Source organism: Salmo trutta, chromosome 2 (genome assembly GCF_901001165.1).
Source record: "Salmo trutta chromosome 2, fSalTru1.1, whole genome shotgun sequence".
Lineage (NCBI taxonomy): Eukaryota > Metazoa > Chordata > Actinopteri > Salmoniformes > Salmonidae > Salmo > Salmo trutta.
Genome location: NC_042958.1, coordinates 67896727 through 68012511, shown reverse-complemented (window position 1 = coordinate 68012511; position 115785 = coordinate 67896727). Strand labels below are relative to the sequence as shown.

General features: G+C 41.8%; 4 protein-coding genes and 1 pseudogene across 5 annotated transcripts in view; 4 read left to right on the top strand and 1 right to left on the bottom strand.

Moving 5' to 3' along the window:
- Window positions 1-892: 892 nt before the first annotated feature.
- ghrhr2 (growth hormone releasing hormone receptor 2) lies at window positions 893-10508 on the top strand. The gene is made up of 13 exons (XM_029715296.1): window positions 893-916; window positions 1889-2009; window positions 2222-2329; window positions 2432-2544; window positions 2993-3090; window positions 3620-3752; window positions 8748-8901; window positions 8985-9045; window positions 9272-9338; window positions 9452-9546; window positions 9860-9989; window positions 10264-10305; window positions 10415-10508. The coding sequence occupies exons 1-13, from the start codon at window positions 893-895 to the stop codon at window positions 10505-10507; spliced, it is 1239 nt and encodes a 412-aa protein (XP_029571156.1). The 3' UTR covers window position 10508.
- Window positions 10509-22756: 12248 nt separating this feature from the next.
- On the top strand, window positions 22757-59513 carry LOC115161459 (sodium channel protein type 4 subunit alpha A pseudogene; annotated as a pseudogene).
- Window positions 59514-60056: 543 nt separating this feature from the next.
- Window positions 60057-93940, top strand: scn4aa (sodium channel, voltage-gated, type IV, alpha, a). The gene is made up of 23 exons (XM_029712442.1): window positions 60057-60306; window positions 60515-60643; window positions 61238-61329; window positions 62231-62503; window positions 62614-62677; window positions 62982-63123; window positions 63365-63562; window positions 68020-68205; window positions 69018-69126; window positions 70934-71172; window positions 72896-73069; window positions 73254-73610; window positions 82467-82904; window positions 83202-83331; window positions 83803-83957; window positions 84164-84337; window positions 84628-84750; window positions 85216-85497; window positions 85835-85888; window positions 86224-86361; window positions 91248-91349; window positions 91809-92079; window positions 92318-93940. Exons 1-23 carry the CDS (start codon window positions 60227-60229, stop codon window positions 93754-93756), a joined length of 5349 nt encoding a protein of 1782 aa, XP_029568302.1. The 5' UTR covers window positions 60057-60226; the 3' UTR covers window positions 93757-93940.
- Window positions 93941-108520: 14580 nt separating this feature from the next.
- Window positions 108521-113938, top strand: cd79b (CD79b molecule, immunoglobulin-associated beta). Its single transcript, XM_029712410.1, has 5 exons — window positions 108521-108709; window positions 109453-109761; window positions 110053-110171; window positions 110489-110542; window positions 112886-113938. Exons 1-5 carry the CDS (start codon window positions 108646-108648, stop codon window positions 112982-112984), a joined length of 645 nt encoding a protein of 214 aa, XP_029568270.1. The 5' UTR covers window positions 108521-108645; the 3' UTR covers window positions 112985-113938.
- A 244-nt stretch (window positions 113939-114182) lies between these two features.
- LOC115161438 (interferon a3) overlaps window positions 114183-115785 on the bottom strand; it is a 3426-nt gene continuing 1823 nt past the window's right edge. For both annotated transcript variants that reach the window (XM_029712424.1, XM_029712433.1), the window contains one exon: window positions 114183-114326. In XM_029712424.1, coding sequence (XP_029568284.1) covers window positions 114228-114326 — 99 coding nt within the window. In that variant the 3' untranslated portion in view covers window positions 114183-114227. The remainder of the gene's footprint in view (window positions 114327-115785) is intronic.

Here is a 115785-nt window from a genome sequence, read left to right as displayed (position 1 = left end):
CATCTCTGTTCTATGGACACACATGGCTAATTTTGGGCTGGGCAACCACCTTAATAGGGGAATTATTGTTTAGAAAGGATTCCCCGTAATGTCTTACTTTCATTCAAATAGAGGGCAAAAATGCACACATATTGGTGAAGTACAATCTTTTTAGAGGGTTGGATTATTCTAATTGTTACGAACCGGCTCAGAGTTCACAACAAAAGGGAGACAACGTGGAGACAAGGAGTATCAAAAATATATTTATTAGATACCATAACTAGCACAACCAAAAACAAGGTGTCTGCATGGAGAGTCTCCCCAATGACTGTGGAAGAGTTGTCTTTATCCTGGGACACACCCGAGCCCAGGTGTTTCCCATCTAGCTGACGACCCTTCCAACTCCGCCCACTGGCATCCTAATGAGGAACAAGAGCAAAGAGAGAAAATACAGCAGACAGTATGGGAGGGTCGTCACAGAATGGTTAGTCATGACAAAAAGTCCTATAATTGTTAGAAACAACAGCAATTGTGAAACTCAGCTGTGATGTCTCTTTCACCCTTTTTTCCCTTCTCTCATTTTCACTTACCATTCTCTTGGTGCTCATTTCTTGAATATTGCATGGTTATTTGTTAAATAAGGAGGCCGCTAGACCTTTTTTACCCACTGTCCTTTGCTTGTCATGGTAGAAGGTCCACTGGGAAAGAGACCTATTTGAATAATGGATGAGCTAAGAACCATGGTCCATTTCTGCTGAAAAATACTTCCATTACTGTATACATATGTCATTTACAAAGGTACTTTGGGGTTGTTGTTTTTTTATTTTCAGCATTACGTTTTTTGTATGAAAGACACTTCCTTGCCTTTTTACCTGTGTTCGCCAAAGGTAATCTGCATACCTCCCAGGTGATGATGTCATCCTCTCATCTCGGAGATGTAAGTTCAGTCATCCCTTAAATCATTTCACTTTACTGCTGCAGAAAGCCCCAATCACGCTCACTCGGGTGGGAAAATGGGGACAAACAGGTAAACAAGAAAGGTAGCCAGCTCTGTAGGGAAATAAGGAAACAGGACTGAAAGAGACTGCATTTGCATACACTATCTACTTCACCATGACTGTTTGGAGATCACCGCAGACATGTCTGGAGCATTTTGAGAACTGTTAAAGCCACTGTGAGGATTTTTATTGGCTTTTAAGTAATAATATGGTTTGACATGGCAGGTTGACGATGGACTAAGTAACCCTGAAAACTAGGCTATACCATTTGGGAGGTGGCCGTGAACTCTTAACCATCTGACAAATAAGGAGGAAACACTTCTTTGCATGGGAAGCTGAGACTGCAAGAGGGACCATAAAGACCAAATTAAACGTTACCTGCTTTGAGTATGTTTACAAGGCATATAAACACAAGGAATATGGACGTCAAGTTGGTCGCCCTATGTTTTATCCTTGTTTGTAGTGTAAGGGTGGTAAGTGCATTTGGGTTCAAAATGTTTGTATTTACAGCACTCGAGCTAATGACTGTAGTATTATATATATATATATTATATACTGACGGTTATGCTTGCATGTCTTTTATCTAGAGCAGGGTCTCCAGGACAACCATTATGAAACCCTGATCTAGAGAATACATAAATGATGCTGCATTAACGATTAACTTGAAATAGTTCAAACTGTTAGCTAAAAAGAGTTTGAATGTGTGTGTTTATTATCCGATGTACGGTATAGTGTGTGATAAAATGAAAATAGTAATAAATACTGTATACATTAGATGGACGGACAGACAGCTGGTGAAATGGATCAATGTATTTCTGTCTGTCTGTGTCCGTCCATCCGTCCTTCTGTCTGTCTGCCTTCTTGTATGTGTCCGTCCGGTCTGTACGTCCGCCCGTCTTCCTGCCACTCAGATCAGGACCACTCATCCTGAATGCTCCATTGTCCTCCACCTCTTGGAGAAAGAGGGCGAGTGCAAACTCCAGATGAGGAACACCAAGGCACTGTCCTTGTCAACTCCTAATAACACTACAGGTAGCTCTCTCTCCAATGAGAATGGCATTCATTTGTAGAAAAAACTAAGGGGGACATCTTTGCATCTTTAACATCCCTTCGCTTTATTTTTAAGATACATTTATAGAAAATAACGTGTTTTTAAAATTTTTATAACTTGTGCATTCAACCTGTTTTTTTTTCTTTCCGCCATCGTTTACTGCTTGTTTATAACTTTGTGTGGGAAATGACAGGTTGTCTGGTGGAGTGGGATGGTGTGAGCTGCTGGCCCGCAGCCCTAAATGGGGAGAGCCTCTCCGTGTCCTGTCCTCTGCTCCTCTTGAAGCCAGACTCTCCCCCAGGTACAATAAATGCTCTAGATCAGTGTCTAGGGGCATAATATCATCCCCCATCTCATCCAATTAAACAATATATATTTTAAATCTGTGATATTTTCTTTACAGCTCTCATCACACGCAACTGCACACCCCAAGGATGGAGTAAGCCAAGCTTGCCATATTACAAAGCCTGTTACTTTGAGGACAGCAGTGAAGAAGAGGAGGAGACTGGGGATAAGGTAGAGTAAATTTGGTAGCATTTTAAGGTAACACTTTAGTAAAAGGATCATTTCACACACAAAATTATTGTTTACTATCAAGTGTACATGTCAGCTGACATATTTTTTGTCAAAGTTGAAATAATAATGATATATGATCATCACACCGGGTGCAAATGTAGATAAAGACACAACAGATTGGATACAGCTACGGCACAAAATCTGCTGTTGTCTACTCACTGAAGGTTGGTTGCATTTGGGCGTAAGGCATACAATACAGTGACATACACGTCTGTGATTGTTGGCATTTATGAGCACTTGTGACAAATGTTAGACTTTACTCATGAGTAGTCATTACAGCAAGTGAATACAAAAATATGCAGGCATGTTTAATTGACATTTTGTCAACTTGGAACCTTTGACTGTTTTTCCGTGAGTATGACAATACATTTTTGATTATTTCTTCAAGCAAAATTACTTTGCTACGGTGAAGATCATCTATACTGTGGGCTATGGAGTGTCGCTGGCATCTCTCTTCATTGCCATTCTGGTCTTCTGTATCTTCAGGTGAGCTTTGACATTTCAGGAAATATAAATCATTCGGAACTAGAACTCAGAATAGCACATTGTGGTAACAAATTGTATGTCATAACACTACAGTTCAAATAAAGTGACGCCATATAACTGCTTCTTATTAAGCTTCCTTTCCTCACCTCCTTTCCTGGTAACACTTCATTTGACTATAAATAATATGGGCCGGTTTCTTGGACACAAGTTAAGGCTTTGTAGACTACAAAGCAGGTTGAATGGAGATTTAGCGTTATAGGTGCCTAAAGGCTATTCACAGATAAAAAGGTGCATGGACTGCGCATACCCTCCACTATATCACGGATTGTTACTTTTTATTACTAATTCAATAACTATCTATAAAAGAATAATTAACCATCTATAAACTACTTATATACCCTTTATAAAGCCTTTATACGTCATTAACGTGTTATTTGAATGGTAGACTTTATGGGTTATAAATGTGTTCATGTAGTCCTTATGTAGGTACCTTAAAGTTTTACCCATTTGAGTCTGGTGTCTTCCACAGGAAGCTACTGTGCATAAGGACCTCCATCCACCTCAACCTGTTTTCCACCTTCATCCTCCGGGGCCTGGCCGTGTTTGTTAAGGACGCCGTGCTGTTTGCAGACGAGAGCATGGACCACTGCACTGTCTCAACGGTAGGACAGTAGGTAGAACCACCCTGGCCTCTGTAGATTGTGGAAGGAAGGAAGGACATCAACAACAGGAAGTAGGCTTCGCAGTATCATTATTGTCACTGTATCATATGGAACCAAGTTCACGTTGGAAATTCTCCTTTATCTAAAAATCCTGCAATGACCAGTGTCAGATCTCAAGTTGAGGGGGTATGTAAGAGTATGCATTTTAGTTATTTAGCAAATGCTCTTATCCAGAGTGACTTACAGTAGTGAGTGCATTCATTTTTTTTATTTTTTTTATACTGTTCCCCTGTGGGAATCCAATCCACAACCCTGGAGTTGCAAGTGCCATGCTCTACCAACTGAGCCACACGGGACACACTGAGCCACACGGGACACACAAAACCCCTTGTTAGCTTAAGAATTTGAAAAGAAATAAAACGGACCCATATAATATCAAGCGATCTATAACAATGCTTTACTCTGCGATGCTTTAGGCCAGGGCTGCCCAACCCTCTTCCTGGAGATCTACTGTCCTGTAGGTTTTCAGTCCAACCCTAATTTAGCGTATCTGATTCAGCAAGTTAAGGTCTTTTTGAGCAGCTAATTAGTAGAATCAGGTGTGTTAAATTAGGGTTGGACTGAAAACGCACAGGACGGTAGCTCTCCAGGAAGAGGGTTTGGCAGACCTGCTTTAGGCTAAAAAACAACATTTAAAATGAATGAGAAATACGTGACTCTGATCAAATAAAATAATATTTTATTGGTCACATACACATATTTAGCAGATGTTATTGCGGGTGTAGCGAAATGCTTGGGTTCCTAGTTCCAACAGTGCAGTAACATCTAACAATTCACAACAATACACACAAATCTAAAAGTAAAATAATTGAATTAAGAAATATATAAATATTAGGACGAGCAATGTCGGAGTGGCATTGACTAAAATACAGTAGAATAGAATACAGTATATAAATATGAAATTAGTAAAGCAGCATGTAAACATTATTAAAGTGACTAGTGTTCCATTATTAAAGTGACCAGTGATTCCATGTCTATGTATATGGGGCAGCAGCCTCTAAGGTGCAGGGTTGAGTAACCGGGTGGTAGCCGGGGCAATCTAACAGCTTGATGGCCTTGAGATAGAAGCTGTTTTTCAGTCTCTCGGTCCCAGCTTTGATGCACCTGAACTGACCTCGCCTTCTGGATGGTAGCGGGGTGAACAGGTCGTGACTCAGGTGGTTGATGTTCTTTATGATCTTCAACTTCCTGTGACATCAGATGCTGTAGGTGTTCTGGAGGGCAGGCAATGTGCCCCCGGTGATACGTTGGGCAGACCGCACCACACCCTGGAGAGCCCTGTGGTTGCTGTCTCTCAATTGTGCATCTGTAAAAGTTTGAGAGGACTTAAGGGCCAAGCCAAATTTCTTTAGCCTCCTGAGGTTGAAGAGGTGCTGTTGCACATTCTTCACCACACTGTCTGTGTGGGTGGACAATTTCAGATTGTCAGTGATATGTACGCTGAGGAACTTGAAGCTTTCCATCTTCTTCACTGCGATCCCGTCGATGTGGAAAGAGGCGTGCTCCTGCTGCTGTTTTCTGAAGACCACGATCAGCTCCTTTGTTTGGTTGACGTTGAGGGAGAGCTTATTTTCCTGCCACCACTCCGCCAGAGCTCTAACCTCCTCCCTGTAGGCTGTCTCGTCATTGTTGGTAATCAGGCCTACAACTGTTGTGTCTTCCGCAAACTTGATGATTGAGTTGGGGGGGTGCGTGGCCACGCAGTCATGGGTGAACAGGGAGTACAGGAGGGGGCTGAGCACACACCCTTGTGGGGCCCCTGTGTTGAGGATCAGCGAAGTGGAGGAGTTGTTTCCTACCTTGGGGGTGGCCCGTCAGGAAGTCTAGAGCCCAGTTGCACAGGGCGACGTTCAGACCCAGGGCCCCGAGTTTAATGATGAGTTTGGAGAGTACTATGGTGTTGAAAGCTGAGCTATAGTCAATGAACAGCATTCTTACATAGGTATTCCTCTTGTCCAGATGGGATAGTGCAGTGTGCAGTGCGATGGCGATTGCATCATCAGTGGATCTATTCGGGCGGTATGCACATTGAAGTGGGTCTAGGGTGTTAGGTAAGGTAGAGGTGATATGATCCTTAACTAGCCTCTCAAAGCACTTCATGATGACAGAAGTGAGAGCTACGGGGCGATAGTTATTTAGTTCAGTTACCTTTGCTTTCTTGGGCACAGGAACAATGGTGGACATCTTGAAGCAAGCGGGGACAGCAGACTGGGATAGGGAGAGTTTGAATATGTTCATAAACACTCCAGCCAGCTGGTCTGCGCATGCTCTGAGGACGCGGCTAGGGATGCCGTCTGGGCCGGCAGCCTTGCGAAGGTTAACACACTTAAATGTCTTACGTCGGCCACGGAGAACGAGAGCCACAGTCCTTGGGAGCAGGCTGCGTCGGTGGCACTGTGTCATCTTCAAAGCGGGCGAGAAGGTGTTCAGCTTGTCCGGGAGCAAGATGTCAGTGTCCGCAACATGGCTGGTTTTCCCTTTGTAGTCCGTGATTGTCTGTAGACCCTGCCACATACGTCTCGTGTCTGAGCCGTTGAATTGCGACTCCACTTTGTCTCTGTACTGACGTTTTGCCTTACGGAGGGAATAACTACACTGTTTGTATTCAAACATATTCCCAGTCACCTTGCCATGGTTAAATGCTGTGGTTCGCACTTTCAGTTTTGCACGAATGCTGCCTTCTAACCCCGGTTTATGGTTTGGATTGGTTTTAATAGTCACAGTTGGAATTTCACTTCCTGATGACCTCAGTCACCGTGTCTGTACACGTCAATATTATTCTCAGAGGCTACCCGGAACATATCCCAGTCCAAGTGATCAAAACAATATATAAGTATGGATTCCGATTGGTCAGACCATCATTCAATATACCTTAGCATGGGTACTTCCTGCTTGAGTTTCTGCCTATAGGAAAGGAGGAGCAAATCGGAGTCGTGATCTGATTTACCAAAGGGAGGGCGGGGGAAGGCCTTGCAAGCATCCCAGAAGGGGGAGTAGCAGTCGGCAAGCTTTTCTCCAGCGCAAGTACTACAGTCAATGTGTTGATAGAACTTCAGTAGCGTTTTCCTCAAAATTTGCTTTGTTGAGCTACAATAAATGCGGCCTCAGGATATGTGGTTTCCAGTTTGCACAAAGTCCAGTGTAGTTCCTTGAGGGCTGTTATGGTATCGGCTTGAGGGGGAATATACACACCTGTGATTATAACCAAAGATAATTATCTTGGGAGGTAATACGGTCAGCATTTGATTGTGAGGTATTCTTAGTCGGGTGAACAAAAGGACTTGAGTTTCTGTATGTTATCATAATCACACATGAGTAGTTAATCATAAAACATACACCACCGCCTTTCTTTATTCCTGTCTGCACGATGTACTGAGAACCCAGCCAGCTGTATAGATGGGGTCAGTATATCCGGAGAACCATGATTCCGTGAAACAGAGTATGTAACAGTCCCTGATGTCTTTCTAAAAGGAGAACCTCGCCCTGAGCTTGTCTACTTTATTGTCCAGAGACTGAACATTAGCAAGTAATATACTCAGGAAGCGGTGGATGGTGTGCACGCCTCCTGAGTCGGGCTAGAAGTCCACTCCGAATACCTCTTTTCCACCGGTGGTGTCTTGGAGCAGCCTCTGGGATAAATTAAATTGCCCTGGGGGGTACAAACAAAGGATCCAATTTGGGAAAGTCGTATTCCTGGTTGTAATGCTCGTGAGTTACCGCCGCTCTGATATCCAAAAGTTATTTCTGGCTGTATGTAATAACACCAAAAACGTTCTGGGCTTATACTAAGAAATAACACACACACACAAAAAAAAATACTGCAAAGTTGCTTAGGAGCTAGATGCAGAGCTGCCATGTCTGACGGTGCCATCTTTATTGTTAAGCATAAGGCTAGCATTGGTTCTTCGTTATTACATTATCAGATGTAACACAACTGACAGTAAATGGAAAGTACAGTGCTCTTTTATTTATAAACAGATACAAACACACACACTTAATCCTGTATCGTCACTAGCCCCTAAATTCAACTATAGCAACCAGACCCTGAACGACAAATAAACAAAAAAGCTATTTGAGGAATATGGTTGATCACTGGAACATTTCTTTAAATGATGACAAATAGGAAAACAAATATAGCTGGACAGATCTGTGGTGGATGAGGTCAATTCCCCTCATACCAATGTAAAGCAATTTGATCACCTGGGAAATTATTTCCAATAATCCAATCTACTATTAGTAGTAGCACTATTCAAGCCGATTGAAACATCATCATCATCATCAATGCCCATTACACTTTCAGTTACTCGTGTTTATTTTTGTCTACAACGCACCCTGAAGCATAAATATCTGAGAACAGCAAAAGTAGTCACCAGAATCAGCAGAACAACAGCTTGAAGGAATGCCATGCCATGCCACAGTGCTAGAAGTACCAAAGCAATCTGTAGGACTGCGCAGGTGAATAGCATCTTTTTGTCTCATGACAAACTCAATCCAGAACATGGCGAGGTCCATGGGAATCATTGCCTGATCCCTGTGCAGGTAGGAGAGCCTCTTTATGTTCTCCCTGTAGGATGGCTCATGCAGAACTTCCTGTACATGGAATGCACGTTAAGGGGTAATAATGCACTCAGATTGTGAGCAAACACGCTGATTGGTTATCATACACATTTGTTTTTCCAGGGGGGTTGAGACCACTCGCTGTTTAGATTTGAAAGGTCATTCTCCAAATTCTGTGGCTTTTGCTTGTACTACTATGTTTTCAACAATGCATAACAAATAATTAGATGCTGTATAAAGATAAAAAGTATAAAGAACCTTTGTTATTGACTTGTTGAACCGGTGGCCACAGACTGTCAAAATTACTAGATCTAAATGTCTAAGTACTGTATATGTGAGAAAAGTAGTTGTTATTGAAATTTGTTTCCCATCCATTAGGTAAAATGTAAAGCAGCGGTGACTTTCTTCCAGTACTGTGTCTTGGCCAACTTCTTCTGGCTTCTTGTAGAGGGCTTGTACCTGCAAACTCTGCTGGTATTCACCTTTGCTCAGAAGAGAAAACTCTTCTGGTTGTACGCTGGCATAGGCTGGGGTAAGGTGTGTGTGTGTGTATTTGTGTTTGTGAGCGTCTGCATGTGTGTGTGTTTATATGACTGTACATTCCATTTCTTCCAGGCACTCCCTCAGTGACCATCATAATTTGGACCCTGCTGAAGAGTCAGTTTGACAATGAAGGGTGAGGCTAGCAAATAACTAGAAGTTATTTTGTTGTCTACATTAGACATAATTACATGTACTACTTGTGAAAGTATTGGTATCAATATTCCTTTATGGAAGTACGTGAAAAGGGCAAATAAAGGGGCCCAAACAAGGGCAAGAAAAGAGAAGACTGACATATTGAATGTGATCGTGTAGTACTGTAATCAACAGTATTCCAGCATTATAACTTCTCTGCCCAACAGATGCTGGGACAACCTTGACAGTGCCTTGTGGTGGATCATCAAAACTCCCATCCTCTTATCTGTCTTTGTAAGACCAAGAAAACACTCTGTCCATTAATGAATCTTGTGACTTATCTGAGAAGTCAATAAGAGGGTTGAGACTTGGTATCAAACCACTGTTTTTCTGTTTTTCAACCACAGATCAACTTCGTGGTGTTTGTGAACATCAGTAGGATCATCATTCAGAAGACCAAGGCTACTGACCAGAATGGACGTGAGGGACTTCAGGTCTACAGGTGAGACTGACTGACCGTTCATGAGCGCTGAACTGGTAGCATGCACAAAATAAAACGGCTGGCTCATTTTACCCACTGGCTTGACTCACTCTGTTCCCCCCCATGTGTTGATAGAGTGACTGAATTGGGTAGGATTTCAAAAGGGTCAAACTTCCCCAGTGTATTGTTGCGTAATTAATGTGGATCCAGGAAGTTCCTCTTTATCTCTCCCTCCCTACTTTCTTCTCCCCTCTTCCTGTCTCGCTCTCACTTCTCATATGTTTATCTCTCTTTCCCATCCCTCTTTCTTTCTCTCCTCTGGTGCCCCCTGCAGGAGGCTGGCGAGATCCACCCTTCTTCTCATCCCTCTGTTTGGAGTGCACTATGTGGTCTTCGCACTCTTACCTGAGCATGTGGGTGTAGGGGCCCGACTCTCCCTGGAACTGGTCCTGGGCTCCTTCCAGGTACGAGAGCATTTTAGACCGAGTGGTTCTCCAACCCAGCTCTGGAACGGCTATATTTGCAGGTTTTCAATATTGAATTAATCTGATATCAATATTATTAATAATTTAACAGATTCATAACTCATAATTACCTCAATAGGAAAGGTTTAAATGAAAACTGGCATAAAATGTCTCTGTTACTTATTGCCTTCTGATAAAACTTGTATTTTCCTCATAAAGGGCTGAAAATATTAAAATAGTGAACAACTATTCATTCGGCTTCATTTAATTACAGGGGTTTATAGTTGCATTGTTGTACTGCTTCTTGAATGGGGAGGTAAGATGTGACATTTTGTTAACCCTGTGAAGTATTTAATTAATCATAATTACATTTACAACAAATAATAGGCTACAAAATCAATAACTTTATTGTTTTGTTTTTTCAGGTACAAAATGAAATTCGAAAGGCGATGAAGGGGTGTCGTTCTCAGACAGAAAACAATGTCTTCAATCTGGCAACCCAGGACTATGTAGCCTAGACTCAGGGTGGTGATGACTATCTCAGATGGTTTATTATCATTGAATAACCTAAGTCTAAGGACAAATACAGTGCATTCGGAAAGTATTCAGACCCCCTTGACATTTTCCACATTTTGTTACGTTACAGCCTGGTGAAAAATGTATTAAAAACATTTTTCACTCACCAATCTACACACAATACCCCATAACAACAAAGCGAAAACAGGTTTTTAGGAATTTTAGAACATTTATTAAAAATAAAAAACAGAAATACTTTATATAAATAAGTATTCAGACCCTTTGCTATGAGACTTGAAATTGAGCTCAGGTGTATCTTGTTTCCATTGATCATCCTTGAGATGTTTCTACAACTTGATTGGACTCCACCTGTAGTCAATTTAATTGATTGGAGATTAATTGGAAAGGCACACACCCGTCTATATAAGGTTCCACAGTTGACAGTGCATTTCAGAGCAAAAACCAATCCATGAGGCCGAAGGAATTGTCCATCGAGCTCCAAGACAGGATTGTGTCAAGACACAGATCTGGGGAAGGGTACCATCCCTTTTTTGTAGCATTGGTCTCCATCATTCTTAAATGGAAGAAGATTGGAACCACCAAGACTCTTCCTAGAGCTGGCCGCCTGGCAAAACAGAGCAATTGAGGAAGAATGGCATTGGTCAGGAAGGTGACCAAGAACCCGATGGTTACGCTGACAGAGCTCCAGAGTTTCTCTGTGGAGATGGGAAAACATTCCAGAAGGACAACCATCTCTGCAGCACTCCACCAATCAGGCCTTTATGGTAGAGTGGCCAGACGGAAGCCACTCCTCAGTAAATGGCACATGACAGCCCGCTTGGAGTTTGCCAAAAGACACCTAAAGACTCTCAGACCATGAGAAACAAGATTCTCTGGTCTAATGAAACCAAGATTGAACTCTTTGGCCTGAATGACAAGCATCACGTCTAGAGGAAACCTGGCACCATCCCTACGGTGGAGCATGGTGATGGCAGCATTATGCTGTGGGGATGTTTTTCAGCGTGAGGGACTAGGAGACTAGTCAGGATCGAGGGAAAGATGAACAGAGCAAATTACTGAGAGATCCTTGATGAAAATCTGCTCCAGAACACTCAGGACCTCAGACTGGGACGAAGGTTCACCTTCCAACAGGACAACAACACTAAGAACACAGCCAAGACAATGCAGGAGTGGCTTCGGGACAAGTCTCTGAATGTCCTTGAGTAACCCAGCCAGAGCCCGGACTTGAACCCGATCGAACATCTCTAGAGATCTGAAAATAGCTGTGCTGCGACTCTCCCTATCCAACCTGACAGAGCTTGAGAGGATCTGCAGAAAATAATGGGAGAAACTCCCCAAATAGTGTCATACCCAAGACGACTCGAGGCTGTAATCACTGCCAAAGGTGCTTCAACAAAGTACTGAGTAAAGGGTCTGAATACTTATGTATTCATGATTATTATTATTTGACCATGCTGGTCATTTATGAACATTTGAACATCTTGGCCATGTGCTGTTATAATCTCCACCCGGCACAGCCATAAGAGGACTGGCCACCCCTCATAGCCTGGTTCCTCTCTAGGTTTCTTCCTAGGTTTTGGCCTTTCTAGGGAGTTTTTCCTAGCCACCGTGCTTCTACACCTGCATTGCTTGCTGTTTGGGGTTTTAGGCTGGGTTTCTGTACAGCACTTTGAGATATCAGCTGATGTAAGAAGGGCTATATAAATACATTTGATTTGATTTATGTAAATGTGATATTTCAGTTTTTTTATATATTTGCTAACATTAATGAAAACCAGTTTTTGGTTTGTCATTATGTGGTATTGTGAGTAGATTGATGAGGGAAAAAAGCGATGTAATCCATTTTAGAATAAGGCTGTAACGTAAGAAATGTGGAAAATGTCAAGGGGTCTGAATACTTTCCGAATGCAACGTACCTCTGTCTGTCTTGGTGATTATTGTATGAGGCTACACACATGGTAAAACGGGTAAAACAACAAAAATAATTCACCCACATTTGTGTTGATAACTGATATTTGTGGTGATGACATTTTAGCTAGCTTAACACTTTTGTTGTTATATCCTACACTTGTCCATCAGATCATTGAGCCATGAAGTAAAACACTGGAGTTTTGCAGTTATAGGCTACCTTTCCCGTTTTTAAATGTTTAATACATTGACACAAATATTTTCTTTAACACTATACCAATGGCATTTCACATATTTATGACCATTTATATAATACTGTGGCTTAAGCATAGACTGTATATTGTGTAGTACTTGACGTAGCCGACAGGTGGATAGTTTTATCATAACTTGTAATTTTCTGTCTTTACTAGAGGATGTGAGGATGGCACAATCTACAGTATATACAGTAAACCATCGGATGAGAGATGCATTACTGCAAGATGCTGTGGATTTGGAGGTCACTTGTATCCTAGTCCTACTTTCCTAATTATACGATTGTCAACATCCTTTTAGACTAAATTCTGACTTGAGCGACACTAAATTCTGACTTGAGCGACATAGTGGTGTAGCGCAGTTTCACAGGGCCCCCCGCAAGGTCTGAGCAAGGGCCCCCCATGGGCAGACAGAAAATGTAACAGTTGTATTTCTAATCTCGTGCTATTTTACACATTTTGCCATGAGGCTAAGAGAACATTTTGCAGTTTTAGAGCTCAGGGATTCTTGAAAGACGGGACAACCTCAACTTTATTTTTTAAACAAAATTTGAAATGTATATATTTTGATAGACCAACGCATCAGCTATCACACCATGTTAGGCAGGGGTGTCAAAGTCATTCCATGGAGTGCCTAATGTCTGCTGGTTTTTGGGTTCTCCTTTCAATTAAGACCAAGACAACCAGGTGAGGGCAGTTCCTTACTAATCAGTGACATTAATTCCTCAATCAAGTACAAGGGAGGAGCAAAAACCTGCAGACAATCAGGCCTCTGTGGAATGAGTTTGACAAGTGATGTAAAGGAACAACCTCCAAATGTATTTGTATTTTTTTTCATAAAATGCAACTAACTGGATTCATGTCAACTCTGTAAGACACTATAAAAGCCATTTCCTTTTTACAATTATTGTCCAACAAGGGTTTAAAGGCCTTGATTGACATTAGATTATTCAAATATGTAATACAAACCTCAAAGTATTTTTGTTTTGTTTTATAGCACAATTAAATGCTCCAGGGCTAATTTCTTTAGCATTGTGGCATGTTTTCCTAAATTTAGAACATTAAACAACATTTATAAAGCAAACATTATCCCTTAGGTCTAGCACAGCAAATACTTCAATTGTTTAAGCATATATTGCAGAACAGTGTTTAAAATATATTTTTCAGAATATTGACCCCCCCAAATCCATCATAAGGGGGTTAGCCATCAGTTGACAACAGATACTTAAAACAGACATATTGTTGCCTCTAAAAATAAGTTCAGTACAAACATTTGTAAAATATGAAAATTATTCATTTGAAAATCCCCAATAAAAACAACCATTCTATCTGATCTTTCAGCACTCTGACAGTTTCTTTTTATTTAACCTTTATTTTAACAGGGAAGACATATTGAGACCTAGTCTCTTTTACAAATGTGCCCAGTATATACACCATAAATATACACATTACACCGAAACTAATATATATGGAGTAAAAGTCAAAATGTTGGACACACCAACTCATTAAAGGGTTTTTCTTTATTTTACTATTTTCTATATTGTAGAATAATAGTGAAGACATCAAAAATATGAAATAACACATGTGGAATCATGTCAAATCAAATCAAATTTTATTGGTCACATACACATAGTTAGCAGATGTTAATGAGAGTGTAGTGAAATGCTTGTGCTTCTAGTTCCGACCATGCAGTAATATCTAACAAGTAATCTAACAATTTCACGACAACTACCTTATACACACAAAAGTGTAAAGGAATGAACAAGAATAAGTAGATATAAATATATGAATGAGCGATGGCCGAACGACATAGGCAAGATGCAGTAGATGGTATAGAGTACAGTATATACATATGAGATGAGTAATGTAGGGTATGTTAACATGATATAAAGTGGCATTGTTTAAAGTGGCTAGTGATACATTTATTACATCCATTTTTCATTATTAAAGTGGCTAGAGATGAGTCAGTATGTTGGCAGCAGCCACTCAATGTTAGTGATGGCTGTTTAACAGTCTGATGGCCTTGAGATAGAAGCTGTTTTTCAGTCTCTCGGTCCCCGCTTTGATGCACCTGTACTGATCTCGCCTTCTGGATGATATCGGGGTGAACAGGCAGTGGCTCAGGTGGTTGTTGTCCTTGATGATCTTTTTGGCCTTCCTGTGACATCGGGGGTAGGTGTCCTGGAGGGCAGGTAGTTTGCCCCCGGTGATGCGTTGTGCAGACCTCACTACCCTCTGGAGAGCCTTACGGTTGTGGGCGGAGCAGTTGCCGTACCAGGCAGTGATACAGCCTGACAGGATGCTCTCGAATGTGCATCTGTAAAGGTTTGTGAGTGTTTTTGGTGACAAGCCAAATTCCTTCAGCCTCCTGAGGTTGAAGAGGAGCTGTTGCGCCTTCTTCACCACGCTGTCTGTGTGGGTGGACCATTTCAGTTTGTCCGTGATTTATACGCCGAGGAACTTAAAACTTTTCACCTTCTCCACTACTGTACCGTCGATGTGGATAGGGGGGTGCTCCCTCTGCTGTTTCCTGAAGTCCACGATCATCACCTTTGTTTTGTTGACGTTGAGTGTGAGGTTATTCACCTGGCACCACACTCCGAGGGCCCTCACCTCCTCCCTGTATGCCGTCTCGTCGTTGTTGGTAATCAAGCCTACCACTGTAGTGTCGTCTGCAAACTTGATGATTGAGTTGGAGGCGTGCATGGCCACGCAGTCATGGGTGAACAGGGAGTACAGGAGAGGGCTGAGAACGTACCCTTGTGTGGCCCCAGTGTTGAGGATCAGCGGGGTGGTGATGTTGCTTCCTACCCTCACCACCTGGGGGCGGCCCGTCAGAAAGTCCAAGACCCAGTTGCACAGGGCGGGGTCGAGACCCAGGGTCTCAAGCTTAATGACGAGTTTGGAGGGTACTATGGTGTTAAATGTTGAGCTGTAATTGATGAACAGCATTCTTACATAGGTATTACTCTTGTCCAGATGGGTTAGGGCAGTGTGATTGTGATTGCGTCGTCTGTGGACCTATTGGGGTGTTAAGCAAATTGGAGTGGGTCTAGGGTGTCAGGTACGGTGGAGGTGATATGATCCTTGACTAGTCTCTCAAAGCACTTCATGATGACGGAAGTGAGGGCTACGGGGCAATAGTCGTTTAGCTCAGTTACCTTAGCTTTCTTGGGAACAGGAACAATGGTGGCCCACTTGAACCATGTGGGAACAGCAGACTGGGATAGGGATTGATTGAATATGTCTGTAAACACACCAGCCAGCTGGTCTGCACATGCTCTGAGGACACGGCTAGGGATGCCATCCTGGCTGGCAGCCTTGTGAGGGTTAACACGTTTAAATGTTTTACTCACATTGGCCGCCGCAGGTTTTGGTAGCGGGCCGTGTCAGTGGCACTGTATTATCCTCAAAACGAGTAAAGAAGTTGTTTAGTTTGTCAGAGCAAGACGTCAGTGTCCGCGACGGGGCTGGTTTTCTTTTTGTAATCCGTGATTGACTGTAGACCCTGCCACATACGTCTCGTGTCTGAGCCGTTGAATTGCGACTCTACTTTGTCTCTATACTGACGCTTAGCTTGTTTGATTGCCTTCCGGAGGGAATAGCTACACTGTTTGTATTCGGTCATGTTTCCGGTCGTCTTGCCATGACTAAAAGCAGTGGTTTGCGCTTTCAGTTTTGCACGAATGCTGCCGTCAATCCACGGTTTCTGGTTTGGGACAGTTTTAATAGTCACCGTGGGTACAACATCACCGATGCACTTGCTAATAAACTCGCTCACAGAATCAGTGCATACATAAATGTTGTTGTCTGAGGCTATCCGGAACATATCCCAGTCCACGTGATCGAAGCAATCTTGAAGTGTGGAATCAGATTGGTCGGACCAGCATTGAACAGACCTGAGCACGGGCGTACCCTGTTTTAGTTTCTGTCTATAGGCTGGGAGAAACAAAATGGAGTCGTGGTCAGATTTGCCGAAAGGAGGGCTTTGAATGCGTCACGGAAGTTAGAGTAGCAATGTTTCAGAATTTTGCCAGCCCGGGTCGTGCATTCGATATGCTGATAAAATTTAGGGAGCCTTGTTTTCAGATTAGCCTTGTTAAAATCCCCAGCTACAATAAATGCAGCCTCAGGATATGTGGTTTCCAGTTTACATAGAGTCCAATGAAGTTCTTTCAGAGCCGTCAAGGCGTCTGCTTGGGGGGGGGGATATACGGTCGGCAATTGATTGTAAGGAATTCTAGGTCAGGTGAACAAAAGGACTTCAGTTCCGGTATGTTGTCATGATCACACCACGACTCGTTAATCATAAGGCATACACCCCGCCCTTCTTCTTACCAGAGAGATGTTTGATTCTGTCGGCGCAATGCGTGAAGAAACCGGGTGGCTGTACCGACTCTGATAAGGTATCCTGAGTGAGCCATGTTTCCATGAAACAGAGAATCTTACAATCTCTGATGTCTCTCTGGAAGGCAACCCTTGCTCGAATTTCGTCTACCTTGTTGTCAAGAGACTGGACATTGGCGAGTAGTATGCTCGGGAGCGGTGCGCGATGTGTCCGTCTACGGAGCCTGACCAGAAGACCGCTCCGTCTGCGGCGACGTTGTTTTGGGTCGCCAACTGGGATCAGATCCATTGTCCTGGGTGGTGGTCCAAACAGAGGATCCGCTTCGGGAAAGTCGTATTCCTGGTCGTAATGATGGTGAGTTGACGTTGCTCTTGTGTGGCTCTTATATCCAATAGTTCTTACCGGCTGTATGTAATAAGACTTAAGATTTGTCCTGATGACAGCTTTGCACACTATTGAGACTTGTTCGAATAATAGTCACACACCTCATGTAGCCTAGCCCATAGGCCTATATGTTTTAATAAGATTTGTCCCCATGTGCAGTTGCAAACCATAGTAGTTTTTTTATGGCGGTTTTGGAGCAGTGGCTTCTTCCTTGCTGAGCGGCTTTTCAGGTTATGTCGATATAGGACTCTTTTTTCTGTGGATATAGATACTTTTGTACCTGTTTCCTCCAGCATCTTCACAAGGTCCGCAATGCTTGCGTATGTGAAGTGTCCGGTCTGGTCAGCATGCTAACTTGTAGCCGGTGAGAAAGACCGATCAGGTAATGGAGAGCAGTGTAAGTGAGAGACGCTTCGGAATGCGCAGCACACTCATGGTGAAGGGCACAACACAGGACTCCGGGCCGCAAAAGGCATGGATTTTTTTTTAGGGTGCATAAAGGCCACAAAGGGGATGCTGCTGTGAAATTCTAAGCATTATCAAGTGCTTGTCAAATTGTGAATGAGAGACTATTGGAGTGTGTACAGCCAGCGCAAAAATTAAAGCAGAACTCATGCCTTTCATGCGACTTTTTTCAAATCCTCAGTCATGCAGCCTTACAATGTATTAAAAATCAAAACATATAACCCAACATTTGTAGAACAACTAAAGTAACATAAATAACTCTAAATGAAGCATATAGGAGTACCTATTTCTTTGTTAATCGCTCAACACAGAATAACAGCATGTACGCACTCCCTCAAATCGTTTGGAGAAAATATTTATATTTTACACAGTTTTGTTCAATTGTATTCTTCATACTATAAAATAATGTCACGGAATTATAAACAAATCTTGTCTGCTAAATGAACTAGTGTAGCCTACAGCCATTTGGCATACGGTAGCCACATCAGGACCTAACATAAGGATAACTCAAGAGTATGCTATTATTTTCTTCTGAAATAGACTCCATTTTTTTCATATCATGATTCTTTAGACCTGTCTAAAATAAAAAATGGATTTTTAAAATGGCTTGTAGGCTGTGTGGAAGCCAGGAGATGCTAAATGTGTTTATGTTAATTAACGGTCAATTACCCTAAGACCGACAGTTATTTGCTTGATAATCACCGGCTGATGAAATTTCGTGACCACCACAGCCATAGTGGAGACCTTAGGAACGTCAAGAGTTAATCCAACCTGTGAACGGTTTAGGCAATTCAGGTGTCTATACTTCAACAGCAAAGTTAGGTAAAACGGAAGTTTATGAAATAGGGCCTAATCTATGAGGGAGTAATCTATAAATCTTTTGCGAAATCCAGCCAAACTTTTGACACAGGATGCAGTGATTATAAAAACGGTCACCTGTAACAAAGCGAAGGGCACTATGGTAGATGGCATCCAAAGGTTTAAGAGTAGTAGTAGCTGCACTTCGATAAATAGTATCAAGAACAATTATCAAGAACAGATAAAAAGGTTGACTGAATAATCTGCTTCCTACTGCTTAGAGAAAGGTGCGATCTGTTTCTGTAGAAAAAGCTAACTTTAAATCCTAGCTCCTTAACCATATCAATTCATATCAATCCAAATGCCTAAGTATTTATATGCGGGAACATGTTTGATTGCAGAATCATCAAATGAGTGAACATGTAGTTCATCTGAAACATTCTTAAAAGAGCTTGAAAACAACATTTATTTCATTTTGCCCATATTAAGCACAAGTTAAATTAGCAAGAGATTCCTGCATACGTATAAAATCTGACTCTAGTTTTAACACAGCTTGATCAACAATCAGGCCAAAAGCATACATAATAGTATCATCGGCATATAAATGAAGTTGAACATTTTTAACAGATTGACCAATGGTGTTAATATAAATAGTGAAGAGAACAGGTCCCAAAATTGACCCGTGGTACACCTTTATGTACTTCCAGAAATTCCGACTTAACCCCATCAATCACGATGGCCTGAATTCTGTCACTAAGATAATCATGAAAGATATGAAAGAAAAATCAAGTTCACCAGGCCTATCGAGGACAACTTGTTCAATAAAATAGCATGATCAACAGTATCAAAAGCAGAGCTTTTCCACAAACGAAGCAGCACATTTCATTGTAGTGTCTAAAGCATTGACAAGATCATTAACAACTAAAGTGGTTGCTGTAATAGTGCTATGACCATGCCTGAAACCCTGATTGGTTTACATGCAAAATACATTTCTCAGATAAAAAAAGCTCAAGGTTGTACATTTACCAAGGATTCAAGATTCTTCGCTAGACAAAAAAACCTTGAAATGGGGGATAATTATTAAGATCACTACTATCCCCGCCCTTATGAAGTGGCAGCACAAGAGCTGATTTCCATACTTTTGGAATATTTCCTGATAAATGTTGAATAAAAAATGTGGGTTATTGAGCCAACAATGATGGGCACTGCACACTTAAGCAGACCGGAATCGAATTGGTCGGCCCCAGTAGATTTCTTGTTGTCTATTGCTAGCAAAGCATAATCAGTTTCATGAATGACTTCTGTTAATTCCAGATTGTACCAGGCATTCGATCTACCTTTAATCCAGAATTTTTTTGAAGGGAGCATGATTATTCACTATAGTATTAAAGACATGTGCAAAAAGGCTCAAAGCTAAATCATGTTCAGGGATAGCTGAAATACAATCAAGTTCAATAAAGGCGCTCCCGAGTGGCGCAGCGGTCTAGAGGCCTCACTACAGACCTTGCTTCGATCCTGGGCTGTAACACCACTGGCCGTGATCGGGAGTCCCATAGGGCGGTGCACAATTGGCTCAGCGTCGTCCTGGTTAGGGTTTGGCCGGTGTAGGCCGTCATTGTAAATAAGAATTTGTTCTTAACTGACTTACCTAGTTAAATAAAGGTTAAATAAAATAAACATATTTCTCTAGTGAATTCATTAAAATAAGATCAATCAGAGTTTACTTTGAAGGATCTTTAGGGTTGGGCAGTGTAGGCTTAATCACCATCTGGTTAGGTTTAGATATCATTACATGTCTTTTAGATTGTCTGAAGATTGCATTTCTCATTCATAATTTAGGTCACCCAGGATAATAACTTCTGATTTAATAGAAGACAACATACTAGATAACTCCTGACAAATCTGATAGAGTTGATGTTTTACAGAGTTGACAAACATTACATTTTTCTTCATCATTCAAGTGGTATACATACAATAGTAGCACTTTTTTCCCTCAGTTGCTTTATGACTCTAGAACATAATTAAATGTAACATATTTTCTGGCAGATGGAGTTGACAGTTTATGGTTGTGACCATGGTGATTCCAATATTGTTTGTTTAAATCTATCGAAAGTAGAGAACTTTACAGACCATGAGTGGTCTTGTTGCACTACATGTAGTGAGGACATGAATAAGGGGTCCTTATAGTGTAGATGACCTTGCTCATTACTGATTAATTTAGGATTTTAGACAAATCTGACGGAGCTGACCAAATCTCTGGACACATCTTTTAGGAATCAGTTTTGAGAGAAGTATTATTTCAAGTCACAGAGGGCTATTGCAAGAAACAACATAAGATCCTTTTTCAGTTAATCTCCATTAGTGCCAATTTTTAGTGCCCGTACTTTTACAAACTCTTTTTTGGAGAGTTTGAAATTGGGATCCTTTGCTCCAGACAAGGGCATTTCCAGGCAGAGATGACATAATGAATAATACTGAAAGTATTATTTCGAAAATTCCCAAAACAAATATTTTCCTTATAAAATTGCACTAAATGCCAATTTTAAGCTCAAATAATGCAACAAAATTAAAAAAAGTGTAACTATAAAAATAACGTGTCCCTGCCGGACAAGGATTGTCCTGACTTTAAAGAATCCCTAAGCTAATTTCCTGCTACTCTACATATTTTGCCAGGGGCGCAACTTTCACTGGGGACGGGGGGGATATGTCCCCCCAGTTTTATCATTGGAATCTGATGCAAAAAGAGGCAACGGTGTGCTTTAGGACCATGCGGACACCTCCGAGCGGTCGGGTAGGTGTTTTGGAGTGCATGTCCCCGCCACTTCTAAACCCAAAGTTGCGCCCCTGCATTTTGCCACGAGGCTGAGAAGATTGACATTTTAAAGCTAATTTCATATAATTCGAAGGAAAAAAATGCATGGCTCATGACATGTTCATATGCTATCCTAGGGGCCGACCTCCTGGGGGACCCCAATCCCCCCTTGTGGGGGCTGCGGGGTTGTGTGTTGTGCCAGTGCTTACAGTATGTATCTGAATTCAGGGGTAGGCACATTTGCATGTGTATGCTAGTTTACTTATTCTCTGATAATTAAATTATTTCTGCATTAACAGTAATTTGTGTCTTATGTCTTAATAGTTTTTTCTTTAGGCAACACGTTTGTTTTGGCAGAGTAGCAGCCTTCACTGTGAAAAGTATTAAGGAAAATGGAAACCACACACTGCTCTTGATAGCATCACTGATATTTAATAAGCAGAGCTCTGACGAAGGAGGCCGATACGTAAGCTTATTAAAGATCAGTGATACTATCAAGAGCAGTGTGCGGTTTCCTTTCTCCTTCATCTTGTTCAACTGTTGCCATGCACCTGCAAAAAAAGATTGCTCAGATGTGCGAGTGCCTTTTGAATTTTGTATTACTGTGAAAAGTATTAAAATCAGTAGCCAAGTCACCCATCCTAACCCGCTGGGAAGTTCATCCTTCCAAGAAGCGCCTGGTCATTCTGTGGCAGTATGGCAACATCATCAGAGTGAACGAACAAGCTCAAGATTAGGTTTCTGTTCAGCTGTTTTATCTAGATCAACATAGGTTGGAATGAGCAAGTGCGAAGAGAAGAGAGGAAAGTGGCGGGTGGAAAGGGTGCAAAAAAACTTTTTCTTCAGAACTTCTGGGTCTGCAAGGTGAAATAAGAAGAACCATATCATTGATGACATATGAGACCCGATTTGCTTCTTTTTATATTCATTTGGAAATTAAACTGTATTTTTTTTAAGAGTAGGCTATATAGCCTGCTATAATCGTGTGTTGAAAACAGTTGGCAGGCTTAAAACGGTTTTACCTCTGACGTCCTATCGTTAAGTTGAATGGCAGAAAATAAGAAAAATTTCTAATAATCCAATATATTGTTTACGGATTGTTAGCCTATAAAGAGTGTGCTTTAGGCTTGAGTTTTACAGCGAACATGTCCTGAAGATAGCCTCCATGGCCAGGGACGTGGGAAAAATCACGTTGGAGGCACTACAAGTTCCAAGAAGCAGACGACGACACTAAGTTAAACGTTTGTAATCACATATCATTTTCCATGTATAACCATATTACGCACCTTAGAGCCAAATTTAGCTTTTACAAGGATAGGATTCCTCTCACTCAATCGAATTGTGGGCTCACGGATGGCATATCGGAAGGCACAAGACTAATTCACTGCATTTCCACCTGTCGGCACATGCGCGTAACTAACGAATCTTTCGTCTACTCTGGTTTTGTGCATTTACATACAATTTGTTTCTTCCCGGGTCGTTTATTCGACGAGGAAAATATAGCCTACCTTATAAAAAAATATATACACTAGTCATTCATGAGAAGAAGGCAATGAAAGGAATAACAAATCCGAAAAATGTAAGGTAAAACATATGGATGTAGCCTAGCCTACACATTGAAATTCAAACATAGCACACAAACTGTAGCCTGTAGTCTACGTTCAGAACCAGAACGAACCAGCTAGGTCTAGGAAACATTGCACGACTCTCCACATTCTAAGTAGGTCGACATATTTCAAGGAGTACCTGTCACACAGAAAACTGCATGTCATTGCTAAATAAACCCATGTCTTCCATAAATGCTGACTGTTTAAGCCAACTGAGTTGCACCGAGGACCGACTGGACCGAGTGTGGGAACTTCGAAGTGTCAAAAAGTTTTGACGTGATGATCCTACCTGAAGCAACTCTCCGGTTTCATTCAAGACACTACCGCGTCAGCAACAGCTGTCTTGGAGCCTGCACTAGCCTCCAAAAGGAGAGAATTAAGTCTTCAGTAAAAGGCTTGAAGGAAGGCGAATTTCTGTGGAGTTTGAGTTCTGTGGAAATCTATTTATTTTCCTGGGCAAGGTAAAAAAAAAAAGAAGCTCCACCGCTCTCTGCTCTGTTTTGTGGCGTGCTGGTCTATGCAATCCGGGATCCTTGGGACGTCCCTACCCATTGAAGTTGACATGTAAAATGGTTAAGGTAAGGGTTAGGGATAGGTAAGGGTTATGGTTAAGGTTAGGGTAGGGGTTAAGGTTCGGGTTTAGAATAGGAACGTCCCAAGGTTACCGGATAGCACTGACAATTCAGAACTATGTAAAGACTCAGGTCGCACTGTTCTAGAAGATCATGTAGTTTTGCCTCATTGTTTACCATTGGTGCTATTTTTACATGTCTTACCTGTTAGATGTTCAGCAGCTTTTCTCTTTCACCTGTTCCACCAGTTGATATTTGCATATATTAATTCATTTGGTTTAAATTAGATCTGAAAAATGATATTATTATATATGCTACTTATCAAATCAAATGTATTGCAAAGTGTTTTACACAAACCAAAAGAACAGCACTGCTCCTTATTGTAACCTAACCTTTTCAATGTAGTTACTGTAATAGGCCATGGTTAAATTGTTAATAAAGTTGTAGGATAGGCTAGCCCTAAATTATGTTCTGCATGAAGATACACATTTTCATTGAATGGACAATCTAAAACTCCTGCAAAGTTTTTTGCTCATACTGTAAAGCTGCTCTCGATGCATTGGAGACATTCTATGTCAGATGATTACAGGTGGACACCTGACAAATGCAGTTTTATTTCACTAAACCAGCTTTACAGTGTCTCCATTTGTCTGTCTTGTCTATGTGTACGGGTGTGTGTGTGTGTGATTACATATGTTTAACGCGCTACTACACTGTTGAAATATAGTAGCACATTTCTGCCGATTGTTTGTAGTGTAGTTACTATATCCCCTTGTTTTGTAACCTGGCAGGTGAGGGCAGCCTGACTCGTCACAAGCACACTTCAGGCCAGGCACCTGGTCCTTTAGTCCAGTTTGGACAATTTCCCTTCCTCCCTCCTTCCCAGGGGACAGATTATATTTAGCCTGTGTCTTAATGGAAGGCAGGCAGGGTACTGTGATGCTGTGGATGCTCAGTTGTACCCCACCATTCCTCTGCCGCTAATCCATGTTGCCCAAATCAGAGGTGTGGGGAGATGGAGACGGCCCCCAGCCCCTCCATGCCCGACTGTTCCCTGGACAGTCGGGCAGACTTGGAGATCAGGTGGTAGCGGCCCGTTCATATTATTACCTGTCAGCAATACGGCACCTATTACGCAACCTGGCTTGCTCCCCAGCCACAATGGAGCCCTTTACGGACGGGGACAAGGCTACAAGTGCAGCTTGGAGGGTTATAGGTGCAGAGTTTTGTGGTTATTGAAGCGGTTATTACATTTGTTATAACGTTTGTCCAATCATAAAGGCTGTCTCTAAACCAGACACATGGATATGTAGGCCAATATTCAATGTGGATTTGTGCCTCGTAATGAGACACTTTGCATAAATCATCCGTTGATGTCAATTAGAGATTTTCTTGGAAAGTAGGCCATCAGTCAGGCGTCCAGCTACTTTACTGTCACGTGATTGTCGAAGAATTTCTTCAGCATCGTTCTGAAGGGGTCTATTGGGACAGAATCAAAGGTGTAGCTGTTTGGATAAAAGGTATTGCTGTTTTGCAGTGGGTGGGTGTGTGTGTGTAATGGTGTTCTCAGCCGTTTGTATACCGATCTGCTCTGCTCTGCCTGTGTGTGTGTGTGTGTGTGTGTGTGTGTGTGTGTGTGTGTGTGTGTGTGTCGCAGCACCGAGTATCACATGCTCTTGGACGCAGAAGGTGTTGGTTTTGGGTTTCTTTCACCAAGGGAGGGCATGTGATTGCTTGGAAAGACCTCCCCTATTTTTCCGTAGTAGGCAAAGGTTGAAATGAGGTCAAAGTGAAAGAAAAAATCTAAATGTTGTGTTTTCCAAACCAACTTTGTCATTGGTCATCTTCTCCTTCCATAAGTTTTCCCGAATCATCACTCAGCCCCCCCCCTCCTCCTTTCCAGCCATGATGTTGTTTGACCCAATGAGTAGATCGTATCTTACATGAGTCATATCTTCATGTTGTAGTGTAATGTGAAACTGTCTCCGACAACTTAGTCTCATTTCAACATTTGTGTGTAGAGCTATCATAACTGGCTATCAGTTTCTCTATTTAGGTTAATTGAAGATTTTTTTATCGGCCTCTTTACAGTTGCTCAGAGTTTTACTGTTAGATGTGGGACTATTCTATTCTCAGTAAATGTTTTAAAGACAAACCAAGGGGGTAACCAACGGGGTGAAGTAGTAGGTTAGTCAATTCTAATTGGTAAGGATCATGTCCAGTTCCATTTTGTCAAAAAATACATTTGAGGAAGGACTTGGCATTGTTTTTAGTATTCTTTCTGTTGTTGCTTTGTTATGTACAAAACTACTACTATGATTGTAAAGTAATTGTAATCTTGTACCCTTACCTGTATTTAAGACACTTAAACTAAGGTTGTTCACCATTGTTTGTAAGAAATGTAATTCACTTTAGACAAGTTATCCCAATTGGTTAGGGTTAGTTACTGGTTGGGTTAGGTTTAGGAAAGAAATGATAAGATAAGTGTCATGGGTTGGAGTAGGATTTTAACCAGCAAGTTTGTGTATGACAGCACAAATTCCCTCATGGCCATCACGGTTGCTTGAATTGTTTTATAGACAACACCTAGCTTATTACAGCCCTTCACAGCTCCTAGGAATGTAGTGACAGAAGCATACCACACGTCTAACGCCATCTCCACACCATGCATGCTTGCTGTTTCTAGATCATTACAGCCTACTATACATTAGCTCCACTTACTTTTAGCAATCATCCAGTGGCGATTTCTGTTTTGAGCCCCACATTTTTAGCTAAAACTATAAAATGTTATTGCATGTTATTGCATTTCACATATCAGTTTGCAAACAATGTAAAAAAAATAATTTTTTTTAAAACATTGAGTTAATAAAGCCGCATATAAACATGGTCTCTTTTTTGTTTTCTTGAGTAAGGCAGCTCCAAAATGTCGGTGTTTCAACCAAGCGCAGTGCTTTCTGTGGTGGTGGGGCAGCCAGCTGAAAATACGGAGCTTAGGGGTTGGTAATGTCCTGTAGTTGCACCGTGATTGGCTCAGTGTTCTGTCACTCATGGGGACACTACGTCACCGCCAAGTCTAAGGGTAGAGCTAAAAAATTCAAGCCCCTTGGCTGCTGCCATGGAGTTACATTAGAATTGCCCATCCAAGAAGGCTCAAGGTCATTGGCCACAGATAAAATGATGTCAAATCACGTTATACCTACAGTAGCTTTGATTTGACTGATGTCAACATCATACTTTCAAAATCCTAGCTACTGTAGCAGTCATCATGAATAAAGTCGACAATCTACTGGCAAATCCTTTTTAATCCTTGTCATATGAAGAGAAATAATTAAGAGAAATTATAGATAAAACGTATCGGTGCCCATGGGCTATTGGACATAAACATTACACAACAAATTGGAAATCGCAAATTCAACAAGGCTAACTGCAAGCACTGCCAAGCAATCCCTAGCCTGCTATTCAGTGGAGTGGCTGTGTGGTCCCAAGTCTGGGATTAAGGGTCTCTTTTCCAAACTTAAAATGATAAACATTCAACGTTGGCCATGCTGTCAATGAAGCATGATTTGTGCAGTGCTCAAAACAACTGTTAACTCGGAACTGGGAAATCTGACTTCAGTGAGTTCAAGACAACTGGGAACTCAGGGGAAAAAAACAAGCTCCTACTGGGGAAATGCATTTTTGAACAGTCACTCAACTCGGAATTGTAAATCAGGAACTCTGGCCTCTTTCTAGAGCTATGACCTGAAGATCACTGACGTCATCATGATTCAACCTTGTTTTTTTCAGAGTTCCCAGTTGTCTTGAAAGCACTATAAATCCAGGAAATGACAGATTTGATGACAAAGTTTGATGACAAAATTTGCCAACTAAGGACCGTCACGCCACCTTCCTGTTCAAGTGAGCACAGCACAACAAGGTGAGTCCAAAAATGTCTTGAATGCTGCTGCATATATGATGTAATATGCCTAGGAGATATGTATACTGTAGCTAAGAAAGTAATACTAAGTTTATGTTGTGTAGCAAGCTATTAGTAGCCCATGTGTCTCACCTAATAATTTGGTCTATTTTCCCCTCTTAATTTCGCCTACTGTTCTGACTTGGTGGTGCACATGTAGCCTATAACCTGTTTTAGAGAAATGTAATCATCAAATATTGTAAGAGCTTTCATTGTCTGCTTATATGCCCCCTTTATTTATCCTATGGTTCTGACTTGGTGTACAGGGGGAACACTGTAAGAACGACCCATGTACTGAATTCTGTCGCTGTACATTTCAAACGTGCTGAACAAATAGTTATATTGACTACGTCGGTCCTAGCTCGCTCATTAATGTCTTAATCGAAATTACGGATTGCCTCTTATCTGTTTGTCGTCCCCTTATGCCATAGTTTGTACATCTCAATTGTCAGTAGAAACCACATTTGTTTAAGCAAGTCAGCCAAATCATCTGTGTTGTTTTAAAAGGCAGTAAATGAGGCTGAATTAACTGTTTCGCTGCCAGACAAGGCTCTGCTGATAGCCAGGTGTAGCAGTGGTAAGGTGTTGGGACTGCTGTTGGGACTCTGTTGTTGGGACAGCTTTATTAAGGTCCTAACATTTTGTGGACACCGTTTGTCATCGTTATAGTGAAATTAATGTATTGTTTATTGTTGTGTTGTGTAATGGCTTTGCTGGCATGCATCCCACTTATTTTATTTTTGCCCCACCAAGATTTACATGCTAAAATCGCCACTGCAATCATCACAGCAGTTAAACCAAGAAAAGCCACCCAAGATGTGACCCTAACCACCAAATCAAATCACAGTCTATTGGTTGCGTACACAGATTTACGGATGTTATCGCTGGTCCCGTGAAATGCTTTTGTTTCCAGCTCCAACAGTGCAGTAATACCTAGTAACACAAAACAACACAAAAAACAATCCAGTAAAATAAAAAACAAAGAAATTAAGAGATATCAGAACGAGCAATATCAGAGACCGGAATATAAATATATACATATAATGCATACAAATATATATACATATAATGGTATGTAAAGACGGTATGGACAGTATATGAAAAGAAAAGGTTTGTGTATAGCAGTAGTTATATAGTTGAGCCATGACTAGAATACAGTATATACATATAAATTGGGTAAAACAGTATGTAAACATTATTAAAGTGACCAGTGACTGTGTACATAGTGCAGCAGTCTCTAAGGTGCAAGGTAGAATACTGGGTGGTAGCCGGCTCGAACAGTGGCTAAGGTTCAGGGCAGGGTGCTGGGCGGAGGCCGGCTAGAAGTGAATGTTTAACAGTCTGATGGCCTGTAGATAGAAGCTGTTTCTCAGTCTCTCGGTCCCAGCTTTGATGCACTTGTACTGTCTCCACTTTCTAGATGGTAGCGGGGTAAACAGGCTGTGGCTCGGGTGGCTGAGGTCCTTGATGATCTTCTTGTCCTTCCTGTGACACCGGGTGCTGTAGATGTCCTGGAGGGCAGGCAGTGTGCCCCTATTGATACGTTGGGCTGACCGCACCACTAGGGCTGTGGCGGTCATAACATTTTGTGAGACGGTTATTGTCACGCAAAAGGCTGCCGGTCTCACTGTAAATGGCCGTTAATTAACATAAACACGTTTAGTGCCTCCACGCATACAAGCCTCCACGCTGATGCACGCCTTTTGAATATCTACATTTAAAAAAGTGTAATAAATCAATTTAATATACACCATCAAATAAATCCATTATTTATTTTAGTCAGGTCTAAATGATATGAGGAAAATGTATTTCAGAAAAAGAAAATGAATTGTATGTATGTTTTCTGACTTGTTCTCTATGCTTCATTTATCTGGCTATGCTCTGTTTCATTTAGCTGACAAGATATGCTTATACATTTTTTAAATTTTTATTTAACCTTTATTTAACTAAGCAAGTCCGTTAAGAACAAATAATTTTTACAATGACAGTCTACAGGGGAACAGTGGGTTAACGGCCTTGTTCAGGGGCAGAATGACAGAGTTTTACCTTGTCAGCTCAGGGATTCGAGCCAGCAACCTTTTGGTTGCTGGCCCAACGCTCTAACCACGAGGCTACCTGCCACCCCAAGTCCCGTTCCTTTATAAGTCCTGTGCCATTATAAGTCCTGTGCCATTATAAGTCCTGTGCCATTATAAGTCCTGTGCAATTATTTTATATTATATGATTTTATAGTAAGAAGAATATAATATAACTTAGCTGAATGAAATAGAAAGGACATTTTTCCCATTCCAGAGCGAGTGCGCATATGAAGTGGCTATGTTGAGTGTAAAAGTGATCATTTGAAACATGTCCTGTACGTAAAATGTTGAATTATTTGGCAACTTTAGTTGTGAATGATACAAACCTTAGAATGTTGAGAAAGTCGCAATAAAAGCTTGTGCTCTGTTCCTTGCCTCAGGCTGCACAGCTGTTCTCCTATCAATCTTGTCTTTACTAATATGTTAAATTATTTAGAATGTCCCATGAGCAGGAACATGGTCAGCAGAAAAAATACATGTCCCCAGTCCACCTGGCCGTGTTGCTGCTCCAGTTTCAACTGTTCTGCCTGCGGCTATAGAACCCTGACCTGTTCACTGGACGTGCTACCTGTCCCAGACCTGCTGTTTTCAACTCTCTAGAGACAGCAGGAGCAGTAGAGATACTCTCAATGATCGGCGATGAAAAGCCAACTGACATTTACTCTTGAGGTGCTGACTTGTTGCACCCTCGACAACTACTGTGATTATTATTATTTGACCATGCTGGTCATTTATGAACATTTGAACATCTTGGCCATGTTCTGTTATAATCTCCACCCGGCACAGCCAGAAGAGGACTGGCCACCCCTCATAGCCTGGTTCCTTTCTAGGTTTCTTCCTAGATTTTGGCCTTTCTAGGGAGTTTTTCCTAGCCACCGTGCTTCTACACCTGCATTGCTTGCTGTTTGGGGTTTTAGGCTGGGTTTCTGTACAGCACTTTGAGATATCAGCTGATGTAAGAAGGGCTATATAAATAAATGGTCCCGTGTGGCTCAGTTGGTAGCGCATGGTGTTTGCAACGCCAGGGTTGTGGGTTCGATTCCCACGGGGGACCAGTACGGGGAAAAAAATTATGAAATGTATGCATTCACTACTGTAAGTCGCTCTGGAGAAGAGAATGTGTGATCACACGCATTCTGTTTTTTAATGATACGGGGTAAGCTACTTCGGTTTTATAGTGGAGCTGTGCTTAATATGAGCAGCTGAGAAATAAATATTAGAACACTTATTTATTAACACTAATATTTATTCTGGCGCCGACAGAGATGGCCGCCTAGCTTCGCTTTCCTAGGAAACTATGCAGTATTTTGTGTGTTTTTTTTATGTGTTATTTCTTACATTGTTACCCCAGGAAATCTTAAGTTTTATTACATACAGTCGGGAGGAACTATTGGATATAAGAGCAACGTCAACTCACCAACATTACGACCAGGAATACGGCTTTCCGGAAGCGGATCCTCTGTTTGGTCCACCACCCAGGACAATGGATCGGATCCCAGCCGGCGACCCAAAACAACGGCGCCGCAGAAGGGGCAGACGGAGCGGTCTTCTGGTCAGGCTCCGTAGACGGGCACATCGCGCACCGCTCCCGAGCATACTACTCGCCAATGTCCAGTCTCTTGACAACAAGGTAGATGAAATCCGAGCAAGGGTTGCCTTCCAGAGAGACATCAGCGATTGTAACGTTCTTTGTTTCACGGAAACATGGCTCACTCGGGATACGTCATCAGAGTCGGTACAGCCACCCGGTTTCTTCACGCATCGCGCCGACAGAAGCAAACATCTCTCTGGTAAGAAGAAGGGCGGGGTGTATGCCTTATGATTAACGAGACGTAGTGTGATCATAACAACATACAGGAACTCAAGTCCTTTTGTTCACCTGACCTAGAATTCCTTACAATCAAATGCCGACCGCATTATCTACCAAGAGAATTCTCTTTGATCATAATCACAGTCGTGTATATCCCCATCAAGCAGACACACCGACAGCCCTGAAATAACCTAATTTGACTCTATGTAAACTGGAAACCACATATCCTGAGGTTGCATTTATTGTAGCTGGGGATTTTTAACAAGGCTAATCTGAAAACAAGGCTCCCTAAATTTTAGCAGCATATCGAATGCGCGACCCGGGCTGGCAAAACCCTGAATCATTGTTATTCTAACTTCTGCGACGCATACAAAGCCCTCCCCCGCCCTCCTTTAGGAAAATCTGACCACGACTCCATTTTGTTTCTCCCAGCCTATAGACAGAAACTAAAACAGGAATTGCCCGTGCTCAGGTCTGTCCAATCGGATTCCACCCTTCAAGATTGCTTCGATCACATGGACTGGGATATGTTCCGCATAATGTCGGACAATAACATTGATGAATACGCTGATTCGGTGAGCGAGTTTATTAGCAAGTGAATCGGTGATGTTGTACCCACAGCGTCTATTAAAACCTTCCCCAACCAGAAACCGTGGATTGATAGCAGCATTCGCGCAAAACTGAAAGAACCACTTTTAATCAGGGCAAGGTGACCTGAAACATGACCGAATACAAGCAGTGTAGCTATTCCCTCCTCAAGGCAATCAAACAAGCTAACCGTCAGTATAGAGACAAAGTAGAGTCGCAATTCAACGGCTCAGACACGAGAGGTATGTGGCAGGGTCTACAGTCAATCATGGACTACAAACGGAAAACCAGCCCCGTCGCGGACCACGATGTCTTGCTCCCAGACAAACTAAACAACTTCTTTGCTCGCTTTGAGGACAATACAGTACCACTGACACAGCCCGCTACCAAAACCTGTGGGCTCTCCTTCACTGCAGTTAACGTGAGTAAAACATTTAAACGTGTTAACCCTCGTAAGGCTGCCGGCCCAGACGGCATCCCCAGCCACGTCCTCAGAGCATGCGCAGACCAGCTGGCTGGTGTGTTTACAGGCATATTCAATCAATCCCTATCCCAGTCTGCTGTTCCCACATGCTTCAAGCGGACCACCATTGTTCCTGTTCCCAAGAAAGTTAAGGTAACTGAGCTAAATGACTATCGCCCCGTAGCACTCACTTCCGTCATCATGAAGTGCTTTGAGAGACTAGTCAAGAACCATATCACCTCCACCCTACCTGACACCCTAGACCCACTCCAATTTGCTTACCGCCCCAATAGGTCCACAGACGATGCAATCACACTGCACACTGCCCTAACCCATCTGGACAAGAGGAATACCTATGTAAGAATGCTGTTCATCGACTACAGCTCAGCATTTAACGCCATAGTACCCTCCAAACTCGTCATTAAGCTCGAGTCCCTGAATCTCGACCCCGCCCTGTGCAACTGGGTCCTGGACTTCCTGACAGGCCGCCCCAAGGTGGTGAGGGTAGGAAACAGCATCTCCACCCCGCTGATCCTCAACACTGGGGCCCCACAAGGGTGCGTTCTCAGCCCTCTCCTGTACTTCCTGTTCACCCATGACTGCGTGGCCATGCTCGCCTTTAACTTAATCATCAAGTTTGCAGACGACACTACAGTGGTAGGCTTGATTACCAATAACGACGAGACGGCCTACAGGGAGGAGGTGAGGGCCCTCGGAGTGTGGTGTCAGGTGAATAAATTCACACTCAATGTCAACAAAACAAAGGAGATGATCGTGGACTTCAGGAAACAGCAGAGGGAGCACCCCCCATCCACATCGACGGGACAGTAGTGGAGAGGGTGAAAGTTTTAAGTTCCTCGGCGTACACATCACGGACAAACTGAAATGGTCCACCCACACAGACAGCGTGGTGAAGAAGGCGCAGCAGCGCCTCTTCAACCTCAGGAAGCTGAAGAAATTTGGCTTGTCACCAAAAACACTCACAAACTTTTACAGATGCACAATCAAGAGCATCCTGTCAGGCTGTATCACCGCCTGGTACAGCAACTGCTCCGCCCACAACCGTAAGGCTCTCCAGAGGGTAGTGAGGTCTGCACAACGCATCACCGGGGGCAAACTACCTGCCCTCCAGGACACCTACACCCGATGTCACAGGAAGGCCAAAAAGATCATCAAGGACAACAACCACCCGAGCCACTGCCTGTTCACCCCGCTATCATCCAGAAGGCGAGGTCAGTACAGGTGCATCAAAGCGGGGACCGAGAGACTGAAAAACAGTTTCTATCTCAAGGCCATCAGACTGTTAAACAGCCATCACTAACATTGAGTGGCTGCTGCCAACATACTGACTCATCTCTATTCACTTTAATAATGAAAAATGGATGTAATAAATGTATCACTAGCCACTTTAAACAATGCCACTTTATAATGTTTACATACCCTACATTACTCATCTCATATGTATATACTGTACTCTATACCATCTACTGCATCTTGCCTATGCCGTTCGGCCATCGCTTATTCATATATCTTTATGTACATATTCATATTCATTCTTTTACACTTGTGTGTGTATAAGGTAGTTGTCGTGAAATTGTTAGGTTACTTGTTAGATATTACTGCATGGTTGGAACTAGAAGCACAAGCATTTCGCTACACTCGCTTTAACATCTGCTAACCATGTGTATGTGACAAATAAAATTTGATTTGATTTGATTTCACGCATCAACCACTGTTTGAGGAGCATGCTCTCACTGCGTGACAGGTGATATTCCGCTCAAACTCTGTATGCCATGGGCTCTCCAGCTCTGTTCCTGCAGCTACCCAGTGCTTTATTAGGGAAACCAAATGAAATCGGTTTGAGAACATCAATAGTAACATGTTTCCGCAATGAAACATATTTCACTGAACTGTTGACAGCCCCTCTGCACGCTCGAGACAGGAATAAAGGAGAGAGGAGGAGATGGAAATGCATGGTGGTGAGATACTCTGTATAGCTAGAGGTAATGTGTCACCCAGTTAATTTCAAAATCAAATACAAATTCACTATAATTGTAGGCTAACTGTAAGCCGCTCCGCAACAGCATCGCCTAGAGCTACACGTTCTCTCTCAGACTCGTGAATAGACATTTTGGAGCGTAGCATACAGTAACTAGTCCATCCAATATGCATAATACAGTCCATACTCAAAGCCGATCACTCAAATTTGTTTATGCTAGACCAATTATGTACCAAAGATATCTTAAATCTGTTTTTTTAAATGTTTTTCTGCCATGGGTAATATGCGGTAGGCTATGTATTGTATAACGGCACAATCATAATTCTAATTACGTTTCTTTTCTTCGGGCTTTGAAACAACATGCAGAACAACCATGTTTTACACTTCAACCTACTGTTGAACTTCTTTCTTCAATTTGATCATTACAGTGAGGTGAGTTTTAAAAACATGATACTGTTTTGATGATGTGTGTGATGTGATTTTCGATTGCATTTCCATTGATGTCAGAGTGGACAATAGAGTCCTGAGTACCAGGCCATTAGGACCTGATGGCTGTTAGCAAGTTGGTACTACTAAAGCATGTCCAGAGTGCATAAGAGGAGATTACCGGGATGGTCACGTGGAATTTTACTGCAGTCATGACTGGTGACTGCCGGTGTGGCGGTAATACGGTCACCGCAACACCCTGGAGAGGCCTGCAGTTGCGGACGGTGCAATTGCCGTACCAGGCGGTGATACAGCCCGACAGGATGCTCTCAATGGTGCATCGGCCAAGCCAAATTTCTTCAGCCTCCTGAGGTTGAAGAGGCGCTGTTGCGCCTTCTTCACCAAGCTGTCTGTATGAATGGACCATTTCAGGTAGCTTTTGAACCTCTCCATTGCGGCCCCGTCGATGTGGATGGGGGTGCGCTCTCTCTGCTGTCTCCTGTAGTTCACAATCGGCTCCTTCATTTTGTTGACGTTGAGGGAGAGGTTATTTTCCTAGCACCACTACGCCAGGGCTCTCACCTCTTCCCTGTAGGCCGGGGTTCTCCAACTGTCCTCCCAAGTTTTCTGAGCAAATTTAGAATTTTCATTGTTGGACATAAGACTAAAAACACCAAGAAATTAGCTCCAATTGATTTTAGTTTTGGAAATCTGATCAATCTGTTCCCACGCATAATAGACAGACGTGATTGTATGCAAATGTAAGCAAGGTTTGAAACAGATTTCAAGCCTTGCTTATGTTTTATTATGTTTTAGTGAAATATGTATCTGTGGTCAATTTCCAGTCTACAAATGATTTGTAATTATGAGTGTGTTCGTAAATTCACTCTGGAGTGACAGAGTGCGCTCTGGGCGTTTTGTAAATTCACAGCGTTTCACTCTCAGAGCATTCAGAGCACACACTGGGCGCTCCGGCCAGGGAGTAGGGTAGGTCCAAGCGTTCTGCCTCACAATGGTAGTCAATCACCCAAGCTAACTGGGTAAAGTTGGCTAGCTTGCTAGCTACTTCCAGACACAAATGAGATAACACCTCACTCTGACCATTTTACCTGTCCTAGCAGAGCAGGTTAGGCTGTTTTCATGTTATCTAGAGTGTTTGTGACTGTATCTGTGCTGCTGGCAACAATTGAATTAAGTTTTTTTGCAGATGTTTACTAACACCAGTCATATTCAACATGTGTACATTTGTAAATTCAGCGGCTGAATCTAGTTGATGGTCACTGCTGTAGGTTGTCTGATTGTTGGTAATCAGGCCTACCACTGTTGTGTCATCAGCAAACCTGATAATTGAGATGGAGACGTGCGTGGTCATGCAGTCATGGGTGAAAAGGGTGTACAGGAGGGGGCTGAGTACGCACCCCATGGGGTCCCCGTGTTGAGTATCAGCGTGGCGGAGGTGATGTTTCCTACCTTCACCACTTGGGGTCAGCCTTCAGGAAGTCCAGGACCCAGTTGCACATTGAGGGGTTCAGAGCAGTGTGCTGTATAATGGCGATTGCATCTTCCGTGGATCTGTTGGGGCGATATGCGAATTGTAGTGGGGCTAGGGTGTCGGGTAGGATGGAGGTGATATGGTCCATAACTAGCCTCTCAAAGCACTTTATGATGACAGAAGTGAGTTATACGGCGCGATAGTCATTTTGTTTAGTTACCTTCCCTTTCTTGGGTACAGGAACAATGGTGGACATCTTGAAGCAAGTGGGGACAAAAGACTGGGCTATGGTGAGCTCTATTGAATATCGTCTATGTTACCAGTCACCTTGCCATTAAATGTGGTGGTTTACGCATGACCCCATTGAACAAGTTTGATTACTTTCAGAGTTAGCTTAGCTGTTTTTGGTTAGCTTAACATGCTACGGTAATGTGCCTGAGCTGGTGAACTGGTAGACCTCACATGAGGTGGCCACAAAGAGACACAGGAGGGAATTTGAACAGGTGGGGGCCACATTATAGGGGGTCATATTGACAGTCAGAGTTGGAAGTACAAGGTTAACTGGTGGGTGACAGAGTGTTGAAGATAGCAGGGAGAGCTCTACAATTTGACCCCATGAGAAAATGGAGGAACAGGGGGCGTGGCAAGTGTCAACGGGGGCCGTGTGGATAAAAGCCTTTTGTTTGCTCTGTACATCTTTCTTTTACAACTTACCACATTCCATCCATGGCATAATGTTGTAGGCCTGCTGTATAGCAAGGGGATTGAAAGGGGCATCTATGAGTGTTGTTCTTTTAGGTATTGTCTGTATCACTCAATGGTTCCTGATTTGTTGGATATGCGTGTAATTGAATTGACATGTATACAAAAAACAAATATTTCAATGATTGGGACTTTTTTTTTATTGGGACTTTTTGCTAGACTACAGATCTTTGATTGACAAATCCTGTACATTTTCAAACCACAATGACAGTAGCCTGTCTTTTGAGTTCAAAATGTAATCAATATATTGCTGGAAATCAATTCAAATCAAATGTATTTATATAGCCCTTCTTACATCAGCTGATATCTCAAAGTGCTGTACAGAAACCCAGCCTAAAACCCCAAACAGCAAGCAATACAGGTGTAGAAGCACGGCAATTATAATATGTTTTATTTTTCTAACAGCATTTTCTATGCTTGTATGTTTATCATGTCTTAACCCCCTTGGAAACATAGATACCAATCCCCTGTTGTTCTCAAATTTCACCCAGCGAAATGTTTTAATTGCCTAACACGAGATATTGAGGAAAATTGAGATTCCACAGTCTAAACTGTTGACGATTTTACGTTTCAATATATGTCATCAAGGCCTTGCACTGTATGAGCTCATATATCTGGACCTCTGTCAAACCAAAAGCTTTGTAAGTCAGTTTCCGGATAGATATATTGGTGCTTGCATTCCATGAACGTCTAGTGTAACGCCAAGGGCCTATATTACCCCCTCCATATCCTCAACGGGAATGTCATGTGTGAGTGGATGGGTGTCCTTCATTGATATGTACGGCAGTGACATATACGGTATGAGGATGTCTGGGACGGCCATGAAAATCTCTTCTCTTCCTCTTAGAGTTTGTGCCCCAATGGATTGGTGACAAAATTCAAAGTTCAATCTAATATATACATGTATACTATATAATAATTATTTATTGATTTATGAATGATTTATTGACAGTGAAAGTCATGTACATTTTGATTTTATCGACACATTTTTAGCCTTGTAACTGTGATTTGCTTCCAGGAAGAATCAACAACGTCTGGTGGACCAAAGCTCAGTTTATGCATTCATCTGTTGTAACATGGAGATTTCAGAAAATATAGCTAGCTGCTTTCCCCATAAGCGTAACACACATTGACCACAGATTTGGACAACGTATAGCCGGCAGGGCTGCCTCCTACATTAAGTTAGCTAGCTAGCTCTAGTAGCCTCTCAAACTCAGGGGAATGTTTGCTCGCACACATGTTTCTGATTCTAAGCGATGCCTTGCAGTTGTGTGATTCGCTAAGATCAAATAATCATAAACACTTTACTCAGTAAGTTAACTCCCACGAGGACAGATGAGTCATTGGTGTTCCAGGCTCAAAGCCTGGGGGCGAGGTTAGGTCTGAGGTAGAATAATACGTATGACAAAGGGTAACCAATACTTTGGATTTGATCAAATGTTCATGCAAGCATCCTTTTACATTTTGTAATCCCTTTTTCCAGAATGGGTCAATTATTTTGGGGTTTTTGATTGATCACCTGTCATTTATTTTAAAAAATGTGCTAACTTCAGACCTATGCCCTTGGCTGCAGTGTTGCTCAATGTAGCCTACAAATGCCGCCAAAGCTATTGTTTACTTAATTGAAACAGAATGCAGGAGACCACCATCTCCGATCTAACTTTTCCCTATGGGAAGACGCAAGCCATCCAGTTCAAGATTGGCTAGCTCTCAAAGAAAATAAATCAACCTGGATTTTCCAAGGGATGGCCTTTGATTGATGGGCAGACCCCACAGTGAATAATGTGACAATGTGATCAGGAAATGTCTCCAATAAGCCCCAGAGGAACAAATCTGTCCCCAGGAAGTGTATTTTAAGGCCAGCCATCCCTCTCAGGGAGGGAGAGCGGGGCCCCTTGTCTCCTGGAATTGGGTCTTGAAATGGGTGAGAGGTGGGGGTGGAGGGTGACTGTGGGGGCAAGTAGAGCAAAGGGGTTATTGAGGATGCCTGCATAATGGGAAACCAGAATGGCACAGTGAAGCTGAATAGATGTGGGAAAATGACAGTCCGAAGGCCATCTTTGGCAGGAAAGTTGAAATATGGACTAGTAGTGGGAGGGGGGTGGCGACGGATAGGGTTGGTTGGAGGGGCAATGGATGTTTGAGTGGTGTGAACGGAGATTTAGCGCCTTGGGTGTCCAGTGTGTGTGTGAAGTAGAGGGAAGGGGGTGTGTGTGTAGAGGCGGAAGCCCAGTGGATTTGTGCCTCATGTAAAATAGAAGGTGGCGGAGTGGGGAGTTAGCCCGGTAAGTTAAGTTGGCATGCTGGCCTGTTTATCGGAGGGATGAGAGGGAGAGAGTGAGGGTTAAACTGGGGAGGAATGAGCAGAGTCATCAGGCTGCTGTAACATGATGCTCCGCAGTGATTGCCGGTAGCAGCTGGGCAGCCACCGTATCTGTGTGTGAGCTTGCGTGTGTAATGTGTATGTGTGTGAATGTATGGTTATCTATAATTGTGTTTTTATGTGTATCAATGTATATACACTGAGTGTACAAAACATTAGGAACACCGGCTCTTTCCATGACATAGACTGACCAGGTGAATCCAGGTGAAAACTATGATCCCTTATTGATGTCACTTCAATCATTGTAGATGAAGGGAAGGAGACAGGTTAAAGAAGGATTTTTAAGCATTGAGACAATTGAGATATGGATTGTGTATGTATGCCATTCAGAGCATGAATGGGCAAGACAAAATATTTAAGTGCCTTGAATGGAGTATGGTAGTAGGCGGCAGGCGCTCCGGTTCGAGTGTGTCAAGAACTGCAACGCTACTGTGTTTTTCACACTCAACAGTTTCCTGTGTATATCAAGAATGGTCCATCACCCAAAGGACATCCAGCCAACTTGACACAACTCTGGGAAGCATTGGAGTCAACATGGGCCAGCATCCTTCTCGACACCTATAGAATTGAAGCTGTTCTGAGGGCAAAAGGGGGTGCAACTCAATATTTTGAAGGTGTTCCTAATGTTTGTACACTCAGTATATGTGTGTGCGTGCGTGTGCGCGTGCTGTATGGCTGTTTGTGTCACTGTGTGGGCATCTTGGCACCAATTCCCCTGACCAACCTGCCTCACCTCTGAAAACACACTGAATTGACTCAGTCACATATTCTGTGTCAGTATACAGGATATCGTAGCAGCCTCTAGTCCCCCAGTTCACTGCTCAGATGCTTGCTGTTGTATCTCTCTGGCTTGGCTTGTGACACACAGTGCACTTGTCTATAGCAAATCTGTAACTTATCCTGCTGTTAGATGAAGAGATTCAGAAGGCCCAGATGTCTACAGAGATTAAAAGGAACTCCAACTCCAGGGTGGATCACCACAGGTGATAATGTCACAAGGTAATAAACACTACCACGCACGCTATTGAATAAATTGATCAAGGGTGAGTTCCCCAAAGCTTTCATAGGACTAAGGTCATCATAAGATCCCACTTAAAGAGCATTGTTAGCATCTGTGCTGACCTTAACTATGAACTGTAACTTTAGCTACCTAGCTAACTAACGTGGCTAACTGAAGGGCAAAACAATTCACTTTACAGTTAGCTATCGCACCACTCTTTGTTAGCAAACGTAACAGTTACTTCAGGTGGCTCCACTTATGACTATACTGTACATTTTACGTTTGTAAAGTAGTATTTATTAGGATCCCCAATTAGCTGCTGCCGAGGCAGAATCAAAACAACAAATTAAATACATAATATATACTGAGCAAAAATATAAACTCAACAAGTAAAGTATTGGTCCCATGTTTCATGAAATGAAATAAAAGATCCCAGAAATGTTCCATAAGCTCAAAAAGCTCATTTCTCAAAAATGTTCTCAAATTTGTTTACATTCCTGTTAGTGAGCATTTGTCCATCCACCTGACATGTCTGGCATATCAATAAGCTGATTAAACAGCATGATCATTACGCAGGTGCACCTTGTGCTGGAGACAATAAAAGGCCACTTTTGTCACGTGTGCTCCCTCTCCGGCCTCTAGGTCACCAGGCTGCTCGTTATGGCGCACACCTGTCATCATCGTTACGCGCATTATGACACTCACCTGGACTCCATCACCTCCTTGATTACCTGCCCTATATTTGTCACTCCCTTTGGTTCCTTCCCCATGCGTCATTGTTTCAGTTTCATGTCTGTGCGTTGTTCTTGTTTTGTATTATATTCCATTTATTTATTAAAACACTCACTCCCTGAACTTGCTTCCCGACTCTCAGCGCATATCGTTACAACTCTAAAATGTGCAGTTTTGTCACGCAACACAACACTACAGATGTCACAAGCACCGGAATGTGCACCAGATCTGTTGACAGATAATGAAATGTTCATTTCTATACCATAAGCCACCTAATTGTATAGAATATGGCATTACGTCCAACCGGCCTCACAACCGCAGACCACGTGTAACCATGCAAGCCCAGGACCTTCACACCCGGCTTCTTTACCAGCGGGATCGTCTGTGACCAGCCACACACAGATGAAACTGTGGGTTTGCACAACCAAAGAATTTAATGCAAACTGTCAGAAACTGTCTCAGGGAAGCTCATCTGGGTGCTGTGTGGCTCAGTTGGTAGAGCATGGTGTTTGCAACGCCAGGGTTGTGGGTTTGATTCCCACGGGGGACCAGTACGGAGAAAAAAAAATGAAATGTTTGAAATGTATGCATTCGCTCTGTAAGTCGCTCTGGATAAGAGCGTCTGCTAAATGACTAAAATGTAAAAAATGTATAAATGCTTGTCGTCCTCACCAAGGTCTTGACCTGACTGCAGTTCAGCGTCGTAACCAACTTCTGTGGGCAAATGCTCACCTTCACGGATGAATCCCGGTGTTAACTATACCGGGCAGATGGCAGACGTGTGGGCGAGTGTTATACTGATGTCAACATTGTGAACATTGTGCACCGCGGTGGGGTTATGGTATGGGCAGGTATAAGCTACATGACAATGACGACAATTGCATTTTATCGATGGCAATTTGAATGCACAGAGATACCGTGATGAGTTCCTGAGGCCCATTGTCGTGCCATTGATCCGGCGCCATCGCCTCATGTTTCATCATGATAATGCACAGCCCCATGTTGCAAGGATTTGTACATACAGTTGAAGTCGGAAGTTTACATACACATAGGTTGGAGTCATTAAAACTCGTTTTTCAACCAATCCACAAATGTATTTTTAAAACAAACTATAGTTTTGGCAAGTCAGTTAGGACATCTACTTTGTGCATGACACAAGTAATTTTTCCAACAAATCAAATCAAATTTATTTATATAGCCCTTCTTACATCAGCTGATATCTCAAAGTGCTGTACAGAAACCCAGCCTAAAACCCCAAACAGCAAGCAATGCAGGTGTAGAAGCAAACAATTGTTTACAGACTGATTATTTCACTTATAATTCACTTTATCACAATTCTAGTGGGTCAGAAGTTTACATAATTTGACTGTGCCTTTAAACAGCTTTGAAAAATCCAGAAAATGATATCATGGTTTTAGAAGCTTCTGATTTGAGGTGTACCTGTGGATGTATTTCAAGGCCTACCATCAAACTCAGTGCTTCTTTGCTTGACATCATGGGAAAATCAAAAGAAATCTGCCAAGACCTCAGAAAAAAAATTGTAGACCTCCACAAGTAGTTCATCCTTGGGAGCAATTTCCAAACCCTTGAAGGTACCACGTTCATCTGTACAAACAATAGTACGCAAGTATAAACACCATGGGACCACGCAGCCGTCATACCGTTCAGGAAGGAGACGCGTTCTGTCTCCTAGAGATGAACGTACTTTGGTGCGAAAAGTGCAAATCAATCCCAGAACAACAGCAAAGGACCTTGTGAAGATGCTGGAGGAAACAGGTGCAAATGCATCTATATCCACAGTAAAACGAGTCCTATATCGACATAACCTGAAAAGCCGCTCAGCAAGGAAGAAGCCTCTGCTCCAAAGTCGCCATAATAAAGACAGACTACGGTTTGCAACTGCACATGGGGACAAATATCGTATTTTTTGGAGAAATGTCTTCTGGTCTGATGAAACAAAAATAGAATTGTTTGGCCATAATGAACATCGTTATGTTTGGAGGAAAAAGGGGGAGGCTTGCAAGCCGAAGAACACCATCCCAACCGTGAAGCACGGGGGTGGCAGCCTCATGTTGTGGGACTGCTTTGCTGCAGGAGGGACTGCTGCACTTCACAAAATAGATGGCATTATGAGGAAAGGAAAATTATGTGGATATATTGAAGTAACATCAAGATATCAGTCAGGAAGTTAAAGCTTGGTCGCAAATAAGTCTTCCAAATGGACAATGACCCCAAGCATACTTCCAAAGTTGTGGCGAAATGGCTTAAGGATAACAAAGTCAAGGTATTGGAGTGGCAATCACAAAGCCCTGACCTCAATCCTATAGAAAATGTGGGCAGAACTGAAAAAGCATGTGCGTGCAAGGAGGCCTACAAACCTGACTCAGTTACACCAGCTCTGTCTTTAGGAATGGGCCAAAATTCACCCAACTTATTGTGGGAAGCTTGTGGAAGGCTACCTGAAACGTTTGACCCAAGTTAAACAATTTAAAGGCAATGCTACCAAATACTAATTGAGTGCATGTAAACTTCTGACCCACAATGAATGTGATGAAAGTAATAAATGCTGAAATAAATCATTCTTTCTACTATTATTCTGACATTTCACATTCTTAAAATAAAGTGGTGATCCTAACTGACCTAAGACTTGTTCTCAACTTGCCTACCTGGCTAAATAAAGGTGAAATAAAAATAAATATATAAAAAGACAGGGAATTTTTACTTGGATTAAATGTCAGGAATTGTGAAAAACTGAGTTTAAATGTATTTGGCCAAGGTGTATGTAAACTTCAGACTTCAACTGTAATTCCTGAAAGCTGAAAATGTCCCAGTTTTTCCATGGCCTGCATACTCACCATACTCACCCATTGAGAATATTTGGGATGCTCTGGATCAACGTGTAAGACAGCATAGCGTGTTCCAGTTCCCGCCAATACCCAGCAACTTCGCACAGCCATTGAGGAGGAGTGGGAAAACATTCCACAGGCCACATTCAACAGCCTGATCAACTCTATGCGAAGGAGATATGTCGCGCTGCATGAGGCAAATGGTGGTCACATGAGATACTAACTGTTTTTTTTATCAACGCCTCTACCTATTTTTGTAGGTATCTGTGACCAACAGACGAATATCTGTATTCCCAGTCATGTGAACTCCATAGATTAGGGCCTAATGAATTTATTTCAATTGACTGACTTCCTTATAGGAACTGTAACTCAGTAAAATCTTTGAAATTCTTGCGTGGTGCGTTTGTATAGCACTAAATTTATATTACAATTTAGTCATTTAGCAGATGCTTCCATCCATCGTGACCCACAACTAGTGCATTCATCACAAGATAGCCAGGCGAGACAACCACATATCACAGTTGTATCACATATCACTACATAATACAATACATAATACAATGCAAAATATAATATAATATAAAATACATAAACATTTGTGTGTCTCTTCACAGTCCCTGTCGTGCCGCAAGATGTACTTTTATCTGTTTTCTTTTATCTTGTTTTATTGCTAGCTTGAGTTACCTGGGGTGGCAGAGTTCCATGTAGTCATGGCTCTATTTAATACTGTTTGTTTCCCAGCCTCTGTTCTGGACCTGGGGACTGTGAAGAGACCGCTGGTGGCATGTCTGTGTGGTACCGATGAGTGTCCGAACTATGTACCAACTGCTTGAACAAAGTTTGGTACCTTCAACACCTCGCAGAAAGACCAATAGCGATGCGGTCAATCTCTCCTCAAATTTGAGCCAGGAGAGATTGACATGCATGTTATTGACATTCGCCCTCCGTGTACAAGTGCAATACGTGCTGTTCTGGACCAACTGCAATTTGCCTATGTTCTTCTTTGCCACAGCTGACCACACAACTGGGCAGTAGACCAGGTGCGACAAAACTAGGGCATGTAGGACCTGTGTGGTTGATTTAGATGTCAAGAAAGCAGAGCAATGCCTTATCATGGACAGACCTCTTCCCATTTTAGCAACCATTGAGTCTGTTTTGGCCATGACAGCTTCCTATCTAGGGTTACACCCAACAGTGTAGTCTCCTCAACTTGCTCAATCGCCACATTATTCAATAATAGATCTAGATGAGGTTTAGGGTTGAGCGAGTGATTTGTCCCAAAAACAGTGATTTTAGTTTTAATATTTAGCACCAGCTTATTGCTAGTTACCACTTCTATAACTGATTGGAGCTCTATATACTGTTGAGTCGCCAGCGTACATAGACACACAGGCTTTATTCAAGATCAGTGGAAGGTCATTAGTAAAAACAGAAAACAATAATGGCCCAAGCCGGCTACCCTGCGGTACTCCACACTCAACTGAATTTGCATTAGAGAGGCTTCCAATAAAGAAAACCCTCTATGTTCTAATAGATAAGTAACTATCAATCCATGATAAGGCAGAGGATGTAAATAAAGCCAAAACAGCTTCCACAATCTTCTAATTCTGATTTTATTTCAGCTAATCATCAGTCATTTGTTTCAGTGCTGAGCATAATGAGTGCCCTTCCCTATAAGCATGCTGAAAGTCTGTTGTTAATTTGTTTTCTGTAAAATAAAATTGTATTTGGTCAAACATGATTTTTCCCAAAAGTTTGTTAAGCACCGGTAACAGGCTGATCCATACATACATGTATATATACAGTACGTCAAAAGTTTGGACACACCTACTCATTCAAGGGTTTTTCTTTATTTTTTACCATTTTCTACATTGTAGAATAAAAGTGAAGACATCTAAACTATGAAATGACACATGGAATCATGTAGTACCCTAAAAAAAATTAAAACAAATCAAAATATATTTTAGAGTTTAGATTCTTCAAAGTAGCCACCCTTTGCTTTGATGACAGCTTTGCACACTCTTGGCATTCTCTCAACCAGCTTCATGAGGAAAGCTTTTTGTAACGCGAGTCGTGTGTGGAGGACCAAGACGCAACAGGGAAGTGTATACTCATCTTCTCTTTTTAATATATAAGAAGGAGAAACAAAATAAACACGTATACAATTAACAGAAACGACACTAACAGTTCTGTCAGGTGACAAGCACAAAACAGAATACAACTACCCACAATCCACAATGCAAACACACCCCTAATCATAGGACCTTCAATCAGAGGCAACGATAGACAGCTGCCTCCAACTGAAGGCCCCAACACCAATTAACTAAACATAGAAATACAAATGACTAGACAGAACATAGAAATAAACTAACATAGAACAATAACCAAAACCTTGGACTAATAAATCAAATACCCCTCTCTACATGGACACATACACACAACCACCATGAACCACATAAAACAAATACCCCCTGCCACGTCCTGACCAAACTAAACACTAACAAATAACACCTTTACAGGTCAGAACGTGACACTTTTCCAACAGTCTTGCAGGAGTTCCCATATATACTAAGCACTTTTTGGCTGCTTTTCCTTCACTTTGCGGTCCAACTCATCCCAAACTATCTCAATTGGGTTGAGGTTGGGTGATTGTGGAGGCAAGTTCATCTAATGCAGCACTCCATCACTCTCCTTGGTCAAATAGCCTATACACAGCCTGGAGGTGTGTTTTGGGTCATTGTCCTGTTGGGAAAAAAATTATAGTCCCACTAAGCGCAAACCAGATGGGATGCTGCATCGCTGCAGAATGCTGTGGTAGCCATGCAGATCATCTGTTCACCTACTCTGCGTCTCACAAAGACACGGCGGTTGGAACCAAAAATCTTAAATTTGGACATTAGATTTCCACCGGTCTAATGTCCATTACTCATGTTTCTTGGCCCAAGCAAGTCTCTTCTTCTAATTGGTGTCCTTTAGTAGTGCTTTATTTGCAGCAATTCGACCATGAAGGCCTGATTCACATAGTCTCCTCTGAACAGTTGATGTTGAGATGTGTCTGTTACTTGAACTCTGTGAAGCATTTATTTGGGCTGCAATCTGAGGTGCAGTTAACTCTAATGAACTTATCCTCTGCAGCAGAGGTACAGTGGGGGAAAAAAGTATTTGATCCCCTGCTGATTTTGTACGTTTGCCACTGACAAAGAAAGGATCAGTCCATCATTTTAATGGTAGGTTTATTTGAACGGTGAGAGACAGAATAACAACAAAAATATCCAGAAAAACGCATGTCAAAAATGTTATAAATTGATTTGCATTTTAATGAGGGAAATAAGTATCTCACCTGTATTTGGGGTTTCTCCCATTCTTCTCTGCAGATCCACTCAAGCTCTGTGAGGTTGGATGGGGAACGTCGCTGTACAACTATTTTCAGGTCTCTCTAGATATGTTCAATCGAGTTCAAGTCCGGGCTCTGGCTTGGCCACTGAAGGACATTCAGAGACTTGTCCCGAAGCCACTGCTGCGTTGTCTTGGCTGTGTTCTTTGGGTCGTTGTCCTGTTTGAAGGTGAACCTTCGGCACAGTCTGTGGTTCTGAGCGCTCTGGAACAGATTTTCATCAAGGATCTCTCTGTACTTTGCTCCGTTCATCTTTCTCTCGATCGTGACTAGTCTCTCAGTCCCTGCCGCTGAAAAACATCCACACAACATGATGCTGCCACCACCATGCTGCACTGTAGGGATGGTGCCAGGTTTCCTCCAGACGTGACCCTTGGCATTCAGGCCAAAGTGTTCGATCTCGATTTCATCAGAATAGAGAATCTTGTTTCTCAAGGTCAGAGTCCTTTGGGTGCCTTTTGGCAAACTCTAAGTGGGCTGTCATGTGCCTTTTACTGAAGAGTGGCTTCTGTCTGACCTCTCTACCATAAAGGCCTGATTGGTGGAGTGCTGCAGAGATGGTTGTCCTTCTGGAAGGTTCTCCCTTCTCCACAGGGGAACTCTGGAGCTCTGTCAGTGACCAGCGTGTTCTTGGTCACCTCCCTGATCACGGCCCTTCTCCCCCGATTGCTCAGGTTGGCAGGGTAGCCAGCTCTAGGAAGAGTCTTAGTGGTTCCAAACTTCTTCCATTTTAAGAATGATGTAGGCCACTGTTCTTGGGGACCTTCAATGCTGCAGACGTTTTTTGGTACCGTTCCCCAGATCTGTGCCTCGACAAGATCCTGTCTCAGAGCTCTATGGACAATTTCTTCAACCTTATATTATGGCTTATATAGACAGGCGTGTATTTTTCCAAATCATGTCCAATCAATTTAATTTACCACAGGTGGACTCCAATGAAGTTGTAGAAACATCTCAAGGATGATCAGTGGAAACAGGATGCACCTGAGCTCAATTTCGAGTCTCATAGCATAGGGTCTGAATACTTATGTAAATAAGGTATGTTTTTTATTTTTAATACATTTGTATAAAATTCTAAAAAACAGTTTTTGCTTTGTCATTATGGGGTATTGTGTGTAGATTGATGATGTGAAAAAATAATTTAATCAATTTTATTTTAAGGCTGTAACAAAATTTAGAAAAATTCAAGGAGTCTGAATACTTTCCGAATGCACTGTATGTGTGTGTATATATATATGCATATATGCATAAACATATATTTCATCTTTATTTAACCAGGTAGACCAGTTGAGAACAAGTTCACATTTATAACTGCGACCTGGCCAAGATAAAGCAAAGCAGTGCGACACAAACAACAACACATGGAATAAACAAACGTACAGTCAATAACACAATAGAAAAGTTTACATACAGTGTGTGCAAATGAGGTAAGATTAGGGAGGTAAGGCAATAAATAGGTCATAGTGGCGAAATAATTACAATTTAGCAATTAAACACTGGACTGATAGATGTGCAGAAGATGAATGTGCAAGTAGAGATACTGGGTTGCAAAGGAGCAACAACAAAAAATAACAATATGGGGATGAGGTAGTTGGGTGGGCTATTTACTGATGGGCAATGTACAGGTGCAATGATCTGTAAGCTGCTCTGACAGCTGATGCTTAAACTTAGTGAGGGAGATATGAGTCTCCAGCTTCAATGATTTTTGCAATTCGTTCCAGTCATTGGCAGCAGAGAACTACAGGGAAAGGCGGCCAAAGGAGGAATTGGCACGTGCTACGGGTGGGTGCTGCTATGGTAACCAGTGAGCTGAGATAAGGAGGGGCTTTACCTAGCAAAGGCTTATAGATGACCTGGAGCCAGTGGGTTTGGTGGGTAGTATATGGTGCTTTGGTGACAAAACGGTTGGCACTGTGATAGACTGCATCCAATTTGCTGAGTAGAGTGTTGGAGGCTATTTTGTAAACGACATCGCCGAAGTCAAGGATCGGTAGGATAGTCAGTTATACGAGGGTATGTTTGGCAGAATGAGTGAAGGATGCTTTGTTGTAAAATAGGAAGCCGATTCTAGATTTCATTTTGAATTGTAGATGCTTAATGTGAGTCTGGAAGGAGAGTTTACAGTCTAACCAGATACCTAGGTATTTGTAGTTGTCCACATATTCTAAGTCAGAACCGTCCAGAGTAGTGATGCTAGACGGGTGGGCAGGTGCAGACAGCGATTGGTTGAAGAGCATGCATTTAGTTTTACTTGCATTTAAGAGCAGTTGTAGGTCACTGAAGGAGAGTTGTATGGCATTGAAGCTCGTCTGGAGGTTAGTTAACACAGTGTCCAAAGAAGGGCCAGAAGTATACGGAATGGTGTCGTCTGCGTAGAGGTGGATAGAGAATCACCAGCAGCAAGAGCGACATCATTGATGTATACAGAGAAAAGAGTCGGCCCGAGAATTGAACCCTGTGGCACCCCCATAGAGACTGCCAGAGGTCCGGACAACAGGCCCTCCAATTTGACACACTGAACTCTATCTGAGAAGTAGTTGGTGAACCAGGTGAGGCAGTCATTTGAGAAACCAAGGCTGTTGAGTCTGCCGATTTTGTAGCTCTTTCAGAACATCAGCTATCTGGATGTGTGTGAAGGAGAAATGGGGAAGGCTTGGGAAAGTTGCTGTGGGGGGTGCAGAGCAGTTGACCGGGGTAGGGGTAGCCAGGTGGAAAGCATGGCCAGCCGTAGAAAAATGCTTATTGAAATTCTCGATTATCGTGGATTTATCGGTGGTGACAGTGTTTCCTAGCCTCAGTGCAGTGGGCAGCTGGGAGGAGGTGCTCTTATTATCCATGGACTTTACAGTGTCCCAGAACTTTTGGGAGTTTTTGCTACAAGATGAAATTTCTGTTTGAAAAAGCTAGCCTTTGCTTTCCTAACTGCCTGTCGGGGAGCTTAAAGGTCAACTGCTCCTTAGATTCAACTTCTGTGGTTTTAAATGGCTTATGTGCCATCGATATGCTGCAGAAACATAACATATTGTAATGAAATAGGCAGGGAGCAGGCCTCGAACCCTCGACCTTCAAGCCCGAAGTCCAGCGCGCTATCGACTGTGCCCCAAAAGCATGCTCTAGCGGCTGAGTCGATATCCACGCTTATCAACCCAGGGTCGTTACACTTACTCCCTCCTTTCAAAGAGCGCGTCCTCGCGCTAGCTTGCGACTCTGCGTCTTATAGTAACGCACTCACTGGCCAAGCACACGCACTGTCGTGGATGCAAGGTCCAATCCCACTTCTGACAACATTGTAATGAAACAGGCAGGGAGCAGGCCTCGAACCCTCGACCTTCTAGCCCGAAGTCCAGCGCGCTATCGGTAAAGCATTCTTTACCGGCAGAGTCGATATCCGCGCTTATAAACCCAGGGTCGTTACAATATTATAGTGTCAACATTTATTACAAAGTGCAAATAGGATAATTATGGTCATACAGTCAGTCTCGTCCAAAACAGAGTTTTGAAAGTGAGTTTGTCACAATTTATGGTTGGGTAAGGATTATGATCATGCCCACTTTTGCCAATTATGCCAAATTGCCCAGAGAAAACACGTTGAAGTCCGCATCCAGCTGCCATGTGGACGTTTGTTGTCAAGGCTGCATATGGGTGGAACTCACAATTCGCTCAGCAAATATGAGTGAAAATGGGCTTCCATAAAGTTGGTGCAAACTTCCAATACATTTCAACAATATTGCCAGGAGTGGATTACATTCGACACGGTCACTTCTGCTGCCTGTCAACCGTCAAACCACTGCACTGGTGTTGGTGAGTACGTTAGCTAAGTTAGATAATTGGTACTAGTTAGCTAGTAGCTACTTTTGGTTATTCAACATTATTTGATAATGCTAGCGAACCAGGCTAGCTAAGATGCCACAGATGAAAGGGGAATGGTACTGTAGCTAGCTAAATACATAAAGCTAATGTGATGTAGCATGACAGGAACATTGTGCATAGCTCACATTAGCTAGCTACCTTGCTAACGACAGCTAACTGTAGCCCATTGACATTTAGGGTCAGTACAGGGCAGGCACTTGGATACTAGCTTGCTAGCTAATCATAGGATGTAGCCAGCTTACTTTCGATAATGTTTCAAATCTACCTAACACTAGCCAAGTCATTTCAACTTAGACAAAGATATGATAACTAACCCGGATTTGCAAGTTAGGTAGCTAACTAGCTAGCATTCGAGGGCTTCGTCTGCTTAACCAAAAACAACAGGCCTGTTCTCATAAAAGTTTGTGTATTTTCTTTGGCAAAAATAAATAAATATTGTTACTTGTGTACTACAAATATGGCTCTGGCAGCGAATACAAAACGTATCAGCAAGCATTCAGCATCGTACACAGCTGGTTGCATAGTAACACCGTCAGATTCACCTGTCTGAATCTGTTCTGTAGTTGCAGTCCTTCTATTAGCATATAAATTACTTCCAAACGAGAACTTTCTATTCTCTCACTATGTTTATTGAGTGATGATATTTCATTTCATCCACAGGCTACGTACAAAACCTGGTTGATTTGTAGTTCAGCAACGTTGCTGGAACCTCCCATATCAGGAGCTGTTACAGAAGGCTGAGGCAGTGGCCATACACCAGTCCTGCTTGAGAGTAATGGAGGACACTTGAATCAGGTTGGTCACATTTGATCTGGTCTGGTCAAAATACTATCTGTCCTGGAATTCACCTAACCACCATTGATAATGTAATCAGTGCTCTGTGTATATGTGTGTCTTGTACTGTAAGTTGTAAGAAAGGTGCCCCCTTCCACTGTACCAATGGACTACTGGGCCCAGAGTGAGTAATGCCAACCAGTCAGTGCCATGCTGGCACATGTCCCTTGTGAATCAGGATCTCTGAATGGCTATTTCAACTGTGTATTTACTGTTGGCTTCCATGACTGTATGGTGACAGTCTTTCTCTCCCTCTCTCTGTGATATAGGAGCTGGGTCGGATATAGGAGCCGAAGTCGGGCTTCTGCATGACCAGTATCTGTGATGAGAGGGACCTGGAGCTGATCTACACTGCCATGCCAATCAGGCATTGGCAAACACCTCAGAAGGGACAAACAAACAGTGATTACTAATAAGACAGTACATCATAAGTGTTTAGTAATATCACCCTTTCAATGTGTCACTCATCAACTCTTCCTTGGTTTTCTACAGATGGGAAGAAGAGTTGCTTTTCAGATGGAGTCCTCTGACTGAAAGACAGGTTAATACTGATGTCTGAATTGGGAGAGACCTTGCAACTCAGCAATAAAATTTTACAAGACACATCTATTACTTTTTATTGTCTTTTGTTATTATCTAATCTATTGGTACTAGCAGAACACTGCTTATACAGTATTATGTAAAGTAAGGTTTATTCTACATGGAACTGTTACACTTGAATGTTATCAAAATACTTTGTTTAGATATCTACAAAAGTTCAGCAATTAAACTCTTCTCATATTACTCTGTAGGCTACTGCCCGATGAATTGTCAGTTACCTACTGAGTAGTATGAGAGTGCCATCCTCCTGCATCTCACATCTGCCTGTACTGTAGTTATTGAACTGCTAGACCATTGGTTGAGGCAAAACCTGTCATATCCAGGATGGAGTATCATGCACTCCACCCCTCCTGCCACCTGACTTTACCTATCCATAACCTGTAATACATTACATAGATGGAAGGGACTTCATCACCCAGAGAGCTGTGCATGTCAGTGTGTGGTTAGATAGCCAAATCTACAGATTTGGCTAAATAGAATGCTGTTCTGGTTAGACAGCTGAAATTGTACTCTACACAACTTTTTTTTTATTTGCTAGGTAAGTGTAGGCATACCATCTTTATATGCACATCAATATGATATTTACAGCATAACATGTTTTGTCTTTGTAACATGAACACACATCGATTTTTGTTGATAAATGAATGCATGTACAGTACACTCAAGCTGGGCAATGTTTGTGCAATATCCACATGTAGCCTACACCTGTTGTAGGGATATTAGTAGTTCCCCTGGGAAAGATCTAACAGCGGACATAAGGAGAGACGAGACAAAACTAGGCAGTTAGAATATTGTGTTGTAGGACAGCTGAGCTGACTCAAGACCGGGCCTTCAACACGCTGTTAATATAGTTTCTATGGTAACATGTATTTACATGACGTGATGAAACATTGAAACTGCGTTGCAAGCTACTTTTGTAGCAAGGTGTTATAGAAGGATTGTCTCATGAAACAAATTCCAGACACTGGCTCTTGATATCTTGCCATAACTGATTTGACAGAGAAATATTAGCTAGATAGGATGGCCAGCTGCAGCTATCACCAAATCTATGCTAGCTAGCTGCTGTCAGCTTGGCTAAACACAGGGTCAGCGCTGACTTGAGATGGCGAGTCAATCAGGAGGGGAGAAGTCCTCGACTTCAAAACGTTCTCTCCATAGCAAAGCTATCTTAGCTTACCTTTCTGTACTCACTACTGGCTTTGTTTTTTTGTGATTGAATGGCAAAGAAACAAGCACGTCAAACCACACCCCTAGACAACTCTCATTTGCTCTCAGCCATGGCCGCTTGCATTTCTTAATGACCATTGATGGAAAACAAGGCCAAATCAGGAAGTGCAGTAGCCCTTTAGCTCTTAGCTTCTCCAGAGAAAAGAAAACCGTCTCGACTGGTCGCTGAACACGATGTTGTGCTAGCATGTAAGCAATGCCAATTGGCCTGGATACTGGCCGTCTGCTAAGCTAATAAGTAATATGATGGGGTGGGGGTTACATTGAGACTGGATCTAGATCAAGGCAATGAAGCCTGGGATCGTTACCAACTCGCAGACACATACACTTAGAAAAAAAGGTGCTATATAGAACCTAAAAGGGTTCTTGGGCTGTCCGCACAGGAGAACCCTTTGAAGAACCCTTTTTGGTTCCAGGTAGAACTCTTCTGAGTTCCATGTAAAATCCTTACCACAGAGGGTTCTACATGGAACCCAAAATACTTCTACCTGGAACCAAAAAAGGTTATCCTATGGGGACAGCCAAAGAACCCTTTTGGAACCCATGTTTCTAAGAGTGTACCACATACTGTACATACAATCAGTGCTTGACTTGGGCAGGAGCCGAGTACCAGCACCTCACATTTTTTACTGCTTAAGTTCCTTCACCTCTTATAGAATATTAGCTCAAAAGTATTGTGGAGTTCCTGCACCTAAATAGAATGCTCTTTCCCACATGGGCTCACACTTATACACACATACCTCCCTACACATATACACACAATCATGATACTTACAAGTGTGTAAGTATGTAACTCATTTTTGTATTTTGTTTCTCAACTGCAAAAAGTATCGACGCCAATGGTAAAGCACTTGGCATCATGAATCCCAAGCAACGATTTCATCCCAAATGTGGATGGGCCTACCCATTAGGCAACATTTCAGATCTGATGTTCTGGTTGTGTGCTGTTAATAAAAAGTATACTGAAAAGAATTGCTACTGCAAGAGTATACATAAAATATATGTCCAGACTGTGGGACATCTACATAAGTACAGCAATGGCCTCAGTGTCATGTTTTAAGGTACCAAAGAGAAGTTAATGTGTTGAATAAAACAGGTACTAGTGTAACAGAGGTGGTTCAGTGAAACATGCTCATGTGATGAGTAAACCATTTTTATGGGGACTGGATCTAGATCAAGGCATTCAAGCCTGGGATCATTACCAAGTCGCAGACAAACATGCCACATACGCTCAGTGCTTGATGTGGGCAGGAGCTCACCGGAGCTGAGTACCAGCACCTCACATTTTTTTACTGCTTGAGTTCCTGCACCTCTTATAGAATATTAGCTCAAAAGTATTGTGGGGTTCCTGCACCTAAATATAAACAGTATCGGCACACAAAATGAGTACCAGCACCTATTTCAGTCCAAGTCAAGCACTGCATACACTCTTGCACACACTTATACACACATACAGTGAGGGAAAAAAGTATTTGATCCCCTGCTGATTTTGTACGTTTGCCCACTGACAAAGAAATGATCAGTCTATAATTTTAATGGTAGGTTTATTTAAACAGTGAGACAGAATAACAACAACAAAATCCAGAAAAACGCATGTCAAAAAATGTTATAAAATGATTTGCATTTTAATGAGGGAAATAAGTATTTGACCCCTCTGCAAAACATGACTTAGTACTTGGTGGCAAAACCCTTGTTGGCAATCACAGAGGTCAGACGTTTCTTGTAGTTGGCCACCAGGTTTGCACACATCTCAGGAGGGATTTTGTCCCACTCCTCTTTGCAGATTTTCTCCACGTCATTAAGGTTTCGAGGCTGACGTTTGGCAACTCGAACCTTCAGCTCCCTCCACAGATTTTCTATGGGATTAAGGTCTGGAGACTGGCTAGGCCACTCCAGGACCTTAATGTGCTTTTTCTTGAGCCACTCCTTTGTTGCCTTGGCCTTGTGTTTTGGGTCATTGTCATGCTGGAATACCCATCCACGACCCATTTTCAATGCCCTGGCTGAGGGAAGGAGGTTCTCACCCAAGATTTGACGGTACATGGCCCCGTCCATCGTCCCTTTGATGTGGTGAAGTTGTCCTGTCCCCTTAGCAGAAAAACACCCCCAAAGCATAATGTTTCCACCTCCATGTTTGACGGTGGGGATGGTATTCTTGGGGTCATAGGCAGCATTCCTCCTCCAAACACGGCAAGTTGAGTTGATGCCAAAGAGCTCCATTTTGGTCTCATCTGACCACAACACTTTTACCCAGTTGTCCTCTGAATCATTCAGATGTTCATTGGCAAACTTCAGACGGGCATATATATGTGCTTTCTTGAGCAGGGGGACCTTGCGGGCGCTGCAGGATTTCAGTTCTTCACGGCGTAGTGTGTTACCAATTGTTTTCTTGGTGACTATGGTCCCAGCTGCCTTGAGATCATTGACAAGATCCTCCCGTGTAGTTCTGGGCTGATTCCTCACCGTTCTCATGATCATTGCAACTCCACGAGGTGAGATCTTGCATGGAGCCCCAGGCCGAGGGAGACTGACAGTTCTTTTGTGTTTCTTCCATTTATGAATAATCGCACCAACTGTTGTCACCTTCTCACCAAGCTGCTTGGCGATGGTCTTGTAACCCATTCCAGCCTTGTGTAGGTCTACAATCTTGTCCCTGACATCCTTGGAGAGCTCTTTGGTCTTGGCCATGGTGGAGAGTTTGGAATCTGATTGATTGATTGCTTCTGTGGACAGGTGTCTTTTATACAGGTAACAAGCTGAGATTAGGAGCAGTCCCTTTAAGAGTGTGCTCCTAATCTCAGCTCGTTACCTGTATAAAAGACACCTGGGAGCCAGAAATCTTTCTGATTGAGAGAGGGTCAAATACTTATTTCCCTCATTAAAATGCAAATCAATTCATAACATTTTTGACATGCGTTTTTCTTGATTCTTTTGTGGTTATTCTGTCTCTCACTGTTCAAATAAACCTACCATTAAAATTATAGACTGATCATTTCTTTGTCAGTGGGCAAACGTACAAAATCAGCAGGGGATCAAATACTTTTTTTCCTCACTGTATGTCCCTGCACATATACACACATAAGCATGATACTTACAAGTAAGTGTGTAATTAATCTTTGTATTTTGTTTCTCAACTGCAAAAAGTATCGACGCCAATGGTAAAGCGCTTGGCACCATGTATCCCAAGCAACAATTTCATCCCAAATGTGGATGGGCCTACTCATTAGGCAACATTTCAGATCTGATGTTCTGGTTGTGTGCTGTTAATCAAAGGTATACTGAAAAGAATTGCTACGGTGAGAGTATGCACAAGCTATATGTCCAGACTGTGTGTCATCTACACAAATATAGCAATGTCATGTTTTAAGGTAGCAAAGAGAAGTTCATGTGTTCGATACTAGTGTAACGGAAGTGGTTCAGTGAAACAAGCTCATGTTATGAGTAAACTTGCCTAAGATCTAAAGTCTTGCATTAACTCCCTAAGCTTATGCCTATAGGCTTAAGCCCTGCAGGCTAATACAGTCATGTGTCACACAGACAACCCAGGTTCAATATCTGATCAGTGGCATTGGTGGGGTGACCCGGATTTGGTCAGTTGATGTCTGTCAGCTGCTTGGGTTGTTACGGAGAGAAGGAGGAGGTTAAAGGGGGGGTGAAGTGTAACGGAGCCGGAAGTGGTTTTTCTCACAGAAGACTGGCATGCTGATACTCACATTGTTTGTCTACCCTAGCATAATCTAATGAGATGGTATGTCCTTGCCTGAAGTCTATAGTTTACTCCCCGAGCTAATTCCTAGGCTTTAGCTCAGTGGGCTAATGCAGTGGTGTGGCATGCAGACACAGGTTCAATAACTGGTCAGTGGCATTGTTGGGATGACCTGGATTTGGTCACTTAATGCCTGTCAGCTGGTGGGGTTGTTCCGTAGAGGAGGAGGTCAAAGGTGGTGAAGTGTAGCAGGGTTGGTGAACCACGATTGTGTGATGAGGAATCGTGCCTGAGACTTTACAATTTGTGTTACATTTTTTGAGCTAATACCTAGGGTTTAGCTCAGCAGCCTTTGTCGTTTTATGGCATGCAGACAACCAATGTTCGATCCACCACTCTTTGCTAGTGTGAATGACTGGGTATCTAGTGTGCACTAGAAACTGAACTGGGTTCAGAATACTACTTGAAATCATTTCAAATACTTTCACTGTGCTCGATTGAGTTTGCCTGTTGGAATGGAACTAATAGAGCCTGTGGAAAAGTTCCAAAAGTTCCAACCCCTTCCCCGCCCACCTGGCACTCCTGGCTGGCAGAAGCAAACGCTCAAATTTTTTAAATGAATTCAAATAGTGTATGAACCCAGGTTTGACTAGAAACACCAGAGTGTTGCAATCTTGTCTCTCCCTCTCTTATCCTGGCTCACTATATAGAGACCCTTGTGTGAAAGTATCTCTTTTCACTGTCTCTCCTCTAAAAATACCCTTATTGCATGGTTTCTCTGCTCACTCCAGGGCGGTGTTCAACTCCTGGCGAACCACAGTGTTTTGTTCCAGCCCAGTAATTACACACCTGATTCAACTAATCACCTAATTTAAGACCCTTAATTAGCTCAAATCAGGTGTGTTAGTACTGGGCAGGAACAAAAGCCTACATACCTTGCGGGTCCTCAGGACCATGATTGAAGAACACTGCTCTAGAGAGAACCAGCTATGGCTATATAGAGATGGCTTCTATTTCATCCTGTGGGTGACTCTCTCCCTCGCTCTTTCTCTTTCTATAGCTCACTCTAGACTAGAGCGATTCTGGTGTGGCGGTATCTCTTCGCAATGCGAAGATGGCACCCCTGCTCCCTCCCACAGGCGCTGATGCGTTCCGCCGCTTCACCCCGGAATCCCTGGCAGAGATCGAGAGGCTCATGGAGGAAAAGCGAATAGCCGCGGAAGTAGAAGGGTACGTAGATGATGGGCCGTCGGAGCCCAGCAAAGACCTGGAAGCCGGCAAGAGTCTGCCCATGATCTTTGGAGACGCCCCAACGGCGATGCTCAACACACCTCTGGAGGACATAGACCCTTTCTACAAAGCAAAGAAGGTCAGTCGAGGACACCTAAAGCTCACCTAGCGATTTCACTGGACTGTGATACATAAACATCTTTGCTTTTTGTTTTAGTACTTTTTTTTTTTTTTTTACATAGTCAAGACTCAAGCAAAGTAGACTTATCCGGAATACACTATATTTAGACATGTCATGACAGCTGACTTAACATAGATGTGTTGCACGCTAAGGCCCCGATTTTATCACTTGCCAATAAAGGAAAACCGCACTACGGGTTCACGAGATTCACAAGGTTCTCAATCGTTAATGTTGTTTCAGAGGTGTTAACTGCATGCGTTCAACGAGACACACCACACACACACACTGCTCCTTTCAGGGACATTGTCATTGGATATTGCCACTGAACCAAGCCTGTACTTTAACATTCTGAGTCAACCTACACTGTGGTTTTCCTTTATCTGTAATAGAATGAATTGGGGGTTAAGACGGGTTAGCGAACTAGGCTGCTAGCCTGGATTAGCTTACTGGAATGTCACTGCAATATGACAGGGTGGATGACTTGACAAATATGATTCCATAAGTTGTCCGGAGTGCATGTAATATCCTTTATGTCATGTATAAAACTGCATTACCACCATGTAAGCTTTGTGTTCAGTTTAATCTTTATTATTTTACAAGTTGTTATTTTAGTCCTTCACTTAGCAGTGCGGTAATGTCTTTTCATGTTGTGTTTTTCCAGACCTTTATCGTGATCACCAAAGGAAACACAATCTTCAGGTTCAATGCCGAATCTGCTTGCTACATTCTAAGCCCCTTCAATCATCTTAGAAGAGGAGCCATTAAAATTCTCATACATTCATATCCTTTTTAATGTAAGGACTCTAGCTGCCCTGTGTAGGGAAGGGGTGATTGTAAGAAGGATGGTCTTATATTGTTGTGTACTGTATATAAAGCTGTACCCCATCAGGGTTTAGCAACCTTTGATGTTACTATTGTCTTTTGCAGTACAATCAGTGTGCCCGCCAGTTTGCCTTGACTCTATATTAAGTTATTTAGCATGTTCATCATGATTACCATTCTGTCGAACTGCTTTTTTATGACGATGAGCGACCCACCGTCATGGAGTAAAACTGTTGAGTAAGTATACCGACCTGTGCTGAATTTCAGGATTGATTCCTGAAAGGGCTATTGTACGTGTCGCTGTTTTACCACGTTATCTAATGGTTCAGTGTCTTAAGTCATGTAAACAATTAATTATCTCTGAATTACAATGTAGCTCACAGAGAGAGAATTGCAGAAGAGTGCAGGAGTAGTGCATTGGAAAGATACTGTTTTCTCCTTGCAGGTATGTTTTTACTGGTATTTATACCTTTGAGGCCTCATGCAAAGTGTTGTCAAGAGGCTTTGTTGTCGGACCTTTTACATTCCTTCGAGATCCATGGAATTGGCTGGATTTCATGGTGATCAGCATGGCGTGAGTACCTAAACACCTGTCTCTCAACCCTCTTTTACAAATGATATAATTGTTAGCAAACTGGAATGGTTAGTAATGTTTTATAACACATTTTATACATCCAGCCTTTATTTTTCCAAGTAAGTAAATTAAGAAATTCTTATTTTTGCAATGACCCCCTGGCCACATTACATTTAAGAAATAGATTCTGTCCATTTTTGCCAAAAACATAAAAATAAATTAATGATTTCATCTTAGAAAAACAAATGTAAAACATTTTAAAACATACCCAATAATAATGCTAACAACAACAAAAAAATCTCCAATAGTTTGTGATACACAACACGTCTTGTTGCGAGATGGATAAATGGTATTGGCCACCCTCTCAAGCAGTGCGTCCATTTGGCCCAAGAAGTGGACCAATATAAAAATAGACTCTATAAAAAAAAAGATATCATATACCACAGTGAACACCATGTCTGATGTTTTGTGTACTATTTTGTAATGTTTTTTAACACAGACGTTCTTCAGTGACAGGTCCACTGTTGTCCACTGTCAGTCAGTCCACAATTAAATCATGTTAATATATTGCTTGTACTGTGTGTGTCTCCACAGGTACGTCACAGAGTTTGTTGATCTAGGCAACGTGTCAGCCCTTAGGACGTTCCGTGTACTCCGAGCCCTTAAAACAATCACTGTGATTCCTGGTATGTTTTCATCCAGCCTGTTCTCATAGTACATGTAAACCTGGGACAATCTTAATTAGTATAATATGTTACATAAAACAGAAGGTTACTTACGGAAAGAACTAAAGTAGGGTGGTTGGTCGAGGTGGATGGGTAGGCGTATAACACCAACGTCTAGCAACCCCAAAGGTTGCGCGTTCGAATCTCATCACGTTTCAAATTTAGCATTTTAGCTAATTAGTAACTTGGAACTACACAAATGTTTTGCTACTTTGCAACTACTTAGCACGTTAGCTAACCTTAACCCTTTAACCTAACTCCTAACCGTTAGCCACCTAGCTAACATTAGCCACAACAAATTGGAATTTGTCATTTTTCATACGTTTAGCAAATTTGTAACATATTGTACGAATTGCAATTCGTAACATGTCATGCAAATTGTAATTCGGAACATATTAATACGAAGTTGATGTTGGATATCCACAAATTCATACATACCATACGAAACGTAACATATCATACTATTTAGTGTCCCAGATTTGTATTTACTATGTTACCTCTACCCGAGTCCAGGTTGTTTCATCTGCAGCTCTTGTTGAGACTCGCCAAACTGATGTCAATATCAAAATGTTTTCTTGATATGTCTTCAATAAATGTACCTGGTTTGTATGCACACGTTCAGACTTATTGAACTATTGACACTGTGATGTCAGATAATAATAGTAATAGTATCCAAAGCAACTTACAGTTTACACAGTCAAATATATAGTATGTGTGGCCAATTCAGGAAACAAACCCATAACCTTGGTGTTGACAGTACCGTGCTGAAACCAGTAAGCCATCAGAGCCACTATGCACTATGGGCACAATCTGGTTTATCTCGGCCTGCAGATGTATCACTGACATGCATCCATTTGACCAGGATTAAAAACCATCGTGGGCGCCCTGGTCCAGTCTGTAAAGAAAATGGTAGACGTGATGATCCTCACTGTGTTCGCCCTGGCCGTGTTTGCACTCATCGGCCTGCAACTCTTCATGGGAAATTTGCGCAACAAGTGTGTCCGATGGCCCATCCTCAACTCAACGGTGTTCGACGATTACAACTCCACCTCGTCGCTTGACGGCACCATGAGTTTCGGCGAAACATCAAATTCCACTATTCCTTTCGATTTCAAGGACTACATCAGCAATATAGGTGCGTCTGAACCACTGAGACAAGTCGTCTGTTCCTCTACTTCAGGCTGATGTGACGTTCTGAACAGTACTTTTAGTTTGTGTTTGATTTGCTCTGTCTTTCGGCTATAGAGAATCACTACTATTTGGAAGGTAGTCTGGATGCTCTTCTCTGCGGAAACAGCTCTGATGCTGGGTATGTTACTTTGTGATAACACAAATGGCACAATGACACAAAGATAAGTCATGAATGTATTTCTTACATTTAGTAAAGCAATATCAGAGTTTTGACGGAAGGATGCACACCACTGTAGCAAACAGAACACTATTGGAAAAGTAGTCAAATGTTATGTAAGCTATACACACAATACAACTATCAGATAGAAGTTATGCGCTTGTCTCTGACGAGCAGCATTCTAGATGTTGAGGCTTGTGGGGTCAGGGAGAGTGGCCGGCTGTGTGCAAACTGATTCTTCACTGCTACCCACCACTGTTGATAGGAACTGCCCAGAAGGATTCACGTGCATAAAGGCTGGGAGAAACCCCAACTACGGCTACACCAGCTACGACTCCTTCGGCTGGGCCTTCTTGTCCCTCTTCAGACTCATGACGCAGGACTACTGGGAGAACCTGTTCCAACTGGTTGGTACTTATATTATATAGTATATAATGATAAATTGTTTCATAGGTACAAATTTAAGCCTTAAGTTTGACTTTTCCTGGACTTTTTCCTGTAAAAATGTGAGTGCTCTCCATTCCTTCGAAAGTGACTGCAGGGATTGTTGCCTAAAAGGAATTTCATGAGGCTTACTACAAACTGCATGTTGGCTTACCATTTTGTGTCATCCTCCAAACTTGTCTTTGCATGCCTCTTCGTATGCAGACACTTCGAGCAGCGGGGAAGACGTACATGATCTTCTTTGTGCTGGTCATCTTCCTGGGATCCTTCTACCTCATCAACCTCATCCTGGCCGTGGTTGCCATGGCCTACGACGAGCAGAACGAGGCCACTCTGAAAGAGGCGCAGGATATGGAGGAGGAGTTTCAGAGGCTTCTGGAGCAATACAGGATCCAAGCCCAGGTCAGGTGACAGCTACTGCATATCCTCATGACAAAACAGGCCAAATCAAACTACTTCCTTAGCGCTATGGCAGACTCTGTTAGCGATCCCTCTAGATTCTGGGAAAGAAAATAGATTTAGACTCCTGCATCTTTACTGAAAAAGTGATTTGTGATGCTTTTAATCAGTATTTTATCTCAGCTGGTTTCGTATTTGAAAGAAATGACGGTCATAATGGTCTTGGTGAGTTAGTTGACTGTTCTTCCCACATACAGCCTCCAGTTGCCTCGATGGATGATCAGTCAACCTCACATGACTTGGGAAATGGTAGTCAGGGTTTTTCTTTTTGGCAATTCACAGACACAAAAGTTATTGCTGCCTTATTAGCTTTGGACACTAAGAAGTCATTAGAGGCTGACAATTTGGACCCGTCTTTGCTTAGTATACAGCGCCCCTCATTGCTGGCTCAGTAACACGCATTTTTGTATTGACATTTAGTATCAGGAAATATTCCAAAGGTGTGGAAAGCAGCGTTTGTGGTGCCATTCCATAAGGGTGGTGATAGTAGTGATCTTGATAATTATCAACCTATTTCCAGGCTCCCTTGTCTTGCTAAAATCCTACAATCATTGGTCAAGAAGAATCTATGGTATTTTCTGTTTGTAAATGGTATTCTTAAGGTTAATGAATCCGATTCAGACCTAAACATAGTACCACTACATCTACCATGCTTGTTGTAAATTATATTGCAAATGCCAAAGGTGATAGAAAGAATTGTGCTGCAATGTTTTGTAGACTTGTCAAAAGCTTTTGATACTGTAGACCATGCTAATCTGTTGAATAAGTTGCCCTCGAAAGGGTTGGATGATAATGCTAGCTGATGGTTTCTTAATTATTTCAATGACAGAACTCAGGCCATCAAGGTAGATTGGGTCAAATCTGAGTTCCTTGAGTTGCATAAAGGGTGCCTCAAGGTTTGATACTCGGCTCACTACTGTTTACAATCTAAATAAATAACATTGGTAATGCGGTAACAAAAAAGTAGTTTTTTTTATTTGTATGCAGATGATGGTGTTGTATTCCATTTGTTGGCCAAGCCTTTTCCAATTTGAAATCAGATTTGCTAGCACTGCAGAGGTCACCATTGGATCTAAAGTTAGTGCTAAATGCAAGCAAAAACAAGTGCATGCTTTTTTCTAGCCCCCATAACCCAGATTTAAATGAATTTGTAATGACTAATTTGAACGGTACACAAATTGAGCGAATTCATTCCTACAAATATCTTGGTATCTGGCTTGATGAAAAATGTATTTAAAAAAAAAACATTTCACTGAGCTGGTGAAGAAGTTAAAGTTCAAGGCTTGTTTCTTTTACAGAAAGAAAGCATGTCTGACTTTTTTTAATAAGAAGGAAATCGTCCAGGCCACTTTTGTCTATTTTAGATTATAGGGATATTATCTATTTGCATGCAGCAGCATCTACACTTAAACCACTTGATGTTGTTTTTCATTGTGCCCTTAGGTTTATTACTGGTGATGGTTATAGAACTCACCATTGTGTTTTGTATCAAAAAGTGTGTTGGGCCTCTTTCTATGTAAGGAGAGAGCAGAATTCTCTTCTGTTTATTTACAAAGCACTCGTGCAGAAACTTCCTATGTATCTATCATTATTAATTAAATGTGGACTTACAAATGAACAAACCCGGTCACAGGCTTAGATAACACTGGAGGTCCCTTCAGTCTCCACAGAGTTGGGTAAAGCCGCTTTTACTTTTTTTGCGCCCTTTATGGTGAACAACTCACAGAGATCTCTGAGATTAGATATCCTGGTCCCCCTTGGTCAGTTCAGAGAAATTATCAGAGACCTCTGTTGATAAATGTGTCTTTTTTTTTCTTAATTTGTTTTGTAATTTTGTGTATTGTATATATGCTTTGTGTATTTATGCAGGGCTCATCTGAAAAAGAGACCCTCGTCTCAGTATGACTTCCCTGTCAAAGTAAAAGCTTAATAATCATTTTAAAAGATGAGAAATTATGACATCAAACTGAACACTATGTAAATACAATATTTGAAGCCTCTCAGTATATATGGAATAATGTGCATATCATTAGGTTGGGGCAATCGACTAATGGTATATTGAATGGCAACCAAATAGGACAGCTTGGGCTTACTTTCTCTTTGCGTCAGGGATGCTGGCCCACTAAACCCAAAGTATTATCCTTTACAACACTTGGGTTGCACATTTAATCAAATTCGCATTGAAATCGCAATATTGACATGTGCAACAGGGTAAATGAGTTTGAATTCAATAACCTTTTGACAGAATCCCTTTTGATTTAAACAAAACTTTCCATACGTGTTTACCCAGGGAAGAAGTAGAGAGAAAGTGATTTTTGGACCTGAATGCCAAAACATTTAGGAGATAGAGGTGCTCAAAGTTGACCTATTTTGCATACACCCCCGTACCATGAGACATCCATGTATTTAGCATTGGAAAAGATCAGTGGTGGAAAAAGTACCCGATTGTCATACTTGAGTAAAAGTAAAGATACCTTAATAGAAAATAACTCAAGTAAAAGTAAAAGTCTAAAACTATTTGGTTTAAAATATACTAAAGTATCAAAAGTAAAAGTATATTTCATTTCAAATTCCTTATATTAAGCAAACCAGATGGAACCATTTTCTTGTTTTTTTTATTTTACGGAAAGCCATGAGGACACCCCAACATTCAGACATAATTTACAAACGAAGCATGTGTGTTTAGTGAGTCGGCCAGATCAGAGGCAGTAGGGATGACCAGGGATGCTCGGTTGATACGTGCGTGAATTGGACTAATTTCCTGTTCTGCTAAGCATTCAAAATGTAACGAGTACTTTTGGGTGTCAAGGAAAATGTATGGAGTAAAAAGTACAATATTATCTTAAGGTATGTAGTGAAGTAAAAGTAGTCAAAAATAGAAATAGTCAAGTACAGATACCCCAACAAACTACTTAAGTAGTACTTTACAGTATTTTTACTTAAGTAGTTTATCATTTAAAAGCTTACAGAGTTGACGGACTATTGTATAAAAAATTTTTTTAAATAAAAGTGTTTTAATAAAAAATATTACAGATTTGAACCTTTTAACGTCAATTATCAAAAACCGTAAACTCACGCTGGGGTTTTTGTGTTGTGCTGTGCCCACTATTGGTTGAAACACAACACTGTGTCATTTCAGTCATAGAACTACAATTCATAGAAATGGACCTATCCCGTCAGACCACTGCAATTTAGCTGGTACACCATTGAATTTAAATTCGATTTTTAATTACTACTACACACCGTTGAATGTCAACTTAAATAGTCACTTCTATTCTATTATTTCTATATCTATAATTTCAATAGGTTTCCTATGGAGGATTGACAGTATAATTTTAAACAGATATTCCCATTCAAGACAACTTTCTCTGCGTGGACCTCCAACCATCTTTGTGGTAAAATTTGAAAGTTGAAATGTCAATTTTATTCCCATTTTAGTCAGCCAAAACATGACACCCACCCTGTATTGAAGAACATGTTGTGTATCAAACGATGGTGGGCACAACACAAAAACCTCAGATGAGGTAAAATAGGGTCTAAGCTACAACATATGTGAATATGAAAAAAATGAGTTTATTGATGTTTAAGGTAAAAGGACAATTTGTACAAAAAAAATGTTTTTTCAAGAAATTAAATACTAATACATTGGAGTCAACATGGGCCAGCATCCTTGCAGAACGCTTGACACCTTGTAGAGGCCATGCCCCAACGAATTGAGGCTGTTCTGAGGGCAAAAGGGGGTGCAATTCAATATTTGGAAGGTGTTTCGAATGTTTTGTACACTCAATGTATATTTTACTTATCCAAGTCAAATCGCAATATTTGGTAGCAATTTGAAAAAAAGAATAGCAATTCAAATTTTTGCCCATATCATGCAGCCCTCACTGGTGTAACAAGGTTTCTATGGACCCCGCAAGGTCAGAGTTCACCCCTAATCAACTACCAATAGATTTTTTTGGAATATACAACTGTCCTGTATAGCCTACTACAACCTGCATGAATTGAGCCCACCTCACTCTACCAGCTTGGATAGAAATATAGTCCACCCTCAAAGCACTAGCTTACTAGGGATTGTTTCATCATGCAGTCTAGCCTCCTATCTTTAACTATATACAATTTAGATACTACAAAGGTTTTATAAAAATTACACTTCAAATAGCCTAACAATTAGGAAATGTTTTTTTGCTTGAGGATAAATTCAGCCACTATGTATTGTTTTGTCTGGCTAATAGCCTACACAAATGGGCTGCAATATCCAAGGTAAATTAAATCATATTCAATTCAACTTTTTGACTGCACTTTTGTGTGCAAATGTTTTCACCACGGCCTGTCCGGTAGGCCAGTGGAAGCCCTACTTTAACACAATTAACTCTGATCAATTTATCATTGGTGTTTTACAGGAGCAAGCTGATGCTGCTGCTGGAAGTCAGGTGACCCTGACCAGTCGGAAAGAGCTTAGTCATCACTCTGGGTCATACGGGGGCTCTGCGGATGACGAGCAGAGCCTCGGAGATGATGTTATCAAGGACTGTAATGGGAGAATCGTGCCCCGTCTGGCCATCGTACCAGTGTCCTCCGAGTCGGAGGTCAGTGTGACCTCTCCTTGCTAATGTTTATCTTATCAGGTCAACGTTCATAGGTTAGAATGGGTCCACAGTTTGTTTTGTCTCCTTCTTTTGATGTGAATTTGTAAACGCAGGTTGTTTTGGCTATTCGTCTTTGTTGTCTTGTATACACAACTCTTTTATCTTAAGAGTTCAATGACACCTAACATGATTACCAGACAGACAGTATGCGCGTGTGTGTGTGTGTGTGGTCATGCGGTCTAGTCAAACAAATGATATTTAGAAATATCAAAACAAACTCTGATCCAATTATATTAATTTGGGGACAGGTCGAAAAGCATGAAACATTTATGGCGAATTTAGCTAGCTAGCTTGCTGTTGCTAGCTAATTTGTCCTGGGATATAAACATTGGGTTGTTATTTGACCTGAAATGCACAAGGTCCTCTACTTCGACAATTAATCCACAGATAAAACGGCCAACCGAATTAGTTTCTCATCATCTCTCCTCCTTCCTGCACTACTACAACCGACTGGAGTGTGGACCTCAGTTCATCTTTCAATCAACCACATGGGCATAAGCTCCTAAAAACCAATGAGGAGATTTGGGAGGCAGGACTTGCACCGCGTTGAGCGTCACAAATAGAACCTAGTTCTATTTTAGCGCCCGGCTACGCGGACGCTCGCTAACGCGCGCTAGTGGTGTGAGTGCAATGATTAAATAACACGTATGTGTACTTTTATTTTGTAACGCTCGCGCACGCGGTGTAGACAGCATGTAAGATGTTTAGTGGCCAGTGATGATGAGACTTAACCCCCCCCCACCCCCCCTCAGTCGGTTCCAGAGGACGAGTTCAAAGAGGACAGCATGCTCCACCTGGAGCAGCCAGGCCTGAAGAACAGATCGGCGAGTGCTGCTAGTGTTCTCACCACCGTCATGGAGGGTAAGAGGGCGACACATAGTGATGGTCATGATTATGATGACGACAATTGTGAAAATGCTGATAATGATGACGATGATTCTTGAATGATAGTATTACCATTGTGATATCATCAGCAATGACAATGATAATCATTTTAATTCAGGATTTTTTTTTTCGGGAAGAGAGTAAAATGCAGCCCTGCATTGATAACTGTATTCTGAACAAAAATATAAAACGCAACATGCAACAATTTAAAAGATTTTGCTGAGTTACAGTTCATAAAAGGAAATTAGTCAATTGAAATAAATTCATTAGGCCCTAATCTATGGATTTCACATGACTGGGCAGGGGCGCAGCCATGTATGGGCCTGGGAGGGAAGCCAATCAGAATTCGTTTTTCCCCATTAAAGGGGATCCCGCAGGTTACGATGTGGAGGTCCTGTGCTGGCATGGTTACACGTGGTCTGCGGTTGTGAGGCCGGTTGTATGTCCTGCCAAATTCTCTAAAACTACGTTGGAGGTGGCTTATGGTAGACAAATTGAATTCTCTATCAACAGCTCTGGTGAACATTCTGCAGTCATCATGACAATTGAACATTCCCTCAACTTGAGACATCTGTGGCATTGTGTTGTGTGACAAAATTGCACATTTTAGTGCAGCCTTTGATTGTCCACAGCACAAGGTGTAATGATCATGCTGTTTAATCAGCTTCTTGATATGCCACACCTGTCAGCTGGATGGATTATCTTGACAAAGGATCGAATGCTCACTAACAGGAATGTGAACAAATTTGTGCACAACATTTGAGAGAAATAATCCTTTTGTGTGTATGGATAATTTCTGGGATCTTCTTTCAGCTCATGGAACATGGGATCAACACTGTACATGTTGCGTTAATGTTTTTGTTCAGTGTATTTTCAGAAAAAATTTCCCTATAGATCCATTCGTAATGCATGCAAATATTTGTTTTTATGTCTACTTCAACTACTATCATATATATATGCCATGAAATGTACTGTATGTCATTGGTCTGTTTCTTGCCTGAGACAAACATAACCGTCCACAGTAGGAGACATGTCAAGTCCCTCAGGCAAATTTAGAAATACACTAGGCTTAGTTGGGAGTGGATGCAGTCTTCGCTCTAATGTGAAGTGTAATTGCCTAGCTTATCATGTGGTTGTAGACATGGCCTTCTGACCCCCCCACCACCACTCATTACAGTAGCATTGTCTGAAGTCTGTCTCACACAGAGCAGCCAATCACATTGTGTGTGTGTATGTGAGTGAGGGGGGAGAGAGCCCTGTTAATGTACAGTTGCATGCCCTCTTGGTGCTAAGCTTGAGCTATTTTAGCCTTCCAGGGCGGGCTGGCACCACGGGCATGAATTCTGGTGTTACCCACCGTTGCATTTCATTTACTTGTTGTTTTTGTTTTTAGTATAGAACAGAAAGATTGCCCATATTTGTACACATTTAACGACACATGAATGTCACCAATGCATGTTCTTAAAATCAAAGAATGTTGAACTAGGGCAATGAATGACAAATGTCCCTAATTCTGTCAATCATCCACTCATACCCTCCTGTCACTTTTTAGAGCAGGACATTTTGCTCGAATGTCAGATCAATATTCTAGGGGTGTCTTAGTAGTCTTGGATAACTTTGTTTCATTGTCTTTTTTTACTTCATAACAATGGCGAGAGGGATGAATTGTAGAGTTTTCAGCCATAATACCAAATCATATAAAAAAATGTTTGTTTGTTATTATGTTTCTATTAAAACATTATTATTGAACTGGTCATCTAAACCTCCCCTCTCTTTCTAATAGAGCTGGAAGACGCCCAGAAGCCTTGTCCGCCCGGCTGGTACAAGTTTGCCGACACCTTCCTGAAGTGGGACTGTTGTGTGCCCTGGGTATGGTTGAAGAAGTGGTTGCTCTTTATTGTGATGGACCCCTTCGTGGACCTAGGCATCACCATCTGCATCGTGCTCAACACACTCTTCATGGCCATGGAGCACTACCCCATGAGCCCAGAGTTTGACCACATGCTCTCCGTGGGGAACCTGGTAACAACTTTTAAAGTGGTAGTTTAGAGGTAGATGTTAGGTGTGTAAAGCTAGCTGTATTGCTAGCTCAAACTTGCATTGCTACTGCAGCTTCCTTATTATAACTGCGTGACATATCATTTCAGGTGTCATGTTGTTAGCTTGAATCGGATATTACTTAGTCTTTTCTTGTGTTGATGAGAACATTTCTTAACTTCTTACATCTAGACGTTCCGCTAGCGGAACACCGCTCCAATATCCAATGATAGGGCGTGGCGCGAAATACAAACTCCTCGAAAATCCGAAAACTTCAATTTTTCAAACATATGACTATTTTACACCATTTTAAAGATAAGACTCTCCTTTATGTAACCACACTGTCCGATTTCAAAAAGGCTTTACAACGAAAGCAAAACATTAGATTATGTCAGGAGAGTACCCAGCCAGAAATAATCAGACACCCATTTTTCAAGCTAGCATATAATGTCACAAAAACCAAAACCACAGCTAAATGCAGCACTAACCTTTGATGATCTTCATCAGATGACACTCCTAGGACATTATGTTATACAATACATGCATGTTTTGTTCAATCAAGTTCATATTTATATCAAAAACCAGCTTTTTACATTAGCATGTGACGTTCAGAACTAGCATTCCCACCGAACACTTCCGGTGAATTTACTAAATTACTCACGATAAACGTTCACAAAAAACATAAAAATGATTTTAAGAATTATAGATACAGAACTCCTTTATGCAATTGCGGTGTCCGATTTTAAAATAGCTTTTCAGTGAAAGCACATTTTGCAATATTCTGAGTAGATAGCCCGGCCATCACAGGCTAGCTATTTTGACACCCACCAAGTTTGGTACTCACCAAACTCAGATTTACTATAAGAAAAATTGGATTACCTTTGCTGTTCTTCGTCATAATGCACTCCCAGGACTTCTACTTCAACAACAAATGTTGGTTTGGTTCCAAATAATCCATAGTTATATCCAAATAGCGGCGTTTTGTTCGTGCGTTCAAGACACTATCCGAAGGGTAACGAAGGGTGACGCGCCGGCGCGTATCGTGACAAAAAAATTCTAAATATTCCATTACCGTACTTCGAAGCATGTCAAACGCTGTTTAAAATCAATTTTTATGCGATTTTTCTCGTAAAATAGCGATAATATTCCGACCGGGAGACGTCGTTTTTGTTCAAAGACTGAAAATGTAAAATGGACTCTTCACGTGCACGCGCGCACCCGTTTCATTGTTCTCAGATCGACCACTATCCAAATGCGCTACTGTTTTTCAGCCAGAGACTGCAGAGTCATCATTCAACGTTCTGGCGCCTTCTGAGAGCCTATGGGAGCCTTAGAAAGTGTCACGTTACAGCGGAGATCCTCTGTTTTCAATAAAGAGGTGTAAGAAGGCCAAGAAATGGTCAGAGAGGGCACTTCCTGTTTGGAATCTTCTCAGGTTTTGGCCTGCCATATGAGTTCTGTTATACACAGACACCATTCAAACAGTTTTAGAAACTTTAGGGTGTTTTCTATCCAAATCAAATAATTATATGCATATTCTCGTTTCTGGGCAGGAGTAATAAACAGATTAAATCGGGTACGTTTTTTTATCCGGCCGTGAAAATACTGCCCCCTATCCATAACAGGTTAACATCTGAGTTATGGTTTTTGACATGATGTATCCAAATGACATCTTGTTTATATTTCTGATATATGAATTCCCCTCTAGGTTTTCACTGGGATCTTCACAGCAGAGATGGTCTTCAAGCTTTGCGCCATGGATCCCTACTACTACTTCCAGGTCGGCTGGAACATTTTCGACAGTATCATTGTCACGTTCAGTCTGGTGGAGTTAGGTCTAGCCAATGTCCAAGGCCTGTCCGTTCTCAGGTCTTTCCGTTTGGTAAGACACACTGATTTCCAGTCAATTCATGTCTGTGAAATAGTATTCGTAGATTAACCTTATTGTACTCATTTAGTTTACAGGGACAATGTACAACAAGGAACTTGCATCAAGAGCACATCAAGCCATGAAAAATGCAATTTGTGTGTTGTCTGTCTGTTGATGTACTATGTGTTGGAGGCAGCTGCGTGTCTTCAAACTAGCCAAGTCGTGGCCCACGCTCAACATGCTGATCAAGATTATTGGCAACTCTGTGGGCGCTCTGGGCAACCTGACCTTGGTGCTGGCCATCATCGTCTTCATCTTCGCCGTGGTGGGCATGCAGCTCTTCGGCAAGAGCTACAAGGAATGCGTGTGTAAGATTGCCACCGACTGTGAGTTGCCGCGTTGGCACATGCACGACTTCTTCCACTCATTCCTCATCGTGTTTCGCATCCTGTGCGGGGAGTGGATCGAGACCATGTGGGACTGTATGGAGGTGGCCGGAGCCGGGATGTGCCTGGTGGTCTTCATGATGGTCATGGTCATCGGAAACCTGGTGGTGAGTGCAGCAGACACCCAACTGTAACCCTAATCCCTAAACCTAACCCTCATCCTTAAAGCTGAGATCCACGGTAGTGGGAAATAGCACCACGGACGCCCCTCCAACGTTCTTATTGTTTTTGTTACCGAGCTCAGGAGGGTCGCGGAACATGGTCAAACAAATTGCAGTGCATATTGTGCTCTTCTATTGCATGTGCAATGTCAGAGGGGAAAAAAACAGTGTTTGTTGTTTTCATTAACTTCTTTGTTGTTGAAATATCGCAAACGGCCGTTGCTGTTTCACCATAGAGTCGAAGCCCACTCCTGTGTGAAAATCTAATTTGCGTAATAAATGAAATCCCCTTCAAAATCAGTCTGTTTATGCTAGAGATATCAGCGTCTCAACCCACCGTATCCGCCGATGTCGGCCTTCCGCATCTGCAATGGAAGGTGGCAGAGCTACAGTTGTGTTTGTCAGACCAGGAAATGTCCCGAAAATTGGTTTTCACGAAAACGTCCACAGTCCAAACGGTTTTGGCAAGAAACTATATTATGACTTACTATGGAAAGCTGAGATGCTCTCAAATACGCTCATATCAGTTGTTTTGCTCTACGACGCTCAAGCCTCACAAGACTGGTGTGAGGCTTGGTACTAGGTAACCTAGTACCAGGCTGAAAAATGTATGGAAGTGAATAGGGAATTTACACATGTATACGGGTAATATATATATTTTTATTCCTGAGCTTACTTATATCTCTCAAATATAGGACAGACACTGTCTTATCTGGTTACGTAAAGACTATCCCTTAAATTAGGGTTGTATGGAAGTATAAATAGATATTCAATGCGAGGGCACAATAAATCTTTTAAGTATAGTGAACATTCTAGAGATCCTAGATAATGCCTCACAACAACACACGCAGTCCCCAACTGTGAACATCTGTCACTACTGTCAACTTGTAAATCTCAGTAACAGTTATTCGAAATCTCTGCAGACCTAACGATTATAGTATTGTAATGCTCAGTCAATCCAGGAGATATTGTGCACACAGCTGATGGCGAGTCTATTTTTGTCCCCCTAGAGACGCCAATAACAGACACACTACATTGCCAAAAGTATGTGGACACCCCTTCAAATTAGTGGATTCGGCAATATTCAGCCACATCCGTTGCTGACAGGTGTATGAAATAGAGCACACAGACTTACTGAAGAGCTGTGACTTTCAACGTGGCACCGTCATAGGATGCCACCTTTCCAACAAGTCAGTTTGTCAAATTTCTGCCCTACTAGAGCTGCCCCGGTCAACTGTTAGTGCTGTTATTCTGAAGTGGAAACATCTAGGAGCAACAACGGCTCAGCCGTGAAGTGGTAGGCCACACAAGCTCACAGAACGGGACCGCCGAGTGCTGAAGCGCGTAACGACTAAAAATACATTTGACCTTTTGGAATTACCAATGAGGAGTTCATCAACAAACCATATTAGAGTAGGGAATATACAGTGGTTCTTCCTTTAAAAGTTTTGAACTTATGCTGCGACCGTTTGTGGTAGACGGTGGCAGATTGTGGTAAATTGCGTCATTCTGGCACTTAAATAACATGCCATAGAATTCTGTGGCACCCCGCATGCTGTGCTGCAGTACACTGCAACTCTTAAAGGAAGAACCACTGTACAATAAGAGGAGGCACTCCCATTTACAGTATTTGGAATCTCCGGAAGGAGGGATCTAATTCTGCGCTAGACAGGAGTTGAAACGCCATAATGGTGTTTTCAACCTTTTCTGGGTTAGTTCTCCAGTCTTTGGCAAGGTGTTGCACAACTCTTGATTATGTGATGTTACAACATACCTTGTCATGTTTCAGAACACATCAGGATGAATGTTTCAGTACACCTTAAATCTGTCCCAATACCTTCACAACCAAGTGTTTCAATACTTCAGTAAAGTTAAGGTCTCGTCTCCTTTAAGTTGGTGGCAGCTCAGTTGCCACTAGATTTAGTGTTAAAATGCACTTCATTTTAACAGTGTAGTGTCTCGGTTTATGTGCCGTTTGCCTGGAAGACACAGTAGCCATAGGCAGCAGGAGACTTGGATGGGGGTTGAGGGGGTGTGAGACACAAAAAAAGCCATGTTAGTGTTGGCGCGAGTCCCCAGTGCTTTTGTTAGCTCGTCGGGATGAGAATAGCCATTTCCGCTTGATTCTATTAATAACCACCAGAGAGAGGAAATGCATTTGGCCTCACGCCGCAAATATTGTGCTTGTGTGATCAGCTGCTAACAGCTCATCTGCATGTCCTTGTTCTGGAAGATGAGGAGTAATGACAGGGACAGGGCCTCCCATCCTGCACCCCATAATAGGTGGAGTGGATTGTCTTAGCCACCACTTGTGGTTCAATGCAATACCAAGGCATCTAAGCCAACCACTATCAGTAGTGTCCGTCTACGAATCCCGTAATCATATTACACAACATCACAATATACCAGATCATTTTTAGGGCTGTCAAAAAAATCAGAATTTGCTCAAAGTGAGCTGTAGGTTAATAATGATTTATTTAACTTCATTTTTCATTACAAAAAATGCTCAAAGCGCAGGCCTCCCGAATGGCGCACAGGTCTAAGGCACTGCATCACAGTACTAGCTGTGCCACTAGAGATCTTGGTTCAAGTCCAGGCTCTGTCGCAGCTGGCCGCAACCGGGAGACCCAAGGGGCGGTGCACAATTGGCCCAGCGTCGTCCGGGTTAGGGGAGGGCTTGGCCGGCAGGGATGTTCTTGTCCCATCGCGCACTAGCGACTCCTGTGGTGGGCCGGGCGTAATGCACACTAACACCGTCGTCAGGTGTATGGTGTTTCCTCTGACACATTGGTGCGGCTGGCTTCCGGGTTAAGCGGGCGTCCTGAGTCCTTATGGGAGTTGCAGCGATGGAACAAGACTACCAATTGGATACCATGAAAAAGGGGTAAAAAAATATATTAAATCTCAAAGCGCATAAAAACAAACAAAAAACAAATTTACAAGAATATTGCCTTCTTGATTTGTTTTCCTAAAGTAACAGGAAGCATAATTAGGTAAATTCATAAAGAACACATTTTTTACCTCAATGTAGTGTCCAATTAAAAGCTAATCTTTTGATCAATGGGTCAAATAATATGTTAATTGTGTCCTCTAAGAAAACCAATGGTCCAAAACTCATGTCTCGATCATAATCAATCAAATTGATTTATAAAGCCCTTTTACATCAGCCGATGTCACAAAGTACTGTACAGAAACCCAGCCTAAAACCCCAAACAGCAAGCAATGCAGATGTAGAAGCACAGTGGCTAGGAAAAACTCCCTAGAAAGGCCGGAACCTAGGAAGAAACCTAGAGAGGAACCAGGCTCTGAGGGGTGGCCAGTCCTCTTCTGGCTGTGCTGGTTGGAGATTATAACAGTACATGGCCAAGATGTTCAAATGTTCATAGATGACCAGCAGGGTCAGATAATAATAATCACAGTGGTTGTAGAGGGTGCAACAGGTCAGCACCTCAGGAGTAAATGTCAGTTGGCTTTTCATAGCCGATCATTCAGAGTTGGAGACCGCAGGTGCGGTAGAGAGGGAGTCGAAAACAGCAGGTCCGGGACAAGGTAACACGTCCGGTGAACAGGTCAGGGTTCCATAGCCGCAGGCAGAACAGTTGAAACTGGAGCAGCAGCACGATCAGGTGGACTGTGGACAGCAAGGAGTCATCAGGCTAGGTAGTCCTTAGGTCCTCAGAGAGAGAGAGAATTAGAGGGAGCATACTTAAATTCACACAGGACACCGGATAAGACAGGAGAAATACTCCAGATATAATAGACTGACCCTAGCCCCCCGACACAAACTATTGCAGCATAAATACTGGAGGCTGAGACAGGAGGTGTCGGGAGACACTGTGGCCCCGTCCGACGATACCTCCGGACAGGGCGAAACAGGCAGGATATAACCCCACCCACTTTGCCAAAGCACAGCCCCCACACCACTAGAGGGATATCTTCAACCACCCAATTTACAACCCTGAGACAAGACCGAGTATATCCCACGAAGATGTCCCCCACGGCACGAACCCGAGGGGGGCGCCAACCCGGACAGGAAGATCACGTCAGTGACTCAACCCACTCAAGTGACACACCCATCCTAGGGACAGCATGGAAGAGCACTAGTAAGCCAGTGACTCAGCCCCCATAATAGGGTTAGAGGCAGAGAATCCCAGTGGGGAGAGGGGATCTGTTCAAAAGTTATTGGATTGTTTACCCTCGTAGGACAGTCAGAATTATGGTGATTAAATCAATGGAGGCCAGAGGAAAAAAGTGGTCAAAAATATGGAAAACTGAGTAATGTCAGCTAGGCTGGATTCTGAAAGAATGAAGGCTACTGGCTACCTGACATACACATCTTTCTTGTTGAATTCACAGGACATAAAACAATATATAGAGGTAAGACGGATATCGATTTTGAGACATGACATGTAGTATTTTAGTATACGTTTCTCATTAATTAGAAATTCCTGTTCTCTTTTGAAGATTTCTCACAAAAACAAGTGTCTCTGTGAAATGGCAAAGGAGCACTAAGTGTAATACAAGCTTTTCATTTTCAAAGCCTTTTACATTTATTTCAACTCGTATCATGCTAATTTAGCTTTTTGTTAACCGGGTAAATTACAAAAAGTTTAGTTAAAATCCTTAAGAATCTAAGTAACATAATAAAAAAATCCCCATCCAAATCCGTCAGTTTAATGTAGAGATATCCGGTTTTTTTGGCCTGCGCTGCGTCTCAATCCACCGCGTCGGCCTTCCGCATCTGCGGTGGAAGGTTGCCGAGCTACAGCGGTGTTTGTCAGACCATGAGACCACGGTCTTCTCACAAAAACATCTGTAGCGTCCGAACGGTTTGGCCTAGAGAAACTATTATGACCACTATGGAAATTGGAGACTCATGAACACAATGTTGTTCTCCGCTTTTGTTCATTTGTTACCCATTCAAATTCATGGAAGTATGGAGGTAGTGTGGTGCCAACAAAAATAATGGGTTAAATATGTGTCCGAATACCGGGGAGGTGCCTGAAAACTTGCCTGTTTTTATACTTAACTATAGAGTTTGCTAGAGGGCACACCTTCCACTAATGCCCTCTCTCCACCTCCATACCTTAGAATGGGAGAATTCTGAACAGTTCTCTCACATGAAAACCAGTGATGAAGGCCCACTTTTCACATTACCTCTACTATAACTTACATAAGCCTTGTATGAGATACAGTCTGCCAAAACATATTGTTTGTGTTTTGATGCTGCATTGTACATGCAATAAAACCCCACAAAATATTTTCACAACCCTCTTATAAACACAATTATTCAGATTGGAGAACCACTTTGGATGTTTCAGAGTAATCTCATTCTGTTTTGAAATTCATTCAGTGTATCATAATACACATTGAGTTTACATTCAAACAAACACCAGATCTCAGTTTAGGTGCATTACATTTCATGGTTTTACTACACAATGATGGTGTTTTGAGTCATTCTATTTTAAGTCTATTTATTCATCGGGGGAGGGGGGCTTCTATCTATTTAAGTCAAATGACTTGAGCCAGCAAACAGTGGTTCTGACCTTGGGTATCTGCTAAGACCCAGCTTAAGTGAGCCCCCTGGCACGGACGGAACAAACACGGACAGCTGAGCGGCGCCCGGCGAGAGGGGCTCGGGGATCAGATCCAAGAGAGAGAGACGTCTGCAGAATGCATCACTAATTGATAGGGAAGGTAATCAAATGTCCCATCACATGAACACGCGCAGTATGGAATATGGGGGATGTTCCTTTGAGTACAGTTGCGACTTACGAGCACAGTAACAATAGGCCGCTCTGAGTGGCAGCCTACAATGTATTTTATGGTTGGTCATCATCTCGATTTGAACTCTATTGTCTGCTCACCTCCAGCCTGTTTCTCCCCTGATGTCTCTCCTACAAGCCCTGTATGTGCTCCAAGAGACTACTTCTACCATTCTCAGTCCAGTTCCCCCCCCAAAGGCGTTTTTTCTTTGTGGTGTTATGTTAGCCCGTTGTCAGCCCTATGTCTCAACACACTTTGTGATTCCCTCCACAGCCCTACCCACCTCTACCATAGCCCTTCATTTCTAGCCCTTTCGAGCCCCCTGTGCCGCTAACCCCCTAGGCCTTGGGTTTCTGCCCCTCTCAGCCCTTTCCCAGGGCCTCTGGCTGATTCACAGCTCCTTACAGAGGAATGAGAGAGATCAGCATTGCCCAGTCCACCATGTAACCATGATCTACATCTTAATCTGAGAAATAAGAACCCAGATATGGTCTAACAGGGTTTAGACACTAAAGATAGCCACCTCCAAAAGAATCGCAGACAACATTATATTGTCACCACAGAACGACATCAACTTTATATGTGTTAGGTATACGAGACGCCCAGGTTTATGATTAAACGGATAAACTCTATTTTACAGCACGAGGCTTGGTGACACGTGCGTCCCAAACGTTCCTGTTTAGGAGGCACGTGAAAAAAGTGTAGGTTTGCTTCTCTTCATTATCTCTCTCTCATTAACATTTTAATCATTTAGCAGACGCTCTTATCCAGAGAGACGTACAGTTAATGCATTCATCTTAAGATGGCTAGGTGGGACAACCACATATCACAGTCAGTGTAAGCACATTTTCCTTAATAAAGTATCTATTAAGTGCGAGTGTTAGTACATGAAAGGCAATCTTTTAAGATGCTCTTTGAAGAGGTAGGGTTTCAGATGTTTTCAGAAGATGGGCTTGGACTCTGCTGTTCTAGCTTCAAGGGGAAGCTGGTTCCACCACTGGGGTGCCAGGACAGGGAAGAGCTTGAACTGGGCTGAGCGGGCAGCAAACCCCTGCAACTTATCCAGAACGATGCAGCCCACCTGGTCTTCAACCTTCCGAAGTTCTACCATATCACCCTGCTACTTCTCACACTCCACTGGCTTCCAGTCGAAGCTCACATCCACTACAAGACCATGGTAGTTGCCTATTCAAAAGAATACTAACACACAACTATGAGGCTAAGCATCTCCTAATCGAAATGTACAACTATTACTTCCCATTGCAAAAAACATTTCACATTTAGCACACAAAGTAACCGGTGACCTAAAGTTTAAATGCAACAAGTTATTTTCAAAAAGATGGATAACAGCAAGCACCCTGCAATAAAAAAAACAGTTGCACTCACCAAATGATGATAATTTGAAACTCAACTTGTTGTTGAAAGTTATTCTTGAAAAGGGAGAAGCTAAGAAATTAGCAGCAATTTCCTCTTCAATAACACCTGCTGCAGCCACTGCAAACCTAGCCTACTAGACCATGGATAAACTGGAAAACTACTGCTCGCTATTGCGAAATGACCTGTTGGCCTTTGAGAAGGCAAAAGTTTCCATACGTTTTTTGGTAGCCAATGGCTGACTTAGCTAGCTAGATTTATCTCCCCAGAGACCACTAAAGAAAAATCCTGATTGGATCTTTTTTTCTCTTCAGTGTTAACCCTTTCCAACAAAAACTGAATAGATTAAATCAGAACATCAGTGAAAATAATAATGCAATTAGAAGTATTATTATAGGAGGCACTCAATGTTCCCCACTGTGTTTGGGTTAGTAATAATTTGTAGAGTGGCTCTATTTTCCCCCAGCATTCAGCACTTCATCATTCTTAATGTCTAAAGAATCCATATGTTCTCCTGAAATATGAACACAGAAATACTGGACATTTCAAACTCTTATTATGGTGATGATTTGACAACATTACAATCATGGTCTTGAATTTGACTATTTTTTTTCTGGTCTCAGCCATGGCTTGGTCTCGGACCCTTTGTCTCCCTCCTGGTCTTGACTCGTTCTCACCCCCTCCGGTCTTGGTCTTGACTCGGACTCGATTTGCTCCGGTCTTTGTCTTGAATCGGTCCCGCTTTAGGTGGTCTCGAACACAACACTGGCGGAGAGCCTCCATGACACAGAGAAGAGCAGTCTCGGTTGAGTGACCCGTCTTGAAGCCTGACAGGTTATGGTCAAGATTGTTCTGAGAGAAATGGCGAGAGAGTTAGTCAGAGACAGCACGCTCAAGTGTTTTGGAAAGAAAAGATAGAAGGGATACAGGTCTGTAGTTTTTGATCTCAGAGGAGTCGAGTGTTGATTTCTTGAGGAGAGGATTGACTCGGGCAATTTTGAAGTCCGAGGGGAAGCAGTCAATGGTCATGGATAAATTGATGAGGAATGGGAGAAGGTATCCATAGATGGTCTTGAAAAGGGAGGAGGGAATGAGGTTGAGCGGGCAGGTTGTTGGGGGGCCAGACCTCACTAGACGCATGATTTTATCTAGAGAGAGAGGGGAGAAAGAGGTCAAGGCGTAGGGTAGTTCTATGTGAGTGGGACCAGTGGACTCAGTAGGCTGATTTAATGAGTGGCTGTTGTCAACCTTCGTTTCAAAGTGGTTGACAAAGTCGTCCACAGAGAGGGAGCAGGGAGGGGGTGGAAGATTAAGGAGGGAGGAGAAGGTAGAAAATAGTTTCCTAGGGTTAGAGGCAGAAGCCTGAAATTTAGAGTGATAGAAAGTGCCTTTAGCAGTGCATACAGAGGAGGAGAAGGTAGAGAGGAGAGTGGAAGGATGACCATTTTTCGCTCAGCTGCCTGTAAGCTCGCAGTAAGTCACTAAGCCAAGGAGCAGAATAGAATAGATGTGTCTTTTGGCTGTCTTTTAATTCTCCCAGGACACCTCCCTCATACAAACGCATATGGCTGGGAGTAAAGTAGGATCAGATTCCCCACACTGCCCTGTCAGACACCTTCTCTCTAACCTTCAACGATAACTGCCACCTCTATCTGCCTGTAGGTGCTGAATCTCTTCCTGGCCTTGCTGCTCAGCTCATTCAGTGGAGACAACCTGTCCAGTGATGATGACGGTGAGATGAACAACCTCCAGATTGCCATCGGCAGGATCAACTGGGGCATCGACTGGGTAAAATCCTTTGTCCGCCACATGGTCCTGCAGCTACTGGGCAAAAAGGCCACCGGGGACAAGGAAGGGGGTGAGGGGATCGAAGGAAACCCCGAAAAGGAGACCTTTGCACTAAACCACTTAGACACGTGCCAGGATTCCAAAATGGCCGACGGAATGACCAACTGTGTGGACGGGCTTCAGGCAGACGGCGAGATGAGCCTCAATGTGCCCATTGCCCAGGGGGAGCCGGACTTTGAGGACGATGATGATGAGGATGACAGTGGGTCTTTTACATCAGATGAAGAAAATGGACATGGTGATCACATAAAGGTACAGTATGATGGCAAACTGAAGATGATAATTGTACTCTGCTATATCTATGAACTAATAATTATCAGTTAATAAACTACTTATAAACCCTTCATAAATCTTTTAAGTATACCATGTAAAGTGTTACCTGGATATTTAAGCAAACAAGTACAAGAATCAGGACAAATCTCACTTGGTGGTTCTCTTCAATCCGAGTTCACAATCCTACATGAGTTAGATTTCTCCTCTCTCTCCTATCCTGAAGTTGTGGCTGACATTTTGTCTCAGCCACTCAGTCTCTCTCCTCCCCATCCATAGTTGTTTGGTGCAGTGGGTGACGAGTCCTCGGTGTGCAGCACGGTGGACTATGTACCTGAACCAGAGCCTGTGGAAGAGGAGGAAGAGGAGGAGCCAGAGCCAGAGGAACCAGAAGCTTGCTTCACTGATGGTACACAGGAAATACTGTCCCCTGCTTAAATAGATCTGGGTTGGGTTTCCTGATTTTCATGGTCTTTACAATGTATTGTTACTAAATTACAAAAATGCAACGCTAATATCAAGTGTTTGATGTATAATTTACTTTTCGAAATATCTGTAAACTTTGTCCCATGTCACACACGTTGGCACATCAGCATTCACAGAGAGAGAGTTACTATATTCTATTTTATGTAAGGTGGGAGCAAAGAGTTTGGAGTCACGTCTTAATAATGTCAGTAAAGTGATTGCTATGATTCGTCACATCTTTTATTTGCGGGATTGTCCAACTCGCTCAGCACTTGGCTAGACTGTAGGCTATGCTACACAGACAGCACCTCAGGGGCAAGTGAAACAGTCCAAATGAAGCATACAAAAACACTATGTTGGCATTTCTCTCTCTCTCTCTCTCTTTCTCTCTCTCTCTTTCTCTCTCTCTCTCCAGGCTGTATCGCGCGATGGCCGTGTCTGACATTTGACGTCTCTCAGGGCAGAGGCAAGAAGTGGTGGAACCTCCGCAGGACCTGTTTCACCATCGTGGAACACGACTACTTTGAGACCTTCATAGTCTTCATGATCCTCCTAAGCAGTGGAGCTCTGGTGAGTGACTCCCTGGTCGTTGACCTATTTACAGTTGATATTCCATTACCGAGCTATTTGACTTTTGTCCTGATGACCTTGGCTCACCTGAAAAATAAATGTATTCAGAAAGTGTTACTTCATAGTTATATTATTATATTTATAACATTCTCTGGGAAGGCCACTAGTTATATTGAGATCCATTTTCTTTGGCTCACTTCTGATAGGCTTTTGAGGATATTTACATTGAGAGGCGAAGAACTATCAAAATCATCCTGGAGTATGCAGACAAAGTCTTCACCTATGTCTTTATCATTGAGATGCTCTTAAAATGGGTGGCGTACGGCTTCAAGACCTACTTCACCAACGCTTGGTGTTGGCTGGACTTCCTAATTGTGGATGTAAGTTTCCGTTGAATTGTTTTTGGAGTGATATTTACACAGAATGAAACGTGGGTTAAGCAATGTTACAACTATTATCACTGTTGTGGGCGAGATCAATAATACATGAACGTGAAAATCAAGGAAGACATTGACATTTGTGTTACCTTGTATTCTCCGCAAGTAATTGATATTTGTGTTATCCTGCTTGGCAGAAAATACAAGACCTTCAATTTGTAAAGTTTTCTTCATTCGTACAAGCATATAACGAGATGCTGGGTGACTACAATGACGTTACAATCCTGCCTCAGGTTTCCTTAGTCACTTTAGGAGCTAACTGGATGGGCTACTCTGAACTTGGACCAATCAAGTCTCTTAGAACACTCAGGGCTCTAAGGCCACTTCGAGCCCTGTCAAGATTTGAGGGAATGAGGGTGAGTAACTGTTTCAAACCTATCAGTACATACGCACTTAAAAATCCACGCAGACACAGAAAGACAGATCAACAGACACACCGACAGAAATGCTGATACAGACAATCCTAAACGCATACACACAGTGACACATCTCTGACAGTGACGTCTTGTGACAGAGTTGACTGCGGTTAGCTATGACTGTTGCGATGAAGGTGATGTAAGTGGTCATGACTGACTGTTAGGATGTAGGTGGTGTTAGTGGTCATCACTGACTATTGTGACAGAGGTGACTATTGTGACAAGTGTATTGTCATGACTGACTATTGTGACAGAGGTGATGTTAGTGGTCATGACTGACTATTTTGACTGCAGGGAGCATGACTTACTATTGGGCGGTGGTGACTGCAGTGGTCATGGCTGACTATTGTAATGGAGGTGACTTTAATGGTTTTGACTGCACTGTGTCCTGTCTATGGGAGGAAGGTGGTGGTAAACGCTCTTGTCGGCGCCATCCCCTCCATCTTCAACGTGCTGCTGGTGTGCCTCATCTTCTGGCTCATCTTCAGCATCATGGGGGTCAACCTGTTTGCCGGAAAGTTCTACCGCTGCATCAACACCACCACGGAGGAGCTGTTCCCCATCACCGAGGTCAACAACAGGAGCGACTGCCTTGCCCTGCAGCACGCCACCCAGGAAGCCCGCTGGGTCAACGTCAAAGTCAACTACGACAACGTGGGCTTGGGCTACCTCTCTCTGCTGCAAGTGGTGAGGGCCAGGGTTTCTGAGATGCATGGGTGCTGTGCGCTGGTTCTCGAGCTGTGGCCCAATCCTCCTCCTGGAGAGCTACCCTTCCTCCTTCAGGCTTTTGCTCCAACCCTACTCTAGCACACCTGATTCGACTAATTAGCTGCTCACCAGGAACTTGATTAACTGAATCAAGTGTGTAACAACAGGTTTGGAGCAAATGCCTGCATACCCAGTAGCTCTGAAGGAAGAGACTTGGTCACCCCCTGGTCTACTAAAGTATTTAATATTGTTTCCTTCTCTGAGGGTGTTGGTGTACTCAAAAGTATCTGAAAAAAAGTGCCCTGTCTCTCTACAGGCCACATTTAAAGGCTGGATGGACATCATGTATGCTGCAGTGGACTCTCGAGAAGTAGGTACTTATAGAAATATAAGATACTGTAATATAAACATTTGGTTTGGGGAGCAGTTATTACCACAGAATACAAAAGTCATAGCTTTAATGAGTAAGCCATTGAAAAATGTGTATACATTCTTAATAAATTATCATAAATGTGATTAATGCTTGTGAATTGTAACGCTTCAAAATGATTTTATTAAAAGTGTATAGTTATACACAGTCAGATATGATTCATGCTTATTCAGGAAAGTCATTTTAAAGTGTTACCGGACACATTGGTGGTAGTCGAATTGTTGTAAGTAATGAGGGTTTTTGTTTGACGAGCGAAACTATTTATGGTCCCCTAGGTGGAGGAGCAGCCCTCATATGAGATCAACCTCTACATGTACATCTACTTTGTCATCTTCATCATCTTCGGCTCCTTCTTCACCCTCAATCTTTTCATTGGTGTTATTATTGACAATTTCAACCAGCAAAAGAAAAAGATAAGCACCTTCTTTTTTTTTTTTTTTACTAGTAAATAAAGTGATTAATTGATGATGGATATGTAGTTGGATATAGAAATCCCCAACAACTGGATGAGTCACCATTTTGTAAAGGTTCGGAATATGATCCAACCATTATGTAGAAATGATGTTGAATATAATAGTAAACTACGTTCATATTATGTGAATAAATGCAACAGGCCGTGTACGTCTCTGGAGGAATCGAGTCAAGGTAGCAAGCCTTACACCACCTCTCAGTATGACAATAATGAACATGTCTAACTTGCACCGTTATGCAATTATTAAGAGACTAGATACAAATAGCTTGTTCTAGCATTCATTTGAGGCAAGCACATCAGAGATGTCAATGTGGTACCCAAGCATATGCTATGTGTATAGTGTAAATAACAACTACCAATAGACCTACTAAATTATATGCGTGTAGTTAATCAAATAATTACTCTGTAAAACGAGGAATGCATTTACTCAATTCAACTAATACAATTTATTAGTCACAAAAGAATTAACACTCAATTACAGTGTACATTAATAAAATGATATACAGTGCATTTCCCTTGACTTTTTCCACGTTGTTACTTTAGAGTGTTAAAGTTGCGTCAATTCGTTTCTGGTATCAGAACAAAATAGTCAGCACATAGTAACTTCTGATTTAGCTGTACTTTAATTAATGCAAACACGTGTATGGTAAATATGTCGTTCGTATACGGTCTCTCTGTGTGACACCTCGCAGGGCAGACAGAGAAGAGAAAGTCACATCCTATTGTTCTCTCTTATATACTCTGACAGAGATAGTTCCCGCTCAATGCTGGCCTGTCAGAGGGAGGATGAGCGCGGTTTAAACTTGCTCCTCCTATCGTCGGCGTGCAGGCTGGTCCCAGCCTCGTGACGCACTTCCTGTCGCCGGGTGTAGTTCTTCTTGTCTTCATCAGTTGATTTATCCGTAGTTTATATACTTAATATTGTAGCATAGCTTCCCCGGTATATTATAAAGGTTATGCATACAAATAGCCAGTTCAACCCTAACAAGAGCCTTATTCTAAAATGCATTAAATAGTTTTTCTCTTCATCAATCTACACACAATAACCCACAATGACAAAGCAAAAAAGTTTGACATTTTTGCAAATGTAGTAAAAATAAACATTTACTGTACATAAGTATTCAGACCCTTTACCGTAAATTCCGGACTATAAGCCGCAACTTTTTTCCCAGGCTTTGAACCTCGCGGCTTAAACAATGACGCGGCTAATATATGGATTTTACCCGCTTTCAATTTTCTTTTCTCCAAAAAAACACATTCTGTGACGTGCTCAGTTTTTTGGCGGCTTGAAATTGCCGAACGGGTTAAGGTCAAACAACTTTCTTGTTTACTGTTTAGATTAAATCGAGCGCTCTCAAACTTCCCATCATTCTGATTACGGTAGTCATTTTGTCACCCTCATCATGGCAAAGACACGGAGAAATGCATATGATGCAGCTTTCAAGTTGAAGGCGATTGATCTGGCTGTTGGAAAAGGAAATAGAGCTGCTGCACGGGAGCTTGGTCTTAATGAGTCGATGATAAGACGTTGGAAACAGAAGCGTGAGGAATTGACTCAGTGCAAAAAGACAACTAAAGCTTACTGCTATTTTTTTATTTTTTGTTACAAGCCGTGTTTCGTTAAAGCCTATTTATTTTTGTTACAAGCCGTGTTTCGTTAAAGCCTGTGTAAAGTTCATTTGTTTCAATGTACCGGTAGGCACCTGCGGCTTATAGACATGTGCGGCTTATTTATGTTCAAAATAATATATTTTTTTCAAATCAGTGGGTGCGGCTTATATTCAGGTGCGCTTAATAGTCCGGAAATTACGGTACTCACTACTTTATTGAAGCACCTTTGGCAGTGATTGCAGCCTCAAGTCTTCTTGGGTATGATGCTACAAGCTTGACACATCTGTATTTGGGGAGTTTCTCCCATTCTTCTCTGCAGATTTTCTCAAGCTCTGTCAGGTTGGATGGGGAGCGTCGCTGCACAGCTATTTTCTCTCCAGAGATGTTTGATCGGGTTCAAGTCCGGGCTCTTGCTGGGCCACTCATGGACATTCAGACACTTGTCCCGAAGCCACTCCTGCGTTGTCTTGGCTGTGTGCTTAGGGTCGTTGTCCTGTTGGAAGGTGAACCTTCACCCCACTCGACGGTCCTGAGCGCTCTGGAGTAGGTTTTCATCAAGGATCTCTTTGCTCCATTCATCTTTCCCTCGATCCTGACTAGTCGCCCAGTCCTTGCCGCTGAAAAACATCGGCACAGCATGATGCTGCCACCACCATGCTTCACCGTAGGGATGATGCCAGGTTTCCTCCAGACGTGATGCTTGTCATTCAGGCCAAGGAGTTCAATATTGGTTTCATCAGACAGGGGAATCTTGTTTCTCATGGTCTGAGAGTCTGTAGGTGCCTTTTGGCAAGCTCCAGAAATGGTTGTCTATCTGGAAGGTTCCCCCATCTCCACAGAGGAATTCTGGAGCTCTGTCAGAGTGACTATCGGGTTCTTGGTCACCTCCCTGACCAACGCCCTTCTCCCCCGATTGCTCAGTTTGGCCGGGCAGCCAGCTCTAGGAAGAGTCTTGGTGGTTCCAAACTTCTTCCATTTAAGAATGATGGGGGCCACTGTGTTTTTGGCGACCTTCAAATGCTGCAGAAATGTTTTGATACCCTTACCTAGATCTGTGGCTCGACACAATCCTGTCTTGGAGCTTTACAGACAATTCCTTCGACCTCATGGCTTGGTTTTTGCTCTGATGTGCACTGTCAACTGTGGGACCTTATATAGACAGATGTGTGCCTTTCCAAATCATGTCCAATCAATTGAATTTACCACAGATGGACTCCAATCAAGTTGTAGAAACATCTCAAGGATGATCAATGGAAACAGGATGCACCTGAGCTCAATTTCAAGTATCATTGCAAAGGGTCTGAATACTTATGTAAATAAGGTATTTCTGTTTTTTATTTTTAATGAATGTGCTAAAATGTCTAACTGTTTTTGCTTTGTCATTATGGGGTATTATTTGATGAGGATTTTAGAATAAGGCTGTAACGTGACAAAATGTTGGTCTGAATGCACTGTATACTGTCCAGATACTCTTCGAGACAACTATTTTAAAAGTCCAAAAATTGATGTACCAATCGCAGATCAGAAATCGAAATTGAATATGTACAGTTTTAATTCATTTTGATATATACCTACAGTGGGGGAAAAAAGTATTTGATCCCCTGCTGATTTTGTACATTTGCCCACTGACAAAGAAATGATCAGTCTATAATTTTAATGGTAGGTTTATTTGAACAGTGAGAGACAGAATAACAACAACAAAAATCCAGAAAACCGCATGTCAAAAATGTTATAAAATGATTTGCATTTTAATGAGGGAAATAAGTATTTGACCCCTCTGCAAAACATGACTTAGTACTTGGTGGCAAAACCCTTGTTGGCAATCAGAGGTCAGACGTTTCTTGTAGTTGGCCACCAGGTTTGCACACATCTCAGGAGGGATTTTGTCCCACTCCTCCTTGCAGATCTTCTCCAAGTCATTAAGGTTTCGAGGCTGACGTTTGGCAACTCGAACCTTCAGCTCCCTCCACAGATTTTCTATGGGATTAAGGTCTGGGGACTGGCTAGGCCACTCCAGGACCTTAATGTGCTTCTTCTTGAGCCACTCCTTTGTTGCCTTGGCCGTGTGTTTTGGGTCATTGTCATGCTGGAATACCCATTTTCAATGCCCTGGCTGAGGGAAGGATGTTCTCACCCAAGATTTGACGGTACATGGCCCCGTCCATCGTCCCTTTGATGCGGTGAAGTTGTCCTGTCCCCTTAGCAGAAAAACACCCCCAAAGCATAATGTTTCCACCTCCATGTTTGACGGTGGAGATGGTGTTCTTGGGGTCATAGGCAGCATTCCTCCTCCTCCAAACACGGCGAGTTGAGTTGATGCCAAAGAGCTCCATTTTGGTCTCATCTGACCACAACACTGTCACCAGTTGTCCTCTGAATCATTCAGATGTTCATTGGCAAACGTTAGACGGGCATGTATATGTATTCTTGAGCAGGGGGACCTTGCGGGCGCTGCAGGATTTCAGTCCTTCACGGCGTAGTGTGTTACCAATTGTTTTCTTGGTGACTATGGTCCCAGCTGCCTTGAGATCATTGACAAGATCCTCCCGTGTAGTTCTGGGCTGATTCCTCACCGTTCTCATGATCATTGCAACCCCACAAGGTGAGATCTTGCATGGAGCCCCAGGCCGAGGGATATTGACAGTTCTTTTGTGTTTCTTCCATTTGCGAATAATCGCACCAACTGTTGTCACCTTCTCACCAAGCTGCTTGGCGATGGTCTTGTAGCCCATTTCAGCCTTGTGTAGGTCTACAATCTTGTCCCTGACATCCTTGGAGAGCTCTTTGGTCTTGGCCATGGTGGAGAGTTTGGAATCTGATTGATTGATTGCTTCTGTGGACAGGTGTGTTTTTTACAGGTAACAAGCTGCGGATAGGAGCACTCCCTTTAAGAGTGTGCTCCTAATCTCCGCTCGTTACCTGTATAAAAGACACCTGGGAGCCAGAAATCTTTCTGATTGAGAAAGGGTCAAATACTTATTTCCCTCATTAAAATGCAAATCAATTTATAACATTTTTGACATGTGTTTTTCTGGATATTTTTGTTGTTATTCTGTCTCTCACTGTTCAAATAAACCTACCATTAAAATTATAGACTGATCCTTTCTTTATCAGTGGGCAAACGTACAAAATCAGCAGGGGATCAAATACTTTTCCCCCCACTGTATATACATGTAAATGCCCAGAATAATTGTCGATTTGATTTTGATCCTGCACTTTGGTGACGACATCTTTATGACAGAGGAGCAGAAGAAATATCATGAAGCCATGAAGAAACTTGGCTCAAAGAAGCCAGTGAAGCCTATCCCAAGGCCTACGGTATGCAACAAATAAATGGCATTCGGTTATAGCCACACTCTTATGCTACTCTCTAGTATTAAGATTCATTACATCTTTCTAATCCAAGACTAAATTTACTCTACATTAGCACCTTCAATAAATAAATTGCTGATTATAGGGATTACATCATTTGATCAATGCTCTTTTGTGTTGAAAGTGCATTTTTATGTATAGAATTTCAATGTCAATCTTTCGACCAGTGATTGTGTGATACATTTCATGTACAAGTAATAATTCAATTATGTTATGGGGCTAGAGTCTGCAAGTCCTGCTCTGAGTATACCACATACACAGTGACATTAAAATGCGTGACTTTGCCATGACATCATCGTTGACCCATCTTAACCTGTTCTACACAATATTGGCTTTAACACACCTAATGAAATTTGTGTTTGTCTCCCTCGCTCTCTCTTTCATGTGACCCTCGGGCCCCTACAGAACATGATTCAAGGCGCTGTGTTTGACTTCATCACTCAGCAGTTCTTTGACATCTTCATCATGGTCCTCATCTGCCTCAACATGGTCACCATGATGGTGGAGACGGACGACCAAAGCGCGGAGAAGGAAAACGTCCTTTACAAGATCAACCTGGCCTTCATCGTCGTTTTCACCGGCGAGTGTCTGCTCAAGATGTTTGCCCTTCGCCATTACTTCTTCACCATCGGATGGAATATTTTTGATTTTGTCGTGGTCATCCTGTCCGTCGCGGGTATGTACCTCAAGATTCTTTACACTGTATACCTTATTGTATACTGTACATAGGATAAGTCATAGACAAGTTATAACAGGGTTGGGGTCAATTCCATTTAAAATCAAGTTAATACAGAAAGTAAACCAAATTCCAATTGAAAAATGTCACACTGAAAAGCATTGAAGATTAGTTATTTCGACAGTAAATGGAGAGGTGTGATTGGTCATTAACCATTGTTTATCTAATTTCCCTTCAGGTATAATGCTGTCGGACATCATAGAGAAGTACTTTGTGTCACCCACCTTGTTCAGGGTCATCAGGCTGGCTAGGATAGGCAGGGTCCTGCGTCTCATCAAAGGTGCCAAGGGCATTCGGACGCTGTTATTTGCGTTGATGATGTCACTCCCTGCCCTGTTCAACATCGGCCTCCTGCTCTTCCTCATCATGTTCATCTTCTCCATATTCGGCATGTCCAACTTTGCCTATGTCAAAAAACAGGCGGGCATCGACGACATCTTCAATTTCCAGACGTTCGGCAGCAGTATTATCTGCCTGTTTGAGATCACCACCTCTGCGGGTTGGGATGGTCTTCTGCTGCCAATTCTAAACAGCGGTCCTCCAGACTGCGACCCAGACATTGAGAACCCGGGCTCGGACGTTCGGGGCAACTGCGGCAACCCAGGCATGGGTATCATGTTCTTCTGCAGCTACATCATCATGTCCTTCCTGGTGGTGGTCAACATGTACATCGCCATCATCCTGGAGAACTTCAACACGGCCCAAGAGGAGAGCGGGGACCTGCTGTGCGAGGATGACTTTGTGATGTTCGACGAGACCTGGGAGAAGTTCGACCTTGAGGGCACGCAGTTCATCGAATACGCCAAGCTGTCAGAGTTTTGTGACACCCTGCAGGAACCCCTGCGTATCGCCAAGCCCAACCGGATCAAGCTGATCTCGATGGACCTGCCCCTGGTCACGGGCGATAAGATTCACTGCCTGGACATCCTGCTGGCCGTCACCCAGGAGGTGCTGGGCGAAGGGGTGGAGATGACGGCCATGAAGGTGAGCATCGAGGCCAAGTTCAACATGAACAACCCCACGACAGACTCCTACGAGCCCATCACCACCACGCTGCGGCGCAAGGAGGAGGAGGCAGCAGCCGTGATCATCCAGCGGGCTTACCGCAAGCACCTGCTCAAGCGCTCCATCCTGCATGCCTCCTTCATGCGCCGCTCCAAGAGGCAGATAAGGCGAGAGGAGAACGAGGAGCCCCCGGAGACGGAGGGACTTCTGGTGCGAAAGATGAACGTGCTCTATGGGAGCGACCTGGACCTTGCCGCAGAGATGGAATTGGCTGGGTTGCGAGCACAACCCACATCGGTCCCTCTGGTGTCCAATCGGCCATCGGACCTCCCCAAGCAAACACAGACCACCAGGCCGGAGCCTGGCAGACCACTCCTCTTGGTGGTCCCCGTTGAGGTCACCAGTGAGGTGGTGTTACGCTCAGCCCCTGTGACGTCTGATCCGCCATTGGACCTCCCCGAGCAAACAGAACCATCAGGGTCGGAGCCCACAGGGCTGGAACCTACCTGGCCGGAGCCTGCTGGGCCAAACCTCTTGGTGGTCCCCGTAGAGGTCACCCCCTATTTGTGTAGCCGTGAGTCAATAGACAACCTGCGAGAGTCGATTGTATAACAAAAAGCACTTGAGGGAATTCACCATGGTCTTCCTACTGTATTTTTCACCGATCTAGCGAGTCATTTTATGTGTTGGGAGTGTCGCCAATATAGTTGAGGCTTCCACATAGCACTACTATGAAGTGATTACAAGTAGCTGATGGTTTAGGTATAATAATTAAAGTCAAGTTTATTGATCGTAATAGGGGGTCTCGTTTTCTATTTTTGTAAGGCCATTTCTAGAATTGATCTATATTTGACCACTGGACTGTTAGATAACTCTGTATTCTATTTTATACCTACAAACAATTCACAATCTCACAAAATATAAAAGGTTTGATAATCAGTATCCATACATTTCCCATAGGAATTGGGCATGTTTTTGACAGTAAACATTACCCACATCTAATTGTTTTGAAGGAATGCCTTTATTACCATAAGCAGTGAGCAACATTTCATACTCAGATCATGCCTTATTTTGACATTTTGGAATCACCTTATTTTGGGGGGAAAATAACCCAGATTCACCTGTGCCTACTCCAGTATGTCAAAGTGGAATTATGGTTTTCATTTTTTAAATTTTTTTTAACAAATGAATTAAAAATGAAAAGCTGAAATGTCTTCAGTCAATAAGTATTCAACTTCTTCATTATGGCAAGCCTAAATACGTTCAGGAGTAAAAATGTGTCAAAAGTCATAAAATATGTTGCATGGACTGTGTGCAATAATAGTTTTTAACAGGATTTTTTGGATGACTACCCCATCTCTGTACCCAACACATACAATTATCTGTAAGGTCCCTCAGTCGAGCAGTGAATTTCAAACACAGATTCAACCACGAAGACCAGGGACTTTTTCCAATACCTTGCAAATAAGGGCACCTATTGTTAGATGGGTAATAAAAACAAAAGCAGACATTGAATATCCTTTTGGGCATGATGAAGATTTTAATTCCACTTTGGATGGTGTATCAATACACGGGGGCGGCAGCGTAGCCTAGTGGTTAGAGCGTTGGACTAGTAACCGAAAGGTTGCGAGATCGAATCCCTGAGCTGACAAGGTACAACATCTGTCGTTCTGCCCCTGAACAAGGCAGGCCGTCATTGAAAATAAGAATTTGTTCTTAACTGACTTGCCTAGTTAAATAAAGGTAAAATATATATTACAAAAATACCCCCAATCACTACAAAGATACAGGTGTCCTTCCTAACCACTCTGGGATTTCACCATAAGGCTTTAAAAACAGTTAGAGTTTAATGGCTGTGATGGGAGAAAACTGAGGATGGATCAACAACATTGTAGTTACTCCACAATACTAACCAAAATGACAGAGTGAAGAGAAGAAAGCCTTTACAGAGTACAAATATTCCAAGACATGCATCCTTTTAGCAACAAGGCACAAAAGTCGTACTGAAACAATTGTGGCAAAGCAATTCACATGTTGTCATGAATACAAAGTGTTATGTTTGGGGCAAATCCAATACAACACATTACTGAGTACCACTCCATATTTTCAAGCTGCATCATGTTATGGGTATCCTTGTAATCATTACGGACTGGAGAGTTTTTCAGGACGAAAAATAAATGGAATGGAGCTAAGCACCAGCCAAATCCTAGAGGAAAACCTGGTTCAGTCTGCTTTCCACCAGGCACTAGGGGATTAATTCACCTTTCAGCAGGACAATAAGTCCAAATCTACACTGGAGTTGCTTACCAAGAAGACACTGAATGTTTCTGAGTGGCCGAATTACAGTTTTGACTTAAACCTGTTTCAACATCTATGGCAAGACCTGAAAATTGTTTTCCAGCAGTCATCAACAACCAATTTGACAGAACTTGAAGAATTTTGAAAAGAATAACGGGAAAATGTTGCACAATTCATGTGTGGAAAGCTCTTAGAGCCTTACCCAGAAAGACTCACAGCTGTAATCGCTGCCAACGGTGATTCTAACATGTATTGACTCAGGGGGTTGAATACTTATCTTATCAAGATGTTTTATTTCTTATATTTTTTTTTTTACAAATGTTAGCATTTTTCTTTCACTTTGACATTAGAGTATTTTGTGTAGATCATTGACAAAAAAATTACAATTAAATCCATTCTAATCCCCCATTGTAACATAACAAAATGTGGAAAAAGTCAAGGGGTGTGAATACTTTCTGAAGGCACTGTGTGTCCCTCCAGTTCATGTTCAAGCAGTTTACCGTGTGACTGCCAGAGGCACCCCCGTCTCAAGGCCCCTCAGAGCTGGCTGCATCACTTTATGTCTAACAGGTCTAGTGCTAATCATTTATTTCACAGTCCGGTATTGACCATTAAGTTACTTAGAAATGTCTTAATTAAAGTAAGTATAAATGAATTGAAATGGTAAGTACCAGTTTCAACTGGGATGTAACACAAATTATCCAAAATATTCTATTTCTTGATTTTGTCTCTTCAGCTGTTTAGTGTCATCTCCAAAATATATTTACGTACTGGGGTGGGTATCGGTTGGTTTACAAGGGAATAATTGTCAACTGAATCTGTAATGTTTACATGAGCCTTATGTGATACAACAGTGTACTGTTACTGGATGTCTGTCTGAAATGTCTCTGATGAATGAGCCAATATAATTATGTTACAGTGGTATGGATGTAGTTCATAATATGAGTGTGAGATCATGTGCAGTTTGTTTTATTGAGTTAATCAAAATGTACATTTTATTGACTAGACCATTGACTAGGACCAGCCTTGTAATCTTACCGGCACAATCGAGTCGTAGAACTATTCACATAGCGCCTGATTCAAAGTTGGCTCAATTGAGCACCTGCATAAGTCCTTCGTCTATTACTATGCCTGCCTGATGACTGTATATTCTTTGTTTTATTACTACGGTCAAGGGACTATTGAATGGTATAATTGTTTTGCTCTTCGGTCCCACTTTATTTAGTTAGTCCTCTATAGATGGTCTATATGTTCCAACTATCAGCAAAAGCTTCAACTTCAAGTCTGTTGACATGCAACAATTTTCTGAGGTTTGGGTTAGGTTTAGGATTGAAGTTAGGGTCATGTTTAGGTATAGGGTTAAGTTTAGGTTAAGGGTAAGGGCTAGGTTAGAGTTAGTGGATATTGTTTGAACAATTTGTTGATCGTTCACAGCAGGCAAAGTTGGTTGAAATGACGTAATTTCGACAAATTCTGTCCACTGGGTTAGTTGAACGTCCATTTGCCATCAATATGGGATTATCCAAATAAACTGTTACTGGCTCCTCTCCACATATTGCTAGATGCAACAAGACTTATCACACATTTTCTCATGAGCAAGACTGCGTATCAAACACCTACCTACCTGCAGAATTTGTCTGAATACCAACACATGGGTGATGTGTGTCATTTTGTACAAGCTTATATGAAAGCTAACTCGCCCCCTTAGTGGGAAAACGTGTATTTAGAATATTAGCAAATTTATTGAAAATGAAATACAGAAATATATCATTTACATAAGTATTCACACCCCTGAGTCAGTATTTGTAGAAGCACCTTTGGCAGTGATTACAGCTGTGAGTCTTTCTGGGTAAGCCTCTAAGAGCTTCCCACACCTGGGCTTGAAGAATTTTCAAAGTTCTTCAAGCGCTGTCAAATTGGTTGTTGATCATTGCTAAACAACCATTTTCAGGTCTTGCAATAGAATTTCAAGTAGATTTAAGTCAAAACTGTAACTCGGCCACTCAGGAACATTCACTGTCTTCTTGGTTAGCAACTCCACAGTGGATTTGTCCTTGTGTTTTAGGTTATTGTCCTGCTGAATGGTGAATTCATCTCCCAGTGTCTGGTGGAAAGCAGATTGAACCATGTTTTCCTCTGGGATTTTGCCTGTGCTTAGCTCCATTCCGTTTCTTTTATATCCTGAAACACTGCCCAGTCCCTAACAATTACAAGGATACCCATAACATGATGCAGCCACCACTATGCTTGAAAATATGGAGAGTAGTAGACAGTAATGTGTTGTATTGGATTTGTCCAGAACATAACACTGTATTCAGGACAAAAAGTGAATTACTTTGCTACATGTTTTGCAGTATTACTTCAGTGCCTTGTTGCAGACAGGATTCATGTTTTGTAATATTTGTATTCTGTACCGGCTTCCTTCTCTTCACTCTGTCAATTAGGTTAGTATTGTGGAGTAACTACAATGTTGTTGATCCATCCTCAGTTTTCTCCTATCACAGCCATTAAACTCTAACTGTTTTAAAGTCACCATTGGCCTTATGGTGAAATCCCAGAGTGGTTAGGAAGTTGTCCTTCCTCACCGGTATCTGAGTTAGGAATGATGCCTAGGGTTGCCAACTTTCTCACTACCAAATAAGGGACAAAAGGTTGCGTGACAGTGCACGGTGCCACGGGGGTATAGTGTTGTGTGAATGAATGAATATACAGTGTATATTCTTATTCAATTGGAAAGGCAAAACATGTGTATATTCCATTTAGCCTATAGCTTTACTAAAACTGTATCGTTATGTAAACTTATGTGAATAAACCTCAAAATAAATGATCAAAGTAATCACAATTTGGACCTTTTTATAGCAACAACAAAAACTTTTCAAATGCAAAAGAGGAAAAGAGTTACTCACCAAGTCTACATATTTTTTGCTGCTGACTGATTCAAGCAGTCCTTTCTCCTCTTGCATAGCCAGAGAGAAGTCATTACATGACCAGTCACAGTTCCCAGATATTTGAAGTTCATTTTTGATCAGCTCTGTGCTACATCGGTTTCTTGAGTCTGACCATTTAATGGCCATCAGACAGAAAATCCTCTCTACAAAGGCACACTGAGGACAAATGAGACAATCCTGAACATGTTGATCAAGTTGGCTTTCCCTAGGTTTTGGAAAACTGCCACCTACTTCTCACTGGTGGATTTTGTGGTATCCTGTCTGGCTTTCTGTATTTCCTCCCGGCTAGCACAAAACTCTTCATTGAGTTGGTCCATACTGACTGTCTCTGTCATTTTGAGGGCAACCACCAGCTGCTCCAGGTCAGTGAAGGAGAGCTCCTCATAGAGGCCGATAAGTTTCACCATTACATTTTCTGGTTAGAAATCAAGCCACTTGTCAATGTATGTAATGACAGTGTCATTGAACTTCAAAGTCCTGTTGCTGCTTGGACCTTTGTGCTGACAATTGTTTGTCCATCAGCTGCTTGGTCTGGTATCAGAAAAAAACTGTCCTGTTTCAGCTGAAGCATCTTAAATGTTGAACTTTTGGACATCTGTGATGCAGAGCGTTGTTTCCTCCAGCTTTTTTACGAGTTGGTCAAAAACACAACCCACTTTGTGGAAAAAGCACAAATCTCAGCAGCTTCCATTTTTTCTTCATACTCAAAAATACTATTCAGTGCCACTGGACAGGTCTCCCTAAGGGACCCGAAGTATGATGGAATAGCTGGCCAGCTTTGCTGGAGACGATCGACAGCTGGATGAAGAGAGAGCCATCGCGTGCAAACATGTCGCAGAATTTCACGCCACTCAACGTCAACAAAGGCAACAACAAAAAATGCACGCAATTCCTCTCTTCGGGAAGCAGATACTGACAAGTGGCTGCAGATCTGTAAAACAATTGTCTCAATATCCACTGACAGCTGATCGCAGGCGTGCTTGCAGGCATTATGAGCAATGTGAGCTGGGTAATTAGCTTTCAGAATGAGATTGCTGGCACTGCTCAATAACTGGTAAACGGAGTGGTGTTTTCCAATTGTCAGTTTCCTCAGTAGACGTCACGAAGAATGCACCGATATTGCTGGCACCTTTAGCTAGCGTGGCCTTGCGCATTTCGGTGGATGCATGCTGAGTTAGGTCATTCTCCCCTTCATGGCCAATGGAGAATTCCCGACGCATAAAGTACAGAAAGATTTCGTCGAGTCACCACTGACGGGCTTAACCCACGTCTTTTTTTTAGCTTCACATTGTTTGTTGTAGCTGCACAGTCTTTTCTATTTTGCATGTTTATCCTTATTTCCTTGATATGCCAAACCGACCGAACAATAACAGAAATGACTTTGCAGGAATTGGCGTGTTTACACTATACTGTGGTGGATGAATATACGGGACAAACCAATTTAGCCCAATATAAGGGACATCCCGGCTAATACGGGACAGTTGGCAACCCTAACGATGCCTTTTATCTTTGTAGTGACTGGGTGTTTTGATACACCATCCAAATGGTTAATTAATAACTTCACCATGCTCAAAAGGATATTCAATGTCTGATTTTTAATTTGTATTACCCGTCTACCAATAGGTGCAATAATTTGCGACGCAATGGAAAAACTCCCTGGTCTTTGTGGTTGAATCTGTGTTTGAAATTCACTGCTCGACTGAGGGACCTTACAACTATCTGTATGTGTTGTGTACAGAGATGAGGTAGTCTTGTGGCTTGTTAAGCACATTTTTACCTCTGAACTTATTTAGGCTTGCCATAACATATGGGATTAATATTTATTGACTGAATACATTTCAGCTTTCAATTTTTTTCCATAATTTCTAAAGAATAATATAAAATAATAATAAAAAATAAAAAAACATTCCACTTTGACATTATGGTATATTTTTTGTTGGCCAAAAAATCTATATTTAATAAAATCTAAATTCAGGATGTTACACAACAAAATGTGGAAAACGTCAGCAGGACAATAATCTAAAACACAAGGCCAAATATACACTGGAGTTGCTTACCAAGACAACGTTGAATGTTCACTTAAATTGGCTTGAAAATCTCTGCCAAGACTGGAAAATGGCTGTCTAGCAATGATCAACAACCACCTTGACAGAGCATGAATCATTTTAAAAGGAATAATGGGAAAATATTGTACAATCCATGTGTGCAAAACTCTTACAGACATACCCAGAAATACACACAGCTGTAATCACTGCCAAAGGTGATTCTAACATGTATTTACTCAGGGGTGTGAATACATATCTAAATGAGATATTTCTGTATTTAATTTTCAATAAATTTGCAAAAATTTCTAAAAACATGTTTTCACTTTTGTCATTATGGGGTACTTTGTGTAGAAAAAAAATCTAATCCATTTTGAATTCAGGCTGTAGCACAAACAAATGTGGAATAAGTCAAGGGGTATGAATAATTTCTGAAGGTACTGTAACTGATAGCATGGGACGTGGCGTTAAGTCAACATTAGTCTGGAAGTCTGAACACAAACTTTAATTTCGGAGTGAACTGTCCCTTAAGTCTGTACTCATGTTGTAATGATAGCTGCACTTACTGTTGTGTAAGTCGTAATTTAATGAAACAAATATCTTACTTGGATAATTAATGAAATAAGCACTTTTGAAGTGTTAAGGTTTTTTCTGTGCTAGAGTGTAGGAAGTTTTAGACAGTGTCTCTCGTTCTAAACTACTTGGAAGGAAGTGAAGCACCTTAGTGTGTGTTCAACTGCTTTAAACGTCGTCCCTGAAATGAATGTAACAGCTGCCAGACCTTAACATATTTCTTAAATACTTCTTGTTAAGGGTCTCTTTTTCTTATGAAGAAACTGCAGTTATGGCAGTAATTCCTATTACAAATAATAGAGACCTGCAGTGGTGGTATCTGAGATGATATGTCATCGCTGCAATACTTAAATTGTTTGACAGCTTGCTCCTTAAATGGCAAAATCAAAATTATATACATACTATATACCATTGTTTACATTTTTAACGTAGGGAGAGTCATATGCAAAACTTTAATAGTAAGCTTACAATCAGTGTTGCCTGTATATACTTTTGGCTCAGTATTGAAAGTTCTCTTTTTTTTGTGACTTTTTTTTCCTTTGTATTATCTATTTAAAGCCATTTTATTAATGTACAATTTAACCATGTTACTTGAATAAAATATTTTAAATGGGGAAAAGTAAACGGGCTGCTTTCATATGTTTCAATCTGTTCTGAAGTATTTGGAATGGCATGTCATGTTTAGGGATACGGGTTACATAATTGACTGTGAATAATACTATATGTTGCAATGCGGGCTTTCTCACAGTAATAAATGCACGCCCTCTATTGGTTGTCCTTACATAGCACATATGACACGCAATATGCAATTATTTGTTGTTTCACACCAGCTATTTTTAGCCCAGGTTACAAGATGTATAGGCCACAGGTAAAAAGCAAGAAGATCTTCAAAATTGAAAAGCTGTTACTGAAATGTAGTTTGTGCCATAACTATTCCCCCAAATGACAATGATTTTCATAATACATATTTACATTTCAATTTCTTTTCAACAATGTCGAATAAGTAAATAATCAATTAATTCAGCAACATCCAAGTGCTTATTTAGTGGAGAGTGAGTCAATTTAAAGACAGCGGTTGAGATTGGAAATGGAAAACTGTGAATACTGGAAGACCCAATTGTCACATTAGACTGTCAGGCGAGTTTCACCTTTCTGTTGGGATTAGATGCGTATTGAATGTCTTGTACTTACATACAACGTACCATGCTGAGATTGCTGAAATTCCAGAGAACTTTTGTCATATAGCATTTATACCCATGTAACTAAATACTGTTGGTGAGTAGACTTTAAGGGAAATAACACATTCAAATCAGTCTGTCCAGATATTTTTTAAACCTCTATAGTAGTCTAATGTCAAGAGGAAACCATCTCCCGTGACATTTGGTTGTGTAGATCCAGCTATATGCCTCCAATGCACACGAATGCTAAAGATAAGTGCCAAATAGAACCAGGAAATTAGAACTTGCTTATATTTTCTATTCATTTGTGATCGATGCAAATAGGTGGATCTGCTCAACCGATGTGAGACATGGCTTCATCTTGACATTACTCTACTTTGAAAACGTCTGACTCTACATTGAAAAATTCGGACAAACTTAAATTGAAACAGTTGAATAGGTTTTGTGTACTGTTATCCCCTCATAAAACCGAAACGCAATCACTTATATTTGTAGTCACAACAGGGAACTGAGTATCCAACATCTTTAAAGAGGTTATAATGAACTTTTGCCTCTGGATAGTGCTCTTGAGCCAAAAGGGGTTCCCTAAATTGGCTGAAATATTGCACAGAAATAACCATATTGGACAGAAAGTGGCACACCTACCCACGCCCATGAGCAAAATATTATATTATTAGCCTTAAGGATTGTTTGGTTTTATATATGTGTATTTGAACCATACAGGTAATACTCAAGCGGAAATATGAAGTAAACATTTAGCAACTGCAATTCTGTACAGCCTCTTTATCGACAGCTTAATACTGTACATAGGCCCCCTCTTCCTTAACAGTTACGTGGGTAAAAGGGGGAACGTTCATCTGGATATGTACTTAGGAAATGAGTGCCCAGACAAAATGTCAGGGGCGGCCAGTGACCTTCAGCCTTCATGCCAGTTGGTGCTAATGTCTCTCCCAGGCTTTGCTGTGTGGTCACACTGGGCAATGCCTGCCATGCTTGTATACTGTTTAACACACTTCTGAAGCAAGGGACAGACTATAAAATATATACTGTTGGAGCTGGTTTCCTGGAGTCAGATTAAGCCTATTGATGGGCTAAAAAAAATATATTCCAAAGGAGGATATCTGCTTTTTAGTACAGAACTAGGCTTAATCTGGGTCTGGAAAACTGACCTTATGTTGTTCTCTCATTTAGTCTTCTTCTTGGAGAGGAAGATGGTTTAGTAAGGGGGTGGAAGACAGGTCAGTAACTGACCTATCATTAGATGTAGTAGGTTTTTTTTTTTACTATAAACATACATACATACATACATACATACATACATACATACATACATACATACATACATACATACATACATACATACATACATACATACATACATACATACATACATACATACATACATACATAGTGCCTTGGGAAAGTATTCAGCCCCCTTGACTTTTTGCTAGGTTACAGCCTTGTTCTAAAATGTATTTAAAAAAAAATATATATATCATCAATCTACACACAATATCCCATAATGACAAAGCAAAACTGTAAAAAAAAAAAAAAAGTTTGCTAGTTTATTAAGAAGAGAAAAAATATCACATTTACATAAGTATTCAGACGCTTTACTCGGTACTTTGTTGAATCATCTTTGACAGCGATTACAGCCTCAAGTCTTCTTGGGTATGACGCTTCAAGCTTGGCACACCTGTATTTGGGGAGTTTCTCCCATTCTTCTCTGCAGAGCCTCTCAAGCTCTGTCAGGTTGGATGGGGAGTGTTGCTGCACAGCTACTTTCAGGTCTCTCTCGATCGGGTTCAAGTCCGGGCTCTGGCTGGGCCACTAAAGGACATTTAGAGACTCCTGCGTTGTCTTGGCTGTGTGCTTAGGGTCGTTGTCCTGTTGGAAAATGAACCTTCGCCCTAGTCTGAGGTCTGGAGCAGGTTTTCATCAAGGATTTCTCTGCACTTTGCTCCGTTCATATTTGCCTCGATCCTGACTAGTCTCTGTCCCTGCCACTGAAAAACATCCCCACAGCATGTTGCTGCCACCAACATGCTTCACCAGGTTTCCTCCAGACGTGACGCTTGGTATTCAGGCCAAAGAGCTCAATCTTGGTTTCATCAGACCAGAGAATCTTGTTTCTCAGTGTCTGAGAGTCTTTAGGTGCCTTTTGGCAAAATCCAAGCGGGCTGTCCTGTGCCTTTTACTGAGAAGTGGCCACTCTACCATAAAGGCCTACTTGGTGAAGTTCTGCAGAGATGGTTGTCCTTCTGGAAGGTTCTCCCATCTCCACAGAGGGACTCTGACCTCATGGCTATGTTTTTGATCTGACTTGCACTGTCTACCGTGGGACCTTATATAGACAGGTGTGTGCCTTTTCAAATCATGTCCAATCAATTGAATTTACCACAGGTGGACTCCAATCACGATGTAGAAACATCTCAAGGATGATCAATGGAAACAGGATGCACCTGAGCTCAATGTCTAGTCTCATAGCAAAGGGTCTGAATATTTATATATATATATATATATAAGGTATTTCTGTTTTAGATTTAATACATTTGCAAACATTTCTAAAAACCTGTTTTGACTTTGTCATTGTGGGGAATTGTGTGTGATTGCATAGGAAAGGGTTTTATTTCATACATTTTAGGATAAGGCTGTAACGTAACAATGTGGAAAAAGTCAAGGGGTCTGAATACTTCCCGATTACACTGTGTGTGTGTGTGTGTGTGTGTGTGTATGTGTGTATATATATATATATATATATATATATATATATATATATATATATATACTGCTCAAAAAAATAAAGGGAACACTAAAATAACACATCCTAGATCTGAATGAATGAAATAATCTTATTAAATACTTTTTTCTTTACATAGTTGAATGTGCTGACAACAAAATCACACAAAAATAATCAATGGAAATCCAATTTATCAACCCATGGAGGTCTGGATTTGGAGTCACACTCAAAATTAAAGTGGAAAACCACACTACAGGCTGATCCAACTTTGATGTAATGTCCTTAAAACAAGTCAAAATGAGGCTCAGTAGTGTGTGTGTGGCCTCCACGTGCCTGTATGACCTCCCTACAACGCCTGGGCATGCTCCTGATGAGGTGGCGGATGGTCTCCTGAGGGATCTCCTCCCAGACCTGGACTAAAGCATCCGCCAACTCCTGGACAGTCTGTGGTGCAACGTGGCGTTGGTGGATGGAGCGAGACATGATGTCCCAGATGTGCTCAATTGGATTCAGGTCTGGGGAACGGGCGGGCCAGTCCATAGCATCAATGCCTTCCTCTTGCAGGAACTGCTGACACACCATAGCCACATGAGGTCTAGCATTGTCTTGCATTAGGAGGAACCCAGGGCCAACCGCACCAGCACATGGTCTCACAAGGGGTCTGAGGATCTCATCTCGGTACCTAATGGCAGTCAGGCTACCTCTGGCGAGCACATGGAGGGCTGTGCAACCCCCCAAAGAAATGCCACCCCACACCATGACTGACCCACCGCCAAACCGGTCATGCTGGAGGATGTTGCAGGCAGCAGAACGTTCTCCACGGCGTCTCCAGACTCTGTCACGTCTGTCACATGTGCTCAGTGTGAACCTGCTTTCATCTGTGAAGAGCACAGGGCGAGAGTGGCGAATTTGCCAATCTTGGTGTTCTCTGGCAAATGCCAAACGTCCTGCACGGTGTTGGGCTGTAAGCACAACCCCCACCTGTGGACGTCAGGCCCTCATACCACCCTCATGGAGTCTGTTTCTGACCGTTTGAGCAGACACATGCACATTTGTGGCCTGCTGGAGGTCATTTTGCAGGGCTCTGGCAGTGCTCCTCCTGCTCCTCCTTGCACTATGGCGGAGGTAGCGGTCCTGCTGCTGGGTTGTTGCCCTCCTACGGCCTCCTCCACGTCTCCTGATGTATTGGTCTGTCTCCTGGTAGCGCCTCCATGCTCTGGACACTACGCTGACAGACACAGCAAACCTTCTTGCCACAGCTCGCATTGATGTGCCATCCTGGATGAGCTGCACTACCTGAGCCACTTGTGTGGGTTGTAGACTCCGTCTCATGCTACCACTAGAGTGAAAGCACCGCTAGCATTCAAAAGTGACCAAAACATCAGCCAGGAAGCATAGGAACTAAGAAGTGGTCTGTGGTCACCACCTGCAGAACCACTCCTTTATTGGGGGTGTCTTGCTAATTGCCTATAATTTCCACCTGTTGTCTATTCCATTTGCACAACAGCATGTGAAATTTATTTTCAATCAGTGTTGCTTCCTAAGTGGACAGTTTGATTTCCCAGAAGTGTGATTGACTTGGAGTTACATTGTGTTGTTTAAGTGTTCCCTTTATTTTTTTGAGCAGTGTATAAACGTACTTGCTTTTTCCAGGCAAAACCGGAGAAAATGTATTAGACATTCATCCATGTTTCTCAAACATCAAATTTCAGAGTTGCCTGGAATAATCAAATAATAAATAAGAATCAAAAGTTTCAATCCAGCAATAGAAAGATGTTTTTGACATTTTTATTTTAAACCTATCCCAAACGTTAACCCTTACCTTAACCACCATAAGCCCCTGCCAGGTTGCAAGTTCGATTCCAGCAATACTTGATTCAAACTTGCAACCTTTGGAATCAGAGGCATTGACTTCTAAATCTTAAGGTTAGGAATTAACTCAGAATGGTTAAGGCAGTGGTTCCCAAACTAGGAGTCGCCTGATAGGGAATTATGGTTGCTGGAGAATTTCCACAATTCCACAAAATTAAAACATATTTAAAAATAAATATATTGTCTTTGTATCTCAAAATCATTGTAATGTGGTTAACCTTAAAAATCTAAATGAAAATGATTGAAATCTAAAAGATCAAATTAAACCAGAGAGTGCCCTTAGATTGTGGCGCTTGAATCGGAATGATTCAAGAAAATGCTCCTACACGACATACATCAAGCACTCCCATCTAATTTGTAGTGTTGAGACAATGGTGCTTTCAAGACAACTGGGAACTCTGAAAAAACGAGGTCAAATCATGTCTTCAGTGATCTTCAGGTCGGAAAGTCGAATCTTTAGAAAGAGGCCCGAGTTGCAGACTTGGAATTCCGAGTTGGATGACCGTTCAAAACTATTTTTTCCCCAGTCGGTGCACGTTTTTTTCCCCCGGAGTTTCCAGTTGTCTTGAACTACTGAAGTCGAAAGTTGGAGATTTCCGAGTTCCCAATTGTTTTGTACACGCATTAGAGACATTACGTCAGACTAATTTGCAGTTGACTGTCATAGCCCCACATTAAAAGTACTGTATGTTATCGTAAGTTGAGAAGACAATCAGAAATACTGGCAGAATGTTTTGCAATTGACTGCTATAACCCCAAATATTTTTTTGAAACATTGGCTGATAATGACATACTCACAGTTGGGGGTCGCAAGAATTTTCAGATATCAAAATCGGGTCATTACCTGGGTTAAGGTAAGGGTTACGGTTTGGGATAGGCTTAAAACAAAAATCAAAAAAACAACTTTCTATCGCTGGATTCATACTTGCAACCTTTTGTAATCAGAGGCACAAACAAACATACAAAACGTATTGTCAAAAACAACCTTCTATCGTTGGATTCAAACTTTCTACCTTTGGCCCTTTGGAATCAGAGGCAGATGTTTGACACTCTCGATCCCCCCAAACCCTTCTTGTGACCACTGGCTCAGGGGGTCGGGACCCCCAGTTTGAGAACCACTGGCCTACATGTTACCGGCCCAACATGTTGCAGCAGATAATGCTAAACACACAGCACCACATTGCTTTATCATAAGGTATGTTACATGAGGTATGGAAGGGAGGGGTATCCATTTTAAAATGGGGGCTCTGATAAGCATGGTTGAGCGGATTATGTAAAATATCACGAGTACACTTTATTTGAGTAGACACTATGTGGACACAAGTTGCAGAGGAAAGATGTTTGTTGGAAAATGTTAACTGTTTGTCGACTAATTGTTTTCTAAATGCAGTTGAATGCACTTGGGCATAGTGTGTTAGTGTGTGACTTCAGTTTGTGGTTGGTAGTTTGCAACTTAAAGGGATAGCTCAACCAAATTACAAATTCACATTTTGTTTCCTTACCTTGTAAGCAGTCTATAGACAAGGACAATTCAGTGCAATTCACTTCATGAGTACAATTCACTCTTTGGGGTTGTTTATGTAGCCAATGCTACCATCCACTAACTTTGGCATTTTCAAAACTGACATGTAAGTCAAACAAGATTGCAATTTTGAAATGTGGGTGAACTATCCCTTTAATTATATCCTGTCTCTTATTTGTTTGATTATCTTGAATGGGGCATGCGCAACCAAACAGTGGTCACACCCACTGATGCTGGTGTCTCTCTCCACGCTACAGTCAAGGTGCTATTTTTCTGCATAGATTATTTTGGGCCAGTACAACTTGTGCTTTTACAATCTACAGTAGTAATGTTGACCACCATGTGCTGGCTACTGGTTGGATGTTGTGGGCTCGCCTTTGTGAACCTCTCAGGTAAGAGATTAGTACACTGACTTATTTTGAGAGTGAAATCCTAGCAGGTGTGCTGACAAATGAGACATAAAATACTAGAGTCAAGCATTACATTTAAACTGCTCTTGAAGTTATCTTTTTATCGATATTTACAACTATTTTATACATTGGATATTTATAAATGTTTGTTTTGCAAGTATTTTTTGTTGTTGTTGCATTGGACCACGTCTCCAGCATTGTTTCCTGCCCATCTGTGTAAAAGAGGAAGTCAAACTAACCTCACAATATATCTGTAATAAACATTTAGTTATGATCCATGTACAATTTCTTACATCCAAGATTGTTTAATCCATTGTATTATTGGTATTAGCCATTCATTTATGTATTTTTTTAAAAACATTTACTTCAGTTTTGTGTCATGGTAAAATAAGCAGAATATTTATTAGGCTGTTACTGTAAAACAGGCATAGGGTCATTTGAAATAGCTTGGGTAGGCTTATACATTATTTCATATACTGATGTCTAACACGCTTACACATTTATATATTATATAATTCATCAGATACCAGAGATTACATGAATTATATGAAAGATTAGTGTTGGATTATCTACGTGACATTTGCCATTTCATCATAACAAATATCCGACAACATTTGCTAATGAATCATGTTCATTTAACAGTAGTAGGTTTTATAAAATAGTTCAATGCTTCCATCACCTGTCTCACTGACCAAACCTGTCTCTCATCCCGCATGTCTCTCCAGTGGCTTTAAACAGCATCCTACAGGTCACCCAGAAGCCTCGTTTCTATGGGGTGAAGACCAATCGCATTGTGACCATATTCTGTGTGATATCGGACCCAAACCAGTCTGCCACGGTGGAATGGTACAAGGCCTCAGAATACAACGCCACGAGGAAGAAGATAGAGGGGGACCGGGTCACTGTGAGGCAGAAGAGCATGTTACAAAATGCCTCGATCGAACTCAGCCATGTAGAGACGAAGGACACTGGATTGTACTTTTGTCATGTTAACAACATCACCTGGGGGCCAGGGACAGAGCTACAAGTGCACAGTAAGTAGACTACAGTATAGCCCAATGCAATCTCAGATGGTGACATAAAATGTTAATGATTGGATGAAAATGATTTGGAATCGTTTTTGTCAATGGGATGGCATCTGTTTATGGATATGTACTGCTTTATTAACTAGTATGATTTAAAAATATATATATATATATATATAATCCGCATCATTGTCATCCTCGGATTTGAAGATGGTCATAGATTGTCAAAACATGTCATTTGCAAATTTCCAAACACGTAATTATATCTCTCTCTCTCTCTCTCTGTGTGTGTGTATAAAGGACCCTCTCACCCTGAAAATGCAGAAAGGAGGAGCAAGATGAAGGATGCGTTGATATTTCTCCAGGCGTTACTCTTAACACTGTTAGCTCTTGCCCCACTGCTACGCCACCAATCCCTGGTGAGTCGCACGACACAATAAATACACCTAACTGAAAACCTCAGCAAAAACAAAATGGCGTATTTTAATGCATTATTTGGTGTGATTTCAATATTGTTTGAATGTACCTGACACAACATAACAAAGGAAATAAGTTATTCACATTGAATGCTTACCTTCTGAACTTCGAGCTTTTCAAAAGTGTCATTATTTTGACACAAAGGAGAGGGTACAGTGTGTGTTACAGTATGTGTAAAATATATGGGGCAATATGTACAATTTGATACTTGGTTTTTATTATGCAGAATTGTTTTCAGTTGTCTCAAATTTTCTTTCAGTTGAAGAAGGAAGATGCAATTTATGAGGAACCTGAACATGATCACATCTATGAGGTACAGTATGTTAATGATGATAACAGGGTCTTCTGTGGTTTTTGATGAAAATGGAGCTAAAACCACCTCAATTCTCTATATGTTTTCCCTACTATCTTGCATGCTGTAATGCAGTGTAACAATTTGGTCCATATTAGAAGGACAAGACGTCAGGGTTTGTGTCAATTCCGTTTTAATTCATGTCTGTTTAGGGAATGTAGGCCTATTGAAAATCAGGTTGCACCTATTTTACGATGCGAAGGTAACACTGTAAATACAATGAGTTTCTTTGGGATCCATTAAAACTTATACCACTCAGAGTCATTTAGTATCATTACCATTATTAACTACCGTATAGTACCAGTATACATTGTTACCACACAATTTCTCATTATGGAGTGGCTGTGCAACCTGTGTTCAGGACACCTATTCGTGTGCACCAAACAACCTTACATTCTGCGCATGTTACTTTACGAAAAAAAATGTGGGATTGAAATGCAGCCCATGCAAAACAACTGATATCTCGAGTTTTAACAGACTGATTTTTATGGGGATGTTTTTATTATGCTAATTTCATTTCCGCAGGGAAATGTTAGTTACTGTGTGGATTGTAATTAATGTACATTTTTGTAGGGGTTGATACATTTTCTGTTAGGGAAAATCAAGTTTGACATTTTTAAAAACTTTAGAAGCCTTCAATACACTACAAGTTTCCTACATCAACAGGGTGATCAAATTAAGACCCTACACCTGTAGGTTACATCAATTGGTGGGTAATTACAGTCAGCATATAACCAACAAAGATTTCCTCAAGTTATGTCTTAAAATAGATTCAACATAAGATACCTATATACGGCACATAGACTACCGGTAGATTAATTCCAGCCCTGTTAGTTCAAAATTAAATTAAACCAGTTGAAATCGCACTCTAAATGTATTAAACTTCAGAATTGCATTGTGGATATACGTGTACACTGTACAGCCTTATGTATGGATTATGCCCCCATGAAATGGGCTATCAGCCGACTCAGTGACACCCAAAAAACACAACTCTGTAGAGTTTTCGCAAATTTTAGCGTCATACTGTAGCTCTTATTGCGGGACTTTGACTGTCCCCTCCCCACTTAGTCTATTATGTGTGTTGAATATTCATGAGGTGATTTTCCACAGTCAAAGGCCCCCATTAAGAGCTGTGACGCTAATATTTTTGTTAACATTAGCGTGAGCAACAATAGTGGAATCAGCAGTTCGCCTTCAAATGAAAAGTCCCTCATTTAAACTGATGCAAACAGATATAAAGAGTGCAATCCTTCCACAATTGGAGTAGATAATGCTAAACAAGTTTGAAATGTTGTTATATAAATTTAACAAAAGACAATTATTAGTTAATTGTAAAAATCAGTTACTCAGTGACACCAACATCACCTGGGGGCCAGGGACAGAGCTACAAGTGCTCAGTAAGTATGCTACAGTATAGCCCAATGCAGTCTCGGCTGGTGACGTAAAATGTTTGGAATGATTGGATGAAAATTATTTGTAATGGTTTTTATCAATGGGACACACCTGCCTTCTTATTAAATACAAGTTGAATACCAGAGAAAACATGCCAAAAAATAGCGCTACCAAGAATCATCACTGAAGTGAAATGATATCCAAGGTTTCATTAATTGAATTGATGAATTCAATGTCAATTCATGTTCCAAATGACCTAGAGTTGAAATACATCTGAGCCTAACTTTAGACGTGATCGGCTCTCAGTGACAAACAGGAAATTGTGTTTTTCCTCACAGCTGCATGCTTCTTTCTCTCTTTCTCTCTCTCTCTCTCTGCTTCAGTGACTCTTTAACCACAGCTTGTCTGTTATCATTGTCATAATGTGGAGAACAAAATGTTTTCATTTTAGCATTTGCTAAGGTGGCGTTCCTTTGTGTCTGTGCACGTTGAAAACGTTGTGCGCCGTCATTCCAGCTTACACTTCTTATTTTCTGCATTCATTTGGCCCCCCATTTCTTTTCTATTAATGGTGGGGCTTCAACTTCCTTAAGCACTGCTTCTAATTCAAATAGTACGGAAATATTTAGGTACTACTATTGCTCTAACTTGCTTTACACAATCAACTTGTTGATATACCAGTGAAGACATACCAATAGCATAACAATCAAATTGTCATTAACAAATGGAATTCATGTAAAAGCAGCACATTGTACATAAACTGTAGCCTACTTTTGTATTTATGTGTATGAGTGTATTCATTGCATGTGCACAAAATTACATTTCATCACAAAACATTTAGTTGTAATGTAGTAAATATTCCCACCTTTTTCCCCCATCCCCACGCCATTTTTCTTTATTTGACGCATGCAGGGCTTGGAGATCGAGCATTGTGGTGGTCTGTATGAGGACATCTCAATGTATGCTCAGCCTGGGCCAGCAGAGGCTGCTGCAGCTTGGAAGCAGGAGTGAGCTGCATCGGGACTGAGACGGGGACTGAGATGGGGACTGAGACGGGGACTGAGCTCTCCTGTCATCCACTGCGTCTCAATGCCTATCTGCCCCGTATTCATTAAGCGTTCAGAGTAGGATTGCTGATCTATGATCAGTTTTGCCTCAAAGATTCAAATGAATAGACAAGAGGGAACTGATCAAAGATACGCACCCCTACTCTGAGATGCAATATGAATACGGCCCTGGACTCAAAGGCCAATGTCTCATCCATGTTGTTTCAGGATGTATCTTATGTTTAGTGATTTGTTCAGATGACCACTATTTCTTTATGTTATAGATCCATCCATATGGGTAATGTCATTTTAGAATACATGTCCGCATGTTCTTTTTGATACCTTCTATATAAGACGCACGTAGAGGAACAGATTGTCGATTCATGTTTCTAATAGCATATCTCAAATGTGTTCGTGCATTCTTTTCAGTTGTGTTTGATTTGGTGTTTCTATAAAGGAGTTTTGAGTTGGTGCTACTATTTTGATTGTTATATTAATAGGGCGAACGCGACAAAGTTAGTTATTGTAATGCTTGTCTAACGAGGCTTGTCCATAGAAAGGCTTTCTCTTTTCAGCTTCTCCTGTTTCAGTTGTAAATACTCGACCTGATCACACCCCTTCAAATTGTATCAATGTGGGTGTTTTGTTAAGTGGACATGTGGCCTGGATAAATATGTAGGCCATCCATTGCTGATTGCTAATAATGTTATACTTTTGCCTTGTTCTATGATATGGCAGCATTGTAAAGTGGACTTTGCCTTTACATTTTTTTCTTGTCTTTAGACATTTGTCTCGAGAGAAAGTTGTTTTGTCTAGAGCTGTCATTTTTGCCAAAACATCACAATGCCTAAGCACTATTGTTTTTCTGAAAACTATTACTATACCATAAAACTATTAAACAGTGATTGCCAAATCCATATGTAGTCAAAAATGCATTTAATGAAGTAGCAGGTAAAAGCATACATCTACAGTAATTGTGTATAAAAATGTATCCAGAAATCATCCCAACAGAATAAATAAGAGTTAATAAATACCCCCATAAATAGATAGATTAGTTTTATAGATTAAAAACCAGATAAAAAAAAAAAACACATTTCCATGCGGAATCAATAAATATAAATACATTTTTTTTTAAAAACAGGCGAAATACATGACGTCACTCATACGTGACGATAAATTGTGAACACAATTATTGCGTTGCTCTGAGTTTAGATGCTGTTTTCTGTAGCTGAACCCAGAAGAACCAGCCTCATCAGATGTGTCCTAACCTCTTTCCTGACCAGCTCCCATGCATGAGCACTGTATGCCTGCAGATTGATGACAAAGCCACAAACATATTAGCAGTTGATAATCAGAATACCCTCACCATACAGAAGGGAACATTGCCTTTACATTTCTATCGCACTGTAGCGCAGCTCTTTAGCATTAAGGATTCAATTGAGCCCTGAATTAGACAAGTACATGTTACTGCAGTGTAGATAGGTACACGTTGTTAAATCTGTTTGTACCATGAACAGTTTCAAGTATTTGTGAAATAAACAACAATTATTGGATGAGCGGAGGTTTAGCCAAATTGAATCATGTATATATTTTTGTATTTACAAATACAATGTACTTACACTGTACTTGCCAGTGTAACTACCATTTTCAATGTATGTACAATATATCGTTATGGACACAGAGTACCAGTCAAACGTTTAGACACCCCTACTCATTCAAGGGTTTTTCTTTGTTTTTACTATTTTCTACATTGTAGAATAATAGTGAAGACATTCAAACCATGAAATAACACATATGGAATCATGTAGTAACCAAAAAAGTGTTAAACATATCAAAATATATTTTATATTTGAGATTCTTCAAAGTAGCCACCCTTTGCCTTGATGACAGCTTTGCACACTCTTGGCATTCTCTCAACCAGCTTCATGAAGAAGTCACCTGGAATGCTTTTCCAACAGTCTTGAAGGAGTTCCCACATATGATGAGCACTTGTTAGCTGCTTTTCCTTCACTCTGCGGTCCAGCTCATTCCAAACCATCTCAATTGGGTTGAGGTCAGGTGATTGTGGAGGCCAGGTCATCTGATGCAGCACTCCATCACTCTCCTTCTTGGTCAAATAGCCCTTACCCAGCCTGGAGGTGTGTTTTGGGTCATTGTCCAGTTAAAAAACATATGATAGTCCCACTAAGCGCAAACCAGATGGGATGGCGTATCCCTGCAGAATGCTGTGGAACCAAAAATCTCAAATTTGGACTCATCAGACCAAAAGACAGATTTCCATGGGTCTAATGTCCATTGCTCGTATTTCTTTGCCCAAGCAAGTCTCTTCTTCTTATTAGTGTCCTTTAGTAGTGGTTTCTTTGCAGCAATTCAACCATGAAGGCCTGATTCACGCAGTCTACTCTGAACAGTTGATGTTGAGATGTGTCTGTTACTTGAACTCTGTGAAGAATTTATTTGGGCTGCAATCTGAGGTACAGTTAATTGCCAATTTCTGAAGCTGGTAACTCTAATGAACTTTTCCTCTATAGCAGAGGTAACTCTGGGTCTTCGTTTCCAGTGGCGGTCCTCATGAGAGCGAGTTTCATCCTAACGCATGATGGTTTTTGCGACTGCACTGGAAGAAACGTTCAAAGTTCTTGACATTTTCCGGATTGACTGACCTTCATGTCTTATAGTAATGATGGACTGTCATTTCTCTTTGCTTATTTGAGCTGTTCTTGACATAATGTGGACTTGGTCTTTTACCAAATAGGGATATCATCT

Excerpts from the sequence above, each read along its gene's own strand:
- ghrhr2 (XM_029715296.1), top strand. The coding sequence starts at position 893 with ATGTCATCCTCTCATCTCGGAGAT. Across the intron at positions 8,902-8,984 it reads GTACGCTGGCATAGGCTGGG|GCACTCCCTCAGTGACCATC; the intron begins GTAAGGTGTGTG and ends CATTTCTTCCAG. Across the intron at positions 10,306-10,414 it reads ACTGCTTCTTGAATGGGGAG|GTACAAAATGAAATTCGAAA; the intron begins GTAAGATGTGAC and ends TTGTTTTTTCAG.
- cd79b (XM_029712410.1), top strand. The coding sequence starts at position 108,646 with ATGTTGACCACCATGTGCTGGCTACTGGTTGGATGTTGTGGGCTCGCC. Across the intron at positions 109,762-110,052 it reads GACAGAGCTACAAGTGCACA|GACCCTCTCACCCTGAAAAT; the intron begins GTAAGTAGACTA and ends GTGTGTATAAAG. Across the intron at positions 110,172-110,488 it reads TGCTACGCCACCAATCCCTG|TTGAAGAAGGAAGATGCAAT; the intron begins GTGAGTCGCACG and ends ATTTTCTTTCAG.
- scn4aa (XM_029712442.1), top strand. The coding sequence starts at position 60,227 with ATGTTCATCATGATTACCATTCTGTCGAACTGCTTTTTTATGACGATG. Across the intron at positions 60,307-60,514 it reads TCATGGAGTAAAACTGTTGA|GTATGTTTTTACTGGTATTT; the intron begins GTAAGTATACCG and ends TTCTCCTTGCAG. Across the intron at positions 60,644-61,237 it reads TTCATGGTGATCAGCATGGC|GTACGTCACAGAGTTTGTTG; the intron begins GTGAGTACCTAA and ends GTGTCTCCACAG.